Below are 144,179 nucleotides of genomic sequence, written 5' to 3'. Positions count from 1 at the left end.
AGAGTCCAGGACCTGATGGATTCACAGCTGAATTCTACCAGAGGTACAAGGAGGAACTGGTACCATTCCTTCTGAAACTATTCCAATCGATAGAAAAAGAGGGAATCCTCCCTAACACATTTTATGAAGCCAGCATCGTCCTGATACCAAAACCTGGCAGAGACATAACCAAAAAAGAGAATTTCAGACCAATATCCTTGATGAACATTGATGCAAAAATCCTCAATAAAATACTGGCAAACCGAATCCAGCAGCACATCAAAAGGCTTATCCACCATGATCAAGTGGGCTTCATCCCTGGGATGCAAGGCTGGTTCAACATATGCAAATCAATAAATGTAATCCAGCATATACACAGAACCAAAGACAAAAACCACATGATTATCTCAATAGATGCAGAAAAGCCCTTTGACAAAATTCAACAACCCTTCATGCTAAAAACTCTCAATAAATTAGGTATTGATGGGACGTATCTCAAAATAATAAGAGCTATCTATGACAAACCCACAGCCAATATTATACTGAATGGGCAAAAACTGGAAGCATTCCCTCTGAAAACTGGCACAAGACAGGGATGCCCTCTCTCACCACTCCTATTCAACATAGTGCTGGAAGTTCTGGCCAGAGCAATCAGGCAGGAGAAGGAAATAAAGGGTATTCAATTAGGAAAAGAGGAAGTCAAATTGTCCTTGTTTGCAGATGACATGATTGTATATCTAGAAAACCCCATTGTCTCAGCCCAAAATCTCCTTAAGCTGATTAGCAACTTCAGCAAAATCTCAGGATACAAAATTAATGTACAAAAATCACAAGCATTCTTGTACAACAATCACAGACAAACAGAGAGCCAAATCATGAGTGAACTCCCATTCACAATTGCTTCAAAGAGAATAAAATACCTAGGAATCCAACTTACAAGGGATGTGAAGGACCTCTTCAAGGAGAACTACAAACCACTGCTCAATGAAATCAAAGAGGATACAAACAAATGGAAGAACATTCCATGCTCATGGGTTGGAATAATCAATATCGTGAAAATGGCCATACTGCCCAAGGTAATTTATAGATTCAATGCCATCCCCATCAAGCTACCAATGACTTTCTTCACAGAATTGGAAAAAACTACTTTAAAGTTCATATGGAACCAAAAAAGAGCCCGCATCGCCAAGTCAATCCTAAGCCAAAAGAACAAAGCTGGAGGCATCACGCTACCTGACTTTAAACTATACTACAAGGCTACAGTAACCAAAACACCATGGTACTGGTACCACAACAGAGACATAGATCAATGGAACAGAACAGAGCCCTCAGAAATGATGCTGCATAGCTACAACTATCTGATCTTTGACAAACCTGACAAAAACAAGAAATGGGGAAAGGATTCCCTATTTAATAAATGGTGCTGGGAAAACTGGCTAGCCATATGTAGAAAGCTGAAACTGGATCCCTTCCTTACACCTTATACAAAAATTAATTCAAGATGGATTAAAGACTTAAATGTTAGACCTAAAACCATTAAAATCCTACAAGAAAGCCTAGGCAATACCATTCAGGACATAGGCGTGGGCAAGGACTTCATGTCTAAAACACCAAAAGCAATGGCAACAAAAGCCAAAATTGACAAATGGGATCTCATTAAACTAAAGAGCTTCTGCACAGCAAAAGAAACTATCATCAGAGTGAACAGGCAACCTACAGAATGGGAGAAAATTTTTGCAACCTACTCATCTGACAAAGGGCTAATATCCAGAATCTACAATGAACTCAAACAAATTTACAAGAAAAAAACAAACAACCCCATCAAAAAGTGGGCAGAGGACATGAACAGACACTTCTCAAAAGAAGACATTTATGCAGCCAAAAAACACATGAAGAAATGCTCATCATCACTGGCCATCAGAGAAATGCAAATCAAAACCACAGTGAGATACCATCTCACACCAATTAGAATGGCCATCATTAAAAAATCAGGAAACAACAGGTGCTGGAGAGGATGTGGAGAAATAGGAACACTTTTACACTGTTGGTGGGACTGTAAACTAGTTCAACCATTGTGGAAGTCAGTGTGGCGATTCCTCAGGGATCTCGAACTAGAAATACCATTTGACCCAGCCATCCCATTACTGGGTATATACCCAAAGGACTATAAATCATGCTGCTATAAAGACACATGCACATGTATGTTTATTGCGGCACTATTCACAATAGCAAAAAGTTGGAACCAACCCAAATGTCCAACAACGATAGACTGGATTAAGCAAATGTGGCACATATACACCATGGAATACTATGCAGCCATAAAAAATGATGAGTTCGTGTCCTTTGTAGGGACATGGATGAAACTGGAAAACATCATTCTCAGTAAACTATCGCAAGGACAAAAAACCAAACACCGCATGTTCTCACTCATAGGTGGGAATTGAACAATGAGAACTCATAGACACAGGAAGGGGAACATCACACTCCAGGAACTGTTGTGGGGTGGGGGGAGGGGGGAGGGACAGCATTAGGAGATACACCTAATGCTAAATGACGAGTTAATGGGTGCAGGAAATCAACATGGCACATGGATACATATGTAACAAACCTGCACATTGTGCACATGTACCCTAAAACCCCAAAGTATAATAAAAAATATATATATATATAAACTGTATCACTGTCCTACCTGTTTCACAAAGTTGTGTGTATATATGAATATATCGCTATTAAAGACAACCAACATCTCTTGCATATATATATATATATATATACACACACACACATATGCAACATTTTTTGTTGTCACAGCTGAAGAAGTGTTGCTTGCATCTAGAGGGTAGAGGCCAGGGATGCTACTAAACATCCTATAATGCACAGGATGACCACCCGCTACAAAGATTCTCCAACCCCAAGTGTCAGTAGTCCAAGAATGAGACACTCTGCTCCATACCCATTTCCTGGGTCTGGGTATGGACCCAGTCTCTCATAGCAATGTTATCATTTTGTTTGTATGTGTTCACATAAAATCTGCATTGTAGGGTGCATGCATTTTTAATTTATGTAACTAGTATTGTATTAGATTGTCTCACTCTACCTTATGGTTTCTACTGTTTTTGAGGCCTGTTTATATTACTGTGTGCACTTTGATGCATTGCTTCTGGGTTCTACATAGAAATCCACAGAATGCATCACCACATTGTTCCCATCCATCACCTCCAGAAAGGGATCCCCAGGTTGCCTCCCACTCTCTACTATCATAAACTTTGCTACAGAGAACACCCTTGTGCATGTTCCTGTATGGCCCTGCATGAGAACATCTGTGGGGTAAATACCAGGAGTGGAATTGCTGGATATCAGGTAGGTGTATTGTAAACTTGACCAGATATTGACAGACATCTCTCCAGAAAGACTCTCCCAGTCCACACTCAAACCAGCAGGCCGTGATGCTTCCTAGGTCCCTCATTTAAAAGGTACTCTTCTTGAAAATGCACATAACCTATGATAAGATTAACATATTAAATCACCATTACCTTCCAGGTGAATCCATCAGACCATCTTCCTCACAGGAAGTAGCTTCAGTGGCCTGGGTGCCTAGGCTAGAAAGGCTTCAGGTAGGGGATGTAAGTAGAAAGAAAAGTGGGAGGACCCAAAGACAGACCCTCTTCTGCCCTCCGGGAAAATTTTCTTCCCTCCTGAATTTGCTGCCATCCATTTTAATGGATTGTTTGTGTCTTCCATTATTAAACTTTTTTTTTAACTTTTATAACTTCAACTTGAAGGGTGTTTTCTTTTTCCATAAGCAGTCTCAGCCTAAATCAAGGGGAACAACCTAGAGAAACAGAAGCACGCAGGGTTCAGACTTCTGAGAGGCATTCATGCTCATCATGGCACTGCTCCTGTTCCTCAGTCATTCAGCTCGCCCGCGGGACACAAGGATCAATAAAGCGATAGAACCACAAATAACACAGGCCTATCAGCAATATATAGCAAAGAGTGTTTAAAAGCAACTTCTAAAGAAGATTCAATAACATTCAACTCCAAAGTTGGCCAACTCCAATGTCCTAAAGCTCAAGTTCATTCCTACCGAGATAGCAAATGATGGACAACGAGCCTGACTGTCAGACAGATGGGCCTGGACTGCTGGGAAGGCCATTTGGGGATGCCAGAGGGGTTGGACCGACAACAGGGAGCCCCCTGGGAGGGTCTTATGCTCTCAATGGCAGTGCTTTTGAGGGCCAAATGTCCTCACAGGTGGGTCAGGACGAAATCTTCTCTAGAATAAACAGCTCCTTCAGGTAAGAAAAGGGATTTTGCAAAACCCCATTACTTTCTAATACTTTTTTTTTTTTTTTTTTCAGACAGAGTGTCACTCTGTTGCCCAGGCTGCAGTGCAGTGACATGATCTCAGCTCACTGCAACCTCCACCTTCTGGGTTCAAGTGATTCCCCTGCCTCAGCCTTCCAAATAGCTTAGACTATAGACATGTGCCACAACGCCGGCTAATTTTTGTATTTTTAGTAGAGACGGGGTTTCACCATGTTGGCCAGGATGGTCTCGAACTCCTGACCTCAAATGATCCACCTGCTTCAGCCTCCCAAAGTGCTGGGATTACAGGTATGAGCCATTGCGCCTGGCCTCTAATACGTTTTTCACCTCAGAACAAGGAGTAGCTACTAGGAAATCCCTTTTTATCTACCTCATGGGTCATTAGGCAACTGAGCTGAGCCCTGGGGTTCCAAATGAGGACCATCCCCCCGGGGGTTTCAGGCCAGAGGCAGAACACCTGCTCTCTGTCAGGTATTGGACTTGATGTTCAATCAGGCAAAAGGTAAACTACTACAACTGGGCCTCACACATGGTGTGAGCTCTACAAGTGATTGCTATTCTTATTGTTGATCACTATCATTGTCATCATGACTATTAGATTCTGAAGATTCAAATGTACATAAGACAAAGTCCTTTCTTTCAGGGAGTTTGTAGGTAAGTAGTGCAGAGGCGTAAGAAACCATTAAAAAATAAGCATGTAGAATAATAATTGAAAGTTATAGTAAGTGCAGTGGAAGAAACAAAGGCCTGGAAGAGAGAATTCAGATGATGCAGGGAATTGTAAATAGGATTAAGCTGTAAAAAAGCGGAAATGCTGCTGGGCACGGTGACTCATGCCTGTAATCCCAGCACTTGAAGAGGCCAAGGCAGGAGGATCGCTTGAACCCAGGAGTTCAAGGTTACACAGGGAGATCCTGTAAGCAAAGCAAAGCAAAGAAAAGAAAAGAGAAAAGAAAAGAAGAAAAGGAAATCAGAAAGGAGAGGAGGGAAGGAGAGGGGGAGGGAAGGGGGAAAGCTGGGTCCCATGGCTTACATCTGTAATCTCAACACTTTGGGAGGCCAAGGCAAGCAGATCACTTGAGCCAAGGAGCTCCAGACCAGCCTAGGCAGTATAGTGAGACCCCATCTCTATAAATAATACAAAAATTAGCTGGGCATGATGGCACATGCCTGTAGTCCAAGCTACTCGGGAGGGTGAGGTGGGAGGATTGCTTGAGTCCGGTAGGTCCAGGCTTCAGTGAGCTGTGATCACACCACTGCACTCCAGCCTAGGTGACAGAGTGAGACCCTGTCTTGAAAAAAATAAATAAAAGAAGAAGAAATGAGGAAATGCTATGGACTGTGTCCGCTTAGATCTTGATTTCCCAGAATTTTCTTCCCTGCTTAGTTGGGGGTTCATATGAACATAAGAGATATTTTGCACAAGAACTGGAAATCAAAAGTAAATCAATGGGTTTTTTTTTCTTTTTTTATCCTAGGAAGCACAGTGCAGGGCACCAGTGACTGGTGCTGTCACAGATTACACGTGCTGTCCCTGATCCCCTTGGCTGGTGCAGGGCAGCAGTCCACCCTGCAGCTCCTGCCCTTGTTCCTCCTTTAGCTGCTCCAAATCCTGGGCTGGTGACAGCAGCTCCATGAAGGGTGCCAGCTTTTTCTGCAGCACCAGCATCGTGAAAATTGGCTGTCAGCAGGCAGTGAGGGACAGATGTGGATTCCAGCTCATCCGCAGAGTTCCCACTCATTTTTCATCCCCCCAGTTCACATTATTTGATTGCTTGTGCTTTTGCTGCCATATCTAAGATCTCCTAATCCAAGATCGTGAAGATTTATACCTATGTTTTCTTCGAAGAGTTTTATAGGTTTAGCCCTCACATGTACATGTTTGACCCACTTTAGTTTTTGTATATGTTATGAGGTAGAGGTCTAGCTGTTGCATATTTTTTCCCAGCACCGTTTGTTGAAAAGACTGTTCTTTCCCCATGCTTTGTCTTGGTAACTGCACTATTTTACATTCCCATCAGTAACGCTGGAGGATTCCAATTTCTCCACATCTTTGCCAACATTTGATATTGTCTGTCTCTCTGATTATAGCCATCCTAAATGGGTATGAAGCTGTATCTCATTCTCATTTTCATTTGCACTCTCCTAGTGACTGATAATGTTGAGCATATTTTCATGTGGACATTGATTTTTAAAATAAACTTTATGTTTTAGAACAGTTTTAGGTTTGGCCAAGTGCAGTGACTCACGCCTGTAATTCCAGCACTTTGGGAGGCCGAGGCGGGTGGATCACTTGAGGTCAGGAGTTCAAGACCAGCCTGGCCAACATAATGAAACCTCGTTTCTACTAAAAGTACAAAATAATTAGTTGGGCATAGTGGCACGCACCTTTAATCCTAGCTACTCAGGAGGCTGAGGCAGGAGAATTGAACCTGGGAGGCAGAGGTTGCAGTGAGTCGAGATCCCACAATTGCACTCCAGCCTGGGCAACAGAGTGAGACTCTGTCAAAACAAAACAAAACAAAAAACAGTTTTAGGTTTACAGAAAAATTGCAAAGATAGTACTGAGAGTTCACACATACCCCATAACCACTTTCCACTATAATTAGCATCTCACATTAGGACAGTACATTTGTTACAATTAATGAACCAATAATGACAGATTATTATTAATTAAAGTCCATATTTTTTTTCAGACAGGTTTCCTTTGTTTTTACTTAATGTCCTTTCCTGTTCATTCCATGTTATGTTTAGGCATCCTATCTCCTTAGGCCCCTCTAGGCTGAGACAGTTTTTCAGACTTGCCTTATTTGTGACACTCTGGGCAGTTTTGAGGAGTACCAGTCAGGTATTTCATAGACTGTCCTCCTATTGGGATTTATCTGATGTTTTTCTCATGATTAGACTAAGGCTATGGGTTTGGGGGGCAACCACAGAAGTAAAGTCCCATTCTTATCACATCATTTCAGGGGCATACACTATTGACATGACTTACCATTGTTGATGGTGACCTAGTCACCTGGCTGAGGTAGTGTTTGTCAGTTTCCTCCACTGTGAAGTTACTCTTTCCCCACCCCCCTTCCATACTATCCTCTTTGGAGGGAACTCACTATGTGCAGCCCACACTTAAAGAGTGGGCTATCTTTCTTCTTTTCCACTTTCTGTCCTGCATTTCCCATCTTTTCAAAATCTTCAGCTCAGCTCAATCCTAGACAGGGGCAAAGAGTTCATTTGCAGTGACACAGAGCTGCAAGCTGCTTCCCTTGCTCTCTTCTGCCTTGCCAAGCTTGGACTCAGGAGGAGCAGCCCCATCTTTGAGAAAAGTTACCTGTCTCTATATGTGCTGTTGCGATGGAGACAATAGTGTCAGAGTTCCTACAAAAGTCCCAATCTTAGCAGTTTTGTCCAGCATTCCCTAAATATGTTTCAATCCTCAACTCAGGAAGAAAAAGTTCATCAGATCATTAATGTGCACGCACACACACACACACACACACACACACACACAAAGTGTGATGTAGAGCAGACCCTCCGCAAAATTCTGAAGCAGAAGGAATTTATCTTTGATGTCCTCTCTCTTGCCTTTTCAGGCTCTCCCTAGAGGTCCCCCATGAAAGCCCCCATCCTGGCCTGTTCTCCAGTAGCCCTGGATCTCTGCCTCTCCTCCTTCCTAAACTGGGAAACAATAACAAGCTAATTAGTAGCTGGGATTGCAAACTGTGTCCAGGACAGGCAGAGTGGGATGGAGACACCAAACTCTCTCCAGGGGAAGAAAGAGGCCAGGGAGGGTGGGTTGGCAAAAGCAATGATTTTTAATTCATTCACCTGTTATTTCTTGAGAACTTTGAAACTTTCCTACCTCTGTGCTTTCAACCTATAGAAAACGCAGTCATCATCGAACAGTGAAAAATTGATTCTGCCTCTAGGAGTTTCTATTTAGCCAGGGGACCTAGAGGCAGCTTTAGATTTACATTTCTATCACTCCCTCTCCAAGCCTGATTAAGGTAACCTGTGCTTCCCAATTGCCCCGTTATTTTTCATAGTGGTTACCTTTGGCTTCTCACATTCCCAATCCAACTCCATTTTGGAAATACTAGTCATTTCTCAAAAACTTAGGAAACTTTTTCCCTCTGTGAAGTTTTAGAAAAAGGTTTATTTTCCCCTCTAGGCTTATTTTACTTGGCTGAAGTCATTGGAGACAGCATAGACTTTGCATTTTTATCAGGCCTCTTTCAAATGTGCTGGTGCTGCAGTTGAATTTCAATGACTGCATTCAATGATTTGCAATAGAGACTATCAAAAATGCCCACTTCCAAAGCTTTCCTGTTGAGAAAAGTCCAGACAGCACAGCATTTACTGTCTATTTATTCTCAAGGTAAGTACTCAGTCTTCTTATTCTTTTCACAGATAATTATGAGCACTCTCATTTGGGCCCAACATTTATGTTAACAGCCAAAAACACACAGAGTTTAAGATAAACTTTCCTTCAGAAGCTCATAATCCAACTGGGAGTCAAGGTACACACATAATATGGTTAAATAACATTCTAAAGTAGTGTGAATATGTCTGAAATAAGTACTCTAGGACTTACATATCTACAGTAGTCAACTTATGGGACAAAGCCCTCATTCCAACAGTACTGCCATGGCTCAAAATGTGTACATTTGTTGCAATTAATGAACCATCCAATTACAACTAATGAAAGATCCAATCAATGGACTTTTCACAGGGCTAACTCCAGTGCTCATTTAACAATCACAAAAGAAAACCAGCTTGTCTATTTCAATGTTAGAGCTTGGTTTTGTGGTTGCTTTTAATATTATAGCTTCCTATTTGATCACCCACTTTCTTAAGCTTTGACTAGAAATGACTTTAAACTATAATAAAAATCATATCCATTCTCAAAGGAGTATTTTTCAACCTGTTTCATTCTCAATCCACCAGCCTCCTGCCATCTTGACTTTTATCCAGTCTAGAGCATGGAATTTAATCTCTAGTGACACTCTGCCCAAGCTCTTAACTCCTTTGTTTCTGTGGGCTTCCATTCCACACACATGGAAACACCCCAGCCTAGGATTCATTCCACTTTCTGCCTCCCTGGCTTTACACCCAGGTCCTCAGAAACTCGGAGTTCCCCTTGGCTTCTCTCTGTCCCTCATCCTGATTGGTCACTTGCTCAATATCTCTCAGATCTGCCTCTTTTTCTGTCCCTCTGCCACTGCTCTGGCTCAAGAACCCTCATCCACCATTTCAATATTGGATCTTTAAAAAGTGTCTTGACTGATCTTTTTGCCTACAGGATGGTCTCTCTCCAACTCAGTGTCTACACTGCAGCCAGATCATTTTTTCTAAATCATTAATTGGATTTTGTCACTTCCTAAAACAATTCCAATGGTTCTCCAATAAACATTTTAGGATAAAGTGCAAAGTCTTAGTGTGTCTCTCATGGCTTTTCTTGATCTGAAATCTGTCCATCAGTCTCACCTATTACCATCCAGCCTCCCACCCTAGAGCCACTGACAGGTACCTACAGGCTCCATCCACTTGTTTGCCCCAGCCCTTTATATACCCTCTTCCTTCTTTCTGGAATACTTTTCATGGCTGATGAACTCCTACTCACCTTTTAAGGCCTATGTCTGGATTGAAGGGCTCTCCTATGCCCTTCCATGATCCTTCCGGTTGGGGATCTACCCCTTGACTTGCTATCATCCTAATTGCACTGTGAGTTGCTTTGAAGTAAGTGCTGAATTTTACTCCTTTTCATATTCCCAGAATCTAGCATGATGTCTCCCACATAGCTGTACTCAAAAGTGTTTGCTGCATAAGTAAAAGATTTGATGCCACGAGGACATTCAAAAGGAAAATAATAGCTAATACTTGTAGAGAACTCGCTATGCACAAGGCACTGTCCCAGGCACTTTATGTGTAGTATCTCTTCTTCTTTTTTTTTTTTTTTTTTTTGAGATGGAGTCTCACTCTGTCACCCAGGCTGGAGTACAATGGTGTAATTATAGCTCACTGCAACCTGCACTTCCCAAGTTCAAGCAATTCTCCTGCCTCAGCCTCCTGAGTAACTGGGATAACAGGCATGTGCCACCATGCCTGGCTAATTTTTGTATTTTTAATAGAGACGAGATTTCACCATGTTGGCTAGGCTGGTCTCGAACTCCTGACCTCAAGTGATCTGCCCTCCTCAGCCTCCCAAAGTGCTGGGATTACAGGTGTGAGCCACTGTGCCCAGCCGTATCTCATTTTAATTATTACAAGAAACTCTGAGAGAGGAACTATTGTTATCCTCCATTTCACAGATGGCTCACAAAGAGTTTAAGTAGCCTGCCCCAAGTCATAGTGGGCTGCAAGCTTTCAAAAGGCAATTCCAAGAGAAGAATTCCCAGGACCGCCTTCCCTCCCTGGTAAGAGACTGCACCAATGACTGCATTATTGGTTACTGATGATGTCATGCTATTTGCAGCTCTTGCCATCAGGTACAAACAGCCCCTCAAGAGCACTGAAGTTATCATCTAAAATTACTTTTGCTGAATGATGCTTCCCAGGACCTCCGTTTGTGAAAACAAAAGCAGCAAGGAAAGTTGAGAGTCGAGTAAAGATGATTCTTTCTAGAGTCAAGGTGACTAAGCCCCAGTTCATGACAGCCAATTTTCCAATTGATTCTTGCCTTTTGCTATATGAGCTGGATGATTGCTCCATCACAGAACCCTAAACTTACTTTGCTCAAGCTTCCTCAGCATAAGGGTGGGGGGTAGGAAAGGCTTTGTCACAGTAGGGGAACTTCCATACTTGCCAGAGAAGATCAACATGAGACAAAGGATGAGTATATGTATGCCACCTACCTTCTCACTCCCCTATGGTTATTTGATTTTCTGCAGATCTCAGAGCTCCAGAGAACTGATTTTCTGACCATTCAAGATGCCAGGATGATTTAGTTACGGGTAAGTTAATAAATTCATCCTCCTGCTCTATGTCTGTAACAGGACTCGACAGTGACTGTACGTCAACGTATAAAGCTCAAGAAGGAATTTTATGAACGTCAACAAGTCTCACAGCTTCTGCCCCAAGATTTTTCCTGACTCTGTCTACTGCCTCCTGACCTCATTTCCCCTCCCTCCTCACCAAACTTTAGGACATTCATCTTCTAGCTGGTCTGTTCCTTTCTCATCTTCCCTCCCTTCCCCTAAGACATTATCCGTACTACAGCTAAAACTAAAATGACAAAGCATGGGTCTGATTATGGCGTTCCCTTGCTCTGAAAATCTGAAGTCTCTTCAGTTGGCTACAGAGTAGTGTAAACACCGTAAGTTGGCATCTTTCCTGCTTCCCAGCCTCCTATCCCACTTCCCTCTTTCTTGCTCCAGCCATGTGTCACCACTTACTTCTCCCCAAGAACTCCCATGCACTTTCCCAACTCCATGTTGGAGAATGCCTAGGAATATCCTTCTCTATCCCATCTGCCTGTTGAGGTACTCACTATCAGTAAACAAAGACTAGGTAGTTCAGATAAATCCTTCCTCAGGAAATAATGAGGAAATCTGGATGAAATACAGAAATATTGTATTAAAAGCATCAACGACCTAATAAGATGGTGGAAAAACTGCTAACCAAAGTGTGGCAGGGGCCAGGCACCACCTAGAGAGATAAACATCGCTTGGGGAAGCTTTCACCTGGGAGCCTGTGCTGATGCAGAAGAGTTGAGATGCTGGGCTGTGCTTTTGGCAGTCTCTCAAAAGTTAAGGGGACAAACGATAGACTGGGGGCCTACCAATAGCTAGGATGCTTAAGGACTGCACTGCAGACATTTAGATACCTGGAAGTAAATCAGTCCACATGTGGTCATCTGTTCAGCCAAGAAAGTGTCAAACCTTGAGTGTGCATCAAGTTTGCTGCCCAAAACTGCTAGCATCCCCAAGGATTGTGGCAGAAACAAACAAAAATAAACAACTCTCCAGGGGAAGATAACATCATATGAGGTCATAAAGATTTCTATAAACAGTCTTTCAAACACAATGCCCAGCACACAGTCAAAATAACCAAGCTTCTCCAGGAGTGGGGCAAAACCAGAAACCGGCATTAGACTTTGATAACTCAAGGGTGTATATTGTACTTGTAGAGTAGCTTCTCATGAATAGAAAATAAGAATGGAATACTTCTTAACTAATAAGGAGAAAAAAATGGAACAATAGTATTAATAAACCCAAAAGAAGGCAAGAAAGGAAAAAAAAAAAGGAAACACAGAGCACGGGGCACAAATTGAAGAGCTATTGATCATTCAAGGTGCAGCTCGTATATCCTCTTTTTCCCTAATAATCCCTTATCTCCTCCCCCCAATCCAGTGCTGTCTTCATACTTTATTTAGATTTCCACTATACCGTTTATCCCATTGTGCTGTAATTAATTGTTCAAGTGTTTACTTTCCCAGTTGTATTTTGCGCGCCTTGAAAGGAGGCGTTCTGCTTATTCATCTTTGTATCTTCAATGCGTGGAACAGGGCTTGGCTCACAGTACACATTCAACAAATACATATTGAAGTAAATTTAGTTGAAATGAACTAACTAAAAGAACACTGAGGTGTGATGCTTGTGGAGCTGTCAGTGATTGTTCCTGCCTGCAGAGAGGAGCACATGGCTCAGGGAGGCTATCACGTTACATATTCCCCATATAGAGTATTAGTACAAAGGCTTATGACCCAAGTGGTGCTAATCTTCCATAAGAATTAGGCTGGGCACTGTGGCTCACACCTGTAATCCCAGCACTTTGGGAAGCCAAGGCTGGCAGATCACCTGAGGTCAGGAGTTCAAGACCAGCCTGACCAACATGTAGAAACCGGTCTCTACTAAACACAAAATTAGCCGGGCTTGGTGGTGCATGCCTGTAATCCCAGCTACTTGGGAGGCTGAGGCAGGAGAATTGCTTGAACCCAGGAGGCAGAGGTTGCAATGAGCTGAGATCACACCACTGCACTCCAGCCTGGGCAACAGGAGCGAGACTCCATCTCAAAAAAAAAAAAAAGAATTAATATACAGGCCAGTCGCGGTGGCTCACACCTGTAATCCCAGCACTTTGGGAGGCCGAGGCAGGCAGATCACCTGAGGTCAGGAGTTCGAAACCAGCCTGGCCAACATGGTGAAACCCCATCTCTGCTAAAAATACAAAATTAGCTGGGCATGGTAGCACACACATGTAATCCCAGCTACTTGGGAGGCTGAGGCAGGAGAATCAGTTGAATCTGGGAGGTGGAGATTGCAGTGAGCTGAGATCATGCCACTGCGCTCCAGCCTGGGCAACAAGAGCAAAACTGCATCTCAAAAAAAAAAAAAAAAAAAGATTTAATATACAAAGAAAATAAGAGATAATTAGATTTCCTATTGTATCACACACTATACAAGTATAAGCTTGGTGATTCCAGAAACCATCTTCCATCCCACATGGGGAAAGTCACGTGAAAGTGGGGCAGTGCAAAAAGCAAAGCAGAATCAGAGTTGGTGAGAGAGACAGATCCCTGGAAACACTGAACCCCTGGATTCAGCTATGACTGAACACATATCCATCTTGACTTCTTTGGCTAAGAGCCGATAAACTCCCTTTGTTGCTTTAAGCTAATGTGATTTGTGTTTCTGTGGCTTGGAAGCAAAAAGAGCCCTGACAAATACAAGAGACTTCTAAGAGAAATTCTACATATGAAAGCTCTTGCACTAACTTGTATTGGGATCGGCAACAAGGTGTAGATGATCAGAAGACACTGGAACACTGATAGATCTGACCGTAAGGAACATAAAAACTCAGTAACTCTGATTTTGTAACCAACAGATTAGAATTCATGTATCCAAATATGTATTGATTCTTTCATTCATAGTAGCTACCTTGGGAAACCAAACACTTATTCCAACCATTTGACAAGAACTAAGTGAAAGGGCAAGAGTTTCTATGAAAAAGGCCCCCACATTAGAAGGAGCATGAGGTTTAGAGGCAGGTGGAAACATGAGAATGGGAAGGGTCAATCCCAGGGAGAGGGGATCCAGGGACCACCCCACAAAGAGCAGCGAGGTCTGGAACTAGCCAAGCACTAGCAGCCAGCTCATTGTCCAAGGGCTCTTGCAAAGTGGGGACCTGAGCCTCTGTTTTGAGTCTTGGAGACCTAGCTTTTCTGAGGCCTACCATTCCCTGCCTATGGCAAGCCCTGATGATGAGTGAGGTGGAGGAGCAAGGATGCCCCTTCTCATGGGAAAGCTCTGAGACATGCCCAGACACCGTGGCCCCTGAGTGCTCATGCTGCTGAGAATATGCAGAGCCCACGAACCAACACATTAAGGTGGATTTGCTTGGGACCAGAAGCATGAGCCCTGGACAGCCTAGAGAGGCCTTGAATTTCCTCCCTTCCCCAAAGAAATTAGTAAGGATGCTATAAATTTCCTTATTCCATTTTCAAAAGCCTCAGTGAAAATTTGCTTCCTCTCTGTGTCCATCTCTTTGACATGTATATACACAATGGCCCTGACAAGAAAAGTCCCTCTCTTGTATATGAGCTGCCATCTCTCTCCACACCACCCCCCATGAATGATGATACAATATTTATTAAGGCTTAAATAGCACTGTTAAGTGCACATGTTGATTTAGAATGATGGAGTGTGTCAGTGCACAGAACAGGAACTCAGCCACAGACCAGGGACCCACAAAGGACAAGGAGATACATCATTAGCTAAAGACCCAAGCTAGCAAATGTCATCAGCAGAGACAAACAAGTCCTTAATTAGGGCTTTCTTTATACCTACTGTTAACACCAATTTTTATAAGTGTATTTTCAAAAATAATATAACATTACATATGCAAAAGGTTAAAAAAATTAAACTGTACACGCTGGTATGAAATAAAAAGCAAACCCCCATCTGCTGTCTCCCATGCAAGTCCTTTACTCTGGAGGAAACTCTTTTAAGCTTTTTTTTTTTTTTTTTTTTTAGTTCTGATAAGTTACCACCATAATTGTAAACAATATGCATAGATTTCAATTTTTTTGGCTTGCCATGATTAGATATCATTTGCACTATTTAATAGAGGAGGAATTTATTTCACTTGCAATATTTTCAATCATCACTCTTGATTTTGAGTTTCATTATATTATTGTATTTGGTTCTTCGATTAGTTGCCTTTTTATTTTAAAATAATATACATAATCCTTTATTTGTGTCCCATCTTCTTTACACAATATCTCTTGTCTCATCCCAAAGTCAAATGAAGAAAGTTGCACCTACACTTGCCCTTCCCCTTCCTGCTCACAACTTGAATTACCCTCGCTTGAGCATCACCTACACAGTGTCAATTGTTAGATGCACATTCTAGTCTATAAATGCCTTCTGTTTTGATTATAAAAATTGAAACTAGCAAGCATTTAGTTATAACTATGTAAATGTGATTGTATAATTATTGATCACTATAGAAAGAGTATGATCAGACCCACTGAAAAGGAAATATGATCATATGTCACTAGCTGACTCTCTCTCAAAGAATATTCCCAGGAGAAGGTCAAATGGATTCTCTTTTCTTACATTCCATCAATTGCTCAAAACCAGGCCACATTTTTGGTGGTTTTATATTTGAACCAAACCTTTCTTATCCGGTTTTTCCATTTTTTTTTCTCTCTGGTTTTTCAATTTTTTTTCCTTAGCATTTCAAATTGTGCTTCTTCTTTCCTGAAGAGAGGGGGAAAAAATACACCTGTTTCTTTCCCACAGGGATGAGATTTTCCAGCTTCTTCATTGTCCTGCCTGTTAACTGATCCCCATTCTATGCTTGAAGTTTTATTCAGAGTCTTCTGACTTCATATTCTGATTCGAGCCGTGTTTCTAGACCTGCTGTGGAAGTGTCCCCCGAGATTCCTTTCTGTTTCACACCTAGAAGCGTGACACTGTTTCTTGGACCATGGCTGCTGCTTTCTCTCCTACATCTAGATGATTGGTAAATAAAGATCCTGAATTCATTCAGAATCCAGCATGGCTGGAAAAGTGTTTATTTCACCTTCATATTTGATTAATAGGTTGGCTGGATATTAAATTTTAGATTTAAGATCTTTTCTTCCTCCAATAAATTTAGACTATAATCTTTTGACCAGGCACTACGGCTCATGCCTGTAATCCCAGCGCTTTGGGAGGCTGAGGCAGGAGGATTGCTTGAGGCCAGGAGTTCCAGACCAGCCTGTGCAACATAGCCTATGTATTAGGTGGTTTTCATGCTGCAGATAAAGACATACCCAAGACTGGGCAATTTACCAAAGAAAGAGGTTTATTGGACTTACAGTTCCAGATGGCTGGGAAGGCCTCACAATCGTGGTGGAAGACAAGGAGGAGCAAGTCATATCTTATGTGGACGACAGCAGGAAAAGAGAGGGTTTTTGCAGAGAAACTCTCAGTTTTAAAACCATCAGATTTCGTGAGACCCATACACTGTCACAAGAAGAGCTTGAGAAAGACCCGCCAGGTGCCTGCCACAACATGTGGAAATTATAGGAACTACAAGATGAGATTTGGGTGGGGACGCAGAGCCAAACAATATCACTCTACAATTTTAAAAAGTTAATAAATAAATACTATAATTTTCTGTCCTCCTGCATTTTGATGGGAAATCTGAAATCGATCATACCCTCATTCTTTTTTGTGGATAATCTCTCTCTCTCTATCTCTCTCTTTTCCTGTCTTTGTCTCTCTCTGGATGCTGCTATAATGGCAATGTACAATAGAAACATAACATGAGCAACGTAAGTAATTTAAAATTTTCTAGTAGTCACATTAAAAAAGTAAAAAGAAACAGGTAAAATTAATTTTATAATGTATTTTTATTTAACCCATTTCTGTATATCCAAAATAGTATTTCAACTTGTAATCACTATTTTTAAAGTTATTATTTAGATATTTCACATTATTTTTCTCATCCTAAGGCTTTGAGATCTGTGGGTGTTTTACTCTTGCATCACATCTCAATGTGGACCAGCTGCATTCACGCACTCGGTATCCACACATGACACCTGGCTACTCTGTTGGACAGGCCCAGTCTAGAATCGTCTCTTTATCTCTGTGGTGCATTGCTTCACCTACAGATATGGGTCTGTTTTCATTTTCCTGCTCAGAAATCAGTGCGCCTTTTGAATTTGTAAGTTTGTGTTTTTCTTTAATTGTTAAGCTCACAGTACTTCAATTTATGTGTTCATTTTCTCTTTCCTCCTGTTCTTTCTCTAATCACTTGAATGCTGGATCTCTTGGAATAATATTTTGTCTCTTAATTTTAATCTCATACTTTTCATCTTTTCACCATTTTGCTCTGTGCTCTAAGAGATTTTATCAAATTCATCTTCAGCCATTTTATTATATTTTTTAATTTTGGCAATTATATCTTTAATTTCCAATCAATCTTTTTTGTCTTCTGGAGATTCTTTTTCATAGTAGCCTGCTCCTTTTTTTTCTTCTGCTTCTGGTTCCTTCTTAAACAAAATTTTTTTTGAGACAAGGTCTCACTGTGTCACCCAGGCCGGAGTGCAGTGGCATGATCACAGCTCACGGCAGTTTTGACCGCCTAAGCTCAAGTAATCTTCCAATTTCAGCCTCCCTTGTAGCTGGGACTACAGGAATGCCCAATTAATTTTTTTTTTTTTTTTTTTTAGAGATAGGGTCTCACTGTGTTGCCCAGGCTGGTCTCAAACTCCTGGATTCAAGTGATTCTCCTGCCTCAGTCTCCCAAAGTTCTGGGATTACATGTATAAGTCACTGCACCTGGCCAAAAAAAATTTTTTAATTTGCACATAATAATTGTATGTATTTATGGGGTACATAGTGATGTTGCAATACAGTGATCAAATTAGAATAATTAGCATATCCATCATCTAAAACACTTATCATCTTTGTGTTGGGAATATTCAATATCATAGTAGCCTGTTCTTGTTTTACGAATGCAAGATCCTGGATCTCTCTGAGGAGTCTAGTAAGATTTTTAAAATTCTCTCCATTCCTGAAATACATTTTTCCATTGGGTTTTGTTGTTCATGTTAATGTTAGTCTTCTCTTGTGTGCAACTTGTTTCCTTCATTGTCTGTTGTCCTTGGATTGGCAACATTATCTACTATGCATTCATCTGCTGAATGAAGCACTAAGTTGACTAATATGGGAAACCATGGTGGGCTTCCTCCAAGAAGGTGTACATTTCTACACATGACCTCCCCTCTTATCTGAATTGGGATGGTTGTGGGGGTTGACAGTCAACTCAGCTCTTGAGAGCTGGTACCTCCTTACACCCTTTTCCCCAACCCAGGGCCACAAATTTAAAAATGCTTTATAGTAGGTGTATTAGTCAGTTTTCACACTGCTATAAAGAAATACCCATGACTGGGTAATTTATAAAGGAAAAAGGTTTAATTGACTCACAGCTCCACATGGCTGAGGAGGCCTCACGAAACTTACAATCATGGTAGAAGGCAAAGAGGAAGCAAGCGCCTTCTTCACAAGGTGGCAGGAGAGACATCATTTGAAGGAGGAACTGTCAAACACTTATAAAAACATTAGATCTCATAAGAACTCACTCACTTCCATGAGAATAGCATGCAGGAGACTGCCCCCATGATCCAGTCACCTCCCACCACGTCCCCCCATCGACACATGGGGATTATGGGGATTACAATTCAAGATGAGATTTGGATGGGGACACAGAGCCAAACCATATCAGTAGGACAACAGCATCCACACAGGGAGCTCTAGCCTTCTCTAGGCAGCTCAATTCATTCTTAGATATGGCTCCATTGTGATTTATTAATTGACTCTCTTACAGAAACTAGAATCTCTGGGCTGTTGATGCTGTCCCCACTTTCATTCTTGGTGCCGTTATGGATTTTTCATCTTTAGATATCTTTACTGTCCTTTCACTGGGATTTTGTGTTCATCTGCCATCTTGCACTAAAGGATCAATTACCTTCAAGGGAACTGTTCCTCCGCTAAAGCCATTGTTACCCATAAGATAATGAACAAGGTTTTGACTTTTGAATTTTATTTTCATGCCAGAATTTCTATTGCTACTTGTGGCCAAAGCACAGTGTTTTACACTGACAAATAGTGATCCATCTCAACAGAAATTTTAACAGAGCCCAGGTACATGGGTATATTCTAATTTTCCTCTCCGGAGTTCTTTTTTTTTTTTTTTTGAGAAGGGGGTCTCACTTTGTCACCCACGCTGGAGTGCAGTGGTGTAATCTCGACTGCTGCAACCTCCAACTTCCAGGTTCAAGCAATTCTCCTGCCTCAGCCACCTGAGTAGCTGGAATTACAGGTGCTCACTACCACACCTGGCTAATTTTTGTATTTTTAGTAGAGATGGGGTTTCACCATGTTGGCCAGGCTGGTCTCGAACACCTGACCTCAAATGATTCACCCACCTTGGCCTCCCAAAGTGCTGGGATTACAGGCATGAGCCACCGTGCCCAGCTCAGAGTTCTTAAGTTGAAACATTTTTTAATGAGATGTATAGAGATATGGCCAACTCTTGTCTTCTCCCTTAATGATCAGTGGTTTGGTGGAATTGAGAAGTGAGGGTTTTTCTGTAATGTGCCATCTACAATAGAGTGGGAAAGCACTGGTCTAATGGTGAAGGGAAGTGGATTCCAGTATCTGCATAGTCACTCTCAGTTCTGGCGATGGCCCCCAATGCTGTGCCTCAGTCGCCTCATCTGTAAAGAGGACATAAACACCCTTCCTGCATGTCTTACAGGGCTGATATGAAGAGGAAAAGAGCTGATGTGCGGACACATACTCAGTACTCACTGAGTATTCGTTCATAGATTAAACAAAGTGTTCAAGGCAGGGGTCTCTTATTAAGGCTGTGGCTGCTCTGTGGCTGAAGGCCATCAGAAATGATCAACCTCCTTGCCAGCAGCCAGCTTGGTGTGCAGAGTGGACCAAGCTCTGCCATCTCTCCCGGAGGTCTTTCCAGGATGATTTTGCTGGTCACTGCAAAAGCAAAGATATACTAATCACCCTGATCTGACCACTGTACATTATATGTATGACACCATCACTATGTACCCCATAAATGTGTATAATTATTATGTGTCAATTAAAACTTTTTTTAGAACAAAGATAACCCTGTTCATGGCCTTCCCCAGCTTGCTGGCTACTGGCCTTGAGAAGCCAGTGGTTTGTCACACGATGGAAGAGAAACAGGAACAGCTGCCTATGTTAATACACCAAGAAGGCCAGGCACCTGATGGGAGGGTGGGGATTATAAAGGGCCTAATCTCATACTCTTCATGTAGACACGGGGTACCAAGTGGCTCTGAGAGGGAAAGGATGTGCTCAGTTAGTGACAGAACTAAGACTAGAGTGTTTTGTACTTCTGTGTAATCATCACAGATGCCATCACCCAAGACCACACCTCTCCCTAAAGCTCCATTTTGAAGCACTTCTTGGAGTGCGTATCTCTTCTCACCATTGCGAAGCTGGGTTTTGGGAAGCCACCCTAAACCCGCCTCAAGCCCAAGAAGGCTTTGGACCCCAAATCCATACAAACACCTGCTGGAACTCACAGTTGGAAGAGATCTCTTGGAGAGCAAGTTCCACGTGCCCAGTCCCCAGGCCACTCTTTTACAGTGACCTCCAAAGCCTCTGGACCCAGCTGCCAGCTCCACTCCCAGCTCTGAGGTCCCCCCTGGCAGGAGCACACATGCCACAGCTTTGCACCAAATCCCCAAAGTGCCCAGCACATTCCAGGCTCCCACTGTCTCCAAGGGACCCTAGGGCCCTGCTAGAGAAGGGTAATGGCAGGAAGCCATAATATATTAAAACAGCAGATTAAAACAAACAAGAGCATTTTGGATCATATTACACATCACTTTCCTCACGTCTGACAACAGAAAAAAATCAAAGGCGGTAAAAGACAATCGTAGACCATAATGGTCCGATAACTTGGTGATAAAAGTGCTTGTGGGAGCAGCGTGGGCGTCGGCGGCTCCGGGTGCAGGAATCAAAGCCCTCTTCCAGATCCACAGTGGCGTACTCGGAGGCATTACTGCTTAAGTGCTCGTTTAAGACTTCCTCCAAAATGCAGCGCACTCGCTGGAGAATCATAATTAGGCCCCAACTGTGGGCCATATTCACACATTGTGCATCATTCTTAAAGATGACAGAAAAAAAATTACCCAGGGCTATGTGGCATGGATATTAGATCTTTTACCATTGTCCTCCATGAAAACAAACAAACAAACAAACAAACAAAAAAAAACAACAAAAAAAACCACTTAATAATCCCCCGTCTAGACTCATAGCTTTTTGAATACTGAGCAATATGACTTAGTTTTGTTTTGAAATGGAAAAAGGAAAGCTGAGAAAACAGAAGGCTGTGAGCAATGGAACTCTGGGGTTTATTTTACAGCCTATAGATGTGGTCAAATCCATAGGAAAGTGGAGTGTAAGGGATCTTTCATTTATGAGGCACTGTCCAAACCAAAGTCAGACCAAAATTCCAGAAAAACCTCAGATCGTGTTAGGCAGGAGTATACCAGCCCAGATCTGATTAAACATTGGGAACATGTCAACTTCTGAAAAACACTTTCATTTCTTTCTTTCTTTATTCATTTATTTTATTTTATTTATTTTTTCAGACAGGGTCTCACTCTGTTGCCCATCTGGAGTGCAGTGGCAGAGTCTTGGCTCACTACATCCTCTGCCTCCTGGACTCAAGCGATTTTCCCACTTCAGCCTCCCAAGTAGCTGTGACTACAGGTGCAGAACATCGCGCCCAGCTAATTGTTTTTTGTATTTTTTATAGAGACGGGGTCTCACCATGTTGTCCAGACTGGTCTTGAACTCCTGGACTCAAGCAATATACCCATTTACTTAGCATCCCAAAGTGCTGGGATTACAGACGTGAGCCACCACACCCGGCTGTCATTTAATAGTCTGTATGCTGAAAGAAAATGCCACAAAAATGTGCAGCCATTTTCCCATGTCTCCTCCCCATTTCCTTCCCTACCTTCTCAACCCAAGCCCATTTCCATCCCTACGTTTTGGCTCATGGGAAAGAGCTTTCTAGGAATTGAGAAACAAATCTGCCCATGACTCACATTCTCCATGCCAGCCTCAGTGCCTGGCTCACTGCTGCCTTTGCCCCCAGGGCAAAGGTTTCTTGGGAGAACTTCGTTCAGGTCAGGTCAGCTCCCCAGGAAAACAGACCTAAACCTGAATTCAGGTCGTCATCCTCATTTTTAATCTGAACTTACCTACTGCTGTCATTTTTTCATCTGCTTTTTTCAACTGATCCCCTACCCCAAAAGTGGCATCTATTTATTGTTTTTTGTTGTTGTTTGGGGTTTTTCTTGTTTATTTTCGTTTTTGTTTTGAGAGGGAGTCTTACTGTGTCGCCCAGGCTGGAGTGCAGTGGCATAATCTTGACTCACTGCAACCTCCACCTTCCAGATTCAAGCAATCTTCCAACCTCAGCCTCCTGAGTAGCTGGGACTATAGATGTGCACCATCATGCCTGGCTGATTTTTTGTGTTTTTGGTTGAGACAGGCTTTTGCCATGTTGCCCAGGCTGGTCTCGAACTTCTGAGCTCAAACTATCCACCCCCATCAGCCTCCCAAAATGCTAGGATTACAGGCGTGAGCCACCACGCCCAACCTATTTATCTCATTCTATTCACATAGATTTACACATGTGATTTATAGATTTATGTAAAAATAAATAGTATATTTTCATGACAACTCTGGGTGGTCAGTGATGGATTGTTATTTTTCACTTCACAGATTCTAAAATCTGCACTTTAATAAGAGCCTCACAGCTAATGAAGGAGGTATTACAAGTCAGTGAGAAATGAATGAATTATTTGAATGTGATTTGGAAAAAAATGGCTCTCTTGGTGGTGTAAACATCTAAATCCTTATCTCACATCATAAAATAAAATAAAATGACATTAAAATTATAATACCTGAAAAACATGGAAAACCATAAGAAAATGTAGATAAGTATTTATTTAATGCTTTTTACGCCACTGCACTCCAGCCTGGGCGACACAGTAAGACTCCCTCTCAAAACAAAAATGAAAACAAACAAACAAGAAAAACCCCTTCTTGCATTGAAAGAAGTTTCTAAGTATAAAATAATGCAGGAAGTCATAAGGGAAAGGACTAACAGATTACACAAATATTGTAAACATCTAGATGTCAAAAAATTAAAAGCAAACAATAAACTGAAAAAATATTAGCCACATACCTGACAGGCAAAAGGTTAATATTCTTACTATACAAGGCATTCATACAAATCAATAAGAAAAAGAAATAGAAAAATGGGTAAAGATTATGAATAGATAATTTACAAAAGAGAAAATACAAATGTTTGGCTAATACACATAAGAAAGCTATTCAGCCACAAAAGGAATCCAAAAAATTAAAAATAAAGCCACCAGAGATAGCTTCCTGCTTATCAAATCAGAAAAAAAATAGAAATATTAATAGAACCGGATGATACAAAAGTGAAGTGAGAGAAGAATATAAATTATATGACCTTTCTAGAAGGCAGTTTGGGCAATGTCTATCAAGAACCTTGAAAACACTCATGTTTTCTGACCTGGTAATTCCTTTTTAAGGACTTCACCCTAAAAAGTAATTAGAAATGTAGGCTAAGCTGTTTGTAAAAGATAATCCTTAGAGAGTGAGTTATACTGGCAAAATATGGGAACAATGTCCCTCACCCAGAGAGTGGCTTAAATTATAGTGCATCTATATAATGAAATATTGTAAAGACATTAAAATTGAAAAATAATTTTAGTGGCAAGGAAAAATACCCATGCAATAGTGTTAAATGACAAACGCTGCCTGCAAAATAGTCTATAGTATATCAAATATATAAATACATGCCTAGGAAAAAGAACTGTAAAGTAGTATCAACAGTGTTTACCAGTGAGTTGAAGAATAGTACATACTTTAAACAACACTTTTCTAATTTTTTACAATAACAGGTATTTATTTTATAATCAGAAAAATAGAACTGAGAAAACCCTCTTTTTGTTTTTTCATACTGATACTCCATTTATATTTTTAAATTTTTTATTTTAAAATATTTAACTAACAAAGATTGAATATATTCAAGGTGTACAATGTGATGATTTGATATACGTAGACATTGTACAATGATAACCACAATCAAATTAATTAATACATCCATTACCATCCATGCTGTCCATTAGATTTTCAGCACTTGGTCATCTTATAACTAACGTTAAACCCTTTGACCCTGTCTCCCTGTTTTCTCCAGCCCCCACCCCCTGGCAACTGCTGTTCTACTCTTTGCCTCAATGAGTTCAACTTTTTTAGATTCCACATATGCGTGAGATCATACAGTATTTGTCCTTCCATATCTGGCTTATTTCACTTAGCACAATGACCTCCGGGTTCATCCATGTTGCTGCAAACAAGCTCCTCTGTTTCTAATGAAAAAGTTTCAAAAAGGTAAACATCATAATGGAACTCCACACCTGGTCACATGAATCCATAACCACAGTTTTTTCTGCCCTGTGAATTTTTCATTTTACAGTAAGGACAAAACATACAACTACAAAGCCCACAGTACTTTAAAATCACTTCTGAGTTGGTCAGTATACATAATCGCAAGTATATAGTTATTAGTAATCAGTCCTAGTGTTTCTGTGTTTTGCTTTGTCTATTTAATATGATTTAATATTTAAGTGCTCATGTGTCAGCATAGTCAACATGCGTAACTTGTTGATAGTGTGGCAATACTGCTGTGTGTTCACCAAACAATTCCCCTTTCACCCTGGGCTTATAGCAAGACTACATTTCCCAGCCTCCCTTGTAGTTAGATGTGGCCATGTGACTGGGTTCTGACTCCTAGAATGTGGGTAGAAGTAATGTTGCCTCCAGACCTCTGAATCTGGCTCATGAAACCTCCCTTGCAATCCTCTGTTCTCCCTCTCTTCCCTCATGGATCTATCAGATACAGGGAGGAAATGGTGGAGCCACTGAACACAGAAGCCTAGGTCCCTGACTGATGGCATACAGAAACCTCTCTCCCCAACAGACCCACATTGGGTTGCAATGTGTGTAAGAAATAAACTTTTATTGTGCTAAGCCACCAAGGTTTGTGGTTATTTGTTAAAGTAGTTGTCCTACCTTAAGCCCAAAGACTTAGCGACTATCCCATTGTCTTGACAGATCATAGTGCTTATCCACTTTCCTGTCTTGGATATTTTCATTGTTTCTAAATAATGCCATGATTGTCTTTGAAAAAGAATTATGGTTTTTCATTTGCTCCTTTTGGCTTATGCTTATGGAGTATATTTCCAAAAGTGGCATTACCAATGCATTATCGGGGGATAATGTTCATAGTTCTTGTTACACTATTACCAGACTGCTTTCCAGAAATACTGGAGCAAATGAGTGCAGCATCCCCAATACATGGTGTTTCCCACATCTCCAGCAACACTGGGTTTTATTGTTTTTAGCTTTGTTTGCCAATGCTGTGGCACCAACTAGAAAGTGCTTACAAGGTCATTTACACTTGCAATACTTAGTGAGAGTTCCTATACTATAGAGTATCTGGCAGGTAATATTTTGATCTACGAACCTCACCCTACTTACTCACCCTTTGGCCTGCCCTCTGATATAGGCAGCCGCAGGGACATTCACATGCCTTGCATTAGTGAAGATGATGACATTGCAAAATACAGTAAAAGGAATCAAGCTTTCACTTCTGCGTTACAAAATAGGCTTCTGGAAACTCACGGCAGAGACCATAGTTTTAAGGGGGGAAGAAGCTTTCTGTATTTCAAAGCCTGGCTTTTGAGCATAAGAAGCCTCAGGCCTGAAAGACTCAGGGCATACGGTTCAGGCATAAATAATAGATTTGGAAGAATGTGTGATCAGTCAGAGCCAGACAGCCCTGCCCCAGGCTGGATAAAGTTTCCCTGGACTGAGGCAGTGGAGAGGTAGAGAAGGAAGAAGAGGCTTAAATGGTGGGTCCTGAAGGCAGAAGGCTGCGACAGGAGCAGCAAGGGGCAGATGGACGCTGCATCCCCTACACTGCTCATGTCCACGTGGTGCAGTGGAGAAGGCTGTATGCAAATGCCACTCATTCAGGAGGGGTTCCTGCACAGACACTGTCCTGAGCACTGTGGATATGGCAGTGAATGAAAAAGACCAAGTCCTTGCTTCTGCGGAATGATGTTCTAATGGGGGAAATAGACATCAACAAACAAATAAACAAATACGCAGGCAGTCCTCGCTACAGTGCGCCTCACAGACATTGTGTCTTTTACAAATTGAAGGTTTGTGGCAACCCTGCACGGTGCAAGTCTGTCCGGGACATCTTTCTGACAGCATGTGCTCACTTCATGATTCTGTGTCACCTTTTGGTAATTCTCGTAATACTTTGAGCTTTTTCATTATTATTATTGTGTCTGTTACAGTGATCTGTGATTAGTGATCTTTGCTGTTACTATTATAATTGTTTTTGGGTACCACCAACCGCACCCATACAAGACGGCAAACTTAACAGATGAATGTTATGTGTTCTGACTGTTTGGCCTCCCTATGCCCTGAGACACACAAATATTGAAATTAGGCCAATGAATAGCCCTACAATGGGCTCTAAGTGTTCAAGTGAAAGTAAAAGTCACACAACTCTCACTTTAAATCAGAAGCTGTAAGTAATTAAACAGTGAGGAAGACACAGTGAAAGCCAAGACAGGCTGAAAGTGAAGCCTCTTGTGTCAGTTAGTCAAGTTGAAAATGCAAAGAAAAAGCTTCTTGAAGAAAATTAAATGTGCCACTCCAGTGAACACACAGATGATAAGAAAGCAAAACAGCCTTATTACTGATGTAGAGAAAGTTGTAGTTGGTCTGGATAGGAGATCCAACCAGACACAGCATTCCCTTAAGCCAAAGCCTAATCTAGAACAAGGCCCTAAGTCTGTTCAATTCTATAAACGCTGAGAGGAGAGGACAGGAGAGGAGAAAGGAGGAGGAGGAGGAGGAGGAGGAAAGAGGGAAGAAGAAGAAGGAGGAGGAGGAGGAGAGGAAGAAGGAGGAGAAGAGGAGGAGGAGGAAAGAAAGAAGAAAAAAGAAGGAAGAAGAAAACAGGAACAGAAGAGGAGTTGGAAGCTAGCAAAGTTTGGTTCAGGAGGTTTAAGGAAAGGAGCCATTTCCACAAACAACAGCACTTGAGGTAAAGCAGCAAGTGCTGATGGAGAAGCTGCGGCAAGTTATCCAGAAGATCTAACTAAGATTATTGATAAAGGCAGCCACACTAATAGATTTTCAATGTAAATGAAACACCTTATATGGAAGAAGATGCCATCTAGGACTTTCATAGCTAGAGAGGATAAGTCAATGCCTGGCTTCAAAGCTTCAAAGGACAGACTGACTCTCTTGTTAGGGTCTAATGCAGCTGGTGACTTTAAGTTGAAGCCAATGCTCATTTTCCATTCTGAAAATCCTAGGCCCCTTAAGAATGATGCTAAATCTACTCTCCCTGTGCTCTGTAAATGAAACAACAAAGCCTGGCTAATAGCACATCTGCTTATAGCATGGTTTACTGAACATTTTAATCCCACTGTTGAGACCTACTGCTCAGAAACAAACAAAAAACTCTTTCAAAATATTACTGCTCATTGACCACGCATCTAAGCACCCAAGAGCTCTGATGGAGATATACAAGAAGATTAATATCATTTTCATGCCTGCTAACACAAAATCTATTCTGGGGTTCATGGATCAAGGAGTAATTTTGAGCTTCAGGTTGTATTATTTAAGAAATACATTTTATAAGCCTATATAGCTGCCATAGTGATGCCTGTGATGGATCTGGGCAATGTGTGCAACTCACTTTATCATAATATTTGCTTTATTGTGGAGGTCCAGAACTAAACCCAATATCTCTAAGATATGCATATATATATATACAAACATATATATACACACATATATATATGCACACATATACATATATACACACATATATATGTACACATATATGTGTGTGTGTAATATATATATGTGTGTGTATGCATATATGTATATGATGTCAGTGGTGATAAGTGCTCTGAAGACAAATAAAACAGGACAGAGAGTGATGGATGGTGGAATTATTTTAAATAAGGTGGTCACAGAAGGCCTTTCTAAAAACATGATATATGAGCAGTTGAAGTGGGAAGGGAGCCCTGAGCATATTTGGGCATACAGCATTCCAAGAAGTAAGAACAGCGAGTGCAAAGGCCAAGACAGAAGTGTGTCTTGGCATTGCCAGACCTGTGAGAAGACCAGTGTGGCTGAAGCATTGAGACAGAGGGAAGAAGATGGTGGGAGGGAGAAAGTCAGAGAGATAGCAGATAGGCCAAGGCACAGTGGATGGGCTGTCTGGACAGACAGGATGGAGGCAGCCTTGGTTAACACAGGGCCTCTCTCCTCCTTTCCCAGCATGGTGTCTAAGTCCCAGAGGGCACTGAGGGGTCAAGGCAATGAGAGTAGTGTGCCCAGGGGGCAGTGTTTGGATCCTCGAGGCCTCCACTGCATCCTCCTGGCTCCGCACCACTAGCCTCTATGTCCACTTTCCACTACCTACCTCTGGGCCTTTTCTAAGCCACAGCAGACAGTTGGCTTTCTCCATACCTTTGCTTGCAGGGTGCTGAGCAAAGTTCAGAGGAGAAGCTGGTTTCTGGACCCTGGCATCCCTTTTTCCCCTGCTTTGCATCTGTGATGGTTAATATCGTCAACTTGATTGGATTGAGAGATGCAAAGTACTGTTCCTGGGTATGTCTGTGAGGCTGTTGCCAAAGGAGATTAACATTTGAGTCAGTGGGATTGGAAAGGCAAACCCACCCTCAGTCTGGGTGGGCACCATCTAATCAGCTACCAGCAAGGCTAGAATAAAGCAGGCAGGAGAAGATGCAAGAGCAGATTTGCTGAGTCTTCCCGCCTTCATCTTTCTCCTGTGCCGGATGCTTCTTGCCCCCAAACATCAGACTCCAAGTTCTTCAGCTTTCGGATTATTGGACTTACACCAGTGGTTTGCCAGGGGCTCTCAGGCCTTTGGCCGCAGACTGAAGGCTGCACCATCAGCTTGACTGAAGGCTGTACCATCAGCTTCCCTACTTTTGAGGTTTTGGGACTCAGACTGATCCACCACTGGCTCCTTTGCTCCTCAACTTGCAGACAGCCTATCATGGGACTTTACCATGTGATCCTATGAGTCAATTCTCCTTAATAAACTCCCTTTCATATATGCATATATCCTATTAGTTCTGTCCCTCAAGAGAATCCTGAGTAATATAGCATCCTTGCTCCTACTTAAGGCCACACTACTGCTAGCTTGGCCCACCATCATGTATATGCACCAGTTTCAAAATCCCCACGCCTTCCTTGCGCTCAGGAATTCAGGCTGAAGTCAACTGATTATGTGAAGAAGTAACATGTACATTGAAATATGAATTAAGGCCAGGCATGGTGGCTAATGCTTGTAATCCCAACACTTTGGGAGTTCGAGGCAGGAGGATCACTTGAGGCCAGGAGTATGAGACTAGCCTGGGCAATATAGCAGGACCCCTTCTCCAAAAAAAAAAAAAAAAATAGCCAGGTGTGGTAGCACATACCTGTGGTCTCAACTTCTGGGGAGGCTGAAGTGGGAGAATCACTCGAGTCCAGAATGTTGAAGCTGCAGTGAGCCATGATTACACCACTGCACTCCAGCCTGGGCAACAGAGTAAAATCCTGACTCTAAAAAAAAGAAAAGAAAGAAAAGCAAGGAAGGAAAGAAAAGAAAAGAACCCTCCATGGAAGTTAGTTGCTAAGCAAGATAAATCTCTAACTAGGTGAACATGGAAGAGGAGTTTTTCCTTTTAGCAGCTTCTTACCTATTTCTCCACTCTGGCAGGTGAGCGCGTGCGCGCACACACACACACACACACTCACGTGCACACCAACACATCCCTGCATGCTCCAGAAGAGCAAGGATCAGGAATCTGGCCCCAGCTATCAACAGATGGCCACTCCTGTTCTAAATGAACTGCCGGCCTCGGCCTCCCTTTCATCTCAAAGGCCATTTGCCATAACCTCATTCATCTGTGCAGACTGTCAAATTCTCTCTCCCAGACTTCTCCTGTGACCTTCATTTTATTCTCTGCTCGTGCCTGAGTGTGGCAGCTGAACTGGATTGATTAAAGTTTTAGCACTGTCTTGTTTTAATTCAAGAGCTAAACTGAGCATTTAAATGAACTCGCAGCAGGACTGACTGGCAGGCTTCTGGAATCTGGTTAACATTCCTCCTGAGGCACTCTTACCCCCCTTATCTCTGCTCTGTGTCCGGGTTGGTTTCTGGGTGAAGTTCACTGTTGGTTTAAAATGACATCATTGGAGCAAGTGAGAGTAGATGAATGTTCACTTCCATCCATCCATCCATCCATCACTGGAGACCCTGGGTTCATTAAGCGTGTGCCAGGCACAGCTTCCATCTACATCCCATAATTCATCCATGGGTCTAATGAACCAAGATGGAGTTTGCCAGTTTCCCTCAGTTTGACTAGATGGGACAATTCTTTGGTGCTCAGAATCTTTTATCCTATAGAGAGAGACTGTGAGGGGAAGAGAGAGCAAGTCCCAGCACAGTGACATAAATGTCAGTGCACATCCATTCATCATTTCTACCTACACAGTGCCCACAAGAGCTGGGACACAGAACCCACACCCTTTCTTCTGCAGGTCTTGGTCTGATTGCTATTTTTCAGGGAGTCACCTGGCCTCTGCATTCGGTTATCCCACTGTAATTGCCTGTAGTTGCTGAGACAGAGGAGGGAGCATGGGAGGACAGGCCTAGGCATCCATCACCCAGGGCTGGATCAGGCATATAACTTCATACCATGCCCCCTCTGAACTCTCAAGGGCCTTTTCATCCATCCATCCATCCATCCACCCACCCATCTGTCCATCTGTCTGTCCATCTATCCATCCATCCATCTATCCATTCATATATTTAATTCAGCAAGTATTTATCACTTGCCTTCTATGTAACAGGTACTGTGCCAGATGCTGAGATTTTTAAAAACATACCCAAGAGGTTATTCTTATTCAGGGATGGTGTGTTAGGCTGTTCTTGTATTACTATAAAAAAAAAAAAAAACCTGTGCTGGGTAAATTATAAAGAAAAGAGGTTTCATTGGCTCACGGTTCTGCAGACAGTACAGGAATCATGGCGCATAGTGCCTGCTTCTGGTGATGGCCTCAGGAAGCTTTCACTCATGGCAGAAGGTAAAGAGAGAGCAGGCATCTCACAGGGTGAGAGCAGGAGCAAGAGAGCGAGTGGGGAGGTACCACACTGTTTTAAGCAACCAGATCTCATGTGAATTCAGAGCTAGAACTCACTGGTCACCAAGGGGATGGCAATAAGCTGTTCATGAAGGACCCGCCCTCATGACCAAACACCTCCACCAGGCCCCACCTCCAACCCTGGGGATTACATTCCAGCAGGAGATTTGAAGGGGACAAATATTCAAACAATATCATATGGTAAGGCCAGCAGATTAGGAGATGACCACAACTGAAAAGATAGTTTGTTACTTACAGTTCCCAAGAGAAGGGGACACACCACGCCACACCATTCAGAGCCATAGAGGGAGGCACCAGGTCGAGTCAGGAGGCAGGAGTGAGGGAAAAGCATGGGCAAAGTCTTTTCTTCATTTGTGGTTCTCAAAGGAAGGAATGGGCGAGGCAGGGTAAGCCACTGAGCAAGTTTAGGATTGGATAGGCTGAATAACTTCAGCAGGCTCTGGGCTATCAGGGTGGTCCCTAGTTGAATGGTATCTGGCCCTAGGGTGACTTTGGGCAGGAGGATAATGTCTAGGGTTTTCTAAGCCTGATGAAAGGAGCCAGTTTGAGGAATGGAGTTGGGATGAGTTGGTTTGCATAGCGAAGGCATCTTGCAGGCAGGTTTTTTGCTACCTGTAGGAAATAGCCAACCCTGGGAAGGGTAGTCCCTTCCTGGGTCCACAGGGCCCCAAGATGTCAAAGCATCCCAAAATACAGAAAACGAAAACGTGATTAATACATGGGGTTTCAGAAAATGATGTCTGCCCTTAAAGACTTCACAGACTTCAAAACAAACAAGAGTTTCATACCATATGGCACAAGCTGTGCCAGTCACCTTTGGGGATGTCTACCCAGCCACAACCTTCCCATTCATGGGAAATACACCCCAGATCTAAAGGGGTGGGCTACTCAGTGGCCGGCCAGCTTTATAGTTCATGGCTCATCCCCCTGGTGGTGGCTAATTGGACCAAGATGGACACATGGTCCCAAGCTCAGCCAATCAGATTTCCTCTCCCACTAATTTGGGATTGCGATTCAGAGACCCATAGACCTGTGCTGGCAGGAACAGCAGCAGGTAAACATAGGAGCCAGGAGACAGTCTGACTTCACCATATGTATATCTGTGATCTCCAACCCTGGGTGCACAGTGGAGTCATTGGGAGTTCTTAAGAAATACTGAGGCCAGAGTCCCAATTCAGACCACTTCAATCGGAATCTCTGAGGATGGGGTCCAGGTGTCCGAGCTCCTGTCCCAAGTCTGACTCACTCCTCACACCCACAAAAGTGAACTGTCCTGGGCTTGCATCCCCTCTCCAGGATCACCACCTCTGGCCCTGTCCCTTCTTGCTGTGTAGAAGTGACACAGGACTGTGCTATGATTGTTGTGGATATTCCACACACACATAGACTCATGGATCACAGCAACGGGGAGGGGGCATGCTTTAAATTAACACATAACATTCGTGCATTTGCACGGGGTGCATATGATCTTTTGTTGCATGTGCAGAATGTGTAATGATCAAGTCGGGATATTTAGAATCTCCATCACCTTGAGCACTTATCATTTCTATATATTGGGAACATTTCAAGTCTGCTCCTTTAGCTATTTTGAAATATACAATTCATTATTATTAATTACAATCACCCTACTCTGCTATTGCACATTAGAAATTATTCCTTCTGTCTAACTGCACATTTGTACCCATTAACCACTCTCTCTCCATCCCCTCCTCCCCCACATACACACAAACACTTCCCAGCCTCTGATAACTATAATTCTACTTCCTACCAGAGGGAGCATTTTTTTACCCAGGCTGGAGTGCAGTGGCATTTTCTTAGCTCATTGCAGCCTCCAACTCCTGGGGCTAAGCAACGCTCCAGCCTCAGCCTCCTGAGTAGCTAGGACTACAGGCTCAAGCCACCATATCCAGCTAACTTTGTTTAAAAATCTTTTTGTAGAGACATGGCCTCAATATGTTGCCCAGGCTGGTCTCAGACTCCTGGTCTAAAAGCCATCCTCTGTATTTGTCCATTTTCACACTGCTGATAAAGACATCCCCAAGACTGGGAAGGAAAAGAGGTTTAATTGGACTTACAGTTTCACATGGCTGGGGAGGCCTCAGAATCATGGCGGGAGGCAAAAGGTAATTCTTACATGGCGATGGCAAGAGAAAATGAGGAGGAAGCAAAAGTGGAAACCCCTGATAAACCCATCAGATCTCATGAGACGTATTCACTATCATGAGAATAGCATAGGAAAGACCAGCCCCATGATTCAGTTACCTCCCCCTGGGTCCCTCCCACAACATGTTGGAATCCTGGGAGATATAATTCAAGTTGAGATTTGGTGAGGACACAGCCAAACCATATCAGCCTCCCAAAGTGCTGGGATTACAAGTGTGAGCCACTGTGCCTGGCCCAGGGGGCGCATGTTAAATCAATGGTCTCCCACTCAACTTCTAATAAAATGAATGTCCATCAAAAGAAGATGTGCAGTGCACCCAAGAAGTCAATACATCAATTAACCAAGAAATATTTTTAGGAAGAGAGATGAATAAGAGGAAAGACAAGGTTCTTGGCCTGGGGGAGCATTTAGTCCAGCTGGAGAGGGCTTTAGATGTTGATGTAGATATGTACACATATAAATATGAATGCACGTGGACAGTCTACTTGATTAACATTAGTAAACCAAGCATGATACACAGTGGAAGAACGACACTCCATGTGATCAGAAAGGAAAGATTTCTCTGGGCTGGGCTAGTCCAGGAAGATTTCCTGAAGTTGGGGGCATTTAACCTGGTCTTGTGAAGAAAGGTGAGTTTCAAACAGGCCTATGGGACAGGGTAAGCAGCTCTGTAGGTGCTTGAAGGACAGCCATCCCCTGCACTTGGTGTGCAGAACAGGCCCCATCAGAAGGCGTTCTAAGCCATAGCCTCGGGCTGTGTCCTCCTCCTTCCCCACAGAGTGAATTTTTTACCACTCAAGCAAACCAGAGAAACTCAAAAGCTTGAACTAATAATGGCGGCCCAAGTCCAAGCATGGGTACGGACCCAGGTGAGGTCCTCTAACCTCTCAGAAAGCAGGTATCAGGAGACAAAGGGGGTGATTGGGTAACTAGGGGAAACAGGAGACCTGGACTCACCCCTGCACAGATGCTACCTTTCAAAGACACAGGTGCATCAAACACTGGAACCCAGATCCACTCAAAGTCAAACTGTACCCCTTCTTTAAAATAGCTGCTCTAGGGACACAGAGATGGGGAAGAGCTTTGCCCTCACTGCTCACTCTTCCCAGGAGCTAAGCCTAAATACTGAGGGCCTGGACTAAGAATAAAACCCAGTCATGGCTGGGCGTGGTGGCTCACACCTGTAATCATAAGCACTTTGGGAGACCAAGGTGAGGGGACCGCTTGAGGCCAGGAGTTCGAGACCAGCCTGGGCAATATAGTGAAATGTTGTCTCTACAAAAAATAAAAATTCAAAAATTACCCAGGTGTGGTAGTGTACAACTGGAGTCTCAGCTATTTGGGAGGCTGAGGTGGGAGGATTGCTTGAGCCCAGGAGGTCAAGGTTGCAGCGAGTCATGGTAGCTCCACTGTACTCCAGCCTGGGCAACAGAGTGAGACCCTGTCTCTTAAAAAAAAAAATAAAATAAAACCCAGTCATTCCAAAGAAAATGTCTTTCCTCTATTTCCATGTTCACAAATCCCTCTCCAGCTCTAGAGGAACTAGCCACCCCATGAGCCGTCTTCCCTCTGAGTCTCTTCTTCTTTCCCTCGGCTGATCCCTTCATCCTCCCATTCTCCCTCTCTCCATCTCCCTATCTGGACCCCTTATTCCTCAGCTGCGATCAGCTCCCAAGTATTCAGCCTGCAATTCCTGAACATCCACCTGGCACTGCTAAGCTTTCAAACCCACAACCTCGGGTCTGAGTTTCAGGTCAGGAGTGTCCCTTTCTCCTGCCCTTTGGGGGAGCTCAAATTTCTACCCATCCACTTTTAAAATATCCCTTCCCTCTACTCGGTTTGAGAATAACATCTGGGGACAGATGTGTCTGAATCATCCCACCTTGGGGCTTGGTTTCCCCCTCTGTGCAATAGGGAGTGGACTCTGCCCTGTCTCTAAGGATGACCCTATGCACACACCCCATCCTGACTGAGTATGAGCTTTTTCCAGGACGGCAGGTTATTTGCAGCTGTAGGCTTTCAGCCACACTCGCTTTGCTTCTTTCTGCTGCCGTGAAAGATTTTCCATGCCACTAGGGAGTATAAACGCTCCTCACATGCATTTTTGAAAGACCTTGGAAACCTCTGCATAAATCAGTAGAAGTTCATTTATGGTTTCAGAATATTCTGGCTAATTTATCTGGTGTCAAAGTCCTGAGCCTGAGCCTTCAATTTCCAAGCTGGGCCCTGTAGGGCTCTGCTGCATTTCCCTTGCATGTTTGTTTTGGCTGGCCCTGAAATTCGACCCGGCCACGAGGAGACCTTTATAATTATCCAAAGAGATCTTCCCCTTCCCAATGACACACTCTTTGGAGGTTTGACTCCAAGCCAGTGCTTCTTCCCCTTTTAAAAAAAACCAATACCAAAGATAGAGCTCTTCCTTCCAAGCCACCAGGTCGCAGGATCAGATTTCAGCCTTGCCCTGATGTCCTTCCTGTGAGTTTGAACTCCGCTGTGCCAGCATGTAGGCCCTCCCAACACCCTCCTGCTGGCCTTAGCGGGCCAGGGCAGGCAGTGTACAGAAACAGGGACCCACTGATGGTGATGCAATGAAAAAAAAATAACCTGGCAGTCTGCATGTTTGAGCTTTCTGGGGCTGTCTTACCAGAAATCGCTGTAGAAACATGTGGCTGACATTGTTAGCAATTAGCCCAGTGTCCAGCCCCAGAGGCGATTTTACATCCTTCCTGGCTATGGTTTGAGATTTCATTGTTTGATGCTCCCTGCATTTTGCTCTCTCAGTATTTCCTCTACCCTGAATCATGTGGCCAAGCCTTAAACTCCTGTCCTTTGAGGACAATCAGAATGACACCTTTCGTGTTTGTGCCTTATTTTATGGCCTCATGATCTTGTGCCCTTTGGAGTTCAAAGGTCACACCAGGCAGCAGGCCGGGAGGTTTTTGATGTGACCTTTGAACCCCAGAAAACAAAAGAATGGAGGCCCACAGAGACCATCCATCTAAAAAATGATCCTATAAAGAATGCAACTCAATCAGCCCAGAGCATGCAAATCACATAACATTTTTATGGAGCACCCTGCTAAATCCAAACTTACAGCCAGAAGAAGGGACACAAACCCCATGATCCCAATACATAAATCAAAGCCTGAGAAAAGCAAAGACATGAGTTTACAGCTGGCTAAGAATGGAAGGATTTGCAAGATGTGATTTATACATTTGTTTCCTGGCCTCCTCCCATCCCCTGTCTACACACAAACACACACTCACACACACGCTGGTCAATACCACAGCACCATCAGGAAATCCAGCATTTTCCTTTCCAAAGGTTTGCCCTGTGCTAAGTCTACCATGGACAGACATGGGAGAGCAACTGAAAGCCAAGAGCTTCCTCCTTGGCCCCCAGAACCATCCTCAGAGACAGGCAGAAAGTCCATAGTGCAGGCAGCCAGATAAGGAAGATGAGGACTTGCCATATAGGTAAAAGGCTGGCCCCACAAAGAAGGCCACATTCTGTAGAACAGATGTCACCTCCCCTACGACACAGATTGTCCTTCAACAGTCCTTAATACCTGGCACACATGTCCCCAGGGCAAAGGTCAGACTAATTTCTGAATTGATGAGAAATACTGTTCAAATAGAGAGCTGAGAGGAGGTGCTCCTGTTTCTCATGACTATTGAAGTTTTGCTTTTTTAAAAAAGAAATATTTAAGTGTGTTTCTAGATGTCCAGATAACATGCTGATGCTGGGTAATAGATCTTGAGAAGTCTGCCAAGTATGTCTGTAGTAGCAAATGTTCAGAGACCAGAACCGTGGAGAGTGAAAAAGAGATCCCCTTTTAAATGAAGATTGGATTTGCAGTTAAAATGTGGTCTTCTTTCTTTTATTTTCCTTTTTTTTTTTTGTCTATTTGTTTTTTAAGACAAGATCTCACTGTGTCACTTAGGCTGGAGTATAGTGGCACAATCACAGCTCACTGTAGCCCCGACCTCCTGTGCTCATGTAGTCCTCCTGCCTCAGCCTCCCAAGTAGCTGGGACCACAGGTGCATGCCACCATATCCAGCTATTCTTTTAAATTTTTTTGTAGAAATGAGGTCTTACTTTGTTGCCCAGGCTAGTCCCGAACTCCTGGCCTGAAGTGACCCTCTTGCCTCAGCCTCCCAAAGTGCTGGGATTACAGGTGTGAGCCACCATGTCCAGCCTTTGTGTCTTCTACAGTGAAACTGAAAAATCGTGTAGGTGCATCTAGATCTTCATCATGGATGTTGCATCTGGAAGAATCTCTGCTCTATCTCATCCAGGTTCCTCCTTTCTTTTTAACTTTGCACCAGATTCTAATGTCTCTGAGAGCCATGAATGTATTTTTAACTAACTCTGTCTGAACAGTACCACAGCTGTGTCTAATAAAAATGTGCCTTCAACAGTGGCACCCCAAAGCAATTTCAGATGAAATAAGAATCCTAGAAAGGACCCTAGAAAGAAAAAATCCTGGCCTTAGAATTGGAAGACTAACTCTGTGTGACCATGGTCAAGTCGCTTCACCTGTTTGAGCTCCCATTTCTGAAAGTTGAATGGTCCTGGTGCTTTCTGAGGGCCTGCTCTGCACAGGTCCTGCCCAGGTGCTGGGATAACCTCTATCCTGTCAGACTTAACACTGATGACGTCTCTGTTTCCGGGGCGTCTTACTTAGACAAAAAAGAATGAACTAAACAGCTCCTCCTCTACCCCCATTTTTTAACTAGGGGATTTCACAACCTGTTTCCTACTCAGGAGAGGCAAAATGCAACCCAGTGAACGAAGCCCCATTTTCCAAATGATTCCTAAGCAGCAAACATGATGTTGAAATGTTCTGCAAAATTCTCCGTGCAATTTTGGAAGCCCAGTCTAAGGAATATATATGACTGCTGCTTAAGCTGCTCAAAAATAAGATTAACCAGGGTCTCAGAGTCTTTCTGGCCCAAGACTATTGTGGCTGGAAAGACTAGGAAATTATCCTGGCTAATCTCGATCTCTTTACACATTCCACACGTTCTCTGGACAGGGGCTAGGGGACACTCACCACAGGTCACAGGGCTAATTAGGCACAGTCAGGACCAAAACTCAAGCTCCTCCAGTGCCAGCACACGCTAACAGCAACCCCAGTGCACACTGGGCCATGGCACTGGCTTCTTACCCATCATATTCGTTCATCTCTACAACAAAACTGTGGGTAGATGTTACTATTGCATGTCAGAGATGAGGTGCTAGAGTCCTGGGAGGTTCAGTTACTTGCTTAAATCTCACAGCTGATACATGAGGAGCCGGGATTGGGCTCAGGCTTTGTCTGATTCCAGGCCTGTACTTGCAAGCACCCACCTCAGCCCTGAGACCCCATCTCTATGCCACAGTGTGGAGCCTCACACGTAGGAGATGATAAGCCCACAGAACCCGAGCAGGAACAGTCTCAGAGGAAGGGAACAAGGGGGCATGCAGTTAGTTTAATGGTGCCCCCCCTAAGAGATCCTAACACATCCTAACCCCCACAACCTCTGAATGGGACCTGTTTTGGAGAAGGCAACTTTGCAACTTTAGTTTAAGTATATCTTAAAGAGATCATCCGGATTATCCAAGTGAGTCCTAACCCAAATGACAAGCATCCTTACAAGAAAGAGAAGAGGAGCCGGGCCCAGTGGCTCACGCCTGTAATTCCAGCTACTTGAGAGGCCAAGGTGGGAAGATCGCTTGAGCCCAGGAGTGCAAGGCTGCAGTCAGCTATGATAAAAATTAAAAAAATAAATAAATAAAATCAGAAGAGGAGAAGACACAGACACAGGAGAGAAGGCCATGTGAAGATGGAGGCAGAGATGGGGCCATGTAGCCGCAAGGCAAAGTATGCCTGGAGCCACAAGAAGCTGGAAGACCCAAGGAAGCTTCTTTCCTGGCCCTGCTGACGCCCTGACTTTAGGCTTTCTGGGCTCCAGCATTGTGAGAGAATAAATATCTCTTGTTCAAGCTTTGTAGGCCCGCATAGCATGAGAGTCATTGGGTACTTAGGCTTCTGAGGCCAAGGCATTAGGTTCTGCAGAACTGAAATCTCCATACTTTGGTAAGAATGGGCGCTGAATAGCCCCCTGGCAAGTCAGCCCCAGCCCCAGCTGTGCTCTTTACCATTACACAGCTTCTAAGAACAGAAGGCCTTTTGCCCAGTGGAACCCAGTTCCTTACTCTTAGTAAGATTTGGCAATTGAGCCAAGACATATTCTAGCCTGAGTCAAATATCTAGATTGACAAATTGTCCAAGTCAAGTGTGTGTTGGGGAAAGATTCTTCACTTCAGTGAAGGTTTCTTATAGATCCCTAACCCTCCCAAACATGTGTTCAATGCAATTAGATTTTTAAAACTTCCATGATATGGTTAGGCTTTGGTCGCCTCCCAAATCTCACCTTGAATTGTAATCCCCATAATCCCCACAGTCCCCACAGTCCCCATGTGTCAAGGGAGAGACCAGGTGAAGGTAATTGAATCATGGGGGGCAGTTTCCCCCATGCTGTTCTCGTGATAGTGAATGAGCCGTCATTCACTATCACATGAATGGCCAGAGATGACCTGCTTGGGAGCTCAGGCTACCTCAGGCCACACCTGGCTACACTCCAGGCTGAAGAAACTGATAAGTTCCAAGCACACCGAGGAACCTGCCCAAGCACGAGAGTCAGGAGCTCTGCCTTACATATGTCATATTTTTTCTATCTAGTCCATATTTAATAAACCCAACTTTTAAAAAAAGTAATTGAGTCTCAATCCTCAGAAGCAAATCTTGGAAATATGGAAATATTTGAAGATGCCTCCAAAGCAGATAAAAGGAAAATAGAGGGTTTCAAAAACAGCAGCTTATGCAAGATTTTTGATAAAATGAAATCCCCATAATATAAAATTCCCCATAATATAAAATTCCAGAATACAAAGTAAGACCTCTGACAAGGAATAGAGTCAGACACTGCTTCCACCTATGAATCATGCCAAGAAATAACTACCTCTCACTGGGTGTTGAAAAATCCTTGTAAATATATAGTTTGGAAGAAATATAAAAGCCTTACTTTCCTCTGATTTCAGAATAAAGACTCTTCCTCCATCCTCTGACTCCCACAAACTTCGGGTGCACACACATGCAAGTGTGCTCACACACGCATGCACACACACGCACAAACACACACACACACACACAAAATGAACCAAGAAAGGAAGGAAAAGAGATCAGGAATGAGAGAGCCCACTAATGGATTGGCTTAAGTATAGAAAAACATCCCATCACTGTTCTAGAAAATAATCAATCGAGCACTTAATTTTAAACATAAAAGTAATCTGCCAGGAGACTGTTAATAGATAACCAAATAAATTAACAGTTGTAGGTGGGATTTGAAACCACGTCAGATTTCCCACCAAGCTCCAGGCCCTATGCATACAAAGGGCCTCACCAGCTCGGGCACTTGATCTCACACTGTTTCAAAGTCGGAGATCTCCTTTTAGCCAATATGCCTTCTCAGCGGGCTTGTCATTTCAGGGGATTTTTCTTTGTGCGTCTTCCATAAATTTTATAACACCACTACTTTAAAATATTGATGGGCAACTTGGCCTTGGCCCAGGCCCACAGTGGGTTAGCATGGACATGAAAACCTTCAGGAGGGCAGAAACAGGAAGAACACATTCCCCGCTGCCTTTTCATGAGGGACAATTGTGTAAGTGCGGTGGCTACCTGAGCTGGAGACCTGCCCAGCTTTGATGGATGGCTCTCCCCTCTGGGAGGCTGCTGAGAGCTGTTTGGGGACAGGAGGGCACTCAGGACACACACAGGCAATACTGAGGTACCTGTAGACCCGCAAAGGGTAAGTAAAATCCACACATAATCCACCAAGTTGTTCTAACCTGAAACTCAACTTTCTTAACACTCAGACTTTTTGCAAAATTATTGATAAATAAGAAAAAAATGGCTTTGTCATCTGTCTCTTCTTCCTATGCCCATCAATCCCATTCTTCCTATAACCCTATCAAGGCAAGTGACCAAAAGTAAATGGTAACAAGGAACAGAAAGAGCAGGATAGGCCGGGTGTGGTGGCTTACGCTTGTAATCTGAGCACTTTGGGAAGCTGAGGTGGGAGGATCTCTTGAGCCCAGGAGTTTGAGTCTAGTCTGGGCAACATAGGGAGACATCATCTATACAGATTCACACACACAGAATTAGCTGGCCATGGTGGTGCATCTGTAGTCCCAGTGATATGGCTTGGATTTATGTCCCTACCCAAATCTCGTGTAGAATTGGAGGAGGGGCCTGCTGGAAGGCAATTAGATAATGGGGGCAGATTTAACCTTGGTGATCTCGTGATAGTGAGTCCTCACAAGATCTGATGGTTTAAAAGTATATGGCACTTCTCTCTCATTCTCTCTCTCTCCTGCCACCGCGTGAAGAAGGTCTTTGCTTCTCCTTTGCCTTCTGCTGTGACTGTAAGTTTCCTGAGGCCTTCCAGTCATGCTTCCTGTTAAGCCTGCAGAAACTGCAAGTCAATTAAACTTCTTTTCTTCAAAAATTACCCAGTCTCAAGTAGTTCTGTATAGCAGTGTGAAAACAGACTTATACACCCAGCTCCTTGGGAAGCTGAGGCAGGAGGATCACTTAAGCCCAGGAGGTCAAGCCTGCAGAGAGCCAGGACTGTGCCACTGCATTCCAGCCTGAGTGACAGAGCAAGACCTTGTCTCAAAAAACAAAAACAAAACAGGACAAGAGAACTGATCCCCTAGATTCCTGCCGTCACACTCTCTTCATAATACTCTCAGAAAAAAACTATAACACCACTAAGAACAATACAGCAATAGTGTGCTAACCAAATTAATACAAGTTAATAATCACTACAATTTATTGGGCCTTCAACACACACACACACACACACACACACTCATGCACACACACATATCTCAGGCACTGCACTGTACTAAACACATTACATATGCGATCTCATTTCATCCTTTAAAACAAAATCTGCAAGAATAGCCTTTGATTCAGACAACACACTTCCAACAGCTTTCCCTACGGAAATGATCGAGGATACGTACAAAGATTTTGTCTATAAGGATATTTGTCAAAATCATTGTTTAGTAATATGTCATGACAAATAAGACATGTCCATGAGATGTTAAATGAGCAATACAGAGTATAGAAGAAACATATGAGTATTTTTATAATTTTAAAGTATGCATAAAATATGTGGGGTTAGTTTCATCAAAGTGTCATAAGATCATGGATAATTTCCCCTTTTTTATGTATCTTACTTTCTACATTTTAAAACAATTTTTAGTAAGAAAAATATATTTTAAAATTATGACCTAGGTACTAGGTCCAAATATTCACAGATGTTAATGAATAATAGCCCACTACAGATACAAAGCCCTTTCTAGTCTACACTCTGGTTTTACACGTTGTCTCAGATGATTCTCACATCATCTTTTCAGGTGGGCAGAGCAGATGTCTTACAGTGCTAAAGATTTTTAAACATACAAAAAATAATTAAAAGGCTGGGTGCAGTGGCTCATGCCTGTAATCCCAGCACTTTGGGAGACAGAGACAGGAGGATCACTTGAGGCCAGGTGTTCGAGACCAGCCTGGGTAACATAGCGAGACCCCATCTCTACAAAAAAAAATTTAAAAATTAGCCTGGTGTGGTGGCATGCACCTGTAGTCCCAGCAACTCAGGAAACTGAAGCAGGAGGAGCCCAAGAGTTTGAGGCTGCAGTGAGTTAAGTTATGATGGCGCCACTGCACACCAGCCTGGGCAACAAAAGGAGACCCCATCTGTTTAAAAAAAAAAAAAAAAAAGAGAGAGAGAGAGAGAGTAATACATCGAACCAAGAGCCTTTCCCTGTCACCCACAGGCAGGCACACTCAGGCCGCTCTGAAGAGAGGCTGCCCTTGGCTGTGGTCCACAGGGTGTCTGCTCCAGGCTCCCAATGTCCATTGTGGGGGTGCTCCAACTGCCGTGAAAATAATCCGACTTATCACTCCTTGGGCTCCCCATGCTCCCATTACTTCTTAGGTTCTGTAGGATTCTGCTCTGTTTAGGACAGGAAGGGAGCAAGGTGGGGGAACATTCCAGAATACATAGTAAGACCTCTGACAAGTAATAGAGTCAGCAATGTGCAGGAGCTGGCTCGTGCTGGCTCAGGAAAGCCAATTTTAACAACTCCTCCCAACTCTATGATCAGTAATGTCACGTTGGTAGTTTGGAGCCAGCAGCAGTGGTAGTATTTACACCATGGAAATCAGCAAATGCTACAAATCAGGGTTCCTTTTTCTCCCAGAGCCCATTGTTAAACATTTATCAGCACACCACTGGATGCAGTCTCAGAAAGAAAAATTCGTATATTCAAATGAAGGTCAATCCCTCCAGACCCCTGCTTTAATTAAGCAGGACTACAGCTGCACAGACTAAGCAGGCTGTGAACGTTGTTTTAAAATAACATATTATTCAGAAAACTGTTTATGTATTTACCAACCTTGCCAATCTGCCCACTCTCCATCCCTCCTTGAGGTCACTTGTTTGTTTCCTTTTGCTGTGTTTCCCCCAGAGTCGAAGAAAGCCCACCTAATACAGTTCTCTTGTTTATAAACTTGGTGGACCCAAACAATGTTTGAAACAGACAGCCCAGCTCTGAGCAGGGACAGAAGAACGTCCTGCTCACCATGGCAGTGCCCACGTCTGTGTCAGACGACCCAGTCTTGCCCCGAAGTCAGACTTCGCTGAGCCGAAAGGCTTGATAACGTGTTTGCCCCTGTCCTCCGGCTTCCCAGTCGTTGGGCCGTCTTCACTGGTGCTTCCTGAACAACCTCCACGCTGCACTTTAAGACGACTCAGCTGGGAGTGAAACATGATCAGGAGATAATTTGGCCCAGATGGCTCTAATGCAGGCAGGAGCATTTGGCTCTGCATATCCTTAGTCTAGGGAAACCCATTTAAATTTTTTTGAGAAGGGAATGTAACCAAACAGCCACATACCCTCAAAATGCTACCTCGTGTTATACAGCTGCAATGAGATGTCTGATCACGCTCCTGGAGAGACATTCAGCTCTTAGGAAGGTAAAGCCAGGCCAGCCTTTGCTGCTGGATACCACCACGGCTCGGCTCGGTACTTGGCCTTTGGGGGATTCAGAAGGGATCAGGCATAAAACCTTGAATATATTCCTAGCTCCTGAGGATCAAGGGATTGCAGCAAAGGGTAATACCGCAACTGGAAACAGGAGAAAGCATCGCAGAAACAGAGTGAACCAGGAGTTCAGAAGAGGCCCAGGGAGAGGCTTGGGGGACACAAAAAGGTGAAGTGGTTGCACAGAGCAGCTGTCTTTATTTCTGTCAAGCTCTGAGGCATAGGAAGGGGTTAGAATTCACTATTTGACACAGTTTTTCTTTTCTGTCATGCAATTGACAGGAGAAAGATACAAATAAAAGAAGCTGCTTGTCTGCAGAGTGTAGCTTCGGGAAAAGATTGCTTTGCTTCAGGAAAAATAGGACCCATGCAACCCGAGGCTCTAGAGTATGATGGGGACACGTTGGTGAGAGTCTCACCAGTGTTAGTGAAAAGGTCGGCTGCCTTCAGGAGCCAGCTGGAACTCTACAGCTCTGCACACAGGGTTCCGTCTCATTCTCTCCAGTGTAGTCATGGATACTGTAAGGTGGAGCCCTCTCAGAGGAACGGACGGGAAGAGACCACTTTGTTCCCCACTGTCTGATCTTCAGAATGAGCAATTCATGCTCCCCTGAAGTGGGTGCTTACCCACTGCTGCGCTGGTTTTCCCTGTGACAAGTTTTCAGGGCCAGATGAGACGACAAGTAAAACAAAATGTACTTTTCAGACAGACCTTTGTCATCGGAAAGTTTTTGTCTCTTTTAGCCCTCTGGCTGGAACTGTTAATTGGGAATCACTTTCCATGGATTCTGTTAGTACTACAGGCCTATGGGTTTTTGGTGGAGACAAATGGAATCTTACTAAAAAGACTTATACCCCCTAGTCACTGTGGGGGTAACTTTTGCTCCAAATAGGCCGTGATTATAGAGACAGCTGCCTCTCTCGATCATGAATGCGGAGAATAATACAAGTATGCAATCCATAGATATCATTTCCATCGTCCCAGAAAAGTTCCCTTTTAGACAGCAGTGTGCTGGTAAATGGTGACTAACCAGCAATCTGAAAAACAGTCTATGCATATAATGTATGTGTGAGAGTATGTTTACTATAAATTTTACTAATCTAAAAGATGTGGAACACACAATTTACAAATAATAATAAAATACACAATACACTTTCCTATAAATTCCATATAGCCAATTCATTCTCAGAGAGTGCTTTTGTTGATTTTTACCAAGCTCTTGTATCTGCAGCCACTTGCAATTGATCAACAACTATAGTTCACACATATCGACGTTTTGTTTACATTAATGAGCAATGCAAATATGAAACAACTTCTTTGTATGCCAATACTTCACTTGGATAAGTTGAATAATAGTTTTCAAATAATGGAAGACTATTCAAGTGTTCAAGTGTTTGTGAATATCACAATGTAATGGACAACTTATGTACTGTGTTATGAACGCTTTTCCCATCACTTTCTTAAGTCTAATCAACAACAAAAACATAGGGTGAAATAATTAGAAAGTAATGAATTTAGAATGTTACCTTTGTTTTTAATATAACTTAATTTGAAAGATATTATTTTAATGATTGTTAACTTGAAATTTTAACAATTGGTTCACAAGCCAACATGCCATGTGCCTGTGCAATCAATTCCATGCCATATATACACTTTTTTTTAAATAAGGAAAAGCTAAAAATACGGAATACTACATGGATTATCAAGGTTAAATCTATTCTTTCTTAACATGACAGGAAAGTAAAGCTTTGACCCGCAGGGGAGACTGGAGAGGGGAAGTTGGCCTGTCTGTTCCCATTTCAGGAGCAGGCTAAGAGTGTGTTTCTGGAAACAAAACTGTCAAAGTGAAGGCTCACAAGAAATCAGAAACAGGACCCAGATCTCTACCCAAGGGCTTATAACAAAGGCTCAAAGCAGGCTTTTTTCCAAAAATGTTTTTAATTCCAACATCCATCTTAATGGCCTACTGTAGCCTAATTTAGCCAATAGCTGTTATTCTAAAAATGGAAGCTAATGATTCCAGCTAAAAACAATGAAGCCGGTACTATCACAGTATGTTGTAAGAAACTGATTATCATGGGGTGCATTTTTCACTTCCTTTTCTCCGAAGAAAGGCTTAATAAGAGTCCCACATCAAAAACAAAAGCATTTCTTTCTCTCACGGGACCCCAGAATATTAGGAATGTGTTCTCTAGAGGCAACCACTTCCCAGAACTAGTCTTTGGCAAAGATGCATCACACGCACGGAGCAATGGTCTGGCTGAAGTGCACCACCTGCTATTGCTCATCATATTCGTGCCATTCAACAAATATTAGCAGCATCAATTTACTTCTCCGAAGCACCTGCAGGTGCCCACCACTTGGCTCATTGCTATATAGCTCTACACACTTTATATTTTGCAAAATACGTGCATATGGAAAAGAAGCACAACATTTAAGGCAAAGATCAGATAATAGCCATATTGCACAAGTGTCTAGCTGGAGAAAATGGGCAAAAAAAAAATAGAAGGTTTGTAAAATGATCAAAATTTTAGATATGCAGGATAAATATGTTCTGGGGATCTAACATACAGCATGGCGAATATAGTTAATAATACTTCAAGTACTGTAGACAGTTGTCCTTCTATACTGGCAGGGAGTTGGTTCCAGGATCCCCCACAGATACCAAAAGTTATCCACGCTCAGGTCTCCATTTTGCTATTAACAACTGAGAAGCTGAATAATCTCAATTTAGGGCGTTGATTTCTGGGTGAGCTCAGAATTTTCTTATTCCAGCTGTGACATCTCAACAAATTTCCCATTTCCACCTAATGTCGGGAGCCATGTTCCTGGGCCACCTTCAGGATTCTGGCAGAAGGGGTTTCAGGTGAGGTGAGAAGGTTAAGAGGTGAATTGGAGGTTCCTGGCTGATGCACCTGTGCCTTCACATGCCCCCGTGCACACACACAGACGTTTGCTTACAGCTGCCAGCTTTAAATTCTGCCTTCCCGCTGTCGTTGGGCAAGGTGGTCCTTTGCTGCATCGACAGGAGCTCATACGGCAGAGCCCCTAGGAATGCAGGTGCCCCCAGTCATCTACACTCAGAGCAGGGGGCAGGTCGTGCTGCTCACTCCACTTGGGGTATGGCTGCAGCCTAATCTCTCACCCTTTGTGGGTAATAATAATATACTTTGGATAAGCACAATGGCATCACATTGAGCAAAGGATCTCTTTTACATGCCTTAAGTTATGGTTTCTTGAATTAAATACCCAATTTATGAGAAAGATTAGCCCACCTCTTGCATCAGCGTGACCTGGAGGTGAGACATGGAGTCAAAGGAGATTATTCCAGAACTTTAAGATTTAATGAGTAGGCCGGGGTTAGTGGCTCACACCTGTAATCCTGACACTTTCGGAGGCCGAGGCGGGTGGATCACAAGGTCAGGAGTTAGAGACCAGCCTGACCAACATGGTGAAACCCCATCTCTACTAAAAATACAAAAATTAGCCGGGCATGGTGGCACATGCCTGTAATCCCAGCTACTCCAGAGGCTGAGGCAGGATGATCCTTTGAACCTGAGAGGCGGAGGTTGCAGTGAGCCAAGATCGTGCCCCCGTACTCCAGCCTGGACAACAGAGCAAGACTCCATCTCAAAAAAAATAAAATAAAATAAAAGATTTAAGGAGTGCACTGCCGGGTTTCAGACTTGCACAGTGGAGTGCAGTGGTGCATGGGGCCTATAGCCCTGTGTTTTGGCCAATTTCTCCCATTTGGAATGAGAACATTTACCAATGTCTGTACTCCCATTGTATCTTGGAAGTAACTAACTTACTTTTAATGTTACAGGCTCACAGGCAGAAGGGACTTGCCTTGTCTCGGATGAGACTTTCTTTGAACTTGGACTTTTGGGTTAATGCTGGAATGAGTTAAGACTCTGGAGGACTGTTGGGAAGGCATGATTGGTTTTGAAATGTAAAAAGGACATGAGATTTGGGAGGGGCCAGGGTGGAATGATATGATTTGGCTCTGTTCCCCACCCAAATCTCATCTCAAATTGTCATCCTCATAATCCCCACGTGCTGAGGGAGGGACCTGGTGGAAGGAGATTGGAACATGGAGACAGTTCCCCCACGCTGTTCTTGTGATAGTGAGTTCTCATGAGATCTGCTGGTTTTATAAGGGGATCTTCCCTGCTTGCTTGCTCTCACTCGCTGCCATGTAAGACATCTGCTTCCCCTTCTGCCATGATTGTCAATTTCCTAAGGCTTCCTCAGAAAGCCGAACTGAGTCAATTAAACCTCTTTCCTTTATAAATGACCCAGTCTCCGTATTTCTTTTCTTTTTTTTAATTTTGGGACAGGGTCTTCCTCTGTCACCCAGGCTGGAGTGCAGTAGTGCAATCACACCTCACTGCAACCTCAAACTGCTGGGCTCAAGCAATCCTACCACCTCAGCCTCCTAAGTAGCTGGATCTACAGGCGTGTGCCACTACACCCAGTTAATTTTTATTTTTTGTAGAGTCAGGGTCTCCCGATGTTGCCCAGGCTGGTCTTGAACTCCTGGGATCAAGCAATCCTCCAACCTCGGCCTTCCAAAGTATTGGAATTACACATGTAAGGCACTGCACCCAGCCTCACATTTAAAGGGCGTTTAATAACGAGTTTAGGGCCGGGTGCATAGGCTCATCCTTGTAATCCCAGCACTTTGGGAGACTGAGGCAGGAGAATCCCTTGAGCCCAGGGTTCAAGACCAGCCTGGACAACATGGCAAAACCCCATCTCTACAAAAAATATAAGAAAGTAGCCCGGCATGGTGATGCACTCCTGTAGTCCTAGGTACTTGGGAGGCTGAGGTGGGAGGATCACTTGAGCCCAGGAGGTGGAGGTGGCAGTGAGCCAAGATCGCACCACTGCACTCCAGCCTGGGTGACATAACAAGACTCCATCTTAAAAAAACAAAACAAAACACAATGAGTTCATTTCTCCTGATATGAAGCAAATTTTGAGTGCAAAAATTTATTTTGATTTTTTAAAAGTTAAGTAGTTCAAGAATGCATATTGTTTAGAAGAGCACTATACATGCAGGGACCTGGGCTTTATCATCACCCTGGCAAGCTAAACTGCCTCATCAACACTGTCCCTGCAAAAGTTTCTGTAGAAGTTGATTCATCAATTAAAAGCCAGATCTGTATATACATAGCTTGAAGAAACTGCCAGCAGTTCATTGCTAATTACCAGGGCAAACATTTGTATTTCAAAGTTGACCAACAGGATGACAATTCTCAAAGCTCTAAAAAGATTTTGTCCTACCAAACGCTAGCCTAATGTATGACCACTACCCATCCATGGTTAGTAACAATCAAAGGCAACACTTCTTACAGCAACAAATGCCATGAGCAGTGATCTCAATAAATGCCTCTTTGCCTGTCACTATAAAAGCCAGTCTGGTCCCAACTCAGTATCAAGGACATTATTCCAGACAGCACAGTACTGCTATCAATTCAGGTTTCCTTAGCAAATAAGTGCTTCAGATAGACTCACAAGGGCTCCTGAATTGGAGTTTTCTGCATCATCTCCATAAAAATATTTTTTCACCTCTAAAGTCACTGAAGAATTGAAGCAGACCCTTAAGAAGTTTCCTTAAGGAGAGAGAGTGGCTCCAAAAATAACCTTCCTTCCAGCACCACACCACTAACTCAGAGAATTCATTTCATGGTGGGATGGTCACTCAAAGTCTACTGCAAACCTAATTCCCAAAAAGGTAATGGAAAAGGCTAGAGGAAAATCCTAAACAATTACCTATGCCTTGTATCTTTCTCTAGAAACACAATCTACTAATAGAAAAACCAATTTGAAATTCTAAAAATGTGGATGCTACTCATGAGGGCTGTCATCAACGTAGGAAAACTATTAACTCAAGTGGATGGCATGTTTCTTTTCCTGTATTAAAAAAGCTCCTCACATTTAATAATTTTGATTTAGATCAGTTTTGATTTGACAGACAGCATGAATCAAACTTAGTTAAAACCTTAATGATGTTGTAATATTTATTAACATAGCCAATTCTCAATATGGAAGATTTATGAATCTCCTAATACTTCCACTTTATAAACTGGCTTTAAAAAAAAAAGAAACGCTCTTTTGAAGAACAAAGTTTCAGGGCTTGGAGGAAAGAGAAAGTGATCTTTACAAATTCTTCATGGAACCACCAGGGATCTTTTAATCCATTTAAATACAAACATAGACGATCAGACTCTGATCTGACATTATTTCTCTATTTTTAGAAACACTTTTCACTCACAAATCCAAGGTGACAATGGCATTAAAAATATTTACAGGAAAGGACTAGCACAAAATACAATATTATGATAGTAGTTATTGCATTAAAGTGGTTACTTTTCTGTATTCTTCACATGTCCCATTGTATGGCTATAAATTTTTATAATAAAAAATTGTAAATTAAGAAAGACTTCAAGCAAAGTATTGTTGACTTTATAAAATAATTCTTAAAACAAATGTGCAGAAAGAAGGCATTCAACTAAGATAGAGAAGATGCTGGATGGAAAGGCTTGCAAAGTCCCGGGAGGAGCTCCAGGGTGAAGCTCATCATTAGCCTTTCCAGCAGCACTGTCCTTGGAGACCAGAAGCAGTGGGAGCCCCTTCCCTGTGGCACCGCAGACTCCCACCAAGGCACGTATCACGAACACTGTACTTGTACATGTTTATTAGCCTTGGGTGTATGGGGAATCTCAGAGCACTTCTGAAATCCGTACTTGATTCCTTTTTACATTGAGGAAAGTGAGATTCACACACAAATACGAAGATGACCAATGAATGGTGGCCTCACTGGCAAAAGCAGCCATTGCAGGTAACCAAATTGCCTCCCTAGCATTCTGTAACCCATGGGCTCAGGGAAAGATTAAGTAACATTTCTTTTTCAAATTCACTTCAAATACTCAACTATGTTCATTTAAAAAACAGCAACTATATGCATGAGACTAAACAGATCTCATTCACACTGCCAGCCCACAGAGGGGACTCTCTGTACCCTTTCAGGAGGGTTTTGGGCAATAAAGCCAAAATCTGTACTTAAAATAGGTGTGTCTCATAAGACAAATTTTTAACTTATTTATTAAAGGTCCTAGTGGACATTCCAAACTAGTAACTTATACCTAGAAAGAGAAAATACAAATGCTTACTGTATAGTTATATAAAAATAGAAATCCATCAAGAGTCCAATCCTCAAGAAATCACACAATTTGTACCCAAAGGCTGTATATATATCAAGGAAGGATGACTTCCTTCCTTGATCTCTAAATAACATCCTCTCCACATCTGAGGTATCTGGAGGTTGGGCATTTGCCTAATGCCACGGGGTCCACCAGCGGGGGTCACAGCTGCTGGCTGGTGAAGAAGGATTTAGTCTCCCTGCAGACAGGATTGACACAGAGCGGACAGCTCAGGGTCAGCTGCTTGGAACACAGCTCATTTGACTGGATGTGTGAATGCACCAAGTCGGCCAGGGCCTGGAAGACAGACAAGAGGCAAAGACGCATGAGAAGCACAGGGTCTGCTCGTCTGCCATGCCCCTCCTCTGGCTGCCCAGGTCAGCGCTCTGGCTTGGGGTTTCTTTTCATCCAAGTGGTGAGCCCTTTGAACCAAATTCTACAGCATCTTCCTTTCCTGAGAATCCTTAGCTTAGAGAAAGTTAAAACAGAGATTTCAGGAATTGAAAACCTCTTACCCCACCCACTAGGCCTTTTCTCTGGAAAGCAGGTTTTAAATCAGACATAGTTACAGGTGGGTAGAAATCAGAAAATTGGGGCTATCTGAAGGAAAAAAGACTGAGCAGATAAGGAATTCGATTTTATTTTTGTAATTAATTGGAACTCCAAATGTTCTAATATGTGAGAAAAACCAATATTCTGCAAGAGTTTCTCAGAGGATTACTCTCTGGTATGTTCTACTAAAACGATTGTAACACTGTAGATACCTTAGAGAACAATGGATTTCCATTAAGAGACTCAGCTCTTCTGATGTTTTCAACTCCACACTGAATCAAATGAGAAAAGGGAGGAAAAACACAGACATATTTTATTTTCCTTTTTTTTTTTCAAAGAAACTGCTACAAAAAAATAAATACACACAGATACACACACACAATTCAAAGTCTGACTTCAACTGTTCACAGATTGCTCATTAATGAAAAATAGTCATGGGGCAGGGCTGTATGTTGATTCTGTTATCATAAATTATTCCTCAATTCTTATGTCCTTCCCCTTCCCCATTACCTTCCTACAGGTGGTTTGTTTGCAAATCCTTTTTGTGGTTACACTTGATGAAATTCTCAAGCAATTTAAATCTGTTTACCATTCTTTTTTTATTCTCTTTTGCTAGTGCGTAATTTTACAGACTCTTCCTAAGCAGAATGTTGCTTTAAATATAGTTTCATATTTGTTTTGATCACACGTGCCAAAATGAGGTAAATTAACTTATTGACTATAAAATGTATATTGGACCTACACTGGATCCAATTCAGAGTTGGGTTTTAAAATATATTCTTTTTTTTTTTTTTTTGAGATGGAGTCTTGCTCTGTCACCCAGGCTGGAGTGCAATATTCTTTTTTTTTTTTTTTTTGAGATGGAGTCTTGCTCTGTCACCCAGGCTGGAGTGCAGTGGTGCAATCTCGGCTCACTGCAACCTCTGCCTCCCAGTTTCAAGGAATCATCCTGTCTCAGCCTCTCAAGTAGCTGAGATTACAGGCGCCCACCACCATGCCCAGCTAATTTTTGTGTTTTTGGTAGAGGCAAAGGCTGGCCTTGCCTCTACCACGTTGGCCAGGCTGGTCTTGAACTCCTGACCTCAAATGATCCACCTGCCTCGGCCTCCCAAAGTGCGAGGATTACAGGTGTGAGCCAATGAGTCTGGCCTGAAATATATTCTTATGGAGAAAAACCTAAAGGAAAACAGTGGGAGGATTGTTTCAGTACCATCCCTGCTCCAAGCTCCAAAAATATCCACTGCCTAATAACTGAAAATGGTCTAATTATGATTTACTCAGGTAGTTAGGATTCTTCTCTTTCCCTTTTCTTCTGACAGCTTTTCAATTACTTGATCTTTTATTTTTTATTTATTTTATTTTATTTATTTATTTATCTATCTATTTTTTTGAGAGGGAGTCTCGGTCTGTTACCCAGGCTGGAGTGCAGTAGTGCAATCTCAGCTCATTGCAACCTCGACCTCCCAGATTCAAGTGATTTTCCTGCCTCAGCCTCCCAAGTAGCTGGGATTACCGGTACATACCACCACGCTTGGCTAAGTTTTGTATTTTAGTAGAGATGGGGTTTCACCATGTTGGCCAGGCTGGTCTCAAACTCCTGACCTCAGGTGATCCACCTGCCTCGGCCTCCCAAAGTGCTGAGATTACAGGTGTGAACCACCACACCTGGCCTCAGTTACTTGATCTTTTAGATTAGCATTAACATCAGGAGACTGGCATGGGAAAAACATTGAGATTCAGCAAACACATGGATCTCAACTGAAGAGGCTGTATTCTCAAACTTCATATAAAAGTTACAACAGAATAAACAGTGTTGGCAAAGGGCATTCTCCAACAATGTTGATGGGAGAGTCAGCGATACACTGACTAGAAAAATATATATCAACACTGAAATTCCATGTGCACCTGTAGTCCCAGCTACTCAGGTAGCTGGGGAGAGGATCACCTGAGCCCGGGATTTTGAGGCTGCAGGGAGCTATGATTGTGCCACTGCACTCCAGCCTGGTTGATAGAGCCAGATTTCATCTCTAAGCAAATTTATAAAATCATAAGAAATTTAAAATAAAAAAACTGTTTTCCAAACATATTGGTATAAACTATATTTTCACTGAAGTTTTAGCAAGTTCACAATTAGCCAAGCTCATGGTGAGATACAGAAGGCATCTTTAAACAAAATCCATAAACAATGCTGCAACCGCTTCTTAGCCAATTACAACTTGCCTGCAAATACTGTGTCAGAACCACTGACAAGAAACTTAGGTGCTCCCTAACTTCACCCATGTCTGATTGATGTCCAGCATGGAAATTCATATTCCACGGGGGTCGGGTGTTGGCTCAAGTTCTCCCCACCCACTCTCTACCCTGCCCTACACATGCTGCCCAGTCCCAGAGAGCGTGAAGTCTCCTGCAGAATGGGCCTCCATCTATCACATTTGGAGTGACCAGGGCCAGAAACTCTGGCAGAGAGGGAGGAAAAGGTTTCTTGGGTCCCAGTGCTTCCACACTTCCCATAAAAATAAAGCTATAAATTGGAATAGGTTTTAGGCCGGCTCTCAAAAGCCAGGACATAGATGAACAACAGTTTTTCTCCGCCCTGAATGACAATTCACATCCATCTCATATTACAAGACACCAAAGATGGTATTTGTTATTTCAATAATCAGATTGATCACAACATGGCAGCAAACAGCTAATTAAGTGAGTGCATAAAAGAGGTCAAGGAAATCACACCGCACATTGCTTCCGCGTTCATTTCATGCTCTTCTGTTAAATGACAATGACTCCTATATGCCTTGACACTCAACAAGAAGCCATGTAATAATAGCCCTGAGTAAAGGTCATGATTAGGCAAAGAAATTATAAAACAATAAAATGTTTTCCTTTGGAATTAGTGAGAAGTAAATTTCTTTTTTCTTAAAGAAATATAGTTGTTATTACTTTTGAGTAGCCCAGTAACTCAAACTAAACAAAATGATGTCAGCCACAGTGATCCCCGGGGCACCTGGTTTAAGCAAAGCACAGGTTTCCCCTCCCACTGCATGGAATTAACTCAATGTGTTGAGATTATTACTCAGATGAAGTATTATTCAGGAGAATGAGGACACCGTACATGCAAACAAACACAGTAAACAATATTTCTGAATGATACATTAGTTAGTTGCAGAGAAAATTTCCTTTTAAAACAAGTCATGATGGGATAAAGGCAGATGGGTGCATTTACCTCCTTGGCTAAAACTTGAGAGTACTCGATGTCCAGCTCATACAGCGTTTCAATATGGTCGCTGGTAAATGCTATCGGAACCAAGAGGATATTCTTCCTCCCCCTCTCACAAAGCCCTTTGATAGATTCGTCTGTTTGAGGACCCAACCAGGGCATCGGACCAACCTATGCGAAAGATAGACGAATGCGTAAGTGGACCATGCCTCCTGATGGTCTGTAGTACCCCTATTTGCCCCCCTGGACACATGCACTGCCCACTGGGGGCAAGATCCACTCTTTACACTGGCTTGAATGGATTTTGATATTTTCACGTGGAAACTTGAATCCTAGAAGTTGCCTCAATATAAATAAATAACAGTTTCTGTCATTGCAGCTAAAGGTAAAATATTAAACCAATGGAGTGCCACGAGTCACTTGATTTCCCCTTCTATCTTACCCACTTGCAGAGTTCTTTCTGCCCATGGTAAGCAATCAGGTTATAGAAGAGCCTGTTTATGTGAAAGAGCCAAATCTAACCATTTTATAACTCATAAAATAAACTTTACCAAAAGAGCTGGCTGCCCGCCAGTGTGGAAGCCACCTACCTTAGATTGCCACACCAGTCGGTAGGGGTTGCAGTACCCCAGCCTTTCCATGACTTTTTGGACAGTGGCGCTTACCTCCTGAGGATATGGGTCGCCTCTGTTGACCACCTGCAGCAGAGACACAATGGGTGTTCAGTCATTAACACTGGGAAGGCCCCGAGAGCCTCTGACTATGTGCTGACACGGTGTGGGCCCTGGAACAAAGCCCTCCCTTTCTTCCTCCTGCACCAATGACGATATGGTCTGAGTTCAATCACCAAACTTCCTTAGTTCCACTTCTTCATCAGCCAAAGAAAAACACCGCAGTCAATCATCTCTAAGGTCCCTAAGAGGGTGGAGAATTCCATGTTCCATGTTATTCATGGGAGACTCACAAGATCTAACTAAAGAGGATGGTTCTCTCTCCCTCATCCAATATATGAAGAAGACACAGAAAAGCTGGGCAGGATGGGAACTTCTACCCTGGTGGTCACATGAGTAGTTGATTTCACAACAGGAACTGCAACAGTGCTGCATGGACAATGTACAGAACTGCTGGATTTATGGTAAACCCTGGTGGAATTAGAAGAGGAAAGCAGCAGCACATCACTGCAGGTTACAGGCACCTCCAAGTGTGTGACCTGCACCTTCCACTTCCTCTCTCCCCACTATTCCTGCAACAATGGACAACAGGCAAACACTCTGTGTACAGCAAATGTTTCATACATGATCCCTTGTTAATACCTCTGAAAATTTTCAACGCAAATTTTAATGCTTTAAATATTTACTGTGTACTGACTCCCTAGCCCTCGCCTGGCTTTATTTTCTTCTATAACATAAACTGCCTGCTTATCTACCATGCCATTTTCATATGTATTATGTTTATTATCTTTTCTCCCTACTCTTTGCAGACAAAGATTTTTCTCTGTTTTCTTCATTCCCATATCCTATGATATGGCTGGAAACAGTGCCTGGAATATAACAGGTGCTCAATAAATATTGGTGAAATGAAATATACTGATAGGTCGGGTGCAGTGGCTCACGCCTGTAATCCCAGCACTTTGGGAGGCCGAGGTGGGCTGATCGCCTGAGGTCAGGAGTTCGAGACCAGCCTGGCCAACATGGCGAAACCCTGTCTGTATTAAAAATACAAAGATTAGCCGGGTGTGGTGGCGCACACCTGTAATTCCAGCTACTCGGGAGGCTGAGGCAGAAGAATCACTTGAACTCAGGAGGCAGAAGTTGCAGTGAGCCGAGATTGCACCACTGCACTCCAGCCTGGGTGACAGAGCAAGACTCCATCTCAAAAACAAAAAATTATATATATATATATATACTGACAAACTATTTTATGATTATTACTACTGGTCTGTTTAAAAGCCATGGGAGGCATAAATGTAGACGGAATGAAGGAAACACAAAGCTGCCATTAGGACAGCAATGTGGTAATTACTACAAACATGATCTACCCATGGATGCTAAGATTAGGGGCAAAGTCTAAGGAATAACAGAATCTCTGTATTGTCTCAAAGTATCTCCTCCGAGATATTTTTAATTACAAAGAGAAAAATAGTAATTTTAGGATGGATCAACACAGCAGACACACCCTTAAACAGTGACCAGGGATCACATCACCAGTAGAAAAGCACACTGGCATCACAGACCCCCGGGTGTGATGCACAGAACAGGGCCCCGCACCCCTGTGGGTTCTTGCCAATGATGCATAACCGCAATCTAATCATGAGAAAACTTCAGACAAACCCAGATGGAGGGACGCACCACAAAACAACTGACATCCTAAAAATGACTCCTCAAAAATATCAACATGTGGTGGGGCGTGGTGCCTCACACCTATAACCTCAGCGCTTTGGGAGGCTGAGGTGGGTGGATCACCTGGGCCCAGGAGGTCGAGACCAGCCTGGGCAATATGGTGAAACCCCGTCTCTTCAAAAAATACAAATATTAGCCAGGTGAGGTGGTGTGCACCTGTAGTCCCAGTCGCTCAGGAGGCTGAGGTGAGAGGCTCACCCAAGTCTGGTAGGTTGAGGCTGCAGTGAGTCATGACTGCACCACAGCACACCAGCCTGAGTGACAGAGACCCTATCTCAAAAAGAAAAAAAAAACAAGGTGATGAAAGACAAGCCAAGTATCAGGACTGTCACAGATTGGAGGATGCTGAGGAAACCCCGCAGCCACACACAGTGTGGGACCCTGGACTGGGTCCTGGAAGAGAAAAAGGACATTTTTGGAAACACAAGTGGCATCCACATGAAGCCTGGAGTGCAGTTAATAGTATTGTGCCAGCACTGGTTTCTCCGCGTTGGTAACTGTACAATGGTTGTGTAAGATGTTAACACTGGGAGCGGCTGAGTAGAGGGTATATGTACTCTTTTAACTCTGTACTCTTTTAATCAGTTTTCTGTAAGTCTAAAAATTTCTTCAAAATAAAAAGTTTAAAAAGTTGTCAGAAGGGAACGTAGGGGAAGAGAAGAGTGTGCTAGATCAGTGTTCTTTCTCTACTCTCCAACTGTCCTCCCCATACCTGACTTATCCTTATGACATTGTGGCATTTCCCGGCCCCACAAGGACGCTCAAGCAGCAAAACCTGGAAGCAGCGTGCTCCGCCCCCAGGTGAAAGAATAAGGAAGCGAGGCCAGGGTGAGAGGAGGCAAGGCAGCACCTGGAATCCCCACATACAAAAATGGGTTTCGGCCGGGCACGGTGGCTCATGCCTGTGATCCCAGCACTTTGGGAGGCCAAGGTGAGTGGATCACTTGAGGTTGAGACCAATCTGGGCAACATGGTGAAACCCTGTCTCTACTAAAAATACAAAAAATTAGCCAGGCGTGGTTGCGTGTGCCTGTGGTCCCAGGTACTCAAGAGGCTGTGGCAGGAGAATCGCTTGAACCCAGGAGGTGGAGGCTATGGTGAGCTGTGATCACACCACTGCACTGCAGCCTGGGCAACACAGCGTGACCTGTCTCAAAAAAAAAGCAAAGCAAATGTGTTTGCTCCGGGCTGGTTCAAGAGCTTCCCTTCTGGCATCTCAGGCGAGGTCTCACCTTACCTAGGATGAGGTGGCAGGAGGATGGACACGTGAAAAGGATTGCATGACACCAGAAAAGGAAAAGCAAACCCATTAAAATAGGCAGGCTTCCAGAAGAGAGGAATTTATCTCCAGAGCCTCCTACCGCCCACACGCGGCCCAGCAGAGACGATGAGTGGAAAATCTGCAGAGGCTTGGCCCTAGTGGCCACCAGGGGGCGGTAAGGCCCAGTTACAAGCGTGGCCCAGACACTGAGGCTGACTCCATTCCCGACGTTGTTAAAACCTCAGTCACCCCTATGAAGATGTAATTATCCACCTCTCTGGGTTGGAAAGCCCTTGTTTTAGGATACAATGCTAGTCCTGAGCAGATGAAACTGTTTGCTTATTCCAAGTACTTCTATATATCATACAGTACACTAGCTTGATCATTCTTGTTTCTAACAATACAACAGCTATGGCACAGATTGTAGCATCTGGATGAATAGCCTAGTGTAATATGATGAACTAAGGAGCAGCCAGATCCCAACTTGATCCTCTATGTTCACTTGCAAAAATGTGGTCCTGAGTCAGCAAACTGCAATGGCTGCCTAACAAGTCCTGAGGACAAAAGCATGGGATCGAGAGTGCTTCGTCTGAATGGAGACCCTCCCACTCAACACACAGAAACATCGAGCTGAGCTCTGCTGACAGGGCAGGCAAAAGCAGCCTTCTCTTAACTGTCCCACTTATTAGAAAGTCTTATATATGAATATATTTTCAAGTTATCATTTTAAAGAAAAGAGGAGCTGGGTGTGGTGGCTCACACCTGTAATCCCAGTACTTTGGGAGGCCTGGGCGGGTGGATCACCTAAGGTCAGGAGTTCGAGACCAGCCTGGCCAACATGGTGAAACCCAGTCTCTACTAAAAATATAAAAAATTAGCCAGGCATGGTGGTAGGTGCCTGTAGTCCCAGCTACTTGGGAGGCTGAGACAAGAGAATTGCTTGAGCCCAGGAGGCAGAGGTTGCAGTGAGCCGAGATTGCACCACTGCACTCCAGCCTGGGCGACACAGCAAGACTCTGTTTCAAAAAAAAAAAAAGAAAAGAGGAAAAGATCTATTTACAACATTATAATTTGAATTCATTGTTATGAGGTTTTAAGAAGTGAGGCTAGTTAAGTTAGCACCAAGTCTGAGATTTGAGAATTCATTCTTGCACTGGGCTTAGGACATAATGGAAGCTGGACCCATTTTATACATTTAGAAAATGAAATCACCCAATCCTCTATCACTAGGTCATCCAAGAAAATGTTCTTACTTACAGACATCGGCAGTGAGTGAGCAGAAAACAGAATGACCACCTCGCTTCTCTTCTCAAGTGGAAAATGGTCCAGTTCCTTTAGAATATGATCTGCAAAGCACTGAGTGAGTAACAAGAAAGGAGGATAAAGAGGAAGGGAAAAAAGAAATGGAAGGAAAAAGAAAATATTTTTAAAATGAAGCCTACACCAAAAATCTCAGAGCAACCCTCAAAAATCAGAACTCTCTTTTTAAAAAAATTGCAAACAGTCCAGCCTCTCAGCATTGGTTTATCATCAAAATGGATCATAACAGTTTCAGGGGCCTAGGGAATTTGCTGGGAAACTTCTAAAGCTCGCTAATGGCTCACTGCAAATGCGCGCTGTGGATCTGCTTCCCCTCGGGAAGGACAGGGCACACTTCCAGATGGAAAGGAAACACAGATGGGAAGGAGAAGTTGTTTTAAGACCTCTCATTTGCTCCGTTAGCAGGAAAACAGCTTACAGGGTCTTTCTAAAGCCTCCTTAGTTTGGCTTTCAGGAATACCACATTAAATACATTAGTCAGGAATAGTAGGGAAATAAGAAAATGCTGTTCTATTTTTATAACATTTTCTTCTGAGCCTCGTATCCCCATCAAGTCAATTTTTATAAAAACCTTCACAACAACAGATGACAGGTGATACACACCCATTAAATTCACAGGGCGGGGAAAGATGTGGTAAACTTAGGGGCCCAGTCAGTCACATCTGTGGAACTTGGGAAAGAACATGGTTCCTGCCTCTCCCTCCAAACCTCTGTCCACCAGACCAGGGAGTTCCCTTCGTCTAGCCGGCACTTTGATTCACGTCGATAGGTGCTGAAATACCAGAACTGAAGGGGCTTTCTTTCATCTTATACTTTAATCATTCTCTGTCATTTGACTTATAAAAAATGCTACAAAAGACACAAATGGGTCAACTGACAAAATCAGAATATGAATGTAAATTAAGTAAAAGTTTAAATATTGACGTTAAATTTACTGAAGTTGAATGTTGTATTGTGGTTATGTAAGAGAATATTCCTGATTTTAGAAAACACACTTAAGTGTTTAGGTGTAGAGGATGGTGATATATGCATAACTTATTCTCATATGGGTCAGAAAAAAAAATCATGTATATACAAACACGGAGACACACATACATACACACACGGTGTATGTAAATGATAAAGCAAGTGGGATATACATGTTAATAACACATCAATAGGCCAGACGCAGTGGCTCACGCCAGTAATCCCAACACTTTGGGAGGCCAAGGTGGGAGGACTGCTGGAGCCCAGAAGTTCAAGACCACCCTGGGCAACATGGAAAGACCTAATCTCCACAAAATTTTTAAAAATTAGCAGGGCGTGATGGCACATGCCTGTGGTCCCAGCTACTCAGGAGGCTGAGGCGGGAGGACCGCTTGAGCCCAGGAAGTTAAGGCTGCAGTGAGCTATGATCGTTCCACTCAACTCCAGCCTGGGCAACAGAGTGAAACCCTGTCTCAAAATAATAATAATACAGTAATATAGGTAAAAGAGTAGATGAGAGTTCCTTATACTATCTTAATCTTGTAACTTTTCTGCGTATCTAAAATTATTTCTAAATTGTCCTTTGTAACTTTTTAAAAATTATAAAGGACAATTTATCATTAACATGTAAATCTGCACTTGTTGGTATTTTGATATATCAGTGGTCAGTGAAAACTATGGGATAAGCAAACTATTCCCTAATAAATATCGAGATATTATTAATCTTTCCAGAACTCTCAAAATTTGGTAAATAAATATCCTAAGGCATAAAATGGTACCTAAAGTTAAGTTCCCTTTTCAGAATTTATAATGTAAATTCTCAGTAAATGTGATAGGATTAGACACAAACAAAACCAATATTTTCTGGTCTTTGCAGTGTTTGGAAACTAAGGATGCTCAGAAAGGATTATTTTTGGACCTCAGCCTAGATAAGGAGGCCCACTGCAAGGTTTATACAGGAGCCTAGAAGATAAATTTGCTCCAATTAACCCAACAGCTAGATAAATACCGATATTAGAGAAAACAGTAATAAAATAATATTTGGAGCAATTACTACCTATGCCCAGTAGAAATGTGGATTCAAAACAGAATTTGTAGTTTTAAACTATATTTTTCATTTTAGTTTAGGGTTTTGTTTTCTGGTTTCCAAAAATGTCATAACGTATCCAAAGCTTAGTGTTTTTCTTTTCTCGGCTTGCAAAGCTGCAAGTAAAAACACAAATCATATGGCTTGCAACAGCCTCTAAGCCATCTTCAAAACTGAGGCGCCATGGGCAAGGAGAAGTGCTATTTAAATCACCTAAAACCCATCTGCGGTATTTTCTACTCCCAACCTCTCTGCAGAATGAAAGAGGCACCAAGCCTCTCAGAGCCTTCAATCACACCATCTAGGAGGGCAGATAAATGCCTCTAAAATTCCCTTTCATTTTATGAACAGAGACTTCCTCAGTTAAGAGACCTTTCCATCGTTTTGCTTCCCTCCTTTTCAAAGGGCTGAATTTTAATGCAAATCTAATTACTCACTTGATCAGGGCAGGCAGATGCTGTGCAGATCCCTCCATTCCCTGCTACCACATGTGAATGCTGACCTGAAACCCCCCTCCTTTCCAATCGCAGGCCTCCCAAAGCAAAACCCAGGCTGCTGGTGCTTCAGGCAGTACTGGCTGGACCCAGCAACACAGCCATCAATGGTGCACACAGAGACCACAACTACACCCACCCCTAAGGGTAAGCTCCTTCTTTTCACTTTTTACTTAAAATTGGATTTCAACCCAAATGTTAACCCTTTATATGCCTAAGGAACACTGCTCTGGGGAGAGCTGGCCTGATTTCAGTGATGTCTAGCACCATCTAGTGGTCACATATTTAAGTGACACCAGGCTTCTAAAGAAGTTGTTAGTTTTTTGCCAGGAGTCAGAAAACGTTCAAAGAGTTTTCTCTTTGAACGAAAAATAAAATGGATAAAATCTAAATGACTTAATATTTCCCCTACCTAAAATAACTCAAAAGCAGAAACTTCTACCAGCAGAACAAAATTATATTTGCATAATTTAGGGCAATATTTTACCAATTGCCCTCTCATATTTGATGGGCAGAAAAGAATATGGTAACATCAGTTCAAAGCTATTAACTTTAGAACTGTAATTTTAACTTATTCTCCTAAAATCAAGCATCTGTTAATAAAAATATTATAAACGTAAATTGTATAGAAGAAATATGAAATTTCTTTTAATATGTGAAACTTTCTCAATTGAAATGTTCAATTTATTTTCATGTCTCAGAACATGTAGATATATTACTTTTACATTATTAAAATCGTTTGACATTTTAAAGGATTTAGAAAATAGAAAATTTAATTCGTTGGTCAGTCACTCAACCTACAAATGTAAGTTAGCTGAAACACCATGCACAATCTTTAATGCTCTTCTGGTCATAGGAAACACAAAACTCAAAATATCATTTTGTTATGGTTTGGGACATTAATCCGAAGAAAGAAGAGTCTAGTCATTTTAATCTTTAAATGTATTTTCTCTTTTCATAATAAATCAAGAATATAATACTTTTATTTAATCCCAAACACACAATTTAAGCAAGGGAACAGTAAAGCTCAGAAGGACATCCACAAACCCAGAAGGGATGAGAAGCTGATTCACACTAGATGCTGGGGTGACAGGCAGCTGGCAAGCACTGGCTTACCTGGATGAGGAGGTGATGTGTGGGCCACCTGTCAATAGTGCTCCACTTCATCGTGGGCTTCCGTCCCACCTGATTATAGTATCTGTAAATGGCATTTAAGCTGCTGCCTGAAATATACAGACGCCACCTAGTAGATGCATTTTGATTATGGTGAAAATAAAAAACAGACTCATAAAGATAGTCTATATAAGTTTAAAGCAGGTAACTCCTTCTATACTGAATCAGTCTAATTACAATCATTTCAATACTCTAAAATGCATATAGATTCAACTACCCTGCAAAAGAAGATCACTAAAAAGCAATCAATTTCAATGGACTTTCAAAGATTATTGATGTCAGTTCTAGTGAAAAACAAAATGGCTGTAGAGTTATGAAATATAAGCAGTCATATTTGCAGGGACCAAGTCTTACAACTGAAAGTATGTTGGCCAGGCACGGTGGCTCACGCCTGTAATCCCAGCACTTTGGGAGGCCGAGGCTGGTGGATCACCTGAGGTTGGGAGTTTGACACCAGCCTGACCAACATGGAGAAACCCTGTCTCTACTAAAAAATACAAAATTAGCCAGGCATGGTGGTGCACCTGTAATCCTAGCTACTCGAGAGGCTGAGGTAGGAGAATCGCTTGAACCCAGGAGGCGGAGGTTGTGGTGAGCCGAGACTGCGCCATTGCACTCCAGCCTGGGCAACAAGAGCAAAACTCCATCACAAAAAAAAAAAAAAAAAAAAAAAAAGCTATGTTTTTTTTTTTCCAGTTACTAAGGTTATCAATCCCATTATAGGAAATGTATGGGATGGGAAAGAAAGCAAAAAAGAAACTGACCATTATCCCAGCATGCTAATTATAGTCATTGTTTTACTCTAATGTGGTTCTTTTTTTTCTTTATAGATGTTTTGTTTTACAAAGTTGTAATTTTTAATACATATGCAATTCTGCATGCTGAGTATTTTGAGCATCTTAATATTATGAAATAAATATTTTCCATGTTACGATAAAAGCTTTGTAACTATTGTTTGTTTGTTTGTGAGACGGAGTTTTGCTCTTGTTGCCCAGGCTGGAGTGCAGTGGCGCAATCTTGGCTCGCTGCAACCTCCACCTCTCGGGTTCAAGTGATTCTCCTGCCTCAGCCTCCCAAGTAGCTGGGATTACAGGCATGTGCCACCACGCCTGGCTAATTTTGTATTTTTAGTAGAGACAGAGTTTCTCCATGTTGGTCTGGCTGGTCTCAAACTCCCAACCTCAGGTAATCTGCCCGCCTGGGCCTCCCAAAATGCTGGGATTACAGGGGTGAGCCACCGCGCCCAGCATAACTATTGTTATTAATGGCCTCATGATAAGGAGAGAAAATTATTGAGGTTTCTGTGAGTTCTCATTCCCTAGAATAAGCTAAATGGACACCAAATCCTTACAAGTAATCTAATAAACTTATATTTCTAAGAGAGAGATGGAAATCATGAAAACTCAAAGCCTAAAGGAAGGCAGATAGTGTCAACCCAATGCAGCTTTTTCCTGTCTAGGGGAGTTAGCATTGGGGTCATACCTGAATCCTATGAAACCAAGCCTAACACACAGCCTCTTCCTCAATCTTAACATAGGGCAAGTCCCAAAACATTTCCATGCTTTCCATCACCAATCCACTGGGCTCTCTAACTATAAGAACTGTTAGTTGGGTTTCCAATTTAAAATGTTAGTCAGGAGAGAGCATATTTTAAATCAAATATACTCTCAGACTAAGACTCAACTTCCAAAAAGATAAATAGGTTCAATTTTGGTGAGTAGAATACAGTGAATCAGAAGAATTCAAATGGACTCCATTCAAGGTTCAAAAACAATCTCTCCAGAAATCAAAAAGTTGTCACCACCATATCCACATTACCGATCACACTTCACAGGTGGATATCATTTTCATATGTGCAAGGGGGCATTTGGAAGCTACGTTAGCTCTTTCAGGTTGTGTGGAAACATTCAACAAACAACCCAAAAAAGTCATTAAGAAGGAGAAAATGTGACTGAGAAATGTGTTTGTGATAAAGAGATACACTGGCTCTGCCACAATAGTGCATGTCTAAAAGATACAACAGATAAACAGCACTTGAGTGGCCTCGAAGAATTAATGTACTTCCCAAAGCCTTCCACAACTTGGATATACGGATGTACTTGTCCTTATATGAGATACACTCAAGGAAAACTAAGCATACGCTGAAGTTTTGCATACACTGTCACTTGGTAGAGCCAGCCCTGAAATAAAAACCATAGTCAATCTTCTGTCATGTAAATAACAATGTTCTTAATTTATCTAATTGTGAGAGCAGCCATTTACATATTGAGGTATATTTCTTAAAACAAGGCAAAAGTAGAGCTTAAAAATTCATAAAATCTGACTCCTTCTCCAGTGACATATGACCAGACATTTTGAAGTTGTAGTGGTGCATTTCAAAAAGAAAAATAATAATTCAGGCCGAGTGCAGTGGCTCACGCCTGTAATCCCAGCGCTTTAGGAGGCTGAGGTGGGTGGATCATTTGTGGCCAGGATTTTGAGACCAGCCTGGCCAACATGGTGAAACCCCATCTCTACCAAAAATACACAAATTAGCCAAGCATGGTGGCACATGCCTGTAATCCCAGCTACTCAGGAGGCTGAGGCAGGAGAATCACTTGAACCCAGGAGATGGAGGTTGCAATGACAGAGCGAGACACCGCCTCAGAAAAAAAAAAAAAAGAAGAAAGGAATGATAATTCAAACTCTCGAGGGTATCTGAGAACTCAGGCATTTTAATGGGTTCTCTGAACAAATATTTAAGGCACGTAACAAGCTTTGACTTTTTCCAACAGCCTTTTGATTCTCCTTATGGTTATAGAAATGATAAACATTAATATCCAAAAGCAATTTGGGACGAAGAATGTGCTGACTTTAATCCTTGCAATGGAATGCAAACAAATATATCTGTGGGTGACAGTAGCAGCTTTGCCTACAATGAATGATACACAGATTGCCAAACACCGATTATTCCCCAGCTCCAGTTAAATACACAGAAAACAACAAGCAGTAACATTTTCCAAAATCAAGAATACGGAAAATTTTGCAAAGGGAACCCCAAACTGGGCTTTAGTTTTACCAGCAACCAACTCATAACTGAAGCAAAACAACAACAACAGCAACAAAATATCAGTATTTCCCATGTTGTATGGGCATCTTTGCTTTCAAAATGCGAACAGTTACAATCTTTGCTACATCAGTAAGAAAATCTGGGTAGCCATAAAAAGGTTTATCACACAAACCTAGAGTCTTAAGGTTCATTACTGATCCATTACACAATGGCATTAAAGCACTGAACACTTACAGCCACTGCCTACCACCCACGCCATTTGTAATTCCCAGCCAAGTGGCCAATAATTCAAGGGACAGATGGACCATGAGATTTCAAATGGACTGACCTGAACTCTCGTGTTTAAAGAAGACAGGTTGAATTTGCCATTCAAATTGCAAATGATTCATCCTTCCCTTCAGTACTTGGACTCCTTGGTTATTTTTGCCAGCACCGTATCTACCTCTCCACTGTCAGAGAGATGCCCTTACCTGTGGTGGAGCAGCTGTACTGTGGATACTGTGTGAAAGCAATAGCCCTTTCTAGGCCATCTCTCTCCATCTCTTCAATTGCTTCTTCTGTTAAAGGATGCACATACCGAAATCCAATATAGTATTTGTGAGGGGCTATTAGGAAGCACATGTGGAAAGGAGAAAGTGTTAATCTTTATATAGAATCCTCAGAGTCACCAAACATAATGCAATGCCCAGAACAAAGAACAGTTCATGTAATTTCCTACGGCACTGACGGTGAAGGCAAGTTTAGCATATTCCTTGGATCTTATCCACTCTTCAGCTGGTATGTGGACTTTTAATCATGACTTTCTAGGATCAGTACCCCACCCACAGACCTTTACTGCACAGTGGTTTTTAAAACTCAAACTTCTCTTCCTAATTCTCTGTTCTTGGCTGGCATAAGAGAGCCTCAAGAGAAAGGAGGAAAAAACAACACTTATTCTAAAATATAACTTCCCCTTGCATACCAGATACTATGGTAGACACTGGGCATTATTTTTTTAATCATTTAAACCTGATTTTTCAGATAAGGAAACAGAGACTCTGAAGGTTAACTGAACTACCCAAAGTCATACCTTGCAGGTGGTTGAGCTGGAATTAGAGCCTGGGTTTCCCACCCCATGCTTCTCACTCCTCCCAGGCCCCCCACCTCACCCTGCTCCTATTACCCAGTTCCCTGAACCCCCAGGCCACTTCGTTTATATAAAAAAAATGCAAGAGCTCTTGGATACGTAAAAAAATTCATTGATAACAAATGATTAAAATGATTCTCCTCATTACACATATGAAACAGTGCTTAATTTGGAGGTGCCACGTGGGATTGAAAGCCATTGTTCTTGGTACCTAAATGGCCCACGCCCGCTGCATATCCTCATGTTCTTTCCCTGTCCTTTCTCTGTCCTTTCACGAATACCCTCCTCTATCTTCTTTACCCTCCCGCATCTTCCTTTCCTGCAGTTCAAAAACATCCACACCACGCAATTGCTTAAGCATGTATAAAGTCATAAAACTACCAGTTTCCTAAACTTACTTAGTCTTGTTTCCTTGCCTTTTCATAGGATTACATATAACTTACACTCAGGGATGACAGTGAGAATCACTACATGAATGTCAGGTAATAATAAGACCATGATAATGTCACTGTCCAAAGCATCAGCAGGGGCTGCAACTACGAATGTGACATAAATTGCCACAAGAAACATTTAGGTTAAAGTGAAGGAAAAGATGGGACTTTATCTCATTTATACCTAGATATATACAAGGATGACATTCCTCCTAACTTGACCCAGAGAACTAAGGGCCAATGGAACACATTCCCAAGGGAGAAGCAGAATGCTGTTAGGTGAGAGAAGCATATGTGTGCACAGAAAGGCTGGTTGGACTCAGTATTCTCTGGTTGGGTACTGCAAAAAAGAGGAAGCAAGTAAAACTGAATCATTTTTAGCGCTCTGTCCATTTTCAGGCCACCAATTTCATGCTGTCTTGCATAAAATGGTGACTAGCAGTTAAAACATATCAGAGGACATGATCCCATAAGCAAACTCCAAATGACTGATTGCTCAAAGATTATGTGCTTTGTGCTAAAAACTGCCAACTATTACAATACCATCAAATCCCTTGAAGCAACTCTTGGTGATCTGAGCTGAGGTTTAGCAAGCAAGTGGAAACTGCTTTCAAATCTACTTTGAAACAAAACGATGATCAGAATGATATCCCCAATGCTGCAGGTCAACCAGCTTCTCACATTTTCTTTTCGCCTGTCCAGTATCTGAAGGTTACAGTCTAAATGCCTGGGGTCTGGGAGTTCCTCAAATCGTGCATACTAAGAGGTAGAAAGCCTGTACTTGCAGATAAAGACAGGGCAGGTGGCCACATTTTAAAGTGAGACAGAGTAAAATACCCTGGAAAGAACTGATAATGTTTTCTAAATGCTTTCTAAAGACAACCTGTAAACACATATTGGAGAAAAGCAGCAATGTACTCTCCAACTGGGCATATCCTGAGGAACCAACAAACAGTGTTCACGAAGGACCCGTGTCCATCAGGGTGGGTTTCACAATGCAGCTGGCTGTCCCTGGAAGGACGCAGGGATAGGAAGGAGACTCTCTGATGTTAACCAGTGCCACATCTCGTGGGCACATCTGGCCAGAGTGAGCCCAAAACACATCACTCACTGGCCTAGCCTAGGTACCCACAGAGCAGCTGTTCAATGAACAGTCTTCAGCGAGAACTACTAAAAGACAGAGAAACTAGATTTTTAAACAGCAAAAACTTCACTAATTTAGCATGTATAATAGTTCAAATGTCCGATTTGTACATGATTTTTTGAAAGAAAAGTTTGAAATATGTATCAAATGCTTCTTAATTTGTATCAGATCATGAACCCTGTGCCAATGATGAATTAAAAAGCTCACGTATATTGAATTTTTGTCACGTTAATGCCTTTCAGGATTATCTCATTTAATTTTCACAAGGATCTAGGAGTTGGGTTCTGTTACCATCCCCATTTTCTAGCTAAGGCTTAGTGAAGTAAGTAAACTGCCTGAACCAGAGCAGGGAAGCCAATACCATCAGAGAATAGAACCCATACTCCTACCCATGCTGCATCCGGAAAAGAACAGAATTATTTCATGAGCAGCCCTTACTTACAACTTCACTAAAAGCAGTTACAAGCTTACTCCCTTACAAATTATAATTTGTAAAGCATATTTGAGATTTAGACTTTGCATCACAGGATTACACTTCTCGTCTATTTCCATATCTATTCTCTACATTTCTGCAATGCAATGTACTACATGAAACCATTTCCTGATATAACTCACTGTCTTAGTTAACTGGTCAATTCTATGAAACCAGTGCAAGTCTCAAAACATCCACACTGGCTACCAAGCAACAACCACTTCCCTAAAAAATGACAGCATGAAACATGTTTATCTGTTTGCAATCATCACATTTTCTGGCCTAAAGAGAATTTTTCTTAATAGAAATAAATGAATAGACATAGTTCAAAAGTAAACTTTACAACTGGATAGGAAAGAAAGGATCAGAAGGGAAAAGGAATAAGAAGGAGATGGAGAGGTACCCCAGCAGCCTCACCAGAGACAGGAGGTGGCGGGAAGGATGCCCTTCTGTCTGTATTGCTTTTTCAAGTCTGACAACTCTACCAGAGCTTTAACTCCTGGGCTCAAGCAATCCTTCTGCCTCAGCCTCCCAAACAGCTGGGATGTGCCCCACCCCCATGCTCACTGGGGTTCTTTATACTGATGGGTACTACAGTAACATAAAAACAGGAAAAATGGGAACCTGTCTGCCTCCTCTTCCTACTGAAGACAGCATAGCCAATTGCAAATCTGGTTCATAATAAACCTTTTTTTTTTTCTGAGACAGGGTTCACTCTGTTTCCCAGGCCGGAATGCAATGGCACGATCATGGCTCACTGCAGCTTCAACCTCCCTGGCTCAAGCGATCCTTCCACCTCAGCCTCACAAATAGCTGGGCCTACAGGCGTGTACCACCATGCCTAATTGTTGTTGCTGTTGTTGTTGTTGTTGTTGTGTGTGTGTGTGTGTGTGTGTGTGTGTAGACAGAGTTTCACCATGTTGCTCAGGCTGGTCTCGAACTCCTGGGCTCAAGCGATCCACCTGCCTTGGCCTCCCAAAGTGCTAGGATTACAGGTGTGGGCCACCGTGCCAGGCCCACAGGAAACCTCTGATCATGATAAACTGTTAATGACTGGAGTTTGTTCTCTATTAAGTAGGTGTGAATGGAGGGCTGACATTTTAAAGGTGCACTGCGGCATGCACGGAGGAACTGCATAAGAAATGCCCTTGAGCCGCTTTCCATGCTGATAGCGCTCACACAAGCATGGTTAACGTCCCTAAAACCCACCGGACTTTCTGTAAGAAGTGTGGCAAGCACCAACCCCATAAAGTGACACAGTACAAGAAGGGCAAGGATTCTCTGTATGCCCAGGGAAAGCAGCATTATGACAGGAAGCAGAGTGGCTATGGTGGGCAAACTAAGCCGATTTTCCGGAAAAAGGCTAAAACTACAAAGAAGATTGTGCTAAGGCTTGAGTGCATTGAGCCCAAGTGCAGATCTGAGAGAATGCTGGCTATGAAAAGATGCAAGCATTTTGAACTGAGAGGAGATAAGAAGAGAAAGGGCCAAGTGATCCAGTTCTAAGTGTCATCTTTTATTATGAAGACAATAAAATCATGAGTTTATATTCACTTCAAAAAAAAAAAAAAGAAAGAAAGAAATGCCCTTGAGCCACAGCTGAAAGCAGGAAGCAAGCCGAATATGCAGAGGCACAGTTGAACAATTTTCGAAGTGAGGTGATCTGAGAAGGGGCCAGGGCCCTTTGTTACTTTGTGCCATGGGAACCGGTGGATTCTGAGAGCAGCTGGAGTGGATGCTTACTCGGTGATGTCAGAAAAGAGTGAAATGCTCCTTTTGGTCCTGCCTAGTGGAGCTGTTCTCCTTGAGGGTTCCCAGTGTCACACACCTATGCTGATCCCAAAGCTCTAAGATGTATTTGCAATGAATGTAATTCATGTGTCCTAAGATGTACATTTTTTTGGTTTTAACATTTCTCGTATCAGTCCAGTCTACAACAGACGGTGTCTTAAAATTAACTGGTAGTGCTTTTGTGTCTTAGTATTATACAAAAACAGGGTGTCCTGCCATCAATTGTGTCTTCGATGTGTTTAATACAGCATTTTTACTTCATCCATGCATTTAGTGGTTCATTCTGCACACTATTATTCTGGATAGAGGTTCTCAGATGTGCATAATCCTCTTTTTGGTGCCACGTCCAACAAGGACCTTCAATACCTTACGATGGTGGTATTCTGAGAGCTGAAAGCATCACTGCGAGTTGCTTAGTGTCCTGTGGCTTCCATGATAGCTAGCTAATACTGCTCTAAATATTCTAATCAGCTATCCAACCAGAAAGAAAAGGCAATAGCAGGAGCCTCAATCCATTTCCCAAAGATTTCTTTCCAGTGTAATGACATATGCATCTTTTATTCATGGTATGTTGCTTATGCCTTATACTCTAGCTCAACTTAACAAACATCTCGAACTTCCTTTTGAAACTCACATCCCAAATCCTTAGCTTTTTTTACTTGTAATGTAAGAAGTCACAGCAAAGGCTAAAGGTCAAGGGATAATGCCTGGAGACCTAAATTAAGTGACTATGTATTATGTAGAAACACCACAAATTGAGTTGCCAGTACATATGAAGCATTTAGCATCTACTACTCTTTTGAATTTCATAACTACTTCGAAAGAACTAATCTAGTTAAATGTTAACGAAGAAACACCATACCTGTGTTGGAGGACAGTTCATCCAGCAGCTTCACCATGCCCTCTCCCTGCTTGGAAGTCCATATCTTGATGGGGGATCCGCCTCCAATCCTGCGGTACTGCTCTTGAATCTTGGGGGTTCGGCGTTTGGCGATGAATGGTGCCAGCTTACTAAATCATTTAACATACAGGTAAGTGGATTTTATTCCACCTTAGCAACCTGAGAAATGTTTTCTACTCAATAAAAAAAAAATAAGCAAAATTTTAGAGAGCCTAACAAGATTAAGCCTTTAAAACAGAAGCTTGAGGTCATTGACAATAGCCAGCTCTCTTGTTGTAGAATAAGGAGCTAAAGCTATACCCTCTCTGAGGAATACCCAGCTGTGCTCCACAAGCTATTCCAGTAGCACACCTGAAGATTCAGGACACACAACACCCATGCAGAGAACCCTGGATGTGTGCTAGCTACTAGCGTAACACATTTTGATCCCACACCTAACGAGAACTAGGATATAAGACAAATGAAGTAGACATTTCTCTTAATTTAAAAAATAAAGTCTATTAATCTTATAGATACACTTGCATATAGGAGCAAAGATGTATGCATAAGAATGTTCACTGCAACACTGTAAACGACCTAATTGTCCACCATGAAGCATGGATTAAACAAATTAAGTTACAGCCATATGATGCAATTCTAAATAGTAATCAAAAAAATGAGCCAGACCTATATATCGATATAATGTTATGAAACAAGATACAGTGTTAATTTTACACATTCACAATAGCAAAGACTTGGAACCAATCCAAATGTCCACCAATGATAGACTGGATTAAGAAAATGTGGCACATATACACCATGGAATACTATGCAGCCATAAAAAAGGATGAGTTCATGTCCTTTGTAGGGACATGGATGAAGCTGGAAACCATCATTCTCAGCAAACTATCGCAAGGACAAAAAACCAAACACCGCATGTTCTCACTCATAGGTGGGAATTGAACAATGAGAACACTTGGACACAGGAAGCGGAACATCACACACCAGGGCCTGTCGTGGAGTGGGGGGAGAGGGGAGGGATAGCATTAGGAGATATACCTAATGTAAATGACGAGTTAATGGCTGCAGCACACCAACACGACACATGTATACATACGTTATAAAAAATAAAATAAAATAAAGTTTCAAATATAGTACATAAGTACCTTCACATTTGTGTAACAAAGTGGGGGACGGTGTGTGTGTATGTATGTATGTGCGTGTGTGTGTGTATGTATGTGTATGCTTGGATATGCACGGACTATTTCCAGATATAACAGCACTTTCCTCCAGGTGGATAACTGGGAGTGCAAGGTGAAAGGGACACTTGCCTTTTACTGTAATTACTTTTATACTATTTGTAGTTTTTATCGCATGCATGTATTAATTTTTCATAATAAAATTCTATTTTGAAAGAAAAAGGAGAGAAGGAAGAAGGGAAAGAAGGATGAAAGGAAAAGAAGGGCAGCAACAATCCATATTTATAGTACAAATGAATAATAATCATTGCTTCCCTGAGTGTTAATCAGCCGTTAAGTGCCAAGTACAAATATATCTTTAAAAATCTTTAAAGGTACTTAGGCTATGTCAAGACAACTGCAACTTCCAGGGCTCTGGGGAGCAAAGGGCTCAAGGAGAATCCTCACTAACTTATTTGCTCTCTCCCCCTGCAATTTTCTGATATCATATCCTTCTGATATCCAATAGAAAACAATGCTGCTGTTTAACCATTACCAGATATGCATTAAAACTATTTACTGGTTTGAAACTACAGAATTGAGAGACACATGTCAATGTAGTGCCAAGGTTATAATCAAGGTGTTTATATATATCTCACTTCTGAATAGGAAGTGTCATGAGGTCTCGGTCCAAGAAGAGTCTCAGAAGGAAGTCGTGAACATCTCCAAGAGTTTCAGGGCCTCCCATGTTTAGCATTAATATTCCAGTTTTCGGCTTCCTATATAAAATAAAATACAACAGTTGATTTGTCACACTTCTTATTTTCTTCCAGGGTGGAATCTTGGTTCAGCCAGCAAAGTCTTATCTAATCTGTTCCGTACAAAGGTAAATACTACAGCTCTTTTCACTGCCATCACATGGATACCTATTCAGGGACATCTGTGGCCTCCAGTTCCCCATGGTCCCAGCTCAGACTCGGACCTTTGTCTTTTGGCTTAATCCATGATATCAGTCTTCACTCAGCTGGAAATGTTTCCCTTTTAAAGTCTCAGCCTGAACAGAGATCGAATCTTTAGGGACTGGGAGTCAAGGTAGAAATCTAAAATTGTCCTGCGGCTAAAGCACCTGTACATGTGAATGCCATATGAATACAGAGGTTACCTGACCTCTCCCAACTTGAGGTTTCCTCATCTGGAAAACAGCACCCACCACCTACTCAAAATGCTGTTTTGAGAGTTCAGTGGGTAACATCTTCAGTCACTTAGCACGTGCTGGCACACAGTAAGTTCTACTCTACACAGGGCAGGGTTCCCTCATAATTTTAAACCTCCACAGTCCAATACCAGCCCATCCCCACTCTTGCATCTGCTCCTGTCTCTTTAGTCAAGTATTAAATTAAATGACTACTGACTGAAATTATTTTTTACATTTTATTTTTGAAATGGAGTCTCACTCTGTCACCCAGGCTGGAGTGCAGTGGTGCAATCTCAGCTCACTGCAACCTCCGCCTTCCAGGTTTAAGTAATTCTCTTGCCTCAGCCTCCCAAGTAGCTGGGATTACAGGCACCCAGGCTAACTTTTGTATTTTTAATAGAGATGGTGTTTCACCACGTTGGTCAGGCTGGTCCCAAAATTCTGACCTCGGGAGCCCGCCTCGGCCTCCCAAAGTGCTGGGATTACAGGCGTGAACCACCACACCAAAACTGACTGAAGTTATTGCTTGCTCCTCTGCTTCCTTCTCCAGGACCTCCCTCTATTCCTTCATCCACGGCTCCTGTTATGATAAACTTCTCCTCTCCATCCTGCATGTAAATTCACTGTGTAGATGATTCCTGCAAGAACCAGTGCTAACGTTCGAATTAGTCCCAGGCTACAGAATCAACCCCTGAATGAACAGGAAGAAGCAAAAAGAAAGCAGAGCTCCATAACAAGTTTTAGGTCAAGCAGCTTCTGGAAACTTAAAAAAACAAAGTACTATGCAAAAATGTAAACCTAAAATCCAGATCAAGCTCCAGAGTCAACACAGCCCAAAGTGAGCCAGGCCAGGAGCTCCCCATTCCAAAGCCCCGCCAGAGGGCAAGGTGAAGCCGGAGCAGGACCAGGTGCCTCTGGTATGCTGCCAGGAGCCACCAGAAGACCTTGTGTGTCCCCATGAACAGGTAGCCATGGGATGGCAATAACTGGGGAACTAAAGAACAAGGAGCATTTCTTCCATTCATTCATTCATCTTTTTTTCATTTTTAAAAATTGACATATAACTCGCATACCATAAAATTCACCATTATCTGAACAATTCAGAGGTTTCTAATACATAAGGAAGGGCAGGAAACCATCACGACTAACTCCAGGACATCTTTACCCCACAAAGAATCTTTGTATCCATTAAAGCCACTCCCCGTTCCCTCCCCTCTCACCCTTGGCAACCACTAATCTACTTTCTGGGTCTATAGATTCGCCTATTCAGGACACTTCATAGAAATAGAATCACATGATTGTGTCTGGTTTTACTCAGCACAAAATGTTCATGATTGTGTCTGGTTTTACTCAGCATAAAATGTTCATGCTACGTGTCGTAGCGTGAATCAGTACACTTCACTCCTCTTTATTGCTAAATAATATTTCATTATATGGTAATACCCTCTATTCACTTTCAATAAAGCAGCTGAAAAATAACCAGCCTGAAGTTTATCTAAACACTGTTATTATGAATGCTGAGGGGTCTACTTCCTGAATCTCCTGCACCAGACTACCTCTGACTACTGCAGTTACTGAACCAACACTGCTGAGACAGAGCCTGTATAGAAAAACATTCTTTATGTGCTCGAAAACTAATGATACTATGATGGCATCTTTTTTGTTTTTGTTTTTTTGAGACAGGGTCTCACTCTGTCACCCAGGCTGGAGTGCAGTTGCACAAACAAAGCTCACTGCATCCTCGACCTCCCGGGCTCAAGTGATCTTCCCGTTTCGGCCTCCTGAGTAGCTGGGACCACAGGCACATGCCTCCATGCCTGGCTACTTTTAAATTTTTTTATATAGACGGAGTCTCGCCGTGTTGCCCAGGCTGGTCTCAAACTCCTGGCTCAGGCTCCCAAAGTGCTGAGATTACAGGTGTAAGCCATTGCCCCAGGCTTATGATGACATCTTAATGGGCAATTTTTAAACAATTATTAACAACATTTGGCAATAATGTAAGGCAGCAGGGTATGTCAAATGTAAACAGGTGGACACTGTTTTCTTGATCAAACCTGTTGTAAGTGGATGAGGTAAAAATCTGAATTCTCAACCTAATTTTTCAGAATACGCATCAATTCCTGGGGAAGGAGAAATATGGCATTACAAGGAGGTCAGGGATTTTCTCATTTATACCCCATTATAAAGATTAACTAAGGTCCCTTTCCACATCATTGCCTTCGACCAGGGTTTCTCAACCTCAGCACTACTGACGTTTGGGGCTGGAGAGTCCTTTGTTGTACAGGACTGCCCTGTGCAATGCGGGAGTCTTAGCAGCATACCTGGCCTCTACCTGTAGACGACAACAGCACACACCCCACCCCAGTGTGACAACCAAAAATGTCTCCAGACATTGCCAAACTTGCCCCAGGAGGCAAAAATGCCCCCTTCCCCCTATTCAGAATCACTGTCTTAGAGAAAGAGGGCTTAATCCCCTTTTAAAAAAACCAAGCAACTGCACTGAAGATGTGGTTGTTATATAACTCTTCCATGCTTGAGTCCTACAACTGCATTAACGGGTGTGTTAAGTTTTCTTTCCTTGATATTTGAAAATTCCAGATGCATTATTTTGTGAAACTAATATTCCTTTAATCTTTCTACTTAGACCACCAGTCTTCTCCTGGGATCCTGTCTTTTGCCCTCAAAATCTGTGACTCACAATAAATTAAGTGCATTTTCCCATGGATTGCTGCCAGTTAACAGATTACTGGTTAAAAAACCTCAGGCTAAAAGACTTACCTAAGCCACAGACGGTATCAGTGTGCAAACGGGATTTAGAGCTGTTTTTCATCTATAACACCTGAGCTCAGAACAAGAGTGGCTTTAAAGGGGATGCTAGTCTGCCCTGCTCATGGTTTTGCAAACGCATGTTGATCTTACACATGAAAGAGACGCACACGACTTGAAAATACCTAAATACACATGCACTTAATTCAAAACTGTGTTGTGCATGATGAATAGCGCATTAGTAAGCCCCAGTCTGACACCCCTCTATTCCAGAATGTGAAGTGAAAGCTTTAGTCAAGGGTCTCCATCTCCTCTCCCTCCAGACAGAATACACCTGAGACCAAGGTCTGAACGTTCATGTTCCGTTTGTTTGAATATAAAAGTGTATACAGCAAAATATATTTAAAACTTCTCACTTGGAAAGGTTTCAACATTTTGCCATTTTTTATATCCCAGGACTCTCAAAATACAAGGTTTTTCCATGAAATATTAAATGTACATAATAGAAACTTAAGCTTGTCAATTAATAAACAATAATTCTATTCTACTCTATATGGTCAGCCTCAAGAAAAAGTAATAAGATCCCAGCTCTTCATTAAACCTCTAAGACGTGATTGGCCTGTGGGTCTATGATGCCTCTAGAACAGAATTTGGCGAACTATAGCCCATGCACTAAATCTGTGTACACGCATACACCCCTACTGCCTGTTTTTGTAAATAAAGTTTTACTGGAACACAGCTCCCTTCATTGTTTATGTAATATTTATGGCTGCTCTCACACTACAACAGCGGAGTTGAATAGCAGCAAAAGAGAGCGTTTGGCCTACAAAGCCTGAAAAATTTACTACCTAACCCTTTACAGAACTAATCTGTCAACCCCTAGCCTAGTGTAGTGTCTACTCTAGTATTGCAGTCTAGTCCCGCCCAAGCATTAAGCAGCACAATGCCTTCATAATGTCTGCCACCAGAAGAATCCACAAAGACACTCACTGCTTCACCATTTCTAATATTAAAAAACTAGAAATCACCTACGTGTCCCAGAATGTTGGACAGGGTAGTTTATGACTTAATAAAATACTCTTCAGTTACTAAAATAATATAGACAAATATTTATATGATGATAAAGTAAATAAAAAGAGGGCATTATAAATATATGATGTACAGTATGGTCACATCTTGCTAAATACATACAGAATGAATATTAATAGTCATACAGACAAAATTGGCCTGGCTGGTCGCTCACACCTGTAATCCCAGCACTCTGGGAGGTTGAGGCAGGAGGACTGCTTGACCCCAAGAGTTCAAGACAAGCCTGAGCAACACAGTAAGACCTCATCTCTATTTTTTTTTTAAGAAGAGAGAGAGAGACAAAATATTGGGTGGTAAGATTATTCATAATGTTTCTTTTTTTTTGCCTATCTGTATTCTCTAAAATGATCCCATTTATTTTATATAAATATGATCTAAAGTTACTTAGTAGAATTTAAAGATTTTCATTTAATTTTAATAATATTAAGCCTACTTATGTTAATGAGTTACCACTAGAATAACACACAAATGAAATAATTTTTCTTCTAGGATTCCAAACTGAATCAGTTCTTCAGTTTCTATCAAATCCCAACCCTCAGTACATATGGCTGAGGTGGGAAGAGGGGCTGGGAGGGGCAAGGAGAAATGCAATGGACCGTGCTTGGCAGGCTGCCAGATGAAGAAGGTATCTAATGCCCATCCCCAACTAATCTCAGGTTACACAGTACTCAATCATCATACCCATGATCATATAGCAAAAAATAATATACAATAAGAAAATTTTGGCCGGGCTCGGTGGCTCATGCCTGTAATACCAGCACTTTGGGAGGCTGAGGGGGGCGGATCACGAGGTCAGGAGATCGAGACCATCCTAGCTAACATGGTGAAACCCCATCTCTACTAAAAATACAAAAACAAAAAATTAGCCGGGCGTGGTGGCAGGTGCCTGTACTCCCAGCTACTCGGGAGGCTGAGGCAAGAGAATGGCGTGAACCCAGGAGGCGGAGCTTGCAATGAGTCGAGATTGTGCCACTGTACTCCGTCTCAAAAAAAAGAAAGAAAAAAAAAAGAGAAAATTTTGGTTCTGGCCAGGCACAGTGGCTCGTGGCTCATGCCTGTAATACCAGCACTTTGGGAGGCCACGGCAGGAGAATTGCTGGAAGCCAAGAGTTCAAAACCAGCCTAGGCAGCAAAGTGAGACTCCATCTTTACAAGAAAAAAAAATTTTTTTAATTAGCTGGGTGTGGTGGTGTGCACCTGTAGTCCTAGCTACTTGGGAGACTGAGACAGGAGGATCGCTTAAGCCCAGGAGTTCAAGGATGCAGTGAGCCATGATCACACCACCGCACTCCAGCCTGGGTGACAGTGCTACACTCCTTCTCAAAATAAAAACGGTGGCTCACGCCTGTAATCCCAGCACTTTGGAAGGCCAAGGTGGGTGGATCACTTGAAGTCAGGAGTTCGAGACCAGCCTGGCCAACACAGTGAAACCCCATCTCTACTAAAAATGCAAAATTAGCTGAGTGTGGTGGCATGCACCTGTAATCCCAGTTACTTGGGAGGCTGAGGCAGGAGAATGGCTTGAACTTGGGAGGTGCAGGTTGCAGTGAGCCAAGATCAAGTCACTGCACTCCAGCCTGGGTGAAAGAGCAAGACTCCCTCTCAAAAAAATAAAATAAAATTACAGGCTCACGGCTGTAATCCCAGCAATTTGGAAGGCCGAGGCGGGCGGATCACTTGAAGTCAGGAGTTTGAGACCAGCCTGGCTAACATAGTGAATTCCCGTCTCTACTAAAAATACAAAAATTAGCCGGGTGTGATGGTATGTGCCTGTAATCCCAGCTACTCGGGAGGCTGAGACATGAGAATTGCTTGAACCCGGGAGGTGGAGGCTGCAGTGAGCTGAGATTGTGCCACCACACTCCAGCCTGAGAGACAGAGTGAGACTCTCAAAAAAAAAAAAAGATATATATATATATGTATACATATATATATGGATATATATATTCATACCTGTATAATTTTCATCAAACAATGTGTGATCTAGCAGAAAGGTCATGGAGTTAAATAGGTCCCAGCTACTTTCTCTCACTCTGCCTGATGTTAAAGGGTGCTGTTTCTATGTACTCATCTCGATAACTTCCCTTTATAGAGTCTTCTGTTGCCTCTGTACAGAGGAAGTCTCGGGAGCAGTTGTGACTCCTGTTACTAAAGAGGACCCTTGCAACAATGCCATGCCTACTGCCAGCCACCAGCAACAGAAGAGGTGAGGTATGAAATGTGTACTTCACTTCTTTAATAGATGATAAATCCTATTACTTCCTTTATAATTACGTTCACTGTGTTAAGGGATGAAAAACAATACTCTAGTTTCCTATAGAAATCCTTGGTAGATCAGTTATTCGTTATCCTGTACAGAACATACATTTCATAGGCATAATTATGTTAGGTTCGTAAATACATTTCCAGCATATATAATTTGTGTTATGTGACATATTCCAGAACCAAATTCTTAACACAATTTGCAGACTGTTGGTACTCAACTCTGTGTCTTTTAAGAATAGCCCTGCTGCGGGGAAGGATCCAGTGGGGAAGGGGGGTGTAAAACCTATGATTTAACAGCTGTTGAAAGGAAGCCAAGAAAATCGCTCCTTCCACACTGGCTTTTCCCAGCACCTTTCCTCCTAGGCAGCTTGTGTCTACTGGTGTCTGCATCGATAAAGAGAAATTCTTATTTGTACCTGATGTTAGACTCATACCTCTTCTGCGGTTGAACTTGAGGTTTTGCACCCTGGGCATGCTGGGCTGTTTCTGTGGCGGCAGCCGCTGCAGCTGCACCTGACTTCCACCTCCATGGCTGACAGACCCTCCAGCTGCTGGACGCCACTGTGACAAAAGTAAAGTGCTCGCATGAAATCTAGCTAGAAAGTAATTTCTTCTGAAGAGGTCCTCAGAGCATAATTCCTGACTAAAATTTAAAGAGATGCCATGGCAGAAATGATTTTCCTAGCATTTCTCTGCAGGCAGGTAAAGGAACTTAAGGCCTCTCCAAGGGGATGGGGTGGAGGATCGCTCCCCTAGGATGGCCGATGAGAGCCTGCAGAGAAGCATTTTAGAAACTACACACACCTCCTCTCCCCACCTTGGCTGCAGATTTTGATACAATGCCTCACGAGAACCCCTGCATGAGACCAACATGACTGACAGTAGCGTGCTGCTCCTGTGGAAGGAGAAGGGGCTGCAGAAAAGTGAAAAGCCGCCAATTTCGGGAGTGGCAAGTGGGCCAGTTTTCAAATAGCTGCAGTTCTCCTTTCTGCCTCCAAGGCTTCTTCAGAAAGCACTGGTGCTGAGAACCCAGTAATGCCCTTGAACCTTGACAAGGGGCCTCTGCTTCCCAGGGCCTGTTCTGGCCCTCCTCCCACTGCACCCCACCCCGCGGGGTATGCAGCCTCTACCACCAAGGAGACATGCCACCCCAGGAGTCCACATTCCACGTGCCAGACCAGGCTCCCAGCGCCCCAGGATTCCCTGTCCCCCAAGCTCCACACCCACTCCCAGGGTCTGTGCAGGCGTCTTTTCGGATCCATCCTCCTGAGGGAGGTTGTGCCATCAGTGTATCAAGTCTTGACCTGAATGGTGGCCAAGGGATAACTGTTTGCAGGGGCAAGAGTGGAACTGGGCATGAAGATCAGAGAGTCCATCCAGGCTGTGTGTGAGGCTCCCTACAAGGCCAGAAAGAGCCGGCGGCAAGAAGAGAAGCAGGAAAGCGTGTGAGTCAGAGGCAACTCTCCAAAGGCCTCTACATTTCTGCAGGACCTCGGAGAGTTCAAGAGCTCACCCTTCCAGGTTGTGATCAAGGTCTGTTTGTCAACACAGGAGGACAAAACGTATTTCCCAGTTTGTTAGCTTGCTATATCCCACATACCATACGTGTGCCTTCAAGTATACCCTTGTCCTGGGCCCCACAGGAGGTGGCAGTGGGCCTGAAGAACCCACCCGAATTGAGGAGATCATGTGCCATATTCAGCTGTCATATGAAGAGTACTGGTCTTTAAACATCCAGTGAAATGAAACTGAAGCCATATAGGAAGTACTGAAGATGGCCATGTGAGAGGGCGGTTACTATGGCGCCTGGTGCTATGCACATGACCTCTTCCCCATTCTCAAACCAGCCGGTTAGAAACCAGCTTGCGATCAGTCTCCTTCTGCCCTCCTACTCCTAAGAGGCAAAGGTGCCCTGAGGAGGAATTCAGGCTGTGGGTCAAGCAGCTCTGACTCTGAATTCAGCTCTGCCACTTACTAGCAATGTGACCTGAGGCCAGGTCTTCCTGAGCCTGTTTCCCCACCTGTAAAATGATACCTTGCTACAGGCATTCTTTTAAGGAGTAGTAGAGCAGAGGAGTGAAGCGCTCTGCAGTGTCCACCATGTGATTAGTGCTGGTGTTAGTTTCAACTGTCAGTTTCTAGAGGACGGGAACTATACCTGCTCTGATTTTATCCCCTAGCATGTCTGTAAAACATAAGAGAATTATATCTCCAGGCCATTAGATTTCCAACCATCCAGACTGTGCACATTCCCAGCAGAGCCAATTACGTCAGCTTATGCTGAATAATCTTTACCAACTCAAAGTGGAAGTGCAAAGATTCCATAAAGAAGTTCGATTCCATCTGGTTTGAGTTGGTGTTTTTTTTAAAAAAAAAAAAAAAAAAAAAAAAGAAATTCAATTCAAACCAACTCACATCTCCTTTTTTACATAAGTTTAATTCTGAACTTCATCGTGGGATTTAACCAGGTTCCTAACCATGCTGCAATGTCCCTAATTCCTTATATGAGTGAGATTGTATCAGATTCCATGGGCTATGAGAATAAAACCTTGGCATTCCACAATTTGACTGCTGGTACAAGTTTAGCATCCCAAACGTGAAAATCCAAAATCCAAAATGCTCCAAAACCTGAAACTTTTTGAGCACTGGCATGACACTCAAAGAAAATGCTCACTGGAGCATTTTGAATTTTAGATTTTCAGATTTGGAATGCTCAATCTGTAAGTATATTCCAAAACCTAAAAAAAATCTGAAATCCAAAACACCTCTGGTCCCAAGCATTCAGGATAAGGGGTACTCAACCTGTAATAAAATGACATTTCCTCCTTCAAACCTAAAAAAAGGAAGGAGTGCCAGGTGTGGTGGCTCACACCTGTAATCCCAGCACTTTGGGAGGCTGAGGTGGGAGGATCGCTTGAGCCCAGCCATTTGGGGGCAGCCTGGGCAACATAGCAAGACACTCGTTTCTACACAAAATTTAAGGAGTTAAAAAAAAAAAGAAAGGCTGGGCGCGGTGGCTCACGCCTGTAATCCCAGCACTTTGGGAGGCCAAGGCGGGTGGATCATGAGGTCAGGAGATCAAGACCATCCTGGCTAACACGGTGAAACCCCATCTCTACTAAAAATACAAAAAAAAAAAAAATAGCCAGGTGTGGTGGCGGGTGCCTGTAGTCCCAGCTACTCGAGAGGCTGAGGCAGGAGAATGGCATGAACCCGGGAGGCAGAGCTTGCAGTGAGCCGAGATCGCACCACTGCACTCCAGCCTGGGTGACAGAGTGAGACTCCGTCTCAAAAAAAAGAAGAAGGAAGCGGTGGGGAGGGACTAGATTTTCCAACTAGTAGATGAGGATTTCCTAATAAATTTGGGAGCTAGTAGCTTTTCAAGCTGCGTAACTATTACCATGTCCTACTTACAAAATTATTTTCTCCATGGTTCTCCAGATTCTCAGAGAGGAGAATGATGTTGCTACCAAGGGACCCTTTCCACTCAGGTTCGTTAATACACTCACCCTTCAAGGACTCATCCAAAACACTCCTCTCCCCTAATGATCTGAAGATTCTAGAAAAATGAAGAGTGTCTCCTACCAAACAATTAGCATTTGTCCGGGCTAAAGGAGTTTAAAGTAAACATTCAAAGGGCCAACTGAGACTCTGGAAAAGACTCAGCTCACAGCTGAAGAGAATCTGATGGCACAGGCAGCATTGCGTGGCGTAGAGAGTACGTGTTCGGAAACCAGAGAGATCTGAGCAGAAATCCCACACGGGACCAAAGAGGCCGTATAGCTGGGCCTGGGCAACTCACTGAGATGCTGTGAGTCTCACTTTTCTCATCTGCAAAATAGTGATAAGGCTACTTCTGCAGGGCTGCTGTGAAGATAAGACAGGAAAAATATGTCCAGCCCCAAGAGCAATGCCTTGCCACACTGCATGTGGTTAAGCAAAGGGGTGAAGAATATCCAATAGTATAGACTTGCCCATTTATGAACTAAGACCAAGTAATTCTGCCCCTCCTCCTTACATGGGTAACTGATCTACCTTTAGAAGGCCTACAAACAGGCTGGGCATGGGGGCACATGCCTGTAATCCCAGCACTTTGGGAGGCTGAGGCAGGAGGACTACTTGGGCCCAGGAGTTTGAGACTAGCCTAGGCCACGTGGAGAGACCCTATCTCTATTTTTTTTCATTAAAAAAAAGAAGAAAAGAAGGCCTACAAACAATAAAAATGATCAAACCAAGAGATAAGCAGCAAAACAGAAGATGACCTAAGAAAACGCAACTTCACTGGGCACAGTGGCTCACACCTGTAACCCTAGCACTTTGGGAGGCTGAGGCGGGCAGATCACAGGTCAGGAGATTGAGATCATCCTGGCTACCACAGTGAAACCCATCTCTACTAAAAATACAAAAAATTAGCTGGGTGTGGTGGCACGCGCCTGTAGTCCCAGCTACTTGGGAGGCTGAGGCAGGAGAATCCCTTGAACCTGGGAGGCGGAGGTTGCGGTGAGCTGAGATCACGCCACTGCACTCCAGCCTGTTGACACAGCAAGACTCCGTCTCAAAAAAAAAAAGAAAACAAAACTTCATAACTCCTGCAGTGGTGGACACCTGTAGTCCCAGCTACTTGGAAGGCTGAGGCAGGAGGCTCACTTGAGCTCAGGAGTTCAAGACCAGCCTAGGCAACAGAGTGAGACTCGGTCTCAAAAAAAAAAAAAAAAAAGAAACTCTCAAAAAACAAACTTCATAATTCCTGGACAAATCCAATAGGTTATCATTCAGAAGTATACCTATGACTTAAGAAGTTCCTAAGTTATGACTTCATGTTGTTGCAAAAAGAAATAAAGAAAAAGGAAAAACAGAAAAAAAAAGTCCTTAAGTATCAACTGGTTCTTCAAAACCAAATTAATATTTTGGATCCTTGCGGGTGAGACAGAAGAGGGTAGAAGGCGAGATACACAACTACTGAAATCTATAATGGCCCTTTTCTATCACATAGGAGATGAGGATTACTTCAAAAGTACTTATAAAATATGCACCATTTTAAAATTAACCTTATAGAAATAAGGTTCTATATTGTAACTATTAATAAACATAGTGGGTACTTCAAAATATTGGTTAGTTGCTGATATGGAGCCAAAATGTTCTAATGTCTTTTATGTAAACCCTACAACTCTTTTATTATCCTGGAATTGTTTTTCTAATTAAATAAGATAATATATGCTCAGTGAAAAAAAAAGTTTGGAGAGCCAGGCACACTAGATCATGCCTGTAATCCCAGCTACCAGGGAGGCTGAGGCGGGAGGATCACTTGATCCCAGGATTTCAAGGCTGCAGTGAACTATGATGGCACCACTGTACACCAGCCTGGGCAACAGAGCAACACTCCATCTCTTAAAAAAACAAAACAAAACAAAACAAACAAAGAAAACGTTTGAAGTTTGGGAAGAAAAAGGCACCAAGGAAAAAAATAATTTATATAGATAGCTAAACAGACAGATAATATATGGCCCACTCCCGGAAGCTTCTTATTCATTCTGTAATATGCTAAATACATAAAGTATAAAACTTTGCTTTTCCACTTTTACTTTCAGAACTCATTTTCAGAAATAATCCTCAGTGTTTTCTCACACAGAAGTTGATCTTTTCCTATCAACCAAAATGATAAATTATTATAACTACACCTTCAAATCAAAGTCTGTAACACAAATAGACTCCAAATCTACTTCTGCTAGAGTTTCTGAATCCTTCCACTTTTAACCTAGACTACAAATAATTTAAAGTTTCACATATTGTTCCACAACCTCAAATCTAGGACCTGTCAGACTTTATTTGCCACAGGAAAGGTCAGTCAAAGAAAAGATTAGTTTAATACTTCTTTCAGCCCCACGACTGGCACTGCGCTGCCTCTTCTTAAAAAACAATGCCCTTTGTCCCCCAGCGCCCTTAGTGAGCTAGCCTCATTGTACACTGGGTCCTTATTATTTTCCTAACAAAGGCACCTCTAATGAGATATGGAGGTTCAGAGGGGATTCTCTCCACTCCAAGTAGGTGTCAGACTGATGAACTTCTTAGAAAAATATGTCCAGTCTGTGTCCAGTCACCGTTCAGATGCATTAAATAAGCATCCTATTTGTGTGTGGCAGCCTTCTACATGAATGGCTAGACATCTTGAGGATGCCTGTGTACGTACTGTGTGCCGGGCAAGGTGCTCATGTCCAAGGCAAGCCTTAAAAAAAAAAAATTAGGATTTCAATGTACATTTACCAAAGCTCTGGCGAGGTTAGGTGCCTTGTTCAAGGTGTCACAGTTGGAAATGCTGTCCCAGCCAGGTGTGTGCGATCCACAGTCCCATCAGTTCATCCTGTGGTCAAAACCTATTCATGGTTTGCATCAGAAACGTGGGAGGCTGTTCCTGGGTCTTACAAGTTCCCCAGATATCTCTAGAAAACGCTAGCCCAGGCTGCCCCACGGTGGGTCCCGCTGCTAAGGAGAAGTGGGCACAGAGGGACCAAGGACCATGGGCTTTCCTCAGCAGGGAGGGAACTGCAGGGCAGATGTCCACGGTGGTGATGATGACGATAACTTCCTTACTGTCCTCTATGGCAGGCCCATAACATACCTTCCCTCGCGTAATCTTCTCAACAGTCTGGTTATTGTAGGTGACAATAACCAAGGCTCTGGGAAATTCCAGCCACTGCTCCAAGCCACCCAGCCGACCGATGGGACTTGAACCTGGGCCTCCTGGATCCCGGCGCCCTCCCCGCGGCCTCCCGAGCCCTGAGTGCTGCCCTCACCCCTCCCTTCTCCGCGACGCCCCTCGCTCGGTTGCTCGCAGCACCCCCAAGGCCGCTCCCGGAATGGCCCGGGCGCCAGCTGCCCGCTCAGCCCACGCCTTCTCAGGGACCCTGGCCCCGGCGACCGCCGCGACAGACCCACTTACGCGGATCGCGGAGCAGGACGCCCGCGGCGCGCAGGGCCGCAGCCATGTTTGCGCCGAGTGAACGCATTGCCGGGGCAGCCTCGGCCCGAGTCCGGGCTCCTCCCGCGGCGGCGAGCCCAGGTGTCCGCCCAGCAGTGGCCGAGCCGGGTAGCGATCCCCACGCGCGTCCCCAGCCCCCTGACCTCGCGCCCTCCCGGCGCGCCCGTTCATTCGCTGCCGGGCCGGGGCGGGCGAGGCCAGGCAGAGACACGCCCCTCTCGGAGAGCCCGCCCCAGCTGGGCGCCGCTCCCTGCGTGAAAATGGTCGCGGGGGCTGAGCTATGAGCCCGCTCCCCACCACCATCGCAAGTTACTGCAAAACCTGCTGGACTCCTAGTTGCGTGCCCTGGTTGCATCTGCCAAACTAGCGAAGTCAGGATCCTCAGCCATGACTCAGCAAATAACTTTTTTCGATGTTTCCATTACTATTATTTAGATATAAGGATGCTTTTGCCTCAGTTCTCCAGTTTGCCTGCCTAGTCACAGCACAAGTGTGCAGATCCTGTTTTGTTTTGCTTTATTTTCAGAATAGAAAAAGGGATTATTCAGTTTGTCTGCACCCTCTCTGTGCAGCTGAATTTGACAGGTGAGACTCAGAAGAGCATTAGGAAAAGTGAAGGCCAGCCTGGCAAGTGCATTTCTTGGAGGGACGGTATGATGAGGTTTGTCTGTATCATATCCGCGCATCTTCCCAGTTTAGCCGCCCGCCCCGCCCCCAAGGTCGCACACTGAGACCACGGGGAGGAACAGGCGCACATTTCATTCCTACACCTCCGCCACCCCACCCTGCCTATATATGTTCAATGCATTGTGGAGTAGGAAACCAGCCCTTGGTACAGAAAGGTCTCAGGCATCGGTATTCATTGAACAAATATTGAGCACCTACTATGTGCATTGGGAAAACAGTAGTGAAAAGAGCAGACGGGGGCTTACATGGGGTTAGGGGAGACACAGAAAATAATCACAATATGTAATACTTTGAATGATGGAGCCCTTCCACGGCTTCCCCTCTTCTTTTTCCCTCTCAGGACAAAAGAAGAATGAAGCAAGGTAAAAGAGATGGGGTAAGGTGGGAGAAGGGACTAATGCAGGTTGATCAGAGTCTCACACATTCGAGCAAAGGCCTTATACACATTTGAGCAAAGGGGGCAAGCCATATGGAACATTCAGGGAAGATGGAGTCTAGATTCAGCTGAAACCCAGTTTTCTGTAGCTTAAATATGTGCTACTGATGGAATTAGTTTATTTCTTATTAAAGTTGGTCCTCCTGATGGTTATAAGCCCAATGCAAAATGTCAAATTAAATGGATAGCCTTTCATATTACCTACATGATCTTCATATCCAAGCGGATGTCCTGAGAAAAGCACAGTAAAACCTGCTCTAGGTATCAACCCACCTTCCTTATATGTGTGGCTAATTCTCTACCCTCATAACAAAAGTTATAGTCTTCTTAAGTTGCCCTGTAAAGAGGTGATCTTCATGGATAACATACTTCTCTACCTACAGTCTGAACCCATTTTTGTTGTTGTTGTTGTTTGTTTGTTTGGTATTTCCAGTAGATACAGAGTTTTGCCATGTTGGCCAGGCCAGTCTCGAACTGCTGACCTCAAGTGATCCACCCACCTCGGCCTCTCAAAGTGCTGGGATTACAGGCGTGAGTTACCATGCGCGGCCTGAACCCATTTCTTCTAAAGAAACTAAATTAAAAGGCTGCACACCTCGCAATGCTGTGCTGGCAGACGTGTAGACAAGGCCAGAGAATAAAATGGCCAGGGGTGTTAGATGTCTGAGTTATGAAGGCTCTTCTTGTCCCCTCTGGGAGGCCCTGGAGAAAGTCATCCCCTCCATCCAGGGTGCTGGGCCATCCTGCTAAGTAGAGATAAGGGGGCTTCTGGTCCCTCCCAGGCAAACGCTGATGATTAGTGACAAGGCATAAAGGTGCCAAGTCTCACCAATACAAAATCAATGGATGGCACGGGTTAAATTTGTTTCTGTCCAGAAATGATTAAGGAACTAGTGAGACATACTTTATTAAACATTTAAATGAATCAGCATCATTTCATTTCTTTTATTCACATCTTGCACTTTCATTTTTACCGACTTCTTTTTTTTATTTTTTCATTAATTAATTAATTTTTATTTATTTATTTATTTATTTTTTTTAGAGGGAGTCTCACCCTGTTGCCCAGCCTGGAGTGCAATAGCGCGATCTCGGCTCACTGCAACCTCCACCTACCAGATTCAAGTGATTCTCCTGCCTCAGCCTCCTGAGTAGCTGGGATTACAGGTGCCTTTACTGACTTTTAAAAACTCATTCAAAATTCCTCATGTATAAAACCTCCTGGTGCACATATTAAGAACGCATAGGTTATAACTGAAAACAGAACTTCATTCTTTTTCCCCAACAGAGAGTACCATAACAATTGTTATTCCTAATCTATGGCTTATTTCTTACAAACATTGAATATAACAGCTTTCCAATGAGTAAATTTTTATGTTCTTATGCAGTGAAAGCAGATAAAATGTGCTTCATGTTGGTCCTTTTCAAAACTGGTAGAAAATACAGTCCTTAACCCAGAAATTGTGAACTCTAAATACTGGCTTACCAGAAAAGCCCTTGAAAGGCTAAAGAAATTTGCAGAACCATATGATATACATAATATGAATTTTTTCCGACTTAACATATTTTTAACAAAATGACACACCAATTCCATTAACAAACAGAAGGCTAAAAAGGCACAGTGTGTGGGCTAACAGAGATAAGGAGCACCCCAAACAGGAGGGAAAGGGTTTGTCTGGGGCCTGGTGACTTCATTAGTGATAAAGCACTCACCTGTCACAGACACCACTCTGAGTGCAGCCTGTGATCCTAAATAAAATGAATTTGTTGGTTTCAGCTCAGTGCTTCAGGGAAAGGGGTGGGAAATCTCTTCATTCATTATTTGCCATGATTGGCACCTCTGAGCTACACAAACTAAATTTAGATTATTCAACTCTGATTCCTTAATCAGGAAAAGAACTGGGGAAGGGAGGAATCAGGAGGGATTCAGGGCAAGAGAAACAGTGGCTGCATGTGACAAATGGTAAGCTATAATCATTAGAGAAATCTGATCGATTGTCCCTAGAATCATTTTACAACAAAGAGGCCACCAAATCCAGGCCAACATGCCATGCATTTTGACTTGCCCCTCTTCACCATGCAGAGCCTTCAGCCCAGTGGTGGTGACGGGTTTATTAATCCTTCTGCCCATATTTCCTGACCATCTACCATGAGCAAAACATTAGGTCATGTAGAGGATAAAAGAGTGAAAAGGAAAACAAACAACATTCTCAAACAGCTCATTCGTTTATGAAACAAACGTATGGGAGACTCCAGTCTATGTCAGGCACATGGCAGGCACTGGATGTGTAGCAATGAACTGGACGGTCCCTACTTTCATGGAACGTACCTTCTAGAAGGCAAGGCAGACGATCGTTTTACAACAAAGATGAAAGACATACAACGTATTGTCAGGTATGGCTAGGGACCGGAAGAAAGCTAAAGGAGGTGGAGGAAGGGAGAGAGGCTGCAACTGCCCAGGTCAGTAGTGCAGTCAGGACCAGCCTCTCTGCAAAGGTGGCATTTCAGCAGGGACCTGCAGGGAGTGAGGGCATTGTCTGGGGAAGAGCTTGCAAGCAGAGAGACCAGCAAGCACTGGAACACATCTGAGGCTTGTATTCATTTCCTAGGGCTGCTGGAACAAAATACCACAAACCAGGCAGACAAATGTATTGTCTTGAGTTTTGAAGGCTAGAAATGCAAAATCAGGGTGTCAGCAGGGCTGTGCTCCCTCTGAAACCTGTAAGGGAGAATCCTTCCTTTTCTTTTTTAGCTCATGGTGGTGGCGACAATCCTTGGCATTCCTCAGCTTGTAGATGCAGCACTCCAACCTCTGCCTCCATAGTCACAGGCTGTCTTCTCCTCTTGGAAGGATGCCAGTCATTTTGGATTAACGGCCTACTCTAATAACCTCATCTTAACCTGACTGCGTCTGCAAAGACCCTGTTTCCAAATAAGTTCATGTTTACAGGTACCTGGGGGCTAGGATGTCAACATGTCTGTTGGGGGAACACAACTCAGCCCCATAACAAGGCTGTCAAGGAACAGCGGGGAGGCCACATGGCTTGAGTAGGGGGGCGGCGGGAGGTAGGGGAACCAGGGTGGATTGATGTAGAACTTTGTAGGTAATGAAAAACTGTGTCTTCTGGGTGACCTCCATTCTTCACTTATACTGCATGACTAAATGTGCCCATCGTGGCTGGGCGCGGTGGCTCATGCCTGTAATCCCAGCACTTTGAGAGGCTGAGGCAGGCGGATCACCTGAGGTCGGGAGTTTGAGACCAGCCTGAGTAACACAGAGAAACCCGTCTCTACTAAAAATACAAAATTAGCCAGGCATAGTGGCACATGCCTGTAATCCAGCTACTGAGGAGGCTGAGACAGGAGAATCGCTTGAACCTGGGAGGCAGAGGTTGTGGTGGGCCAAGATTGCACTGTTGCACTCCAGCCTGGGCAACATGAGCGAAACTCTGTCTAAAAAAAAAAAAAAGTGCCCATTGTGATTTTTTTTTTTTTTTTTAGCTCATTCATACTGAGTGTTTTTCCAGCATTCTCTGCTTCCTGGGTGGTGGAAGGGTCCCTAAGAGGCCTTTCTGTTTGCTTCTTCAAGGACCCAGGGGTCCCACCAGTCTTAGACCAAGTTTGTGTGAATATCTCAACTTGGTTGTCCTGTTCCCTGCAGTTGTATAAATTCACAGCCAGGGAGTAGGCATTCCCCAGAGCCCTGGGAAGATAGCAGGCTTCCTTGTGCTTCTCTGGGCTAGAAGGCCAATTTTCTGGATTACTTTTCACAGAAGTGCCGAGCCTTTGCAGCCCTGCTTCATGGAGGGGTCTGGTCCTAGCTCCACCTTCCTATGGCTGCATGGGCATTCTAGGAGCTGAGCACATGATGTGTTCACTGTGAAAACTCATGGAGTTGCATGCTTATGATGTATGCCTTTTTCTATGTAAGTATTATACTTCGATGAAACTTTTTTTTAAAGGGGCCCCTTGGTGACTTTATCTGGCTGGGCTCTGGCTGGGCTCAATTCTCCCTGGAGCCCCCATTCCTAACCTAACACCTCTGACTTTGAGATTCTCTCTAGCCCCTCCCCTCCAATTCTGATGCCCAGGGATGTTCCTTTCTCACCTATGATTTTGAGGGCAAATAGACGTATCTAGTAAATCTGTTTATGATGCTCACAAGAGGTGAGCAGAAGTTTCCCTGACAAAAGTGAGAGGGTTTCAGGCTGAGAAGATGAAGGAATGCTTTCCATCGAGGAGGTATCTGAATTTACAATAAGAGGACTGAGATAGGCTGAATGTGCAGAGACAGCACGAAGGTGGAAGAGCACATGAGAACCAGGAGCAAGACCTTCACTTGGCCATAGCACAGGGTATGGCGAGCACTAGGAGAAAAGGTTGGGGTCCCAGCCCAAATGCACTGAGGGCTTGGCCCTTCATAGGCCAGCAGAGGCATCGAGAGCCATGACAGTCAGGAAGGTGGGCAGCTGCTCAGGGCTGTGGCAGAGGAGAATACTGAGCAAGCAGGGTGTGGGTCATAGGACGTAATAGGGGCCAGACAGAGAGACCGAGCTGGACAGAGTGGCCACAGGTGAGGATTGAGGTGTGGAGCAGAGTGGCAATGGAAGTGAAGATGGCAGAGGAGCAAAAGGTATGGAGAAGGCCAGGCCCAGTGGCTCACGCCTGTAATCCTAGCACTTTGGAGGCTGAGGCGGGAGGATCACTTGAGCCCAGGAATTTAAGACCAGTTTAGGCAACATGGCAAAACCCCATCTCTACAAAAAATACAAAGATTAGCTGGGCATGGCGGTGTGCACCTGTAGTCCCAGCTACTCAGGAGGCTGAGGCAGGAGGATTGCTTAAGCCAGGGAGGCCAAGGCTGCAATGAGCAGTGATCATGCCACTTACACTCCAGCCTGAGCAGCAGGGTAGGACCCTGTCTCAAAAAACATACTTAAAAATTTTTAATTAAAAATTTAATTTTTTTTTTAAAGATAGGGAGAAGTCGAGAGGACAGGCACAGGTTATGGCATCTTAAAGATAAGAAGCAGGCTGGAATCAAGTAACTCCAAGGTTTCTGGCCTTGATGAGGCCAAAAAAGAGAAGCACATTACTTAGCAGCGGAGCTGGTTTGAGACAAAGCTGGGGGCTCTTTGTCATTGCTGTTCTCATTTTGTTTTGTTTCTAACCGCATATACTTTATGCTGCAGGAAGTAGAAAAGACAAAGAGGTACAGCTAATTTTTTTTTTTTTTTTTTTTTTAGACAGAGTTTCGCTCTCGTTGCCCAGGCTGGAGGGCAATGGCACCATCTCAGCTCACTGCAACCTCTGCCTCCCAGGTTCAAGCAATTCTCCTACCTCAGCCTCCCGAGTAGCTGGGATTACAGGTGCCTCCCATCACACCCAGCTAATTTTTTCTATTTTTTATAGAGACAGGGTTTCACCACATTGGTCAGGCTGGTCTCAAACTCCTGACTTCAAGTGATCCACCCGCCTCAGCCTCCCAAAGTGCTGGGATTACAAACATGAACCACTGTGCCCGGCCAAATTTTTAAAAAAGTTTTAGTGGTCACTGATATAGCAATAATGATTGAAGCTAGCCATTCATTCATCATTTTTTCAGAGTCTGCTATGTGCCTTGCATAGCCCACCACCGCCCACAAGCAGCTTATACACCAGCAGAGAAGCAGCTATCTAAACAAAGAGAAATAAAAGGTACAGAGGTCTGCTCTGGGTTCCATACAGCAGCAGGAGGCAAGGGGCAGGGCTGTCAGGACAGCCCCCAGGGAGAGGCTGCTGGTGCCCCCGCATCATTTCCAGGAAGAGGGGGTGGCTGCTGGGGGACAGGCCTTGCAGGTCAGGAGAGCAGCAAGCCCTGTGACAGCAAGATGTGTTCTGCAGCTGCTGATTGGTCAGTGGGAAGAGACGACCTGAAGGATTTAGCGAGGTGAGTACTGAGTCCTGGAGGTGGGCAGGGGCCGGCTCACAGGGAGCCTGGTGAGCCAGGGTCAAGGTCTGGGCTGGGTCCTGTACACCACAGACTAGAGTAGCTGCAACAAGGAAAGTTAAGACAGGCTTCTGAGTCACACTCACATTTAGCCCGCAGGAAAAGGAGTCACAATAACTGTAATGGCTTCCATTTATTAAGTGCCAGACATGGAACCGCTGCAACTGGCTTATGAAGAGGAGGTACCACCCTATTTTACAGATGAGGAAAACAGAGTCACAGAGGTCCCCTGACTTGCCTGAATCCAGTTAGCAAGGGGCAGAGCCAGTATTTGGACCCAGGTATGTTTGGCTCCCAAGCCAGGGCTGGCTCCATACCTTCAGGGTGCATCTCACAAGAGAAAAAGGTGACAGAAGGCAGGGGTCAGGCCAGGCATGGTGGCTCACACCTGTAATCCCAGCACTTTGAGAGGCTGAGGCACACACCTGTAATCCCAGCACTTTGAGAGGCGGAGGCAGGCTTGAGGTCAGGAGTCCAAGACTAGCCTGGCCAACGTGGCAAAACCCCATTTCTACTAAAAATACAAAAATTAGCCTGTTGTGGTGGTGTACGCCTATAATCCCAGCTACTAGGGAGGCTGAGATAGGAGAATCACTTGAACCCAAGAGGCAGAGGTTGTAGTGAGCCGAGATCACACCACTGCACTGCAGCCTGGGCAACAGAGCAAGACTCTGCCTCAAACAAAAAAAAGAAAGCAAGCAGGGGTCAGAGAGTGCCTATGGAGTTCTCACCACTCACCCAGGTGTTCCTGTCTCCAAGATCATGGATTTGTTAGAGGCGCTGAATTATGAATTCAAATTTGTGGGTGAACCTGAATGCTCTAAGGAAATTCTTTTTTAACAGACATAGCCAGAGAATAATAGGTATCTATCTACCCATTCTCATAATCCAGTTAAATTTCACTTATAACTTTTCAGTTATATACTGCTTTTTTTCCCATTTACAGAGAATTCGTCATTCTCCTTGCTATTTTTTTCCTTCCTAATAGCTAATAACAGATCATTTCTTCCCTTTTGTTTATGCCCACTCCCTTTTGATTGGTCTTCAAATACAGAGTAATGACCTCTGGGTAAAGATGGGGCTTGAACACAGGGGTATAGTTTCACTCTCTCCCAAAAACCACACTGAAATGATGGTAGAGGTTTTGTTCATGATGGTGGTATTTTTTGTTTTTAAGCACAAACCTAAAAGGATGGGAAAAAAGAAAAAGTGAACCACAATAGAATTTTTTTTTTTTTTTTTTTGAGACGGAGTCTCGCCCTGTCGCCCAGGCTGGAGTGCAGTGGCGCGATTCGGCTCACTGCAAGCTCCGCCTGCCGGGTCCACGCCATTCTCCTGCCTCAGCCTCCCTAGCAGCCGGGACCACAGGCGCCCGCCACCACGCCCGGCTGATTTTTTGCACTTTCAGTAGAGACGGGGTTTCACCATGTTAGCCAGGATGGTCTCGATCTCCTGACCTCGTGATCCACCCGCCTCGGCCTCCCAAAGTGCTGGGATTACAGGCGTGAGCCACCGCGCCCGGCCCACAATAGAATTTTTAAAGCGGCAGCAGATGAATAAATACTTAATGTTTTAGCAGACCCAAGAAAACTGAATCCGGAGCTGGCCATCCATATTAGACAAAAACCATCCAGATTACACTAGGGGGCTCAGGACTGGCAGTCACAGGTACCACTGGAAGTAGGGATGAAAGGAGATGCTAAAATGAGATGGACTGAAAGTCTGTTAAAGCAGGCTGGGCACGGTGGCTCACGCCTGTAATCCTAGCACTTTGGGAGGCTGAGACAGGAGGATCCCTTGAGCCCAGGAGTTTGAGACCAGCCTGGGAAACACAGGGAGACCCTGTCTCAAAAAATAAGTAAATAAATAAATAAATAAAATAAAATAAAAAGAGTCTGTTAAAGCAGCAGATTGCCTAGATTCCCACCCTGCAGTGGAGTGACCGCTCCCCCTGGGGAGCTTTTAAAAAATACCCTGGTCCCATTTCTGAAATTCAGATTCAATTGGTCTGGGGTAAGGCCCAAACACCATTACTTTTAAGGTCCCCAAATGATCCCAATGTGCTGCCAAGATTGCTTTTCACAGAGTTGAACTACTCTATGTATTAAGGACAACATTTTTAGGAACTGTTACGAGGCAGCAAGGTGGCAGGGGCTGAATGGCAAGGTGGGAAAGTGGGTCGCTTGAAATGGCTGAAGGACATTTAAGAGGGCAAGTTGATATTTAAGCAATTGAATTGTCCTGTTTGTCTCCAAAACTGAGCAGGTCACACAAGTGCCAAAGGTGAAGGGGGTTTTTGGTATGAAAAGCAGGGAGTTTCAGGGAGGAGAAGGTCACGTGATGGAAGTCCTGAGAGGGCAGGGGTGTCTGTGAGCTAGCCATGGGAACGTGGGATGTCATCTGTGACATCTGGATTAGGGTAGTAACTACACAGCGAAGGGAGTGAAGTCCACACGTGTGAGGTTTGCTGCTCACCGTGCTCAGTCTCTCAGCCTGAGGTCACCACCTTAACTCCCTTATCCATACCTTATCCTGGCTCTCCTTTAATATTTTAAAACTTTCAACCTGTTTACACCATAAAAATTTAGGCTAACTGAGCCTAACCTCTTCACTTAAATTCTGATAAAATGAATTGCTTAGTTAAGTCATCTACAGCTCATTCACATTCTTCCAAGTATTTTTTATTTAAAGATGCAGGCTGAATAGATTATAAATGCGTCATTTCTTCCTTTTTTTTTTTTTTTTTTGAGACAGAGTCTCGCTCTGTCACCCAGGCTGGAGTGCAATGGTGTGATCTTGGCTCACTGCAACCTCTGCCTCCAAGGTTCAAGTGATTCTCTTGCCTCAGCCTCCTGGGTAGCTGGGATTACAGGCACCCGCCATCATGCCTGGCTAACTTTTGTATTTTTGTGGAGATGGGGTTTTACCATGTTCCTCAGGCAGGTCTTGAACTCCTGACTTCAGGTGATCTGCCTGCCTCGGTCTCCCAAAGTGGTGGGATTACAGGTGTGAGCCACCGCACCCAGCCTAAATGCCTCATTTTGACCTGTCATTTCACTTAATTGCAAAACAGGATAAAATCTAAAGTGTCTAACAGTAACACAAAAAAGAGTACAAAAAAGATTTAACCATGACCCACGTATCTAATGTTAAAAAATCATTCCCTCTCATTACCATATAACGTTAGCAATATCTGCTAAATTTAGTAGTACTTAATTTCACATATATAAATCATAAAAAAGATAAAATAAGTGCAAAAGCATGAAAGAATGTGACAAAGAGATGTTCAGCTTTAAGAAAATTAAGCCAGCAAAGAGTTTTTACAGGTGTTCATTTATTGACTGCTGGGAATACGGCCTATTGAGAATACATGACATGCATTTGGTGGAGAAATCAACTAAATCTGAAATGAAGCCATTCAGTAAGCCTGCTGTGAGTTAATAAGGTAGCACAGATTAGATCTAAGGACATGGTGGGGGCAACTCAAACAGCCACTCACAATTGTTATTAAGATTCCAGCTACAATTTCTTTAAGAATTACCAGGAAAGAGGGAACATCAATCTGCCTCTTTACCTTAAACTAATGCTAAGAGGGATATTGTGAATCACTAAAAAACTCTCCCCAAAATTATGCTCTTACTTCAAATCCTTTAAGGCAATTCTATTTTTACAAATTCTTCCATATCAATTTCTATGCCTCAGGATTATAAGCAGCTAAGCACAGTTAGAAAAGATTAGTAACTGATACAAAAGACTATTCATTTGATTCTAGTGTCTACTGCTGAATTATACTGTGTTCTAATATGAGCAGATTTTTATACCATATTGCCAATTTCTTCCCCCAAGATTTTTGTTTTAACTCATTGATGCAATAAAATAAATCAGAGAATTCCAGGTACACTTAAAAGGACAGAAAGATAAGTTACTGGAGTATCTTACACCATAATCTAAAAGTGTTGAATTATACATACATATAACTTGAATAAAGTGAGTAAAATGCTGAAATGTATCCCTAACTACAGTTTCATGCCAGGTATTTTCCCCGAACTTCATAATCGATATTTTTTCTTAAGATGACAACCTTAATATCACTTGATGTTCAGGTGATTTCAGGTACTTTTTATGGTAGTAGAAAGAAAAACAGAAAGAGAAAACCCCAATGAAACAAAAAAAGGGAGATTCTGGCTTTTTGTTTTCTTTTTTAAAGAGCCTGTTCCTTTCATAATCTTTCCTCCATGCTTCTGGAGAAATTAGTTATGGCGTGCAGCGCTGGACAAATCGAGGGTATAAGCATACGTCTCGGATGTGATACCTATTCAGAATCCACGTTAAGAATCGTTCCAAGCCCAAGCCATATCCTCCATGTGGACATGTACCGTATTTTCTCTGTTTAAAAAAAAAAGAAAGAGAGAGAAATAAATACTTAGTTAAAACTTTCATCTAAGGTAGTTAAAATTTTCCACCATGAAAGGAGGTAGCTCACTGTGGTTAAGAATTCAACTATGGCCAGATTCAGTGGCTCGTGCCTGCAATACCAGCACTTAATCTCATGCCTTCATGAACCATGTGTAAAGAAATAATTTGGTATGAAAAATCAACCAGGGAATATGTACCACCCTGGAAAGAAGAGATTTTTTAAAACTTTTAAAATAAGTCAATGTCTCTTTAGAAGAGGAAAATGAAGAAGGGTACTAGATACTGGTAGAATCAATTTTTTAAAACTCAGTTGCAATCAATAAGCCAGCCGTTAAACAGGTTTTCAAATGAAATTAACATACAACTTGGCCAAGACAAAGCTGGCAATATTCACACACCACATTATTATAACCTGCAAACTGAATATAGCTCAAATACCAAAGTACTACCCTGAATTCTCCCCTTTAAAAAATTTCAATATATACAGAACGATTATAGTGAAAAAAATGTTGAGTGCTTAAAAAATTGGTTTTACCTGATCTGTATACCAGTAATAGGGAGTGGGGTCAATCCCTTCCCTTTTATAACCTGCCAGTATTTCTTCACTATCATAGGTACGCATTGAGCCTCCCACAATCTCACCCACATTGGGCATCAACACGTCGACCTTTAAATATAAGTGAAAGAAGATACACAATTACTATCAAGCAATCAGACACAGCACTGCTCTAGAGTTTAAATGAAAATTACAATTAAGCTCCGAGGGCTAAAGGAGCCACCATGATTATATAACATTCAAATATTTACATTTCTCTAATTTAACAAAGCATGTCAACCTCAATCAGGGAAGGGGGAAAAAACCCAACGTCTTTAAATATTGTCATTCTAGATAGAGAATGAAATATTTGCCATGAGCTGTATCTGATTCCAGATGACAGTCCCCACCGCCTTAAAAAGCAAAATTATTAATACTCTTTGAAACAGAAACTGACAGATTCAGTAAGACGGGAATCCTCAGGACATCGCTGCATGTAGAAGGACTTGATCTCCACAGGAAATCGACACAGCAAGATTGGTTCATTAATGGTGTCTGTCATCAGTCTCTCAGGAGCTTCTGGGATATCCTGAGGTTAAACAAGACTTCATTAACATTTACAACTTGGATCGCAACAAGACAGAAGGCACTCCTTCACCCTGCACCAGTCCTTCCTCCTATCAATTCAACAGAGTAGAGAATACACACCTATCCTTAACCCATACACATTTGTGTAAAGAATAATTTCTGTCAAAAAGAAATAAACATATTCTTAAAACTCAGTTATTTAATGAAGCGTAAAAGATCTGTCTCCCTCTACAGCATATCTCAAGCACCATGCTGCTTGATGAAGGAAAATCAAAAAAACAAAAACAAAAGCCAGCCCCAAGCTGTGACTAGACACAGCTCAGTATTTTTCTCAGTGGCCCATTTTGTCTAGCTCTGAAGCAAATGAGGTCCACTTAGTCCCATAAGGCATACGGTAATCATGAATGCTCCAGAACATCATTCATCTACACAGAGTATATTACTAATGACACCACTCTCTAAACTCTCCTGTTATCTGCCCTTCTTTCCTGTTGTAATCAATCAGTTATGCCTTCGATGACAGACACAATCATAAGACAAATAACCAGTGTCAAACTGGTAAGTGTAAGCACACCTGGAATAGTTACCCAAACAATGTTAGATGATGACTTAAGCTCATCAGTTTCCTCTCAAAACGTCCTTCTGTACCACACATAAATTAAAGTTAACACATAAGTTAAAACTGAAAACTCTTGTCTCAGTAAAAATGGATTGAGAGAACTGGAGAAGACTCAGATTTGTTTAATGAAGAAGTGAAATGGAGGTAGCAATCACCTAGCACACCTGTTTTCAAGCTCCAGGCCCTGGAGGCCTTGCGTCCTCGGAGACGCCGAGAGCTAACAGGAGATGAGTGGGAGAGCTCTAGTCTCTCAGCTTGTATCTGCTTTACACAGCGGAGTTCTGCATAAGATTTAGCTAGGGGAAAACAGGTCTTATGTCATCCCCCCAAAGCCTGAGGGTCATGTATCTACTCGAGTGTCCTCATGTGTGTGGAACAATAGCAATGTATAGTAAATGCTGACAGGCTCCCCCTGCCATTGTCCTGGCTAGGCATTTAGCTCCGGTAGTCCCCACAATCTTGCAAAACAGATGTTACTTCCAAGATAGAGATAAGGAACCTGAGAGGGGGTCACTGGTCTTCAGTTACACAGCACAAAAGAGGTGAGAGCTAAGCCCAGCTGGGGGGGGCCTTCTGACTCCACAGCTTGTGTTCTTTCCACTCAACTACACTATTTTACTAAATATTAGGTACACTAAAAGTATTCAAGTTCTCGATACAAAATTTTGTCATTATACATCATAAACTGAATTCATAGGCTGGGCACAGTGTGGCTCATGCCTATAATCTCAACACTATAATCTCAACACTCGGGAGGCCAAGGTGAGAGGATTGCTTGAGGCCAGAAGTTCGAGACCAGCCCAGTCAACACAGCAATACCTCTATCTCTTTAAAAAAACAAAAAACAAAAAACAAAACCGAATTCACAAAAACAAGAGTGCTTTACATAGACCTAGTATATTGTTTCACCTATTAATTCCTTCTAAAACCCAAAACTAGTTAGCAGCAGCTACACACATTTCAACTGTAAAACAATTAGATGTGCAAATATCATGTAAGTAATGGTTAGATGCACAGGAAAGAGGGCCTAGCATAGTGTTGGAAACTTGAGCCAGATGCAGTGGCTCACGCCTGTAATCCCAACATTTTGGGAGGCTGGGGTGGGAGGACTGCTTGAGCCAAGGAGTTTGAGACCAGTCTGGGCAACACAGGGAGATGCCATCTCTACAAATAATAAAAAATTAGCTGGGCATGGTGGCTCACACCTGTAATCCCAGCACTTTTGGAGGCTGATGTAGGAGGAACACTTGAACTCTGGACTTCAAGGTTGTAGCAAGCTATGATCGCACCAATGCATTCCAGCCTGGACGACAGATGGAGACGCTGTCCTAAATGAAGAAAATTTGCAACCCCAGTGCATGCTGGGAGAGTGGTTCTCAGGCAAAACCGAAATGCTAAGTTTATCTGGGGCACTAGGCTACCTTCTCTAAGACCTTTTCTCTTGATTTTGCATTTTTAACCAATAGCTATCTTCTTTCTCACCTTCCACATTAAGGAGTTTTAAATCACTGTTTTGGGGGAGGGGATGAACCTCTTTTTAAAAGCACAAGATACATTCTCCAGAAAAAAAAAATATATATATATATCTATATACCAACATTTTGCATGTGATTTCAAAGGCTTCACAACCTTCTAAAGCACTCCTACCAGCCTAGAGAATGATAAAGAGAGCTTATAAGCTGTGGCCAAGGAAGAACAATGAAGGAAGAGGGAAGAGGCAAAGCATGAGACATGAAGGCAGCTTAGAAACTCACACTTAGCCAGGAGCAGTGCCTCATGCCTATAATCCCAGCACTTTGGGAGGCTGAGGCGGGCAGATCACGAGGTCAAGAGATTGAGACCATCGTGGCAAACACGGTGAAACCCTGTCTCTACTAAAAATAAAAAAATTAGCTGGGCATGGTGGTGGGCGCCTGTAGTCCCAGCTACTCGGGAGGCTGAGGCAGGAGAATCGCCTGAATCCAGGAGGCGGAGGTTGCGGTGAGCCGAGATCTGAGATCATGCCACTGCACTCCGTGGGCGACAGAGCAAGACTCCGTCTCAAAAAAAAAAAAGAAGCTCACTCACACTTACTGGACGGTACAGAACAGGCACTGTCCTATGGCTGACTCTGTTAACTCAGCAAATCTGCAGGCAACCCCATGAAGCAGGTTCTGCTGTTACCATTTATTTGAGGACAGGCAGATGTCACCCACGTTACTAGTTCATTAACCAGAAGAAGAGAATGGAGCCCAATCCCATCTTGGAAACAATGAGAGAAAGGAATACATACTTCTCCAAATTCATAGAAAGTTCCATCTTCTTTCTTTACATTGTGTTCTTTTAGCCAAACGATAGCATCTGAATAGTTCATCCGTTTGAAAGGCCGTTTGGGGGGCTGAAAGTTCTACAGAAGAAAGGAAAAATATAACGTGTATATATAAACATTAACACTAAAATTTCCATTAAAAAACTATTATAAAATATTACTTCAGTGAGGCGTGGTGGCTCATGCCTGTAATCCCAGCATTTTGGGAGGCTGAGGTGGGCAGATCACTTGAGGTCAGGAGTTTGGGACCAGCCTGGCCAACACGGTAAAACCCCATCTCTACTAAAAATACAAAAATTAGCTGGGGGTGGTGGTGGGCTCTTGTAATCCCAGCTACTCAGGAGGCTGAGGCAGGAGAATCGCTTGAACCTGGGAGGCAGAGGTTGCAGTGAGTGGAGATTGCGCCACTGTACTTCAGCCCGGGCGACAGAGCGAGACTCCATCTCAAAAAAAAAAATACATATATATATAAAACTTCAGACTAGAAAACTATGTAGACATTCCTAAAATGGAAAACGTGAGCCTCTTATATAACTGAAAACTTTATAAAATTGACAGTGACTAACATCAAATTCTAGTCTTCAAAATAATTAGTCACTTATTTCAGCTCACCAAGCCATCAAATCTACAAACACTGAGGGTGAAGACTTCATTGTCTTCCAAAAAACGACTGTGACTTTATCTTCCCATAAACACTGCACCTACCGGGTTGAGCTCATGCACTATGCTCCCTGCAGGTGACTTCAATACTCGATCTACCACATCACAAACCAAGTCCTCCAACCGGTTCAGGAGGTCGTCAAAGGTCAGGAAAGGACACTCGGCTTCCACGTGAGTGTACCTGAAGAACGAGACAACAGCTCAGTGCTGCTTTTCTCCTGCACTGTTTTTTTATCCAGCAAGGCTTTTAACATTGGGAAGCTGTCCATAAAATGCCAACAATGCTACCAATTCCCAACTTTGCAAATTAGCTGTGGACTCCCCTCTTCTCCACTGAGTAGCAATTTCTTGTTTGCTCCTTTATATACAAAAGATCAAGTCAAAGTGAAAAAAGAGAACTTAGCTCTGATCTAAGGTGGCAAAACTTTGTTATATGTTCTTCCATTAACCACTTAATATATCAGTTTTTTTTTTTTTAAACATAGACATAATTTACCTACACTAAGATTTCTTCTCTAAAGATATTACCTAGAAAGAAATAAAACAAAAAGACAACTTCATACTCAGCCAGGTGCCTTCGTGTTCTGGACTGCTCTGCCCGGTATGACTGAGCAATACAAAAAACATCTCCCAGGGCTGGGAGGCAGGTCTCCAAGTACAACTGAGAGGACTGAGTCAAAAACGCCTCTTCCCCAAAATAGTCAAGCTTGAAGAGTGTGGCACCACCTTCTACTTGTGTTTGCACTAATGTTGGAGGAGTAACCTGTTCAAATGCAAAGAAGGAGTAAATCAATGCCTATTGTGAGCACCACTATTCAAGTTTCAAAATGGCAAAAAATGTATTGTTTGCAAAAGCTGACGAACGCATACTTACTTCATAGTACCCCCTATCAAAGAAGTGATCTCTAAAGCACCTGGTGACCATGGATCGTGCTTTTAGGATTTTGCACATGTTTTCTCCTCGGATCATCATGTGTCTGTTGTTGAGCTGGACGTCAACGTCAGACTCCTCATTGATCAGGTTGTCAGCTCCTCCAGCAGGGGCCAACCCAATTAGTTCCCAGAAGTCACAACTCAGCTCATGGCCACCTGGAGCCTGCATTTTTTAAAAGTGGGGTCCAGAGAAAGAGGGAAAAGGAAATAAAAAATTAACAGTATTGAGGTTATGTCAAAGTTTTGGTAAGCTGAGATTTTTAAGAACCTCCTAATTCTCAGCCTTAGTTTAGTTTTTTTTTTCTCGCTCTGTCGCCCAGTCTGGAGTGCAGTGGCGCGATCTTGGCTCACTGCAAGCTCCGCCTCCCGGGTTCACGCCATTCTCCTGCCTCAGCCTCTCCGCCCGCCACCACGCCCGGCTAATTTTTTGTATTTTTAGTAGAGACAAGGTTTCACCGTGGTCTCGATCTCCTGACCTTGTGATCCGCCCGCCTCGGCCTCCCAAAGTGCTGGGATTACAAGCGTGAGCCACCGCGCAAAGTTTAGTTTTATATTGATATTTTTATCAATATTCTTCCTAGATAAATACACACTCACATACATACAAATATCTTTTTTTTTTTTTTTTTTTTTTTTGAGACGGAATCTCACTCTGTCGCCCAGGCTGAAGTGCAGTGACGCAATCCTGGCTCACAGCAACCTCTGCCTCCTGGGTTCAAGTGATTCTCCTGCCTCAGCCTCCCGAGCAGCTGGGATTACAGGCGCCCACCACCACGTCTGGCTAATTTTTGTATATTTAGTAGAGACAGGGTTTCACCATGTTGGCAAAGCTGGTCTCGATCTCCTGACCTCATGATCCGTCCACCTCGGCCTCCCAAAGTGCTGGGATTACAGGCATGAGCCACCGTGCCCAGCCTGTGCATTTCTATTTTTAAAAGATACTTGTGTCTGGGCGCAGTGGCTCACACCTGTAATCCCAGCACTTCGGGAGGCTGAGGCGGGTGGATCACGAGGTCAGGAGATCGAGACCATCCTGGCCAACAAGGTGAAACCCCATCTCTACTAAAAATACAAAAAATTAGCCAGGCATGGTGGCGCACGCCTATAGTCCCAGCTACTCAGGAGGCTGAGGCAGGAGAATTGCTTGAACCCAGGAGGCGGAGGTTGCAGTGAGCCAAGATTGCACCACTGCACTCCAGCCTGGGCGACAGAGCAAAACTCCATCCAAAAAAAAAAAAAAAAAAAAAAAAAGAAATGCACAAACTACAAAATAAACTGTAATCCCACAACCTGGAGTCCCTACTAACTACTGTTAACATGTTGGTATATTTTTCTAGCTTCTACTCACCTACTTTCTTTATTTATTTATTTTTTGAGACAGCGTCTTGCTCTGTCGCTCAGGCTGGAGTGCAGTGGTACAATCTCAGCTCACTACAACCTCTGCCTCCCGGGTTCAAGCAATTCTCGTGCCTCAGCCTCCCGAGTAGCTGAGGTTTATAGGGGTGTGCCACCACACCCGGCTAATTTTTTGTATTTTTAGTTGAGACAGGGTTTCTCCAAGTTGCCCAGGCTGGTCTCAAACCCCTGAGCTCACGCAATTTGCCTGCCTCAGCCTCCCAAAGTGCTAGGATTACAGGCATGGGCCACTGTGCCCGGCCTTACTCACCTACTTTAAATTAACGTATTGGCACACATTAACTTCTTAAATGCAAAGGTTTTATTAAAAGCTGTTTATTTTTGAAACATATATATAGTAAAAATTCAAATTCTCCCTAATAATTTCATTAGAAAGCAATTCATTTTAAAAGCCACATACATGGAACATATAATTATCTTGGTGCCATAAAAATCACTTTATTTGGCAGGGCCCGGTGGCTCACGCCTGTAATCCCAGCACTTTGGGAGGCTGAGGTGGGTGGATAACCTGAGGTTGGGAGTTCGAGACCAGCCTGACCAACATGGAGAAATCCCGTCTCTACTAAAAATACAAAATTAGCCGGGCATGGCGGCACATGCCTGTAATCCTAGCTACTTGGGAGGCTGAGGCAGGAGAATTGCTTGAACTGGGGAGGCGGAGGTTGCGGTGAGTGGAGATAGCGCCATTGTACTCCAGCCTGGGCAACAAGAGTGAAACTCCATCTCAAAAAAAAAAAAAAAAAACAATAAAAACAGGCTCTCAAATTCTAATAAGAAAGAACATTTTTCCGTGGGTTGTTAAGTTTTTATTTCCGTCTGGCTGAAAAGTAATTCATATATCTACAGCACAGTGGATACATTATAGCCCATGAGGATGATTCAGGAATTCCATAAGGCTGGAAATCATTGTATTCTTTTTATCACCTGAGTTGTACAATGTACATATTTCACTGGAAAAGGCATACTGAATTTGACACGTACTTCACATTTATTGTATTTATATGCTGTGATGGTTAATATTAAGTGTCAACTTGATTGGAATGAAGGATACAAAGTATTTTCTGGGTATATCTGGGTGTTGCCAGAGAAGATTAACATTTAAGTCAGTGGTCTGGGAGAGGTAGACCCACCCTCAATGTGGGTGGGCACCACCCAATCGGCTACCAGCCTGGCTAGAAAAAGCAGGAGGAAGAAGGTGCAAGAGCAGACTTGCTAGGTCTTCCAGCCTTCATCTTTCTCTGGTGCTGGATGCTTCCTGTCATCAAACATCAGACTCCAAGTTCCTCAGCTTTTGGACTCTTGGACTTACACCAGTTCTTTAACAGGGGCTCTAGGGCCTTCGGCCACAGACTGAAGGCTGCCCTGTCCGCTTCCCTACTTCTGAGGCTTTTGAACTTGGACTCAGCCACTACTGGCTTCCTTGCACCACAGCTTGCAGATGGCCTATCGTGAGACTTCATCTTGTGATCTTGTGAGCCAATTCTCCTTAAAAACTCCCTTTCATATATACATCTATCCACTAATTCTGTCCCTCTGAAGAACCCTAATACATATGCCAAATGTACAAACAAAGACACTGGAAAACAAACCAATAAATAAACTATTCATTCACCCAGTGCGAAACTCAATCCACTCACCTGCTTGCCCTTTGGGGTAAGATTTAGCATTCCATACACTGCAACACTGCTCTCCGTGGACAAGAGTACTCCATTGTAGCACTGACACTATAAAAAGGTCAAAGCTCAAATTTAGTTTTCGCATTGATTTAAAAATTCTACCATATAGAAAGTTAAAGGGATTGTTTACAAACAAGTTATCTGATCAAATACTAGTAAAATAAAGAGTGAGATGGCCACTGATTCTTAATATTAAAATACAGCTATTTTTGTGGAAGACAGAGGTTTATCTATATATACACATATACATGTAAATATACACATATACATGTAAATACACATTTTACATACATGGATAAGTGACACTGACCCACATCACTTAAAAATATCTGGACAGTTTATTTATTTATTTTTAAAAACCTAGACTATTAAAGTAACATACAGGTTAGGCACAGTGGTTCATGCCTGTAATCCCAACACTTTGGGAGGCTGAGGTGAGAGGCTCACTGGAGCCCAGGAGTTCAAGACCAGCCTGGACAACAAAGGGAGAGATAAATAAAATAAAAATTAGCTGGGTGTGGTGGTTCTTGCCTATAGTCCTAACTACTCGGGAGGCTGAGTGGGAGAATTGCTTGGGCCCGGGAAGTCGAGGCTGCAATGAGCTACGATGACGCCACTGTACTCTTATTGAGAAACGCTGTGTCTCAAAACGACAAACAAACAAACAAAACCATACAGAGCCCCCAACTACACTGTAATCACTTCTTACTAAAGTCATTAGGAAAAAACTGATGGGGAACTTTAAAAGGAAGAAGTCAGGCTGCCAACACCTGAACCCACTAGTCATAAAATGACAACCGGCTGGGCACGGTGGCTCATGCATGTAATGCCAGCATTTTGGGAGGCCGAGGCAGGTGGATTACCTGAGGTCAGGAGTTCAAGACCACCCTGGCCAACATGGCAAAAACCTGTCTCTACTAAAAATACAAAAATTAGCTGGGTGTGGTGGCACGCGCCGTAGTCCCAGCTACTCGGGAGGCTGAGCCAAGAGAATCACTTGAATCTAGGAGGCGGAGGTTGCACTAAGCTGAGATCACGCCACTGCACTCCAGCATGGGTGACAGAGCGAGACTCTGTCTCAAATAAAAAAAAAAAAAAAAGACAACCACACCTTACGTGCCTCTTGACATGATGCAACTAAAAGAACACAGCTTTGCCCATGAAGTAGTTGTGCCAAAAAACTGAACCTAATCAGAGCTAACCTCCAATTTATAAAAAATACAGACACTAGAAGAACATGCTAAAGGACACCACAAGGATGCAAACAACCAAATCCAGAATGTGAGAAGTTCCACAGGACAATCCACCAGGGTTTTCCCAAGAAATGTATAGTAATGGGTGGGGAGGGGGGGCAGGATGCAAAAGAAGAGAATGCAAAGAGAGCAGCAGAGTTATAAAGTCATATCACTAAATGCAGCATGTTAATCTTGTTAGAATCCTCGTTCAAATCAATCAACTATAAAAAGGCAGTACGAACTGATAACAAGAATCTGGATATTAGATCATATTTAGTAGTTGTATTAATTTGGTGGAGGGTGTGATAATAGTGGGTGATCACATTGTCTTTTTTTTTTTTTTTTTTTCTTTCTGAGACAAGGTTTCACTCTGTTGCCCAGGCTGGAAGGTGGTGGCATCATCTTGGCTCACTGCAACCTCTGCCTCCCTGGCTCAAGAGATCCTCCCACCTCAGCCTCCTGAGTAGCTGAGACTACAGATATGCACCACCACACCTGGCTAATTTTTGTATTTTTTGTAGAGATAGGATTTCACCATGTTGCCAGGCTGGTCTCAAACTTCTGGGCTCAAGCAATCTGCCCACTTCAGCCTCCCAAAGTGTTTAGATTACAGGCATGAGCCACCATGCCCAGCCACATTATTTTTCTTAGAGATGCATAAGCATGTGTAATTAAATAAAATGATATGTTGTCTGAGGGGCAATATCATACCAGGATTAGCCATATAGGTAGTTACAGAAGCGGGGTGATGGGCATTTGAGGATTTTTTATATGGTTCTATTTTGTAATGTGCTGGGAATTTTCCACAAAAGTTTTCTCCCCCTAGCCTTATTAAGGTATAATAAACAAATAAAAATTGCATGTTTATGGTATACAATGTGATGTTTTGATTCATTGACATTCATTGTCGACATAATAAAAGTTTTAAATAAATGTATACAAAACAATAAAGGAATCTACTGAAAACATCTAATTTTCAGGCATAAATAAGAGAAAATATTTACCAACTCATCCGCCAAGACACACTGAAGATAGCCTGTACCATCTCGCAACACCAGAAACATTAAATTCTTTCCTAAAAAATGAGAAACAATAATTTAGGCAGACTGTTCTCAAGGCATCAAATTTTATATATATATATAATTTTAAAGATAGGGTCTCACTTTGTCACCTAGGCTAGAGTGTGGTGGCATAATCACAGCTCACTGCAGCCTCTATCTCCTGGGCTCAAGCAAACCTCTCACCTTACCCTCCCAGATAGCTGGGACCACAGGCACATGCCACCACACCTGGCTAATTATTTTGTAGTGACAGGGGTCTCACTGTGCTGCCCAGACTAGTCTCAAGCTCCTGGGCTCAAGCAATCCTCCTACCTCAGCCTCCCAAAGTGCTGAGATTACAGGTGTGAGCCATTGCACCCAGCCATGACTTAATCTTATCTAAAGGAAACTCCAAGGTTAAACACTGAAGTTCAGACCTCCCACATGGCTCCCTGCCCCTGAAGTACCCACTGGTAATACCACTACTCAGTATTTGTAAAATATTTTATTTTCAATGTATTGGACTTTCAAATCCTACATGATCCCCAAGATCCACACAACCAGGGGAAAGCAAGACAGAAGGCAACATGAGTTAAGGGATTATGCCTTATCTACCCTTGAGTCCCCTGCGATGTCTGGGGTAGTACCGTGCACTCAGTAGGTGATGCATAAATGTTCTTGAACAAAATCACTTTTTCTTACTTATGTCCTAAAGGTCCAATTACTGAAATCTACTTAAAACATTTCATTTGTATTTTTGTCCCCCCACCCCCGCTTTTTTTTCAGATGGAGTTTCACTTTTGTTGCCCAGGCTAGAGTGCAATGGCATGATCTCGGCTCACTGCAACCTCTGCCTCCCAGGTTCAAGTGCTTCTCCTGCCTCAGCCTCTAGAGTAGCTGGGATTACAGGTGCCCACAACCACACCCGGCTAATTTTTGTATTTTTAGTAGAGACGAGGTTTCACCATGTTGGCCAGGCTGGTCTTGAACTCCTGACCTCAGGTGATCCACCCGCTTTGGCCTCCCAAAGTACTGGGATTACAGGCGTGAGCCACCACACACCTGGCCTGTCCTACTTTTCGATGAAAGATTTGCTAATCCCTTATAATAAATAGTAAAAGTCACATGTTTATATATTATAAAATACATAATAAAAAGGGAAAGAGAAAACAAAATGTCAGAACCAAGGGAGAATGCAAATATACTGTTTATAAGAGTCAAAACTATGGCCAAGTTTCAGACTCAGATGTAAACTTCCTATAGTCACATCCCTTGGTTTTCACTAAATAATGAAAACTCAATTTGACAAATATTTACTGGACACATCTTCATCACTATAATTGCTAACCGTTAAAACAGCATTTAAAAATTTTTATACTTTCAATGGTCATTTTAAACAAGAACAAATTTAAGATATAAATCACTCTATCCTTTAAAGCCAGGTGAGGTGCTATGTGCCTGTAATCCCAGCTGCTCAGGAGGCTGAGGCAGGAGGATGGCTGGGGGGAGTTCAAGTCTAGCCAGCATACCAAAAAAAAAAAGAGGGCCGGGCGCAGTGGCTCATACTTGTAATCCCAGCACTTTGGGAGGCCAAGACGGTGGATAACCTGAGGCCAAGAGTTCCAGACCAGATGGGCCAACATGGTGAAACACTGTCTCTACTAAAATTACAAAAATCAGCCAGGTGTGGTGGCAGGTACCTGTAATCCCAGCTACTCAGGAGGCTGAGGCAGGAGAATTGCTTGAACCTGAGAGGCGGAGGTTGCAGTGAGCCGAGATAGCACCACTGCACTCCAGCCTGGGCAACAAAGTGAGACTGTCTAAAAAAACAGGTGGGGGAGAAAAAAGCCCCTGCAAATCTTTGTATGTTTTTCTTCATCTAAGAGCAGGGATATTTAAAAATTAAAAAGAAGGAAAAGCTTTGCCATTTACCTTGCCTGCGCAGCCTGTGGACCCAGCCAAACACCTTTACTCTTTGGCCTCTATATCCCTCTAATGCACTAATCTTCACCTGTCAAATTGAAATAAACAACATTTGTTCAATAATGTCATTTATACACACCAACTTTTTCACTAATATTAAGCAGACGGTAGTAAAGTGTTAAAAATCACAAATGGTGCAAAATTGGAGACAGCCCCTCTACTGCAGCTCAGAACCAAACACATTTCACTGTATTGGCGTGGTTTAAAACAAAACAAAGAAAACAATCCAAGTCTTCTTTCTTAGTGTAAATCTGATAATGAGAAACACCCAGAAGAATTTCAGATATTGCTAGATAAAATTAATAAATAAATTAATAAATAAAATTAATAAATAAAATAAATAAATAAATAAATAAATAAAATTAATAAATGAATTAATTTGTTATAAGTGGAGCACTTGCTTCCCACAACAGCAACAATCCCAGTCCCACATGGAGCCTTTTCCATGACCCCACAGTTCTTCAATACCTTCCAGAACATGGTATCTAAAAAGGCTAGCTTTTGTTTGGGGGATGAAGGAGAGAGGAGATGAGTAGAGGAAGGGGCTGGTGAATGTGGCCAAAAAACCCCAGCTCCATCACTAAGGAAATAATACAAAAATTCATCGGCAATAAGAACTACTGGAAATCTGGCGGGGTATGGTGGCTCAAGCCTGTAATCCCAGCACTTTGGGAGGCCGAGGTGGGCAGATCACCTGAGGTCAGGAGTTTGAGACCAGTCTGGCCAACATGGTGAAACCCCATCTCTACTAAAAATACAAAAATTAGCCAGGCATGGTGGCGGGCACCTGTAATCCCAGCTACTTGGGAGTCTGAGGCAGGAGGATCACTTGAACCCGGGAGGCGGAGGTTGCAGTGAGCTGAGATCTCCCCACTGTACTACAGCCTGGGTGACAAGAGTGAAACTCTGTCTCATAAATAAATAAATAATAAAATAAAATAAGAACTACTGGAAATCAAACCATTTTCATTCATAGTCCAGCAATCTATTTGGATGCCAGAAAGAAGAAGAGCGAACCTAATTTCCCAATTCACAAACTTTTACTCTATTTAAATAAAACATGAAAATCATAGATTTCAACCTCTTCATTTTATAAGCAAACTGACACTAGAGAGGGTTAAATCCCTTGACCAACATCATGAAGCGCAACCAGGCCTGGGTCCCCCATCTGCTGGCATTCAGTTGGGACACAATTCATTCAACATGCATTTACTCAATTGTGTAATAAAATGAACCCCTAAAGAACTAGCCTCGTAACACGAAAACATTATTTCTCTGTGTCCCTTCTGAAAGGAAAGTAGGCCAGGCATGGTGGCTCACGCCTGTATTCCTAGCACTTTTGGAGGCTGAGGTGGGAGGATCCCTTAAGCCCAGGAGTTTGAAACCAGCCCGGGCAATATGGGAGACTGTTTCTACAAAAATTAAAAATAAATAAAAGTTAGCCAGGTGTGGTGGTGCATGCCTGTGGTCCCCCCTACTTGGGAGGATCACTTGAGCCCAGGAGGCAGAGGTTGCAGTGAGCAGAAACCGCACCACTGCACTCCAGCCTGAGCAACAGGGCGAGACCCTGTCTCAAAATAAATAAAATAAACTTTAAAATTAAGAAATAAAAAATAGGCCGGGTGCGGTGGCTCACACTTGTAATCCCAGCACTTTGGGAGGCTGAGGCGGGCGGATCACGAGGTCAGGAGATCGAGACCACGGTGAAACGCCATCTCTACTAAAAACACAAAAAAATTAGCCGGGCGTGGTGGCGGGCGCCTGTAGTCCCAGCTACTCGGAGAGGCTGAGGCAGGAGAATGGCGTGAACCCGGGAGGCGGAGCTTGCAGTGAGCCGAGATTGTGCCACTGCACTCCAGCCTGGGCGACAGAGCGAGACTCCGTCTCAAAAAAAAAAAAAAAGAAATAAATAAATAAAAAATAAAAGGAAAGTAGGCCGGGCGCAGTGGCTCACGCCTGTAATCCCAACACTTTGGGAGGCCGAGGTAGGCAGATCAGGAGGTCAGGAGATCGAGACCATCCTGGCTAACACGGTGAAACCTCATCTCTACTAAAAATACAAAAAATTAGCCGGGCGTGGTGGTGGGCGCCTGTAGTCCCAGCTACTCGGGAGGCTGAGGCACGAGAATGGCGTGAACCCAGGAGACGGAGCTTGCAGTAAGCCGAGATTGAACCACTGCACTCCAGCCTGGGCGACAGAGCGAGACTCCGTCTCAGAAATAAATAAATAAATAAAAGGAAAGTAAAAACAAAATGTAAAGGAACAAACCACGCGACATGCCCCTCATACACAGAAATAATGGTCTGATGTAGCCAAGTCCACGGTATTTCAAAAGATAAACAAACTTACACATTTTGGCTCCGGGAGACTTGGATCGTTTTTAATGGTAATCTTCTTTGCGTCTTCCAGGTTCTTTTCTCTTCGTAAACTATCTTCTGCCTAATTTTAATGATGAAGCAGTTTGTTAACATGGTTTCCAGAGTTCTAACTTTAACAACGCTCACGGTGGCAAGGTCAGGACTCACCTCTTTCTTTTCCCGGGATTCACTCTTCATTTGTTCCCTATGCCACATCTTTTTAATGTTCTTCAACTGTGATTTAGAAATAACATTCCACCTCTCATTTTCTTTTTGTGAATCTACGTAAATGGTAGGAAATGGTTCTTTTCCTACTGTCATCAAAGCCTTGGGTAGGGAGGAGAAAAAAGACAGTTCTTGAATATTGTACAATACTTAAAATCAAAATAACATCTCAAGTATAAGGCAACTGGAACAATCTAAGCATAAAGACCCGAAAAGCCAAAAGCTGATGTCGGCGCAGTGACTGGTTGAACATTTAAGAAGCACACTGGTTGGCTGGCACGGTGGCTCACGCCTGTAATCCCAGCACTTTGGGAGGCCGAGGTGGATGAAGTCAGGAGATCGAGACCATCCTGGCTAACATGGTGAAACCCCATCTCTACTAAAAATACAAAAAAATTAGCCGGGCGTGGTGGCGGGCACCTGTAGTCCCAGCTACTCGGGAGGCTGAGGCAGGAGGATGGCGTGAACCCGGGAGGCAGAGCTTGCAGTGAGGCAGGGTCGTGGCACTCCAGCCCGGGCCACCAAAGAGAGCCACACTCTCACAAGAAAAAAAAAAAAAAAAAAAGAAGCACACTGGTTAAAGCTGAAGCTCTGAGGTTCTCTCACAAACAATTCTAGCAAGTTCGGGTATACACTATACAGTTCCCCAGGAAAAGCAGACTACAAGCAACAGATCTTAAGTGGCTGTAGCAACCAGCACAGGTACAAGGACAACAGAAGAGACACCTGACAGCAAAAGTCAACTGCAGGTGACATCTAAAAGGTTAGTTCTCTGTGAGAAATCAAAGCAGTGTCAGACATTTTTGAAACTTTCAACAAAACAATGGTTAAGAACACAAAAAGCAGCCAGGTGCGGTGGCTCATGCCTGTAATCCCAGCATTTCGGGAGGCCAAGGTGGGAGGATCACCAGGTCAGGATATCGAGACCATCCTGGCTAACATGGTGAAACCCTGTCTCTACTAAAAATACAAAAAATTAGCCGGGCATGGTGGCGAGCGCCAGTAGAGCTTGCAGTGAGCCAGGATGGCACCACTGCACTCCAGCCTGGGTGACAGAGCGAGACTCCGTATCAAAAAAAAAAGAACACAAAAAGCTAAATTCATTTAATCTGAAAAATGCCCCCATGTAGAATACCTCTTTTCCCCAATGGGACATATCAGGCATTGCTGTGTTATATATCATTTGATAAAAGTTTATCGTTTGTGGTTTGTAAAAAATAGTTGAAAGTACATAAAAGATGAATATTTTAAAGCCTCAAATAATCTTTCAAAATCTCTTCCAAGTTATTAAATCAAACAAGAAATGCAATGAATTATTCTCTTGTTGCAAGATCTGCAGCCTGCAAAAACCGACTTTTTCTCAGTTCTACAACTGCTGCAGAGAAGGAGGGAATCTGGATCTTTTGAAAACATTCAAGGGCTGGGTGTGGTGGCTCATGCCTATAATCCTAGCACTTTGGGAGGCCGAGGTGGGTGGATCATGAGGTCAGCAGTTCGAGACCAGCCTGGCCAATATGATGAAACCCTGTCTCTACTAAAAATACAAAAATTGGCCAGGCGTGGTGGCGCATGCCTGTGGTCCCAGCTACTCGGGAGGCTGAGGCAGAAGAATCTCTTGAATCCGGGAGGCAGAGGTTGCAGTGAGCTGAGACTGTACCACTGCACTCCAGCCTGGGTGACAGTGCGAGACTCCTTCTCAAAAAAGAAAAAAAAAGAAAAAAGAAAACATTCAATAGTTCATCCTTTTAACAACTAGACATTGTAAGAATACATGTAGGGGACGGGCACAGTGGCACACGCCTGTAATCCCAGCACTTTAGGAGGCCGAGACGAGTGGATCACCTGAGGTCAAGAGTTCGAGACCAGCCTGGCCAACACGGTGAAACACCATCTCTACTAGAAATAAAAAAATAAAAAAAAAAGAAATTAGCCAGGCATGGTGGCGGGTGCCTATAATCCCAGCTACTCAGGAGGCTGAGGCAGGGAGAATTGCTTGAACCTGGAAGGCAGAGGTTGCAGTGAGCCGAGATCATGCCATTGCACTCCAGCCTGGGCAACAAGAACAAAACTCTGTCTCAAAAAAAAAAAAAAAAAAAAAAAAAGATAGCTATTGATTAAAATGCAAAACCAAGAGAGAAGGTCCCATGAATACACGTAGGTCATTCGGAATTCACTTACTACCTGACAGTCTGTACTGATCCCTCCTTTTGTATCACTGAAATTGAAAGAGCCAAACTATCAGTTCCCAAATCACAATGCTACACTTTTGTTAACAGTGACATTCTGCAAATGTTCATCTACACAGTGTTGTCAGTTTTCAGGAGCTGCAAAACGAGGCACCCGACAATTCAGAAATGAAAGATTTCCCCTTAAGAGTGGTTAAAAAGTAAAACCCAGCCAAGAGCGGTGGCTCACGCCTGTAGCCCCAGCACTTTGGGAGGCCAAGGCAGCAGGATTGCTTAAGTCCAGGAGTTTAAGACCAGCCTGGGCAACATAATGAGATCTCGTATCTACAAATAAGAAACAAATTAACTGTGTGTGGTGACATGCCCCTGTGGTCCGAGCTACTTGGAAGGCTGAGGTAGGAGGATCCCTTAAGCCCAGGAGGTTGAAGCTGCAGTGAGCCATGACTGCGCTACTGCATTCCGGCCTGGGCAACAAAGTAAGATCCTGTCTCAGAAAAAAAAAAAAAAATTAAATTAAATTAAAAACAAATACCCATGTATGACACACCAAAGTATAACCATATGGTATGACCTAAATGAGAGGAGAATGCTCCCAGATTGGGAGGACTTGATAGTAACTGTAAATGTTGTAACACAGTTAACAAAAAAAGGGGATGCACAGAAAAAGGAGTGTCAAGGCACTGCTTTTCCTAATACAGTTGAAAGAAGAAACTTTTTTTTTGTTGTCGTCCAGGCCGCAGAGCAGTGATGCAATCACGGCTCACTGCAGCCTCAACCTCCTGGGCTCAAGTAATCCCCCCATCTCAGTCTCCTGAGTAACTGGGGCCACAGGTGCATACCACCATGCCTGGCTAATTTTTTTTATTTTTTTATTTTTTGTAGTTGGCCGAGTGTGATGGCTTACTCCTATAATCCCAGCACTTTGGGAGGATTAATATCCTGTCTCTATTTATTTTTTAAATTAAATTTATTAAAAAATTCTTAAGAAGTTAAATTTTGTAGAGATGAGGGTCTTATCACGTTGCCCAGGCTCTTCTCAAACTCCTGGGCTCAAGCAATCCTCCAGCCTTAGCCTCCCAAAGTGCTGGGATTACAGACGTGAGGCACCAAAGCCCAGATCCAAGGAAAGAACTTTTAACCATCTTCCTTATGTGGCAGTTGTAGGCAAGGGATTCTAGCATATGAGTTCAATAGCTAAGACCATGGTCTATTTTAAGAAGGTTGTCTTAGGCCACACTCTACCCTGATATAATCAACTACCTAACACCCATGTTGTGACTCCAAGCCCTTTTTTTCTTCTTCTTTTGAGACAGGGTCTCAGGCTAGAGTGCAGTGGCACAATCATGGCTCACTACAACCTCCACCTTCCAGGCTAAAGCAATCCTCACCTCAGTCTCCGGAGTAGCTGGGATCACAGGCACACACCACCATGCTGGACTAATTTTTATGTTTTTTGTAGAGATAGGATTTCACCAAGTTGCCCAAGCTGGTCTCAAACTCCTGGGCTGAAGCAATCTACCTGCCCCGGCCTCCCAAAGTGTTGAGATTATAGGCATGAGCCATTGCACCTGGCCTGAGTCCAAGTTCTTGACAAACCCCTTTGACAATGAGCTAAACTCGTTCAAGGATTCTAGATCCTGAGAAATAATAGCATGTTAATAAATTGGCATTCTAGCTTCAAGCTCCAGACTCATGAGTCAGCTCTGACAAATGAATCCATTCTTGGTGGTCTTGGAGTCAAATCTCAGGATCACACTCTGGATGGTGGTAAATTCACCAAAAGCCCTCTCAGGAGCCCCCTGGTCATGAGCTCACTGTAACTGAGGAAAGGTAACTTTTATCTTTACAAGAATTGAAAATCCAGCAATCTGACTCATTGGAGAGAAAAATTCCAAGAAGCAATGCCATGTGGTAAGAAAGAAGATACCTTTTTTCAAAATGTTAAAGTAAGTTTAGACTTTGATCATCGAACAATCTTAAAGTCACATATCTGTATGCATTCCTTACTTTTCCATTTCCGAAAATTCTCTTTGGAACCTAGTGTTTGAAATTAAATTCTTGACAAGTCACACGCTAATTGACATAAGTCATTAATAAATGCAGTTTCATTTTCCTAATGAGAAGAGACTCTACCTTTAGACCTGTTTTAAATGGTTTCTCCTTGGTTCCATCTCCCGTGGCATCGCTTCCCTCTCGGTCAGAGACGTACAGCTCTGCTGTTTGACAAAATGAGGGTAAGTTATGGTCTGGCCATTAGCTATTAGTCACCTCACTACTTTATTCATTCCTTACCTTTGTGAACAGAACAAGCATCGATTAGTAAAAATTACTGAGGTCCATAAGAAATTAATATCCTAGTTATTTCCCCACTCCATTTCAATAACATCCATCTCATAAAAACATTCGTTAACAATCCAGGTTTTCAAAATGAACTCTGATCATTTCAATTTGTGATGTTTATTCTATCTACTTGGGCACCCAATAATAAAACAAGGGCTTTGAAGTTGGTCAGACATACGCTGCAATCTTGGATTTTGTACCTTAAAAGGCAGAGTGACTCTGGAGAATTTACTTACCCTTTCTGAGCTTATTTCTTTATCTATAAAATAAGAAAAACAATCCCCATCTTGAAAGGCTGTACTGAGGATGAAATAAAATAACACATACAAATCAGACATCCCAGTGCCAGTTTTTGTAGAGATGGCAAATAAACACCAGCTGCCTCTGGTCTTTAAAGGAAACAGAAGCTGTGAGGTTGGACAATTTCAGAAGGCCTTACAACTAGTAGGTCTGAACAGTGACATCCATCCAGGTTTTTTTTTTTTTCTACTGCACAATATGGTCTCCCCGGAAATCTCAATAAAAAAATGAGGCTGGGAGAAAAACAACTAGAATCCTAAAGTCCCTTCCTGACGATCACTTCGAAGAACTGCAGGAGTAGGGGCTACCCTGTGTCTGAACCCCTCCCAGCGCCTGAGTCTCAGCGCAATCGGGAGGTTTCGCAGCGGGGCAGGGGAAGGGCCCGGAGCCACCGCCATCGCAGCCCGGGGGAACGACGGACTCGGGGCAGCCCGGCCTGGCCCTTCGAGTCCCGGGCCCAGCAAGAGCCAGGACCCTCCCTCCCTCCCCCCCTGCAATCGGTCCCCAAACATTCGCGGGGCGCCCACTCTGGTAAGCACTGAGGAAAGGGCCAGAGCCCGGCGGGAGCAGAGTTCCTGCCCCAGGCAGGGAACACCGCGCCACACACTGAGTCTCACCCACCTAGCACCATGCCTGCAGTGGCCCTGGTCACCTCCAAGGACAGAGACTGCAACACCGCCACCGTCTTATCACCCCAACGTGCACCGGCGGCTTCCGCGACTCCGGCGTTGCATCAGAGAGCGTAGATCAGAGGGCGCCCGTGTGAATCGGCCGAGAGCCGCGCTTCCATTGGTTACGAGAGGTGGGCGAGCGGCGCCGGGGCCACCATCTTTGGTAAGGGCAGAGGCAACTTCCGGATCCGGAGACGCCCCGCCCCACGCGTTTGTGCAGCTCAGGTGGCGCCGCCTGTCCCCTAGCTCCGTGGCCCTGGAGACCCTGGCACGGTGTCACTTTTGCACCCTTCCTTCCCCGCCTCCCCAACTTTCCTTTCTGAATCTTCCAATTCTGCCCCAGCTGGAGGCGTGCGGGTCCTCTTGCAAACCGGACCAAGGATGTCTCCCCGATCCCCGGATGCTGGAGGCTGGTTGAGTTCATGTCACCAGCAAACACCGCGCCAGCTGCGAGACCGGGTGCGTGGCGGTGGAGGGGACGCAGCGGGATGCGTTAACTTTCTTCTTTTTTTTGAGACGGAGTCTCGCTCTGTCACCCAGGCTGGAGTGCAGTGGCGTGATCTCGGCTCACCGCAACCTCCACCTCCCGGGTTCAAGCGATTCTTCTGCCTCAGCCTCCCGAGTAGCTGGGATTACAGGCCCGTGCCACCATGCCCAGCTAAGTTTTGTATTTTTAGTAAAGACGGGGTTTCACCATGTTAGTCAGGCTGGTCTCGAACTCCTGACCTTGTGATCCGCCCACCTCGGTCTCCCAAAGTGCTGGGATTACAGGCGTGAGCCATTGCGCCCGGCCAATGCGTTAACTTTCTAACCTCCGTGAGCCAACGTCCCTCGGTGTTCAGGACAGGAGCTATGGTGTATGTTGATTTAAAATTATAAGGATTACTGTTAGGAAGGCCATAATAATGTGGTGGAAAGAACGTGGGCTTCTGAATACAAACCTGGGTTCTGCCTTTTACTAACCATGTGTCTTCAGATAAATTACCTAAACTGAATGAGCTTCATTCAGCGAGTTTGGGGACTAATTGCAGGGAGGGAGGGAGGGAGGCTCCTGGCCCTTGCTGGGCCCGGGACTTGAAGGGCCAGGCTGGGCTTCCCCGAGTCCGTCGTTCCCCCAGGCTGCGATGGCGGTGGCTCCGGGCCCTTCCCCTGCCCCGCTGCCAAACATCCCGATTGCACGGAGAGTCAGGCGCTGAGAGGGGTTTATCTGCGTCTTCAGATAAATTATCTAATCTGAATGAGCTTCAGTTTTTCTATTTGTGAAAGATGATATAAATTCACTGCCCGGGCATGTAAGAGGTGCTAATAAAGGGTCTGTCATCATTTTCAACTTTTTTTTACTTTTTTGGTGGGCTTTTTTTTTTTTTTTTTGGAGACTGGGTCTTCTGTGTTGCTCAGGCTGGAGTGCAGTGGTGCTATCATAGCTCACTGCAGCCTCGAACTCCTGGGCTCAAGTGAGCCTCCCACTTAAGCCTCCCAAGTAGCTGGGACTATAGGTGCATGCCACCACGCCCGGCTTATTTTCATTTTATTTTTATGGAGATGGGGGAGGGGTCTCCCTGTGTCGCCCAGGCTGGTCTCCAACTTCTGGGATCAAGTGATCCTCCTGCCTCAGCCTCCAAAAGTGCTGGTCTTACAGGCGTGAGCCACCACGCCCAGCCCATTATTCTCAATTTAGTGGAATACCAGAGTTTGCCCCTGAAGCAAAAGAAAACCCTTTTTTTATGAGAGGTCCTCAAAAAAATAACTCTATATATAGGTTCAGGGCCCATCAAGAATATGAACCAAGTCTGGGCACAGTGGCTCACGCTTGTAATCAATCCCAGCACTTTGGGAGGCCAAGGCGGGTGGATCACTTGAGGTCAGGAGTTGGAGACCAGTCTGGCCAACATGGTGAAACCCCATGCCTACTCAAAATACAAAAATTAGCCGGGTGTGGTGGCACGTGCCAGTAATCCCGGTTACTCGGGAGGCTGAGGCAAGAAAATCACTTGAGCCCGGGAGGCGGAGGTTGCAGTGAGCTGAGATCGTGCCACTGCACTCCAGCCTGGGTAACAGAGTGAGACTCCATCTCAAAAAAAAAAAAAAAGTACCAAATACTATTCCTAAGGAATATTTCACCCAATTTTATGAACTTCCCCTTTTCCTCTTTGCTGAATGTTTTCTGTTGGCTCATGGATTAGTATCAATTGCTGCAAAGTAAATTTTCCCAAAACTTAGCAGCTTAAAACCCCGAACATTTATTACCTTAGCAGTTTTTTGAGACGGTCTCAGTTCTGTCGCCCAGGCTGGAGTGCAGTGGCGCGATCTCAGCTCACTGCAACCTCCGCCTACCGGATTCAAGAGATTCTCCTGCCTCAGCCCCCGAGGAGCTGGGATTACAGGCGTGTGCCACTATGCCCAGCTAATTTTTGTATTTTGAGTAGACATGAGGTTTCACTATGTTGGCCAGGCTGGTCTTGAACTCCTGACCTCAAGTGATCCGCCTGCCTCGGCCTCCCAAAATGCTGGGTTTACAGGCCTGAGCCACCACGCCAGGCCCTACCTTGCACAGTTTCTGATGGTCAGGAATAAGGTAGTGGGTTAGCTGGAGGTCCTGGCTCAGGTCTCTCATGAATCATGCTGAGGGCAGGGTCTGCAGTCATCTGAAGGCTTGGGTGGGTGGGGATCTGCCTCCAGGCTCACTCACAAGCTGTGGTCAGAAAACCTCAGCTCCTTGCCAGGTGGGCTTCCCATAGAGCTGCTAATGACACAGCCGCTGACTTCAGCTAAAGCAAGTGATCAGGGAGAGAGAATATTAGTTACCTTTTGTTTTATAATAAATTACCCCAAAACATCAAATGGCATTTGTTATCTCACATTTCTGTGGAATAGGAATCTGGGCACGGTTTAGCTGAGGACTCGGAGCTGAGTCTCTCCGGAGGCTGCAGTCAGCTTAACTTGAGATTCTTAAGTCTCACCTGGAGTGGATCCCCTTCCACACGCACTCAGGTGGGTGTTGGCCTGAGGCCTCCCTCAATTCTTTCCGCACGGGCCTCTTGCTTCGCTAAAGCCAGCAACTAAGATGGAAGTTAGAACCTTTAGTTGCCTAATCTCACAAAGGATATATCCCAATACTTCTGCCATATTCGATTAATTAGGATCAAGTCACTTGGTCCAGCATACACTCAAAGGAAGGGTATTACACACTGGCATGGATGCCAGCAGCTGGGAATCATGGGCCATCTTAGAAAGCTCCCCACTGCAGTGACCAAAACTGAGGCTGCAGTGCCTTTTCTAACCTGACTTGTTAGGTGAAATGTCATTGTCTCTGCCATATTCTACTGGTCATACAGACCAGCCCTGGATGTGAATACCAGGAGGTGTTGCTCACTGGGTACCATCGTAGAGGCTGCCCACCATAGCCCATCCAGATGAATTTCTCCACTTCATCCTGCTCCTCCCCAGAGGCTGACTCATGTGAACCACATCAATGGGCTCCCTCGTTCTCTGACTCCTGATCAGCTGCAGCCAATGGGGAACACTTGTGGAAGAATAGAGGTGGGATGTGAGGTTGGGGTCCTTATTCCCATAGCTCCTCATTGTAGGCTGGCTGCATCCTCACTTGAGGGCCACTGCTCCTGCCAGATGGCACTAAGAGATTCATCTGAACTGCCCTTCATGAATTTAGTTTCATCTGATCGTTAAAACTGAATTTACTGGCCGGGCACGGTGGCTCACATCTGTAATCCCAGCACTTTGGGAGGCTGAGGCGGGCAGATCACTTGAGGCCAGGAGTTCGAGACCAGCCTGGGCAACATGGCAAAACCCCGTCTCTATTAAAATACAAAAATTAGCTGGATGTGGTGGCATGCTCCTGTAATCTAGCTACTCAGGAAGTTGAGGCAGGAGAGTTGCTTGAACCTGGGAGGTGGAAGTTCCAGTGAGCCAAGATCGGGGCCTTGGTGACAGAGTGAGATTGTGTCTCAAAAAAAAAAAAAAAAAAATTGAATTTACACAGCAACATTCCATTGTGAAATAAAAAGTGTATATAGGACTGTACAAGCAGGCTGTACAAGAGGGTCATTTAAATTCCTACCCCCGCCTCAGTCCACACCTATAGACTCATAGGATTTCTCTATGTCCAGTTAGTGCAGGATGGAAAAAATGGGCCTAGTGTTCACATCTGCATAATATGCTGGCACATGCCAGACATGAACAGCCAGCCGCAAGGTGGCTCACACCTGTAATCCCAGCACTTTGGGAGGCTGAGGCAGGAGAATCGCTTGAACCCAGGAGGCAGAGGTTGTAGTGAGCCGAGATCACGCCACTGCACTCCAGCCTGGGCGACAAGAAGGAGACTCCATCTCAAAAAAAAAAGAAAAAGAAAAAGGAAAAAAAGACAGTGGTGAAGGGAAGTCATCTCAGATGGTGGAACTCTGAGCACTGTGCCTGGTTTCCCACTTCTCAGCTAAATAGGGATGGCCAGAAGGACCAGGCTGGGAACAGTGGCTCACGCCTGTAATCCCAGCACTTTGGGAGGCCTAGGCGAGTGGATCACCTGAGGTTGGAAGTTTGAGACCAGCCTGACCAATGAGGAGAAATCCCATCTCTACTGAGACAAAAATTAGCTGGGTGTGGTGGGGCATACCTGTAATCCCAGCTACTCAGGAGGCTGAGGCACAAGAATCGCTTGAACCTGGGAGGCAGAGGTTGCAGTGAGCCAAGATTGCACCATTGCACTCCAGCCTACACAACAAGAGCAAAACTCCATCTCAAAAAAACAAACAAACAAAAAAAGGACTGATGGACACTGGCTTAAGGGTTGGCCAGTTGATCAGGGACTAAGAAAGAACAGGATTAAAAATTAGGTACAGGAGGTCTGGTGGGGATGTGGATGGACCTTTTTGAATGGGCATTGAATGTGAAGATTTCTTGTCCTCTGCAAACATCCATCAGAAGGCATTCGGTATGGAGGAGGTCTCTGTCATCTGTGGATGTTGGACTTTTCCTCCAAAAACATCTCAGTTCTTGCTCAAAGAGCCCATGTGACGTGGCTATAGTAACAGGATAGAGGCTATGCATGTGTTCAGCCTCATAAACTGCCCTTCGTCCTGGCTGATCTTGCTGGCCACTGTCACTGTTAAGTACCCAACCTGCCAACAGCAGAAGCTAACTTTGAGAACCTGATAGTACACTATTCTTTTTTTCCTTTTTTCTTTTCTTTCTTGTTTTTTTTTTGTTTGTTTGTTTTGTTTTGTTTTTGAGACAGAAAAAAAAAAAAAACTCCAGCTCTGTTGCCCAGGCTGGAGTGCAGTGGCGCGATCTTGGCTCACTGCAACCTCTGCCTCCCGGATTCAAGCGGTTCTCCTGCCTCAGCCTCCTGAGTAGCTGGAGCTACAGGTGTTCGCTACAAGGTGTACTTGACATCCAGTAAGCTTTCTAAATTAGGATATAAATGGCATTAATAGTTAATCATACACCCAGCTAATCTTTGTATTTTTAGTACAGACAGGGTTTCACCACATTGGGCGGGCTGGTCTCTAACTCCTGACCTTGTGATCCTCCCGCCTCGGCCTCCTAAAGTGCTGGGATTATAGGCGTGAGCCACTGCACCCGGCCAGGACATGATTCTTTAGGGAGACCAGCTGTCCACTTGACGGCAAGTAAATTACATCGGACTCCTGGAGGAGGCAGCAATATGCCTCCCAGGTATAGACCCAGTCCACACAGGGATGTGCCTTCTCTGCCTGCAGCACCCACGTCTATGGACTTACAGAAAGCTGCATGTGTCTTTATGGTATGCAGCATCTCTCACCCCGGGACACATTTTCAGTAAAGGAAGTGTGACAGTGAGCTCATACCTATGGAATTCAGTGGTCTAACCATGTGCTTTGTGTTAATTATTCAAAATAATCAGACATGCTCCTGTGAACCCAGAAAATCAGAGACAGGTCTCAGTTAATTTAGAAAGTTTATTTTGCCAAGGTTGAGGATGCATCCATGACACAGCCTCAGGAAGTCCTGACGACATGTGCCCAAGGTAGTTGGGCACAGCTTGCTTGTATATGTTTTAGGGAGATACAAGACATCAATCAAAAGAAGAATTACATTGGTTAGGTCTGGAAAGGCAAGACAATTTGAAGCAAAGGCAGGAAGACTCGAAGCAGGGAGGGGGTTTCCAGGTCACAGGTAAGTGAGACACAAATGGTTGCATTCTTTTGAGTTTCTGATTAGGCTTTCCAAAGGAGGCAAATGAGATGTGCATCTATCTCAGTGAGCAGAGGGATAACTTTGAATAGAATGAGAGGCAGGTTTGCCTTAAGCAGTTTCCAGCTTGAATTTTCCTTCGTAAAAAGAAAATATTTTGGGGGTCCAAGATATTTTCCTTTCACACTCCCCTCTCACATACAGAAGGAATATACTTCCCTGCTTCATTTCTGCTGGGCTTAGCCATGTGCATTTACTTTGGCCATAGGATACTGGCACGTGTGATGCAAGCAAAGGTTTACAATGTGTTTGTGCAGTTGAACTTGTGTTCTTGCTTCTGCCATTGTTAGGGAAGCCGGGGCCTAGGAGGGCCAGAGTGACACCATTTTAAGTTCAGTTCCATCTTGAGACTAAGAAGGCACACTCCTTGCCAGTCACAACCCATGGTCATAAGATGTTTACGGTTGAGAAAACAGCCTAAAGATACCTGCAAGGACACAAACCTGTAACAACAGAAAGACCAGATGTCCCAATACCCATAATATATGCTTTCAAGATAATTACAGTTATGCTTTAATGTACTTACACACTAAAATGTCAAGGACAGTTTTGTTTAAATCAATAAAATAATAAATTTTGTCATGCCGTCAGCCCACATGCACACAGGCACAGCTTAGTTTAGCCTTTACATAGACAAAACCCCTATATATGAAATTTTTTTTTTTTTGAGACAGTCTCGCTCTGTTGCCGAGGCTGGAGGGCAGTGGTGCAATCTTGGCTCACTGCAAGCTCCACCTCCAGGGTTCACGCCATTCTCCTGCCTCAGCCTCCCGAGTAGCTGGGACTACAGGCACCCACCACCACGCCTGGCTAATTTTTTGTATTTTTAGTAGAGACGGGGTTTCACTGTGTTAGCCAGGATGGTCTCAATCTCCTGACCTCGTGATCCACCTGCCTTGGCCTCCCAAAGTGCTGGGATTACAGGCGTGAGCCACCGCGCCCGGCCTATATATGAAAAATTTAAAATGGCCGGGCACAGTGGCCCAGCACTTTGGGAGGCCGAGGAGGGTGGATCACATGAGGTCAGGAGTTTGAGACCAGCCTGGCCAACATGGCGAAGCCCTGTCTCTACTAAAACTACAAAAATTCGCGAGGCGTGGTGGCGGGCGCCTGTAATCCCAGCTACTCAGGAGGCTGAGGCAGGAGAATTGCTTGAACCCAGGAGGCAGAGGGTGCAGTGAACCGAGATTGCGCCATTGCACTCCAGCCTGGGCAACAGAGCAAGAGTCCATCCAAAAAGAAAGGGAAGGAAAGGAAAGGGAAGGGAAGGGAGCGGAAGGGAGGGGAGGGGAGAGGGAGCTAAAACAAAGACGGGGCATTCCTTTGCTTGCTTCCTAAGGACGCCCTACTCTGTAATGGAGGAGCTTTCAATAAACTCTCACTGCACCCTGCAACTTGTCTTGAATTCCTCCCTGCGTGGAATTCAGAAGGCCTCTCTTGGGGTCTGGATCAAGACCGCTTTTCTGTGAACAATCACCATGAGAAGAACACGCCCCGAATGACCCACTGGTCCAAGGAAGGTGAGACATGGAGAAGACAGTGACCCAATCTTCAGCTTGGAGACACGTCCAGCTGAACTCAGCCCACATCAGTGACCTGCAGATGCATAAGTGAGAATAAACGATTGTTGGGTTAGGCCTCTGAGTTTGGGAGGCATTTTGTTACACCTCTTTACTGTGGCAATAGTAGACTAATACATGCTCTATTATCCAGAAGTGTGTGGCTTAAAATAATAGTTGAATGATCAGGTGCGGTGGCTCAGGCCTGTAATCTCAACATTTTGGGAGGCCACGGTGGGAGGATCACATGAGGCCAGGAGTTCAAGACCAGCCTGGGCAACACAGTGGGACCCCCGTCTCCATAAAATTTCTAAAAAATTAGCCTGGCGTGGTGGGCGCACGCCTGTAGTCCCAGCTACTCGAGACGGCCAGAATGAACGGCATTGTTCGTCTGTCTCTTAATTCTGATTCTGGCCAGCCAGGGGCGGCCTCCCCCTGCGGTCCTTGCTGTTAGGTCCCTGCGCCCACTCAGCTTTAAGCTGAAGGTCGCTTTACCGGACCCCACTTCGCTCTACCAGGCGCAGGATGAGCGTCTCTGTTCTTTTACTGTGGCGTCCCCCACAGGCCACCGTACCAGGCCGCGGGTCCGGGGTTAGGGCACTTGACGCCGGCGCCGCCATGTTGTCTCCGGGCCACTTCCGCGTTTCTGGCGCGTAGTCTTGCATTTCCTACTTGGTCCTGCTCGCGGCGCCGCGCCTCCGGGTTTTGGGGAGGCCGGGATGATGGAGAGTCCGGGGCTCGCCCTAGTCGCGGGGACACCGCCTTCCAGGAGCTGTCCCCAGGCAAACTCACAGACATCTTCAAAGAGGCTTCTTGGACATTGTTTTCTGCTCCTCAAAACAGGCTTCGGAAAGAGAACAGGCAAACATCACTGCGAGCGCCTCTAGGGCTCCTTTCCCTGTCCCAGGACCGTGAATCGGGGAGGTGTCCAAGCAGAGTTCACTTAAGTTAACAAATCAGTGAAGCAGTTGGAAAATCTCAGTTATATTTTAAATGAGATCGAGGGCGGTGACTCACGCCTGTAGTCCCAGCACTTTGGGAGGCCGAGGCGGAGGTGGAGGGTCGCTTGAGGCCAGAAGTTCGAGACCAGCCTGGGCAACATGGTAAGCCACCCCCGCCCCCGCCCCTCTACAAAAAATACAAAAATTAGCCGGGCTTATTGGCATGGGATTGTGGTCCCAGCTACTTAGGAGGCTGAGTTGGGAGGTCGCTTGAGCCATGGAGGTCGAGGCTTCACTGAGCTGTGATCATGCCACTGCACTCCAGCCTGGGACTACAGAGAGAGACCCTGTCTCTAATTAATAAATAAATTATAGATAGATGATAGATGCAATTAAAAAATTGGCTTGTAAATGGCAAACAAAAAGTGGAAATTATCATTACAATGAAAATATTAATTTGAGGAACCGAAAACTTAACTTTCCTTTTCCTGTAGTTAAGTTTAAGCACTTAGATTTGCCTCAGTGATTCCCAGGCTTCATGATTGTAAGCTGCTTGCTTGTAAGCACCTTGTCTCTCACTAAAAAAATTACAATTATTTTAAAGTCCCGCTGGATGCTCACTCTTTAAGGAGGGTGAACAATGGTAACTCCTGTACGGTTAGAGCTCTGAATGAAGCCAGATACATTCCATAGATCACAGAACTAATTTTCTGGCTTGGTGAGCCTGGTCAAGTTTCTTAACCTTTCTGAGCCACAGATGTTTCAATTATAAAGTGATAATAACCCTTCACTGGGAAGGTTATTGTGAGGATAATATGAGATCAAGTATACCAAAATGCCTAATATGTACTTGACATCCAGTAAGCTTTCTGAATTAGGATATAAATGGCATTAATAGTTAATCATTGTTATTCTTTTGTTCCATGATATGCATGAATCACAACCTGAAGCCTTCAAACTGCTGAGAGCTGCTTGGTGGACCTCGTCTCTCAATTTGCCCTTCCCACTAAACCCGTCTTCCCTCAACAGTGGGCTTTCTGTCAGCATTTCAGAATGTCTCAAACTGTAGGTCCTTCCCACAGCCCCAAATCTCAGCAAATCACCAGTCTCTTGCTTCAAGCTATTAAATGGATGCTGTCTGACAGCCCTCCCTTGAAACCTGCAAACTCTCGTGCTTTGGCATCCATCCTTTCCCTCTAGTGCAATGCAAGTCACATCCTCCCTCTGGCTAACCTCTGCACCTATCTTCTGGATTCCCTACACCTCTCCAATCTAATCTTCACACTCCAGCCAGGGTGAACACTTACAAATATAAACACAGCCATTTCATTCTCTATCTAGCAGCCTTCCGTGGACTTCCATTTGCTCTCAGGGTTCACCTCAACATCCTTACAGGCTTTCCAGGCTGTGTATGCTCTGGCTTACCACTGCTTCTTATTTTTTTTTTTTTTTTTTTTTTTTTTTTTTTTTTTTTTTTGAGACGGAGTTTTGCTCTTGTTGCCCAGGCTGGAGGGCAATGGAGCGATCTCGGCTCACTGCAACCTCTGTCTGCTAGGTTCAAGTGATTCTCCTGCCTCAGCCTCCCAAGTAGCTGGGACTACAGGCATGCACCACCATGCCCAGCTAATTTTGTACTTTTAGTAGAGACGGGGCTTCTCCATGTTGGTCAGGCTGGTCTTGAACTCTTGACCTCAGGTGATCCACCCACCTCGGCTTCCCAAAGTGCTGGGATTACAGGCGTGAGCCACCACGCCCGACTAATTTTTATTTGTTCTTTTGAGACAGGGGTGATCCTCCCACTTCAGCCTCAAAAGTAGCTGGGACTACAGGCACACACCATCACACCTGGCTAATTTTTTTTTTTTTTTGTAGAGACGGGGTTTGGGGGTTTTGCTCTGTTGCCCAGGTTGGTCTCGAACTCCTGGGCTCAAGGAATACGCCCACCTTAACTTTTCAAAGTGTTAGGATTACAGGTGTGAGCCACTGTGCCCAGCCCTATTGCTTTTTAAAGGTACAATTAACTTTAGCTCAGGCTAGCTTCTTCACTGAATTCATCTGGGTATGATGTGGGATTTGGGACAGCTGTTAAGAAAGGTGAAGACAGAGTCAAATAGAGAAAAACATTTTCTCTATAGAGGTGGGGAAACTTTCAGAGCAGAATTAATTTTGTCCTCTAAAAGCAATGAAGTCCTCTTGGTTAGTTTGAAGAACGATCATGTATCAGTTTATAGGAATTGAGACTTTTTTTTAATTTTTGAGACGAAGTCTTTCTCTGTCCCCCAGGCTGGGGTGCAGTGGCATGATCTCAGCTCACTGCAACCTCCACCTCCCAGGTTCAAGTGATTCTCCTGCCTCAGCCTCCCAAGTACCTGGGATTACAGGCGCCTGCCACCGTGCCTGGCTAATTTTTGTATTTTTAGTAGAGATGGGGTTTCACCATGTTGGCCAGGCTGGTCTTGAACTCCTGACCTCAAGTGAACCGCCTGCCTTGGTCCCCCAAAGTGCTGGGATTACAGGCGTGAGCCACCGTGCCCGGCCGGAGTTGAGACTCTTAAGGGGTCTCGGGGGGTCTCAGAAGCTCAGCTGATGATATCTTAATCAGGTTTGGGTTCGTTTTTTTTTTTTCTATTAGAACAGGTCATAAAAATACTTTCACCCCAAGCCACAAAATCCTATAAAATAGCTCAGTCTTTGACAAATTCAGTAAATATAAAAGAGCCCTTTTGAGTTTCTATTTACTCAAGATGTTTGCAGTGATAAAATCTTGATATCAAGTTTTCTAGAATCTTGAACTTTCAAAGCTCCTTTAGAAACAGACCTTTGTGTTATTTTTATTAAACTCTTCAATGAGCACAAAGTTTTTATGTTGTTCACACAAAATTTAAATAAGGAAGCTGAAGGTAGGTGGGAACCCCCAAATGGATGGTAACAGAAAACCTCCTATAGCATTTCCATAGACTGGTTTATTCATTATGCAGCTTGGCTCAGCAGAACCATTTTATAATGAAACTGCAAGATGACTCCCAGTGGGCAAATCAACCGCCATTCTAAAGGTTGATTCTTATCAACTGGGAGAATTGATTCCTGATGAGAAATGCTAGGCTAAAAAACCCTCCCACATTGACTTTACAAGCCAGATCCAATATCTTTAATCCTCTTATGGAAAAGAAACAAGGAGACATTTCAGGGCTTACAACAGCCTTCCAGAATAATTGCAACAGTCTCACAGCATCAGGGGCCAAAGGAATATTTACATCTTTCCAACTGGAAATCATAAACAGGTTATCTGGAGTGAGACAATCTATATCTTAAACGTGGCCAGAGCACCTTGGATTTTTTTTTTTTTTTTTTTTTTTTGTCTTGCTCTGTCGTCCAGGCTGGAGTGCAGTGATGTGACCTTGGCTCACTGCAACCTCCACCTCCTGAGTTCAAGCAATTCTCCTGCCTCAGCCTCCCCACAGCTGGGACTACAGGCATGCGCCACCATGCCTGACTAATATTTTTGTACTTTTAGTAGAGACAGGGTTTCACCATGTTGATCAGGCTGGTCTCTAACTCCTGACCTCAAATGATCCACCCACCTCAGCCTCTCAAAGTGCTGAGATTACAGGCGTGAGCCACCGCGCCAGGCCAGCACCTTGGATTTTTAACCACCATCCTAGATCAGGAAGTTTAAATTTCTCTCCATATTAAAATTTTCCTTCCTCATATTTATTGTTAATACTTTACTATTTGATTAATACAAATTACTATTTGTTAATACAAATACATTCTATTTGATTCAGGTTTTGAAGCAAAATTCCTGATGATTTGAAAACTATGAGAGTTATTTCTTTCTATGCATCTTATTGCTGAGGTCATCTTAGCTGATAATTAAGTGGACAATATAGTGGTAAATCCATACTGGTCTTTGACTCTGAAAATATTCTTTCAAATTCCATTGGTGCTTTCCACTGTTTTGACATGACTTTAAGATGTTACCCAGACTCTTCTGAGGGCAAAGAATATATGTGTGCATATAAATGGCCTAACAAAATGCACCACTCTGTCTATAGCCATGAACAGGAAGTCCCCATCTCTGGGCACTGCCAGTCACCCAAGAGGACAATGTGAAGAGCTGGGGTTGTTGCTCTAGGGAGAAGCTTGTGGGCTTGCGTGAGTCTCAGTTTGGGAGGCTTTGTGACTTAAGCAGGAAAAATATTAACTCAAATTACTCCCTTTGGCTTAAAAATCATTTCTATTTTTTTTTTTTTTTTTTTGAGACAGAGTCTCGCTCTGTCGCCCAGGCTGGAGTGCAGTGGCGCAATCTCGGCTCACTGCAAGCTCCGCCTCCCGGGTTCACGCTATTCTTCTGCCTCAGCCTCTCCGAGTAGCTGGGACTACAGGCGCCCGCCACCCCGCCCAGCTAATTTTTTTGTATTTTTAGTAGAGACGGGGTTTCACCGTGGTCTCAATCTCCTGACCTCGTGATCCGCCCGCCTCGGCCTCCCAAAGTGCTGGGATTACAAGCGTGAGCCACCGTGCCGGGCCCTATTTTTTTATTGTTTAATTTTTGAAATAGAAAATGTATTCATATGGTTCAATATTTTTAATTTTAAAAGTATGAAAAGATAATTCAATATTTAAAGGTCTCACTCCTCATAACCACTTTAACTAGTCTCTCTTTTTTTTTTTTTGAGACAGAGCCTCACTCTGTCACCCAGGCTTGAGTGCAGTGGTGCGATCTCGGCTCACTGCAACCTCTGCCTCCCGGGTTCAAGCGATTCTCTGCCTCAGCCTCCCGAGTAGCTGGGATTGCAGGCATCTGCCAACATACCCAGCTAATTTTTGTATTTTTAGTAGAGATGGGGTTTCACCATGTTGGCCAGGCTGGTCTTGAACTCCTGACCTCATGATCCACCCACCTCAGCCTCCCAAAGTACTGGGATTACAGGCGTGAGCCACCGCACCTGCCCTACTAGTCTCTTTTATATCTAGAGAATCTTGTTGAAAATATGACTATATTCCTCTCAGTCTACCTCCTTTATTCCTTCCCCTAAAACAGCTTTCTTTTTTTTTTTTTTTTTAGGCATAAATAATATACAACAGCCTGGGCACTGTGGCTCATGCCTGTAATCCCAACACTTTGGGAGGCTGAGATGGGCGGATCACCTGAGGTCAGGAGTTCAAGACCAGCCTGGCCAACATGGTAAAACCCTGTCTCTACTGAAAATACAAAAATTAGCTGGGCATGGTGGTGCATGCCTGTAATCCCAGCTACTCAGGTGGCTGAGGCAGGAGAATCTCTTGAACCTGGGAGGCAGAGGTTGCAGTGAACCAAGATCGTGCCCCCGCACTCCAGCCTGGGCAACAGAGTGAGACCGCATCTCAAAAGGAAAAAAATATATATGACAAAGTGTACACATTTAAAATGTGTACATATGCATATGCATATATGTATACCTGTGAAACCATCACCACGATTGGGGATAGGGAAAAAATCCATCACCCCAAAAAGTTTTCTTTTTTTTTTTTTTTTTTTTTGAGACAGTCTTGCTCTGTTGCCCAGGCTAGAGTGCAGTGGCCTGATCTCGGCTCACTGCAAGCTCCACTTCCCAGGTTCACGCCATTCTCCTGCCTCAGCCTCCCAATTAGCTGGGACTACAGGCGCCCGCCACCATGCTCGGCTAATTTTTTGTATTTTTAGTAGAGACCGGGTTTGATTGTGTTAGCCAAGATGGTCTCCATCTCCTGACCTCGTGATCCGCCCACCTCGGCCTCCCAAAGTGCTAGGATTACAGGCGTGAGCCACCGCGCCCGGCCTACCAAAAAGTTTTCTAATGTATTTCCCTAGTGACTAATGATGTTGAGCATCTTCTCATGTGCTTTTTTGCCTTACATGTATCTTCTTTGTTGAAGTATCTGTTCAGATCTTTTGTGAGGACAAGGTACGGTTCCAGGTAGGGATCCAAGTTCATTTTTTCACGTGTGGATATCAAATGTCCCGGCACCATTTATTGAGAAGGCTATCCTTTCTCTACCTCATCACTTTTGTAACCTTGTTCAATATCAGTTGTCCGTTGATGTATGGATTTATTTATGGACTCTATTAGGTTCCATTGATCTATCTGCTCTCTTTAAGCCAATACTATGCTGTTTTGATTGCTATAGCTTTATAACAATTTTCTCTTTTTTGGCCCTAATTTCACATTTATTTTATTTTTAAAATTTTGACTTTTATTATAGATTAAAGGGCATATGTGCAGCTTTGTTGCATGGGTCAATCGCATGACTCTGAGGCTTGAGGTCCCAGCGATCCTGTCCCCCAGGCAGTCAGCATGGTACTTAACAAGTGGTTCTTCAGCCCATGCTGGTAACAACTTTCAAAATCAAGTAGTGTTCTTCCTCCAACTTTGTTTTTCTTCTGCAGAGTTATTTTGGCTATTTTAGGTCCTTTGCATTTCCAGATGAATTTTAGAATCAGCTTATCAATTTTTACCAAAAAAAAAAAAAATCTCATGGGATTTCAATTGGAATTGCATTGATTCTACATATCAATTTAATCGCCTCCTCTTCTTTCTTTTTTATATGAAAGGTTGTTGCCATACACACAGTTCTGCACCTGGCTCTTCACACTCCACAATGAATGGAGATCTTTCACTCTTCTGCCTTAGCTCCCATTATAGTTTCATTGTATCCTGTTGTTGGGATGGAACTTATTTCATTTAACTGTAGTTAAACTGATGGATTGCTAGCTTACTGCTGATATTTTGCTGTTACAAACAGTGCTGCAGTATAATCAGTGTACATGTCATTTCCCTTGTGGGCAAATATATCTGCAGGATGAATTTGAGAAGTGTGATTGCCAGGTCAAAGGGAATATACACTTAAAATTTTAATGGCAAGGGCCAGGCGCAGTGGCTCACGCCTGTAATCCCAGCATTTTGGGAGGCTGAGGCGAGCGGATCACGAGGTCAGGAGATCGAGACCATCCTGGCTAACACGGTGAAACCCCATCTCTACTAAAAAAAAAAATACAAAAAATTAGCCGAGTGTGGTGGCACGTGCCTGTAGACCCAGCTACTTGGGAGGCTGAGGCAGAAGAATAGCTTGAACCTAGGAGGCAGAGGTTGTAGTGAGCTGAGATTGTGCCACTGCACTCCAGCCTAGGTGACAGAGCTAAACTCCATCTCAAAAAAAAAAAAAAAAAATTAATGGTTATGGCTAAATCCTTTCCTAGAATTTCATTAATTTGTATACTTTTCACTAATACGTTAGAAGGCTTGTTTTGCCATAGCCTTAACAGTGCATTACCAAACTTTCTTGTTTTTGCCAAATTAATAGGTGAATATGGCCTATCAAATCATTTTGATTTTCACTTCTTTATTTCAGATAAGTTTAAACATCGTTTCATGTGTTTAAGAGCCATTTGCATTTCTTTTTTTTTTTTTTTTTTTGGGGGGGGGACAGAGTCTCACTCTGTCACCCAGGCTGGAGTGCAGTGGCCCGATCTCAGCTCACTGCAAGCTCCGCCTTCTGGGTTCACGCCATTCTCCTGCCTCAGCCTCCCGAGTAGCTGGGACTACAGGCACCCACCACTACGTCTGGCTAATTTTTTGTATTTTTAGTAGAGATGGAGTTTCACCGTGTTAGCCAGGATGGTCTCGATCTCCTGACCTCGTGATCCGCCCACCTCAGCCTCCCAAAGTGTTGGGATTACAGGCATGAGCCACCACGCCCGGCTGTATTTCTTTTTTTTTTTTTGAGACAGAGTCTGGCTCTGTTTCCTAGGCTGGAGTGCAGTGGTGCAATCTCAACTCACTGCAACCTCCACCTCCTAGGTTCAGGTTATTCTCCTGCCTCAGCCTCCCTAGTAGCTGGGACTACAGTTTTACACACCCAGCTAATTTTTGTATTTTTAATGGAGACGGGGTTTCACCATGTTGGCCTGGCTGGTCTCAAACTCCTGGCCTCAAGTGATATGCCCACCCTGGCCTCCCAAAGCGCTGGGGTTACAGGGATGAGCTACTGCATCCAGCCCCATTTGTACTTCTTTTTCTCTTTTTTTTCACAACCTTGGCTGCTATGGTCTGAAGGTTTGTGCCCCCTTAAAATCCATATGCTGAAATCCTAACCTCTAAGGTGATATTAGGAGGTGGAGACGTTCAGAGGTGATTAAATCAGGAGGGATTATGTCTTTATAAAATAGTCCTGAAGGAGCTTGTTGGCCCCTTCCACCATGTAAAGACACAGTCAGAAGGCACCATTTGTGAACCAGAAAGCATTTCCTCAGTAGGCACCAAATCTGTCAGCCTCTTGACCTAAGACTTCCTAGCTTCTGCCAGAACTGTGAGAAAAAATTTCTGTTGCTTATATAAACCATGCAGTTTGTGGTATTTTGTCATAGCAGCCTGAACTAAGACTTGAACACTTTTTCTCCATTTTGCCATTCGTCTTTGCTTATACCTTTTTTCTTTTTCTTTTTTTTTTTTTTGCCATAGTGGAGGTTTTAAAAATATTTATGTATTTGAAATTACTAGCCTTTCCTTTGAGGCTTTAGATTTTTAGTCTTAATTAGAAAGTCTTTCTCCACTCCAGTATTTGAATTTCCTCGTGATTTTCTTCAAGTACTTTTATGAGGTTTTTTTCGTTTACATTTAAATCTCTTCATTATTTGGAGTCTATTCTACTACAGTGCACGATATCTAATTTGTTTCCATGTTGTCTCAACACCATCTATTTAAAAGTCCATCTTTCCCCCCGCCCACCTTTGATGCCACTTTATATAGTAAATGTTCACGTGTTTGAGTCTATTTCTTGATTTTTCTATTCTGTTCCATGGAATGTCTGTGTAATCATGCATCAGAACCACACTACTGAAACTGTTTTTCAAATTATAATATCGCGTAATATCTGGTAGGAGTAGTCTCACCTCATTGCCTACAGTTTTCTGACATTAATTTTTCCATATGAACTTTAGAATCAGCCTGTCTATTACAGGAAACTGTTGGCATTTTTATGAGGATTATATGCCATTTTTAAGTTATTGTAGGGAGAATCAACCCTTTCTAGTGTGATTTTTTTTTCTTTTTTTCTTTGAGACAGAGTCTCACTTTGTCACCCAGCCCTGGAGTGCAGTGATGCAATCTCAGGTTACCACAACCTCTGCCTCCTGGGTTCAAACGATTCTCCTGCCTCAGCCTCCCGAGTAGCTGGGACGACAGGTGCACACCACCATGCATGGCTAATTTTTGTATTTTTAGTAGAGATGAGGTTTCACCATGTTGGCCAGGCTGGTCTTCAACTCCTGACCTCAGGTGATCCACCTGCCTCAGCCTCCCATAGTGCTGGGATTACAGGATTACACGGTGGTGCCCAGCCTCAATTTTGACGACTTTCCCTGATGACTAATGATGTTGAGCATCTTTTCATATGCTTATTGACCATTTATATCTTTTTTTTTTTTTTTTTTTTGAGATAGAGTTTCTCTCTTGTTTTCCAGGCTACAGTACAGTGGCGTGATCTCGGCTAACTGCAACCTCCACCTTCCAGGTTCAAGTGATTCTCCTGTCTTAGCCTCATGAGTAGCTGGGATTACAGGCACATGCTAATTTTTGTATTTTTAGTAGTGACGGGTTTCATCATATTGGTCAGGCTCGTCTCAAACTCCTGACCTCAGGTGGTCCGCCTCAGCCTCCCAAAGTGTTGAGATTACAGGCGTGAGCCACCCATCACGCCCGGCTATATATCTCTTCTTCAGAGAAATATCTAATCAAGAAAATAATTTTTACTGTTTTTATTTTTGGTTTGTTTGTTTTTTTCCTCTGAGATGGAGTTTCACTCTTGTTGCCCATCCTGGAGTACAATGGTGCGATCTCGGCTCACTTCAACCTCCGCCTCCTGGTGTGTCTGGAATTGGTGGGTTCTTGGTCCCACTGACTTCAAGAATGAAGCCACGGACCTTCGCGGTGAGTGTTAACAGTTCTTAAAGGCGACGTGTCCAGAGTTTGTTCCTTCTGATGTTCAGATGTGTTTGGAGTTTCTTCCTTCTGGTGGGTTTGTGGTCTTGCTGGCTTCAGGAGTGAAGCTGCAGACCTTCCCAGTGACTGTTACAGCTCTTAAGGCGGCACGTCTGGAGTTGTTCCTTCCTCCTGGGGGGTTCGTGGTCTCGCTAGCTTTAGGCGTGAAGCTGCAGACCTTCACGGTGAGTGTTACCGCTCATAAAGGCAGTGTGAACCCAAAGAGTGAGCAGTAGCAAGATTTATTGCAAAGACCCAAAGAACAAAGCCCCCACACCGCAGAAGGGGACCCCAGCGGGTTGCCACTGCTGTCTCTGGCAGCCTGCTTTTATTCTTTTATCTGGCCCCACCCACATCCTGCTAATTGGTCCATTTTACAGAGAGCCGATTGGTCTATTTTACAGAGAGCTGATTGGCCCATTTTGACAGGGTGCTGAGTGGTGCATTTACAATCCCTGAGCTAGCACAAAAGTTCTCTACATCCCCACTAGATTAGCTAGATACAGAGTGTGGACACAAAGGTTCTCCAAGTCCTCACCAGAGTAGCTAGATACAGAGTGTCAATTGGTGCATTCACAAATCCTGAGCTAGACACAGGGTGCTGATTGGTGTGTTTACAAATCTTGAGCTAGATACAGAGTGCCAATAGGTGTATTTACAATCCCTTAGCTAGACATAAAGATTCTCCAAGTCCCCCACCAGATTCAGGAGCCCAGCTGGCTTCACCTAGTGGATCCTGCACCAGGCCGCAGGTGGAGCTGCCTGCCAGTCCCGCGCCCTGCGCCCGCACTCCTCAGCCCTTGGGTGGTCGATGGGACTGGGCGCTGTGGAGCAGGGGGCGGTGCTCGTAGGGGTGAGGGGAGCCTCAGGCATGGCGGGCTGCAGGTCCAGAGCCCTGCCCTGCGGGGAGGCAGGTATGGCCCAGGGAGAAGTCGAGCACAGCAGCTGCTGGCCCAGGTGCTAAGTCCCTCACTGCTGCGGGCCGGTGGGGCTGGCCGGCGGCTCCGAGTGCGGGCCCAATGAGCCCACGCCAACCTGGAACTCGTGCTGGCCCACAAGCCCCATGCGCAGCCCCGGTTCCCACCCGCGCCTCTCCCTCCACACCTCCCTGCAAGCTGAGGGAGCTGGTTCCGGCCTTGGCCAGCCCAGAAAGGGGCTCCCACAGTGCAGCGGCGGGCTGAAGGGTTCCTCAAGCATGGCCAGAGTAGGCGCCAAGGCCGAGGAGGAGCTGAGAGCGAGCGAGGGCTGTGAGGGCTGCCAGCACACTGTCACCTCTCACTGGGTTCAAGCGATTCTCCTGCCTCAGCCTCCCCAGTAGCTGGGATTACAGACGTGCGCCACCACACTCCGCTAATTCTTATTTTTAGAAGAGACGGGGTTTCTCCATGTTGGTCAGGCTGGTCTCAAACTCCCGGCCTCAGGTGATCTGCCTGCCTGGGCCTCCCAAAGTGCTGGGATTACAGGTGTGAGTCACTGCACCCAGCCTTTACTGTATTTTTTAGCAGAAAGAAGATGATTGCATTACAGTGGTTATTTTTAAGGGCCCCAGCCTCCACTTTGTCCTGAGATCTACGTTGTGTTGTTTTCAGTGTTTTGACAGGCCTTTTTATTTTTATAAATGCCCCAGAAGTTGTAGTGCAGCCCTTACATTCTAGCAGGACTTTTAGAAGCTGACAATTTTCCTAAATTTCATTCACATCACATGAAGGCAGCAATTGTTAAAATATATTTAGATTCCATTAGGGTACATTTTGCTATCACATTGAAGTCTCTCAAGAATCATTTTATTCCCATCAGATGTCGTTACTGAGCAGTTTCTAGTGCTAAACATGACTAAGAACCTTTAGGTGGTGCTCTTTGATTAAAAACATTTATCCCTCAAACAAATACAGTAGTATATTGCAGGAAAAAGTGACTTTTTTTTTTTTTAGGGATGATCTCCCAGGTCTGCTCGATTTTTCTGCCATTTGTATTGCCGAGGCTAATAATTTGCCCATCTCCTCCCAGCCCAAGCACCCCAAGACTGATACTTTTCTATCACCTGCTGCTAATTTTGCCTCCCAAACAGTCTCCCATCTCTGACTAAGAGAGAACCTTCTTGGTGGGGTCACGGCTTCCCTTGCGTCCAAGAGCTGTCTGTCCCACAGCCTGGTCAGACTCCGAGAGCCTCATCAGACTCCCACAGCCTCAAACCCCAGGTTTGCCACTCACTTCCTCGCTCACTCCTCTTTGCTCATTTTTCTTTTTTTTTTTTTTTGAGACGGAGTCTCGCTCTGTCGCCCAGGCTGGAGTGCAGTGGCGCAATCTCGGCTCACTGCAAGCTCCGCCTCCCAGGTTCACGCCATTCTCCTGCCTCAGCCTCTCCGAGTAGCTGGGACTACAGGCGCCCGCCACCACGCCCGGCTAATTTTTTGTATTTTTAGTAGAGACGGGGTTTCACTGTGGTCTCGATCTCCTGACCTCGTGATCCGCCCGCCTCGGCCTCCCAAAGTGCTAGGATTACAAGCGTGAGCCACCGCGCCCGGCCTCTTTGCTCATTTTTCTGCCAACGATTCATCATGTATTTCTAGGACTATCTGCTCACTTCCCACCCCTTACTTTTTTTGTTTTGTTTTTTTTGAAACAGAGTCTTGCTCTGTCACCCAGGCTGGAGTGCAGTGTCACAATCTCAGCCCACTGCAACCTCCACCTCCCAGGTTCAAGTGATTCTCCTGCTTCAGCTTCCCAAGTAGCTGGGATTACAGGTGTGCACCACCACGCCCGGCTTTTTTTTATTCTTAGTAGAGATGGGGTTTCACCATGTTGGCCATGCTGGTCTTGAACTCCTAACCTCAGGTGACCCACCCACCTTGGCCTCCCAAAGTGCTGGGATTACAGGTATAAGCCACTGTGCCCAGCCCCAGCCCTTACTTTTGGTTGAGGGTTACCTTTCCTTTCATTCTGGCTAAAGAGTTGAGGTCGGTTGGAAAAACCCAGACTTAACCTTCCTTTTCTTTTTTTTTTTTTTTTGAGAGAGTCTCACTCCATTGCCCAGGCTGGAGAACAGTGGCACAATCATGGCTCACTGCAACATCTGCTTCCTGGGTTCCAGCAATTCTCCTGCCTCAGCCACCAGAGTAGCTGGGATTACAGGTGTGCACCACCTCACCTGGCTAATTTTTGTATTTTTAGTAGAGACGGGGTTTCGCCATGTTGGCCAGCCTGGTCTCGAACTCCTGGCCTCAAGTGACCTGCCCACCTCAGCCTTCTAAAGTGCTGGGATTATAGGCATGAGCCACCATGCCCGGCTGATCTCCCTAACTCTAAATCTTTACCCCTCTGTCTCTAAAGTCTGACCACCTTTTTAATTCTTTTAGAGACAGAGTCTTGCTCTCACCCAGGCTTCAGTACAGTGGCATGATCATAGCTCACTGCAGCCTCAAACTCCTGGACTCAAGTGATCCTCCCACTTAAGCCTCCCAAGCAGCAGGGACTACAGGCACATGCCACTACACTGAGCTGTTTTTTTTTTTTGAAAAGACAGAGTCTTGCTATGTTGCCCAGGCTGGTCTCGAACTCCCGGCCTCAAGTGATTCTCCTGCCTCAGCCTTCCAAAGTACTGGGATTACAGGTGTGAGCCACAGTCCCCGGTCCTGATCACCTTTTCTCCATCACTTCTTCCCTAACAAACACTTAGTTTCCCTGTCCCTGACTTTCTCACCACTAAAGGACCCCTACATTCCTCTAGAAACCTTGTGGGACTAGATTCTTGTGTCACATACCCTATTCTTAAAAATAACAACAACAAAAGCCA

The 144,179-nt window shown here is 43.8% G+C and overlaps 3 protein-coding genes and 1 long non-coding RNA gene across 8 annotated transcripts in view; 2 read left to right on the top strand and 2 right to left on the bottom strand.

Moving 5' to 3' along the window:
• Positions 1–51,017: 51,017 nt before the first annotated feature.
• Positions 51,018–89,174, bottom strand: FECH (ferrochelatase). 4 transcript variants are annotated; one of them, XM_032152202.2, is made up of 12 exons: positions 89,003–89,174; positions 88,327–88,436; positions 82,500–82,626; positions 75,410–75,529; positions 73,555–73,703; positions 68,199–68,333; positions 64,623–64,729; positions 60,897–60,995; positions 56,570–56,677; positions 55,986–56,150; positions 52,978–53,037; positions 51,018–52,510 (listed from the first exon to the last, which is right to left on the bottom strand). In XM_032152202.2, exons 4-12 carry the CDS (start codon positions 75,505–75,507, stop codon positions 52,376–52,378), a joined length of 1,056 nt encoding a protein of 351 aa, XP_032008093.1. In that variant the 5' UTR covers positions 75,508–75,529; positions 82,500–82,626; positions 88,327–88,436; positions 89,003–89,174; the 3' UTR covers positions 51,018–52,375. The 4 variants fall into 4 exon arrangements, with proteins under 4 accessions (XP_032008093.1, XP_032008092.1, XP_058294285.1 ...); XM_032152201.2 differs by lacking the exon at positions 88,327–88,436; XM_058438302.1 differs by lacking the exons at positions 88,327–88,436; positions 89,003–89,174 and adding an exon at positions 88,682–88,804.
• On the top strand, positions 72,076–72,407 carry LOC116468521 (large ribosomal subunit protein eL42-like). Its single transcript, XM_032152204.3, has one exon. It carries the CDS (start codon positions 72,087–72,089, stop codon positions 72,405–72,407), a length of 321 nt encoding a protein of 106 aa, XP_032008095.1. The 5' UTR covers positions 72,076–72,086.
• A 10,290-nt stretch (positions 89,175–99,464) lies between the features above and the next one.
• On the bottom strand, positions 99,465–121,744 carry NARS1 (asparaginyl-tRNA synthetase 1). Of its 2 annotated transcripts, none has more exons than XM_032152198.2 (14): positions 121,590–121,744; positions 120,462–120,544; positions 116,086–116,244; positions 115,910–115,999; positions 113,509–113,587; positions 111,541–111,611; positions 109,263–109,349; positions 106,151–106,372; positions 105,840–106,039; positions 105,322–105,457; positions 104,581–104,694; positions 101,559–101,690; positions 101,102–101,233; positions 99,465–100,536 (listed from the first exon to the last, which is right to left on the bottom strand). In XM_032152198.2, the coding sequence occupies exons 1-14, from the start codon at positions 121,597–121,599 to the stop codon at positions 100,405–100,407; spliced, it is 1,647 nt and encodes a 548-aa protein (XP_032008089.1). In that variant the 5' UTR covers positions 121,600–121,744; the 3' UTR covers positions 99,465–100,404. The 2 variants fall into 2 exon arrangements, with proteins under 2 accessions (XP_032008089.1, XP_032008091.1); XM_032152200.2 differs by having other exon boundaries at positions 120,462–120,541.
• An 18,457-nt stretch (positions 121,745–140,201) lies between these two features.
• The window catches only part of LOC131383435 (uncharacterized), a 35,920-nt gene continuing 31,942 nt past the window's right edge, over positions 140,202–144,179 (top strand). The window contains exon 1 of the long non-coding RNA XR_009213448.1: positions 140,202–140,335. This is a non-coding gene — a long non-coding RNA (uncharacterized LOC131383435). The remainder of the gene's footprint in view (positions 140,336–144,179) is intronic.

Source organism: Hylobates moloch, unplaced genomic scaffold (assembly GCF_009828535.3).
Source record: "Hylobates moloch isolate HMO894 unplaced genomic scaffold, HMol_V3 SCAFFOLD_5, whole genome shotgun sequence".
Lineage (NCBI taxonomy): Eukaryota > Metazoa > Chordata > Mammalia > Primates > Hylobatidae > Hylobates > Hylobates moloch.
This window is presented reverse-complemented; position numbering and strand designations above follow the sequence as displayed.

Excerpts from the sequence above, each read along its gene's own strand:
- FECH (XM_032152201.2), bottom strand. The coding sequence starts at position 89,069 with ATGCGTTCACTCGGCGCAAACATGGCTGCGGCCCTGCGCGCCGCGGGC. Across the intron at positions 73,704-75,409 it reads ATGACACTTCCTATTCAGAA|TAAGCTGGCACCATTCATCG; the intron begins GTGAGATATATA and ends TAAATGATTTAG. Across the intron at positions 56,151-56,569 it reads GACTGGTGTGGCAATCTAAG|GTTGGTCCGATGCCCTGGTT; the intron begins GTAGGTGGCTTC and ends TCTTTCGCATAG.
- NARS1 (XM_032152198.2), bottom strand. Across the intron at positions 116,000-116,085 it reads AATCCCGGGAAAAGAAAGAG|GCAGAAGATAGTTTACGAAG; the intron begins GTGAGTCCTGAC and ends CATTAAAATTAG. Across the intron at positions 101,691-104,580 it reads CTTTCTATGAATTTGGAGAA|GATATCCCAGAAGCTCCTGA; the intron begins GTATGTATTCCT and ends GTTTAACCTCAG.
- LOC116468521 (XM_032152204.3), top strand. The coding sequence starts at position 72,087 with ATGGTTAACGTCCCTAAAACCCACCGGACTTTCTGTAAGAAGTGTGGC.